The sequence below is a fragment of the Eumetopias jubatus genome, unplaced genomic scaffold, assembly GCF_037043125.1.
Source record: "Eumetopias jubatus isolate StellerSeaLion01/CBP00866 unplaced genomic scaffold, mEumJub1_p1.0 scaffold_8, whole genome shotgun sequence".
NCBI lineage: Eukaryota > Metazoa > Chordata > Mammalia > Carnivora > Otariidae > Eumetopias > Eumetopias jubatus.
The window spans coordinates 64842911-64987089 of record NW_028274814.1 but is presented as its reverse complement, the minus strand read 5'-3'; the positions used below and the strand labels follow the sequence as shown (position 1 = coordinate 64987089).

The window sequence follows — 144179 nt, the reverse complement described above, 5'->3', positions numbered from 1 at the left end:
AGTCTTATAAAACGAACTGTCTGGTCATGAGGATCAGTAGCTAGTGAGAAGGGGGAGGAGACACAGAGGAATCTAACCTGATTGAATCTGAGGTTAGTGGTGGCTTTGACTTTCCTAGGCACAGAAGAGAAGAAATAGATTTGGGGATAAATAATAAGATCCACTTGGGAATATATTGAATTTGAGGTGCTTCTGAGGCATTCATATAGCGATATATGTATATATATAGCAAAAGACATATTTATCTTAATTTTACTGCTAACTTGCTAAAACTTTTACTCAAACTGCAAAGAAAAAAAACAGCATGAAAATACCCTTTGAGCATCTGTACAAAATACAGGTTGTTTAGCACCAGCTTAAATTCCAATTTAAAACCTATCTCCTGGTTCTCTTCTGCAGGTAACATATAATGGAATGGATTTTTTTCCTTTGGAAGCAAATTGTTTTCCAGATATAAACCCACTACCAACAACATAGGATTAAGTATTCGCACCTCTTTAAAGTTAAGCTGAGATTCAAGCTTCAGGGGAAATTAATTTTGTATTCATTTGGTAGCTTGGAAAATGGTGAGTTGTTTTTTAAATAAGCAGGATCAAATTAGTCAGTTTTGCAGTACTGGGAAATCCAACTATTATGGGAGAGTTATTCCTGAAAGTAGATTAGTCTGGAGACTAACGATCAGGTGTAACTAAGTGAACAACAGCCAGCTTCCATCCAAGCAAGAGCCCATGTATTCTTAGACCCACAAAGAAGACAGGGCTGCTGGTACCTTTGTGGCTAAGGTAAAGAAGCACTTTAGATATTTATTAACTCACTTAGTCCTTATAACAATCATATGAGATATTATCATGCCATTTTGCAGGTGAGGAAGTGGGATGAAATAATGTGCCCAAGGTCACATGCTAGTAAATGGTTGAACTGGAATTTTAACCCAGGAAGTTCTAACCCCACTCTTACCCACTATAATAAACCTTTTCTTAAATATGTGAAGAGGGCTAACACTGACATGAAAAGTCTGGAAATGAAATTGCATCAGTGGAAACATTTTATCTGCTTTTATTTTCTGGGATAGTTTCAATTTAGTGAAATTCTGTATTTCAATAAATGTTAATTCACTAAATAAAACTGTGTGACTTCCTCCTTCCAAGGGCAGTTTAGTAATGTGGTCAAGATTTCTCTGCCTCTCCCAGCTTTCTGACTAGGGGTAAATCATTTAATTGCTACTTGACTCAGTTTCTGTATTTATTGATAAATAATGGTTTTCCAATAATCTTTATACATTTGTAAGGATTAAGTAAGATAAGGCAAGTAAAACTTTAAAACAGTGCTTACTGGAAAAAAAACTAGTGCTTGTTGTATAAACATTAGTTATTATGCTGTTGTAAGACTTCTTTGGTCAATAAACCACAAAATTAAAATCATAATGTTTGACTGGAAAATCTGACTACAGCTGGGCTTACTCTCGAACAGTTTCCATTTATCCCTTCTTTCCAAATTCCCCTTTATTACCTCTATACTACAAAGTGTTAGGAAAAGATGAAGTATTAATTTTCTTTCTTTCTTTTTTTACGGAAGAAATTTTACTTCTAAAAGCTTATTTTAAAATCCTTTCAATAAATGGAACTGGGAAATTATTTGTTCATATGGACAAAAATGAAATTGGACTCCCTATGTCACACCACATACACCCAAAATAAAAAATAAAAAATAATTGAGACAATTTTGCCAAAGAAGAAATTACAAGGGAAATTTTAAAATATTTAGAGACGAATGAAGCAAAACCACAACATATCAAAACTTAAAATGGGATGCAGTGAAAGCAGTGCTAAGGGAAAACTTATAGTCATAAATACATGAAAATAAAAGGAAGATCTCAAATCGGCATCCTAACTTTACAATTTAAAAAACTAGAAATTCAGATGGATTTTCCATCCAGACTATGGATTTCTGTATCAATAACAGGTTTTGCTGCAGTAACAATACCAAAATCTCAGTGCCTAATAGAAGTTTATTTCTTATTTGTCCAAAATTTACTACAGGAAAGAGAAACTCCCAAGAAGCTATTTTCCACGTGTTACCTCAGAAATCCAGGCACGCAAGTGGAATTGTCTCCTGTACCAGTATTAATTTTCTTTACAAATATTTGAGTGCATAGGAGGTATTGGCGATATAAAGGTAAGGAAGACAGACGTGCTTTCTTAGGGAGCTTACTATCTGAAAGTCAAGAGAAACTGAACAAATAATTAAAAGCATTACCTATGTCTGGAAAAGGAATGTTTAAACGTTCTTGACAGGAGAAAATAAGGAGGCAAAAACAGAAGGCACAAAACATGATGCAGATTGGAGACGTGATACGCATTAGGGTTGCAAATGACAAATCCTGCTCCCAAGTCTCTCATTAGCAATTAAGTAAAGTGTTAGGAGTTGAGATTCGTTCTGTGGTCTGTTAACTCTCAGTTGGAAGGTAATCCACTCCTTCCCGGAGAAGCTGATTGCTTCCTGGCCACGTGGTTACACCTAAACTATGTTCCAACCTTCGTTCTGTTTAGCCACACCCCTCTCATCTTAACCACACCTCTTGATTCACAAAGCATTTCGTAGGCAAAGGGAATATCGCGAGAACTCTATATTGTCTCCCATTTGACGTTTTCAGCGGTGGTTGTCGCTGTTGTTCTCGCGATATTTTCGGGTAAACGGGAGCCCGGGCGACCCGGGCTTCTGTGAAATATGGCGGTCGGCTGATACCGTAACACAAGGTAAAATAAACCCCGCTGGGTGTTGTTCTCCCGATTGTTCCAAGGCTGTTTAGGGCGTGAATGTGGTTAAGGAGGCTGAGAATCTGTCATGGGCTTGGCTCCCTGTCTTCATCATTCTGGGGAGAGGGCCGGACTGGGGAGCCGCTCCACCTCCCCCGGGGGCGTTGCTGGCAGGACCCTGGGCAGCGCTGCGCCTGGGAGCTCCCCTCTCCCCAGTCCGGTGTCTCTCTGCCTGTCTTGCAACTTGAAGGAGTTTAAGTGCTTCTCCGATAGCGGCTGACCCTGACCCATTGCTCCTCGCGGTGTCCGGTGCCCCGATGGCTCTTCTGGTCCTCACTGAGAAGGGTCCCGTGTTGTGAAGACCAGCCGGATCGTGTCCCCATCCTCCAGGGTGTCTGGCTCCCCACCCCCATTCAGGCAAATACCAAATTCTTGGCAGCAGATTGCTCTCTTTAAGAAAGACCGAGGTCTTGGCCTCGCCTCGAAAGAGTTTCGCACGCCGCTTGGGGAAATGAGAAAGGAGCACGGCTGGCGAGATGCTATAGGAGAGAGGTCTGAGTGTCACTACTTTTCTTAAACCCTCGAGGTTTTTTTAAACCCTAGAGGTTTTACCTACCTTCGGAAGGTAACTTGTCAATTCGTGGTAGAAAATAGCCTTGGGTATAGATAGTGTATATGGTTGATAGGTCATTGTTTGGGAAAACATGTTTAACTTTTATATTTAGGATTTAGTGCCCTCAAGACTTAACGCAAAGTTACATAATATCTATTAAAATGTTGCAGGACTGGCTTTCAGAAGCAATTAGAGATACATTTAAAAACAGGATTTGTTCATTTGTTTGAAGTTTTATTTAAGTAATTGCCTAGCCTGATACATTAAACTCTGGTATATAGCCGTTAAAAGAAATGAGTCAGGCTTCTACAATGAAGAATTCAGGAGTACGCTTGTTTTGTTTATAGATATCTTTAAATTGATGCAGTTATTCCAGTTCTCCTAGAGAAGAAATAAATTTCATGGTTTCGGGGAGGGGGGGGAAGGGGAAGAGAGTAGTTTTTTTTTTTTTGATAATGAACTATAGTACACAACTGAGTTGAAATGGCTTGAGGGTACAGATCATAAAAATATATCAAGCCTGAAAGTTCTCTTAAAGGAAATCAGGCCTAGTCTGGAACATAAAAAAAAAATTAAAAAAAAAATAAATTTATTTTCTTTAGCGATTAATGGTTTAATTGGAAGAAATAGTGAAACTGATTTTTAATGGAAGTTACATTTAGTCTGCCAGCTAACAAATCCTGTTTAACAGTTGTTCGGTATTTATTCTGATTCTGCCTTTTAATGTCATGATGGGCAAATTAACCTCTTTGTGTCTTAGTTTCCTTATCTGCAAAATGGCAATAACAACATTTAACTCATAAGGTTGTTGGTGAGGATTAAATGAGTTAATACGTGCCCTTAGAACAATGCCATACAGTTACCATTCATTCAATATTAGCTATTGTTCTTTAAAAATTTTTGTTTCCTAACTTCTGTAGTTACTCACAAGACGTTGCCTTGGTACTTAGTCAAAATACAGACTGAAGAAGATGCTTTTTAATGTAATTTCTTTCTGATCCCAAAAGTGATTAAATACTCTTCTATATGGTTAATATGTCTTTAAACTCCATCTTCCAGTGGCTTGCTTTCTTATGCTGTTCTCTCAATTACTAAGGTACACATTCCTTCTTTCCACTACTCCATACAATCTTATTGTAGTCTAGGTCAGTTCTTCTGCTCTTGGTGCCTTGTTGGCCCATTCTTGTATTTGGAGACATTCATTCTATTATAAGTGTATTTTATGTGTTCCTGACCTTTTCCACTTCAGTTTTGTACACTTTTATTGAGTAGTTAGTACAGTCAAGCTGTTATTTGAGGAAGACTGTATTTATCCTTGCTTCACATTGCTGCTAGGCACTTCCAAATTGTTGTGTTGCCATCACTCTACGGCCTCTTCTCTTAGCTTTTCTATCAGTTTATATCATCCTCAGTCTATTCATATTATTAACTAATCTCAGATACTATCCCACTTTCCTCAAGGACTTTAATATAAATTCCAAATATTCTACAAATCTTTGCATTTCTTTTGAGAATTAGAAAAATTTACCAAATGACTCATTTATTTATCTTTGTTAGAAACTGTGAGGTAGCCATTATGCCTCCCTCCCTCCTTTTAAAGTAAAATATAATAGCGGATTCTATGATGTTGAGGATCTTTCCAAATTTGTCACATAGCTAGTAAGTAACTAGATATTAACCCAGTTTTTTTGGGGTCACAAAAGTCATATTTATGCCATCTTACTCAGCTTCCAAGTATACCTTTTTTTTAAAATCACTTGGAAGTTTACTAGATTTATTTGAATTATGTTGGGGTAAATGATTTTAAAAACAACATGAACTCTATTGTAAAAAGTCTAAGTTTTTAAGTGAAAAGAATAAGTACTCTTGGGAGGATATCCAGTATTTGTCAAGTGAAACTAAGTTATATTTCATAATAAAATTTTAGTGTATTCTAATGCAATATAATCAAGTAATTGAAAGTTACAGGTAAGTTATTGTTTTGCTTTTTGTTTCTGAAGTTCATTGATGGCCTGGATAATATCTGTTCTGCGTCCTTTCTCATTCTTATTAATGGCTTGTGTGAGTTTCATAGGTCTGCTGTAAAAAATTACCATAAACTAGATGGCTTAAAAACATCAACATATCTTCTCTCAGAGTTCTGGAGCTTAGCTGACTGAAATCAAGGTCTTGGCAGGGCCATGTTCCCTCTGAGGGCTCTAGGAAAGAATCCTTCCTTGCCTTTTGTAGCATCTGGGTAATCCTTGGCTCTCCTTGGTTTGTAGGTGCATCCCTCTAATCTCTGCCTCTGTCTTCACATGGCATTCTCTCCTGGTTATGTGTCTTCACCTGGCCTTCTTAAAGAACACCAGTCACTGGATTTTGGGCCTCTCTAATCCAGTATGATCTCATCTTAACTAATTACATCTTCAAAGACCCAAATATTTCCAAATAAGGCCCATTCACAAACACCAGGATTAGGACTTCATTGTGTCCTTTTAGGGAACATACTTCATGGTCAACATGGTCATATATATTAACCAATTAAATGTTTCTCATATTGCCAAATATATATTAAAAATAGAAGTTAGCTCATAAAATGTGGGTAACAGGAGTAAAATTGTTTCTCCATTTTTGTTTGGAGAAGTAGTTAAACTTAAGCAGACTAAAAGGTGTTATGAATTCTATGTTTTAATTTTGGCAAAATCTCATTGTCTCATTGTATTCAAATGGATGCAATGATGAAATATGGGCTGTATGACATTACTTAGATTGATGATAATATGTGTTCCAGCATGAAAGGTGGTTTCTTATTTCTTAGGCAGTTTATCAAAACATTGTCTTAGTCTCAGCTATTATCAATGACTTCCTAGACTTTTTTTGTTTGTTTTGCTTCTTAATATACATGACAGTTTAGGGGAGAAATTGAAGAAAACAGGTATATTACTGGAGACTGGGAAAGTATGAAGAGCAGCACCAACCAGTGGGCAAAGGAATCAAATACAGTGGCTCCTAAATTTTTAGATTTTGTGGACCAGTACACAAAATAGAGGGAAAAAACCGAAACAAAACAGGGAAAGGGGCTGCATTTGAGGACTGATGTAGAATTGCAGTTTTTAATCCAAAAATCAAAACAAAAACCTCTGTTATCTACTTTTATCATTTCATAAAAGAAAGGACATTTTGACACATTAAAAAAAAGGAAGGAGATAATCTCAGATACAAGGTTTTTAAATTGAATAAATTTAGCTTTAAAAGTTTCCTATATTGTCTTTGGTTTTTTCATTAAGGTTCAGAAAAGAAAATTTTCTAACAGAATGGCAGTGAATTCTGGAAACCAGTGATCTAGGGAATTTCTTTTTTTTCTTTTTTCAAAATTTATTTGAGAGAGAAAGAGAGTGCAAGCGGGGTGGGGGGTGTTGGTGGGCAGAGGGAGAGGGAAAGAGTCTCAAGCCGACTCTTCCCTGAGCACGGAGCCTCATGCGGGGCTCAATCTCACGACCCTGAGATCATGAGCTGAGCTGAAACCAAGAGTTGGATGCTTAACCAGCTGAGTCACCCAGGTGCCCCAATCTAGGGTATTTCTAAATGCATTTTTTTAAATGGCTGACCCAGCTAGATGGAGAAGCATATAAATTGGGAATGGGAGCAGTGGAACTGGATAACTGGAGGAAGTCCAAGGGATTGGAAACACAGGGATAATGAAGAACAAATTCTGTCCTAGTTAGGAAATTAAAGAGCCAGAAGGATAATTGATTCTGCTCACAGAGGAAAATTAGTGTTTTAGATTTTAGAGATGGAGCAGTTTTAAAAGTTAAGAGGTGCCAAAACGTGGTCTTGCTTGTGTGTGGCTTTGCATAGATGGAAGTCACTGGCATAGAAAATCAGTTACACTTACCTGGTAAAAGTGTTATCATTGTGAGTGAATGCCATAGGATGAGTGTCATAGGGTCATGACTTGCAAAGGATTGTGATGGAATGAGGAAGAAGAGAAGCATATTGAATGATCCAGGTGCTAGAGTCATTAAGGAAATTTTAAATATATCCAGATGTTAGTAGAAGATGATCATATGTACTGAAGTGTCAGTGTACACTGGTTTGGGGCATGGACTCTGGAGCCAAGCTGCTTGGGATCGAATCCAGGTTCTATCACTTGGTGTGTGGCCTTGCAAAAATTACTTGACTGTTCTGTGCCTCAGTTTCTTAACTATAAATGAGAATAAAAATAGCATCTACTTCATAGAGTCGTTTAGGGGGTTACATGAATAAATATATAAAATGCTTCAAATAATACCTAACACATAGTATGAAAGCTGTAACTGTATAGTATATGTGTTTATTATTATTATTAGAAGTAGAAGGGAAGAGATGATTGAGAAACTGTAATATGATATATAAAACATATGCTGCTTTACCCTGTGAGTCTCAGAAATGAAGTAAGGATTCGAAGGGAATTACCACCAGGAGAATGTCAAGTTCCATGAAAAAAGCAGGTAAAAGGATGCTTTTAGAAAAACTAGAAGTTATTGGATAATTTGTTCATATCAGAACAGTGGCTCTGTGGAGTAGAGTGGCAAGTACTGAGGATGGAATGGGTTTCTTGGATGTAGGTTAGTCCTGATCTAACAGGAGTGGGACAGGAATGGCAGAGTGGCAAGGTGCTCCATTCTAGAAAAGTAATCGTGGAAAATAAGAATGGAAGATAATAGAGTCTGGGAAGTAGCCAAGTGGGAGGAGTGCTGAATAAGCTGTATGAATTGTTAGAAGGTTTGTAAAACCAGCTGCTGTCATATCTTTATATGTAATTTAAAAGAAATTTATAAAGCTTAGAAAAATAAAGTTTAGGAGTAAAATTCAGTTTAATTCATTTGCTCATCAATGCTCTCTATACCTATTATGTGCCAACCACTCTTCTAAGTACTAGGACTACTAGAGTGGAAAAAAAAATTCCTCTCCTTGTGGATCTTATATTTTTATATATTTACTTATATAACTGTTTTGATTGGAAAGCTGTGGTGTCATGGGTATTTCTGGGGAAATTTCCTTCCTTCCTTCCTTATTTGGGGAATGTCTCTTCCTCCCTCCCTCCCTCCCTTCTCTCCTTCCTTTTTTCCCGTTAGTATTTATTAAATACCCCTGTCCCAGGTGTTGGAGATCTACAGATCAAGTGAGACAGGTTCCGGCTCTAACACTACGGTGGAGAAAACAGAAAATTAAAAAAGCAATTAATTGAGGCTGAATTGTCTTTGGAATGACCCAATGAAAATGTCATAGAAAGAAAAATATATACATGTCTGCAGAGAGATTTGTACTGGGAATAAAGATTTGAGAGGAATCAGCATGTAGATGGAAATTGTAGGGTTGGGAGATCACTGGGGGAAAATGTGGAGGTTGGGAGGAGCACCAAGTGCAGAATCTGAAAGGAAGAGGAATCTGTACAGTAAGCCAAAGAAGGTCTTCAAGGTAGAATGAAAATCAGGAATATAGTATCACTTAAGCCAAGGTCAGATGCTGTTTCAAGAAGAAAAAGAAGTGATAAACTTTTTTGAGTCAAAATTAGATAAGGACTAAAAAATGTCCATAAGATTTCATACTAAAAAAGTTGTTAATGACCTAGCTCAGATCAAATGTAGTTAAGAGGTGAGCATGTAGTGAGGAAGTAGTCACAGTGTACAAATGGGGACAGTTCTTTTTTTTTTTTTTTTTTATAGTAAACTCTACCCCCAGCATGGGGCTTGAGCTTACCACCCTGAGATCAAGAGTCACATGCTCAATTGACTGAGCCAGCCAGGTGCCCCAACAATTCATTCTATTAAGTTTGGCTTATAGATAAGCAGCCAGAGATCTATAGCTGGAGTTGGACTGGATTTAATGTAGAGTTTTGTTCTAAAGATAAGAGGTTTGAACATATTTAATATTTAACTCCAATAGGAATGAGTAGAAATTGAAAGACTGAAGAAGAATCAATCTTGGTGTAGTTACCACTAAGCAGGTACAGAAAATAAATTTGATTACTCTGAGTTTAATAAACTTAGGGAGCGCAGCTTATGCCTACAAACACTCAGAAGCTTAATTTACAAATGAGAATACCAGTTTTATAATTGTCATGGGGATCAGAAACTCATCTGTCATGTCTACATGTCTCTTTTTTCGTTAAGAAAAACATACACATGAAAAGCAAAATTATAATCTGAAGGCCATGTTGTGCATATGGAATAGGAAAGAAGTTAGTTGGATGTTTTTAATAGCAAATGAAATCAACATATTAACGCTTCCAGGTTCACTTTAGAGCAGTAGCCTCCTTGTGGACTGATTAGTAGTGCCCCTGGTTAGAGACTGGTCTCTTGGACAGTATTCATGATCACTGGCCAGTTTTTACTTCTCTGACTCTCCTTTTTGTTCACAAATGTCCTTTCTGTGGCCCATTCTTTCTATATTAATCCTACCCATTGGATTTCAGATGAGTCTGCTTTCTTCTAGAGAAATTCTTTTTCTTTTAGCGGCTCCTGCAACCATTTGATTTATTCTATTAGGTGTTGATTTTATTAATACAACTTTGATTTCTAGTAATGCTTTATAGTATCACCTATAGTATTATTTATATAAATCAGTCTTATAAAAATTATATGAATATTTGAGAATTCAGTTATTTTTACGGCTTTGTAACATAGTTTAGAAATAGTTGGCATACTGGTCAAAAAAAGAATACCAAGCAGTCAATTTTTAAATTAATACTTTTATTGCAAAAATAGATAACTTAGTCCAAAATTTTGTTAAAAAGACAATTAAAATCCTTCCATAATTTCCTTTTAACATTTTTGCATATAGACTTTGAATCAGTTTCTTGTGTATCTTTCCTCCCGTTTCCCATAAAACTGGACTTCTACAACCTTCTAGTCTTTTCCTAATGTATTATGAGTGTTTTCCTATGTCATTAAATGTTTTCTTTTATAAGATTTTCAGTGTTTACATATATTCAGAGCTTTTAATTCACCATAGTTTGTATATTTGCTACCCAGCATTTCTTTCTTTCTTTGATATTTAAAAATAACAATATGAGAATTAGTCTCATAATGAGAATTATCCTCATAATCAAGGTTTTGGTGACAACCAGATTATTACCTCAGGATACTTTCCTAAAAAGGGAATTTACTTAGTCAAAAGGAGAGTGGTGAATATTTATATTCTTCTAGCAATAGATTAGCATATCTATTTTATTTCATTGTCATCTATTAGTAGGAATGTATTTTAATATTTGCTAATTTAATAGAAGAAAAATTATTTCTTATTTTAATTTGTATATTTAAATATTATGAATGTGAATTGCTTTTCACTTTTTTGCTGTTTAATGTGTGTGTGTAAATTGCCTTTCATTAGTATGTTTTGTCAGGGTGGGATGGAGAAAGGAGAGGTGCGTATAAGCATTAAGCTTTTTTTCTCAAGGAGGAGTGAAATGTTAAGTCATTCCAACAACATTTGTCAGTTATCCAAAATTAAAAGAAACCTTTGTATCTTTTTTAGAGTATTCATTTAGTCATTATTTATTCCTTAGCATGACTATATGAAAGAAGAAGGTTTTCCTGAAGATGAGGCGACTGAATCGGAAAAAAACCTTAAGTTTGGTGAAAGAGCTGGATGCCTTTCCAAAGGTTCCTGACAGCTATGTAGAGACTTCAGCCAGTGGGGGTACAGGTGAGTATCAGTTCCAATTAAAACTCCTTCAAGCGCAGCTTCTTAGGGAGCCAGTCAACAACATACAGAAATGTAGTCATGAAGAAGAACTCATCAATGCGTTGCACAATAACTTTGTGACTGGTCTGTCCTTATGTCACACTGTTTGCCCTAATTTTATTGTCATGTATATTTTCTTTGGCATCTAAACCCAGTGCAGTCTATGCGTTTAGCAGCATTTATTAAAACATTGCTGAACAAATTAATCCAACTTTACTGCTTTGGTGCTCTTGAGTTATGTATAATTATATATGAATAGAATTGAACTTGGAAGAAGTTATTTAACGATCTTAAACTGCTTCAGTCCTATTTTGGTTAAGAATAAATCAATTTAGACATTATAATAGAAATCTTAGTTTCATATTACTGGAGAGAGGCAGCATGAGGTAATAGTTAAGAGCTTAGACTCTGGAACCAGACGGTCTGGATTTAAATCCCACCTCTACCTTTTCCTAACTACTTGACCTTAAGGAAGTTACTTAATCCATCTATGCTTTAGTTTCTTCTTCCATGAAATGGGGATAATATCAGTTTTTACCTGGTAGGGTTACTCTAATGATTAAGTAAATTAATATTTAAAAAATGCTTAATGCAGTACCTGGTACAAAAAGAAGTGTTCATTAAATAAAACAAATATGAAATATGTAAGAAAAATATGCGACTATGATAGTATTTACTATTATTTCTTTCCCCATGAAGAGCTAATAAAATATTTCACATAAGATTGACATTTCATTTGGTAAAATGTGTAGTTAAGTTTCTTGCTATTTCTAACCTGTTATTAAGTTTTTTTTTTTAATGAAAAAGTGCAAGTTCTTGTTGCACAATCCATTTTAAGTATATTTTGTCACAGTATAAGATAGTTCTTTTCTTTTTGTCAGGTCTTTTCTTTTATAAATGAGGTGATATATTTAGGAGATTCCAAAGTAGATGAGAATTTTATTAGAGATTTGGAGATGTTATTTGCGTTTCTGGTACACAGATTGTCATGGCTTCTCAAGAGCTAAGAATTAGTCTAGTTTTTTTATAGATTGGCTATAGGCATGGATGTGTTTTTAATTATGAGGGGACTGCTTTCAAATTTGTAGTGTAAGACTTATGCTTACTTTCCTCATTTATCATGCCTATGGCAGTGCCATATACAAGAAAGGAAAAATTCTGTGTCTTGTAAAATTTGGCAAATCTATTTAGTGAGATACCCTTAATATTGATGAGATAAAATGCTTCTCAATAGTAGAAATGTTTGTGTTCATGTTTGCACTCATTAAATCTTCATTTTTGAGCTGTTTTAGAAAGAAATGTATAATGAACATTTTAAGAAAAACCTTTTATAGTATCCATTCACATGGCAATCATAAGGGCTTTCTTTGCTAATTTTAATCTCACTTAAAATAGTTTCCTGTTTACTTTTTAAAAATTGTTTTAATTCTGGTTTTTTGTTTCGTTTCTCAGTTTCTCTAATAGCATTTACCACAATGGCTTTATTAACCATAATGGAATTTTCAGTATATCAAGATACATGGATGAAGTATGAATATGAAGTAGATAAGGATTTTTCTAGGTAACTTCTTTTTACTTCTTGAAATACCTTTGGATTCAAATTGTTTTAAAGTTAGCATATCCTTTTAAAAATTTTTTCTAACCTTTTATACTTGGTTTGTTTTAGTTCTGAAGAAGTAGTCCTGAAAATTCTCCTTAACTGCATGCATTAGGGGAAACATTTTAGAGTCATTTCAATATTGGTTAAATGCTAAAAGAGAGATCTTCTTGATTTAATATGCACTTGTATAAAAAGGTTAGGAGAACATAATATATATATATATTTTTAGATGCTGAAATGGTAGAAATTGTTTAATGTTTTGAAACTTTTTAGATTTTGAAATATCTTGTGTGTGCTGGAAAATAAAGTGTCTAAAGCTACATTGTATATGCTTATAACTAGATTTTTATAAATTATATCTAAATACAGTTTTACTATAAATAGTATCACTTTTAACCCTTTTAAAATATGTACTTTAATTTCTTTGTATTTGGATTTTTTAATGATTGGAAATTGCAGGTTTATAATGTTAAGATTGCACTAGGTGGAGGGCGGGGTGTACTTCTCAATTTCAATTCCATTTCTGCCGTTTACTAGCAATGTGACTTTAGGGAAGTTACTAAATCTATGTTTGCATGTACTTCAGTCTCCTTTTTCATAAAATGGGGATAATAGTTACAGTATCTGCCTCATGGGGTTAATGAGAATTAAGGAAGTCAATATTGGTAAATTGCTGTGTAACTTCGGACAAATCACACAAGTGACTTCTTTTGGGCCTCAGTTTCTTCATCTGTAATATGAGTATTATTCTGGATACTAGTAGTTTTCAAAGAATTTGTTATTTTTAGCACCAATGAATCACTTTTTGCTTTTTTCCAAATGAAGTATTACATAGGTTACCTTGTAAGCTAATGGGGATGCCCAGAAGCTTGGCCACTTGGCCTCGTTCTCTGGTTCCTATAGCATCTCCTAAGCCTAAACCCCACAGTTATTTGGAGTACAGTTTGAACTCTAGACAATTTAAGATGATATGAAGCTCCAAAAATCTGTAGTTCCTATTGAAACCATAGAAAAATTTTTAGAGGGAAAAAGTTTTGATTGGAAGCACAAGATGGGACTGATACTTGTACTCATTCTGTTATTCCTGATGCTTAATTCTGGTATTTGAAAATTAATTTGATTTGAACTGATCCTTTGAAAATGAAGCATTGGCTGAGCCTTTTTAAAAGGCTATGCAAAACTTTAAGCATCATAGGGTTTTTTTTTTTCCTGGCAGTTTGGTGCATTTACCCTGAGCCACTCAGACTTAGTTTCCAATATGCCACTTCAGTGGTTATGGGATCTTCAACCAGGCATTTACTCTGCTCTGAACAACACTGGCTTCTCTGTAAATCTAGAAAGCTATCTACTTTATATAGGTCCATGATAAAGAATAAAAAAGATAGGGCGCCTAAGTGGCTCAGTCAGTCAGTAAGCGTCTGCCTTTGGCTTGGGTCATGATCTCAGGGTCCTGAGATAGAGCCCCTCATCTGGGCTCCCTGCTCAGTGGGGAGTCTGCTTCTCCCCCCCGCCCCCCCCACTTGTGGCTCTCTCTCTCTCTGGGTCTCAAATAAATAAAATCTTTAAAAAAAAAAGAATAAAAAAGGTAATAATTGTAGGGCATTAGGAATAAATGCCTGATATGATATTTATCTGATAAATAGAAGAGAAATACTTGTAATTCCTAACCCTTGGTTTTGAAATTTTATGTTCTTCAAAGAATATTCTGTATAGGGTTTATGTAAACAGAGGTAGACTTTTCTGAGTTGCCTGGAGTTATTGTTGAGTTACCATGATTAAATTAAAGGATACTGTGTTGAAAACTTGTGAAATCAGAAAGGCTTTTAGAATAGTTGCAAAATACAGAGTTTTTACTTTTAAAGTGCCTTTGTTTTGGCCATAAGAAACGCTATCCAAGTTCTAATCAACATATTTTATTATGTTTGAAATCCAAGTTTTCATAGATCAGTTGATTTATATTTCTCATGTTTTCTTGATTACTTGGTAGGTACTAACATTTCCTTTTTGTCTTCTAGCAAATTGAGAATCAATATAGATATTACTGTTGCTATGAAGTGTCAGTGTAAGTACACCTTTAACTTGTTGAGTCCATGTATTGTTTATGATTTAAATAATTGTTAGTAGAAAGTAAGACCACTGGTGGTGTTTTAACTTTATTTTTTCCTTTATGCTATCTTAAAATGCTATGGTAACGTTATTTAATAGTGCAAGTTGTTTTGCTCCCTAGCTTATATTCTTTAAATTTCTTTTCCATGAAGAGAAGAGATTTAACTTTCACATTAGTACAATTAAAATAAAAGAAAACTGGAGGAAATTTTCATGAGTCAGAGTTCTAATTTAGATGTATCATTTATTTCTTTCTTGTTTGGAGTTACCAGTTTTACACCCACCCATGCTCTACAACATACCCTGTTTCACTGTTTTGGTTTGACACCCTTTACTTGCAGTCTTGCATATTAAAATATGGATCCAAGTCTTTTAACTAAATAATGTGTTACCCTTTTTTATTTTCTTCTCTGGCTTCCCTTGATTATACTAGTAGAAGTGGGAAAATGTTAATGTGCTAGGTAGATAATGTTTGAATCAGTATTGCTCTCAAAGATGAGGATGTTTTTGCATGAAAGATCTTTTAAATTACTGAAAATTTCTTTTAAATTGAGACAAAATTTTTTAAAGTATAAAATAGTTTAAGCAGATAATTTCTGGGACATTTCATCTCAGAAAAATTTTAAATCTCTTTCCCTTTTCATTTATTTTTCCTTATGGTAGTGGTTTTAAGAGTAAAGAAACACTTTATATTTAAACTATGAGTTTGTTACTACTGAATATATATTTTTGCCTTATTTTAGATGTTTGAATACCCTTAAAACTTTTGCCTTTTCAAAATAAACTTTTCCTATTTGTTGATTTTTTTAAAAAGTCATCAGTAGCTTTCTCTTAAAATTTCTTTTAATTTCTAAAAATAATTTTTGTATTTAATATTTTGTTTGGCAGCCATTTAATTTAGTACTTGTGATTAGGTTCTTGACAATTTTTGCAAAGCTCTGCAGTTGAGTGAAGTTTATGCTTTTTACCGTGAGATTCTGAGTCATCTTTTTTACTGAACAAGAACCAGAAAAAGTATTACTGATTTTTTTGAATACTTTCCACCAAAACTGTATAATGCGACTGTTTTAACTTTTGGGAACAAATAATTGGTATAGGAAAGTGATTTTATGTATTGGAATTTTCTGTTAGTCATTTCAGTTTGTTAGTTTATGTAATATATAGTTTGGCTCCGAAAATAGAATGTAAACTTCTATTTTTTTTTTATGCAGATGTTGGAGCAGATGTATTGGATTTAGCAGAAACAATGGTTGCATCTGCAGATGGTCTAGTTTATGAACCAGTAAGTTTAATGGACATGTACTTTTAAATAATATACTATGAGATGTTGTTTTCTTGAAGACAGTTTTGATATTTGCTTTTCGTTTTGTAGGTTTTAATATGTGTGTGTGTGTGTGTGTGTGTGTGTGTATTTTTAATTTAAAAGTAACCCATATTCTTTGTGAAGATTTCTAATGCCAAAGCCTTGAGAATAACAATTGTTAGCATTTAGGAAAAGCCTCTAAAGTCTGTTTTATAACCTTATTATTCATTTTTTGTTAATCCTTCCTGATAGTTTCCTTTTTTCTTATAGTTACTATAATGATTAAATGTTCTTCTTTTCCTCCAATGATTCGGAAATTCTGTGTCCTATCTGTATTCTACTTTTAGCAAAGTTAAGTCTTTAAAAATGTTTCAGCTGTATTCCTCTTAACATAAGGAAGAATAAAGCAGTATCTAAGAGGAAACATTTTCTATGCATTTACTTTTTTTTTCTCTCCTTCAAACCTCTATTTCCCAAAGCTAGTGAAATTCTGACATTCTCCTATTGTTTTCATAGCACAAGTTGTGTATGATATAACCAGTTTGTCAGGAAACACCATCACATTACAGGGGCAAATATCACATTACAGGAGTAGGTGTTAACAAGTCGTGATAACTAGCTCTAAAGAAGCTTTAGAGAATAAAGAAGGGAACTCCCAGCTACTTTGAGTTGCTCTCTGCTCAGTTGGCATTGTGGTACTTAGGTTTACCCATGCATTCTTGAGTTCTTTTATCATTGACAGTTGTGAACCCTTCTTTAAGCAGATTGCAAAGTGAAGACTAAAGGTGATGGAGGAGGATTAGAGATAGCTGAATGTGTCATAGGAAAAAAATAAAAGGAAACCTTTAGGTCAGTTTTGATTATCAAATTATTTTTAGCTTATAGCAATAAAATATATTTATAAGCCTTTTGATGCATACTTTTTAAGTAGAAATTTCTGAAGAAAAGGTAACTTTGTTATTGCTGCTCTGAATCTCTTTGCTCCCTAACTCCTGTATTCCCACTCAAAAAATTGATTTCCCTGTAATTTTTTATGAGGTTTGGTACCTTACAATTTCAGGTACCATGTTATCACATTTTAAACTATTATCTAGAAATTTAGATCTAGATAATTTTTAGACATTTTAACATTTGCATTACATTTCATACTATTTTAAGAATAATTATTGAGTTTTAATTCTATGTTTTATTGCTTTTATTTTCTACCATTCTTACTTTATTTTTTATCACCTTGTGGAAGGACTTTTTAAGACTTGTCAGTAAGAATATGTGGATATGTGGATTATGTTTTAGAGACTCTAGCATGACTGCCTATGTTGTTCTGTTCTTCATGTAAGTTTGGCTCAGGATATAATTCTGCTTTATGGTGTTTTGCATTCAAAACTTTATAGACATTCCTTCATTGTCTTCTGATGCAATTATTTTTTCCTTCATAGGTAACATATTCATCTACTTGAATGCTTTTTTTCTTTTGCTTTTATAATTCAAATATTTATCCCATATATCCAGGTTTGGATCACCTTGGGGTGTAGGGTTTTTTTGTTTGTTTGTTTGTTTGTTTGTTTTTTGTATTTTGGTTTTGATCTTAATGATCTGAATTTTGAAGTGTTTTTTTTTGGCTTGTTTATTTGCTTTAAATTTGTTTAAAGCAATGTTTTTACCTCTTATTATTATTATTATTATTATTTTTTAGAGAGAGAAAATGGGGGGCAGAGGAAGAGGGAGAGAGAGAATCTTAAGCAGGCTCCCCAATTCAGGGTTCAGTCTCACTACCCTGAGATCATGACTTGAGCTGAAATCAAGAGTTGGATGCTTAACCAACTGAGCCACCTGGCATCCCTTTACCGCTGCTTTTTAAAGTTCTTACCACATGATGTTGATTTCATGGAGTGGTTCTCAGTATCCTTATTAATTCTTATTTTAGATGCATATTTCAAACTTCGCCTCTGAGTTCTGAGAGATTACCTTGATCCAGCAGGACGAATCTTCTTTTCAGTGCCTTCATTACAGTTTAAAATTCAATGATTCTATTTTATATCTTTAATATATCACAGATCATTCCATTTTTTTGTCATTATGATGTAAATTTTATTTACAAACAATTAGAAAAACTTAACATCTTTCTTATTTCTAGGAATGGTATCATAGAGGAAGTGAGATTGATCACTTTTTTCAAGTTAATATTTTTATATATTTATTTATTGTTCATTCTTAGGATGAGATATAAGTGGCCTATTAAGTGATTGAGAGTTGACATAGACTGTTGAGTTATGTCAGTTTTTATCTGACCCCCCTTCTCCAACACACACACACACTTTTTTTTTTTTTTCAGGCCTAGATGAAAGGAGAAAAGGGTGTTAGGTTTAGATATACTGTGCTTCTTTTAAGTAATATTAGAGCTTCAGGTGCTTTTTGAAAAGAAAGGGAGAAGTCAGTATTGGGTCCAGGATGGCAGAATAGTTCACCAGGGCATTCCAGGTTTCCTTTTCTGTGCTTGTTTTGACAGGCTACATTTCACTAGGCTAACTCCTCCTTTCTTTAGCCAGTGTGAGTCCTCATTAGCAGCCAGCCGTGGCAGTAGTCTTGCTTAATTTAGAACACTGTCCAGGTCACATGTAAGCTAGGAATAACACTGCTGTGGAATGTCCTCACATGTGGTCTCTGACACTTGATTTGAACTCCTGAAAGTGCTCCTAGGGTGGGGACCTCCTCTTTCTCATGTGTCTCTTTGTCTTAGCACCTGTTCCTCTCTTTCTCTGAGTTATGGACTTTCCTTGTTTCCTACATAGACCTCTCTGGGCCATGAAATGAATTATGTGTTGGTTTCTTTTCTCAGTTTAGTCTCCCTTGTATGCAGGCTTGCATAAGTTCTTGAAAATTTCCAGCATGTTGATGCTAATTTAAAACGATAATATAGGGGCGCCTGGGTGGCTCAGTCATTGGGCATCTGCCTTCGTCTCAGATCATGATCCCAGGATCCTGGGATTGAGCCCCGCATCAGGCTTCCCTCTCCCACTCCCTCTGCTTGTGTTCCCTCTCTCGCTGTGTATCCCCCTCTGTCAAAAAAATAAATACAATCTTTAAAAAAAATAAAATGATAATATAGAGTGTGTCTTCATTTTGTTTCTTTGAACACTGAAAATTTGGTTATGAGGAAACTTAATCATCTTGAACTTCGCCTCTAAAATTTACTTAGCCTTTTTCTTTAGCATTCTCGCTGTATTCTGAGTGTCTCCCATTCCTACTCTTTTTTTTCTTCACATTTGTTAAGTCCCTGGTTTTGTTTATATCTATTTTTCTGGAGAGCTTGTCTCTCTAGCTAGATTTTAAGCTCCCTCAGGAGCTTAAAAAAGCATTAACTTTTTTTTTTCTTCTGTGTTTCACAAAATGTGAAGTGTAGTGCCTTGTTAGCTATTAGGCACTAAGGAATATGTTAGTTATGTAATTGTAACAAGATTATTGATTATTCCATTGTAAATCGTTTCTGCCATCTCTTCCAGTCATTTGTGGAACAGGAACGTTTTATTTAAATTTAACTGTCATATAATTAGAAGTTATGTCTTGACCAGACAGGAATTTAAAAATATTCAATTGTATACTTTTTATTAGTAATTTCTAAAATGTTCAACAATATTTCTGGTAAGTCTCCATTCCTTTGTCCTAATTTATATTAAAATATTAAGTAAGAGTTATTAATGTAAAATTATTTGAGATATTTTTTACTTTTTATGTTTTCAAACTTGCTGTCCTAATATGCACTCTGAGTATTAAAAACTTAACCCTAATAACTTTACTAGTTTCCAAATCATGATCATACAGTATGCTGGAGAGTTACTACTTTGCTGTTTACCATTATATTTCATTCCTATTTCTTTACTTAAATAGAAGAATTTAAAAACTGTGTAAATGTGGGGAATCTGACAGTGCTGGGTTTGTATACTGACTCTTAAGGTCTGTGATGTTGGAAAAAGTTTTGAACCTATTGAGCTTCTTCCTCGTATAAAAAAGGCAAGAATGGTAACAAACTCACAGGTTGTTCTGAAGGCTAAGTGAGATAAATTAAGTCGCAAAGTATCTAGCATGAAGTCGGCTACTCAGTAGTTCCTTTACCCCCATGCCATATACTACACTATGCAGTTTGGGGAAGTCAAAGGAATAATCCTGTCCCTCACTCTCAAAAGTTTTATTTACAAGGTAACTGGGAAGCAGTTACATGCAGCCTCCTCTGTTCACCATGGTGTGTTTTATAGATGTTAGCATTTTCCTTGTGCGTTGTGGTGGAAAAAACGTTGGGACACATGCTGTAGATAAGATCAGCAGGAGGAGTAATCAGAGACAATTTCACTGTCATCAGAAAGATGGGGGCAATTTAACCTGGAGGATATGGTATATAGGATTTAGATATACATGAGGGTCACAATTACAGGAGAGGAAGTTTCCAGGTTGGTATAATTAAATTACCAAAGGCAGAGAGGTAGAACTGTTTGATGAAATGAGGGATTCTTCCACCTTTATTAAAGAACTGGGGATTTTGTAGAGAGAGAATAGTAGGTTAGGACCTGATTATGGAAGTGTAATTAATATTGCTAAATTTAAAAAGTAGAATCGATACGCTTTGTTATGAATTGCCTTTATAAGAATCAAAAGTGGTCTTTGTTATTGTACACTTAAATTGTGGATATTGTCACAAACCATGAAAAGCTTGCATATTTTCCTCTGATTCCACAAGTCTTTTCGTCTGACTGAATTGATGAAGATAGTGCTTAGATAAATTTCTTGAATTACTCCTTATTGATTAGTACATTTGGGAATTACAGTGTCATTGGTTAGCTTGTTTCAAAAATTGTTGATTTTGGGGCGCCTGGCTGGCTTAGTTGGAAGAACATGCGACTCTTGATCTTGGGGTCATGAGTGTGAGCCCCACACGGGCTGTAGAGATTACTTAAATAAATAAAGCTTAAAAAAAAAGTTGATCTCATCTGGTATTTTTCCCGGCAAGAATATGGGCTTTGGATGCTTAGATATTATAGTTGAGCTTTATGATTTTCTTTTTCTTTTTTAAAAACTTTCATGCATGTATCATTTAAATGATCTCAAGTCCTAAAATACCATTTTGTGCATAGACAGATTACCAGCTTGCAGTCATTTCTATAAATGTGGATAACTGTAACAGGAAAATATTTGTGATTAGTAAAATTTCTTTATATTGGTTTTGAGTTAGAATATTATATATTATATTTTTTAGCTTACTTACAGAAGGTTAAATGTAAATATGGATACTTGTTTCTACAAACACTATAAATTTTCTTGCTCAAAGAAAACATTTTAAAATTATGATATAAAAGCCAAGAGAAATTGACTGTGCTAGTGATTATGTTTTCCTTTATTTCAGGCAATATTTGACCTTTCACCACAGCAAAAAGAGTGGCAGAGGTAATAAGTTAACAAAGTATTGTGGTCCATAGGAATCTAGATCATGTTTTCTCTATTTTGTCTTTTGTGAATTATTCATAGATTAACATATTTTTTTGGTCAGTTTTTGGGATGAATTATTAGACTATAGTAATTAATATCATCTTTACAATTTCAAAAACTTTATCAGATCTTAAGAAAGTCATGTATAATCTTTTCTCTAATGCACTTTGAATCATAAATATATCTTAGTTTTCATTTAAAATTGTATTAACTATTTAAAAATTTATAAAGCAATATCTGATCATTTCAAGTTCAGTTTGAATAGAAAGGATATAAATTAAAAGTAAAAGCCTCTTCATCATTTACTGTTAGTGCCACTGACTAGCAGTAATAACCAGAGTTAAATTTCTTGTGTCATCTTCTAGAAATTTTTTGTTCATTTATAATTTTCTGTATATTTGCATATTTGCTTATGTTATTTTTTCCTAATACCAATAGGATCATTCTGTACATTTGTTCTAGAACTTGCTTTTTTCCACTTAGCCTGGTATTTTGGATATCTTCCCATGTCACTACATAGAGTATTCATTTTATGGATAAACTATGGTTGATTAAGTTAGATCCTTATCAGTGGGCATTTAGATTGTTGGCAGGATTCTAATATTTAAAAAAAAGGATTCTAATATTAAAAACAATGCTCAATGAAAATTCTTGAACGTAATTCCTTACGTACTGGTGTGAATGTGTGTGTGTGTGTGTATGGTTTCTAGAAATGGAACTTCTCTTTCAGAGGATATTAACATTTTGGTTAGTTCTTATCACAAAGAAAAATTTGTAACTGTGTGAGGTGATGGTTAACTTACTGTGATAATCATTCTGCATATGTCAAATCATATGTTGTACACTTTAAACTTACACAGTATATGTCTATTGTATCTCAGTAAAACTGGGAAAAGAGACGTTTTGAAAGATGATGCCAAAATATCTTCACTTGTACTCCAAAGCTATATGAGAGTACTTGTTTCTATACAACCTCACCAACAGTGGGTATAACCAGACTTTTTTTATTGTTGCCAATTCTGTGGGTGAAAAATGGTATTACACTTGTTTAATTAGCATTTCTTTATGAATCAGTTGCATATCTTTGTGGATTTTTTTCCCCCGTTTGTATTTCTTTTGAAACTGCTTATTCATGCCATATGCCCATTTTGCTTGGTTGTTGGGTTTTTTTAAAAAATAATTTTAAATAATCCTTTGTATATTAAAGAAAGTAGTCCTTTGTTTTAAGTGGTTCCCCCACCCCTGCTCCCATATACTGCTTTTTTTTCTTTTCGGTTTCCAGGCTATGTCTTGGTGCTTACAAAGACTTTACTTAAGATTATTGCAAAAAAATTTTTTTTTACCCATTATTTTTTTTTTCCTTTCTAGTCCCTAAGTACATTTCAAAGGCCTTTCTCTTTTAATTTCCAGTTTCACCATTTGGGGAGATTTTTAAATTAAGGTTGAAATCAAATGTAGTTAAACAAAAGAACTGAATATTAGGTGTCTCTGGGCTTCTAGAGCTTAGAGTAGAAAGCCATCCAGAGATGAAATACATTTCTTTAATCCAGAAATATTAAAGTGAGAAGCCTCTTTTCATCTGGAATTTTATTCAATGTCTAAGACTAGTAATAAGTGGGAGCAGAGATTATGTTTTTACTATTAAAATAATGGCTGTTTTCCATCATAGGGTTTTTTTTTATATATCTTCATATACGGAATATAAGCTTGGATATTGGTATATTTGAGGCAGAAGTTATACACACACACACACACACACACACACACACACACACACACACACACAGTTTGCTGTCATCAACCTCTTTTTCCACTACCCAGCACTAAAACTGGACTCTGGAAATACAAGACACACAACAAATAGAAACGTATAATTTCTGCTAGCATTAGATCCAAAGATTTTAAGTCTTTAGGTGTGTAAATCTGAAGATGCTGATATTCTTTTTAAAAAGTATAGGTAGAGTATCATATTTTGTTTAGAATGGTCTTGTCATAGAATAATGTTTAGATTTCTTGGAAAAGGAGACACCAGGTGATATTAAATGGCACTATGGCCTATTTTGTAATGAGGATTAAATGCTTTTGGTATGGGTTTATACCCCAGTAACCTCCCACTTAAGTCCACCAAATTGTACTTGTCTTATTCTTTGTATCTATAACACTTTATTCAATACCTGATAAAAAGTAAGAATTTTGTCAGAGCTGCATGCATGCATGAAAGATGAATTTAGATACCCAGGTGAGCAGAAGCTCCTTCTTAGTGACTCTGACTGCACATCCATTATCAGTGCAATCAGACATGCTTATGGACCTCACCTGTTAAACCTTTAGCCACCCTACCTCTTTTTCTTCTTTTAAGGAAATGACCAAAGAAAACTTGGTACTTTATTTTAGAATCAAGACCTATAATAATAAATGTATGGGTTAACTAAGTCAGCTAACCATTGTTAGTTTTAAAAAAGTGTTGGCTTTCGGGGCGCCTGGGTGGCTCAGTCATTAAGTATGTGTCTTCGGCTCAGGTCATGATCCCAGGGTCCTGGGATCAAGCCCCGCATCGGGCTCCCTGCTCCGAGGGAAGCCTGCTTCTCCCTCTTCCACTCCCACTGCTTGTGTTCCCTCTCTTGCTGTCTCTCTCTGTCAAATAAATAAATAAAATCTTAAAAAAAAAAAAAGTGTTGGCTTTCTTGTGTACCTTACTGTATTTCTAACTATTGCTTATTTATGTTGTATTTAGAATGCTGCAGCTGATTCAGAGTAGACTGCAAGAAGAACATTCACTTCAAGATGTGATATTTAAAAGTGCTTTTAAGAGTGCATCAACAGCACTTCCACCAAGGTGAGATGTAATTTTTAAATGTACATCTATTTATTATGAATTTACTATGACATAGTTTTAGTATTGGTTTATTCTCTAATCTCATATTTCTTAGAGAAAATGTAATCATTCTGTATGATGTTTCTTTTTACTCTTAAATTTGTAGCCTGTGATATTGATCAGGATTATCACAAATAATATTATTTTCATTTAATTTCCTCTTATGTGTATATGGTAAATTCCATATAAAATTATGTTAGGTTTTAAGAACAAATTAATTACATTTGTCATTATTGTATAAGGATGTATAAATTTTAGTTAGGAATTTTGTGTTTTTATTTTACTTCTTTTCTCTTTTATAGGTTAGATATATTTAGAAATCCTATAATCACAAAAATGATCATTTAAATTTAAAACTATACAGAGGTTTTACATTTGCTTAAGAAGAAACTGTCATTGTCCTTCCCTCATTCTTACTTCCATCTTCCCTTGACCCCTAAAGTGCCAGAAAGAGATGACAAAATATGTTTTTATTGGACAAATTCCTTCAAACTTTCCACTCTTATTGGCCTTAATCCTGTGGTTAGATATGAAGAACCATGGAATTTTAGACTGGTGTAAATATATTTCTAGCGATGTTTTTTTTCCTCTCTACAAAATTTTCCCACCACAGAATGGCTGTCGAGTGTGCTGTCAGTAATCCTTCCTCTCATGTTGTAACAGGGAAGATGATTCCTCACAGCCTCCAGATGCTTGCAGGATTCATGGTCATCTCTATGTCAATAAAGTAGCAGGGAATTTTCACATAACTGTGGGCAAGTATGTTCTTTTCCCTTACTGAAAATACTTTAGACAAGTTGGCAACTTGGTTTAAAAGTAAATTCTTTGCTAATCAAATAATATGTAATTGCTAAAGGGCTGCTTTAAGTGTTGTGTGTCTATATATTTGATGTTTTGAGATTTGTGTTCAGGGCTTTGATCTCAGGATGGAGAAGACTGTTAAAAACTGCTTCAAAACAAAAGGAAAACAGTTATGTTATAGTTTATAAATAAAGTAAATGAGCTGTAGGTAGATATGAATGAAAACCTACTTGCCAAGTTTTAATAGCCAGGAAGCTCTTACCTAGACATTTCATTAATTTGTTCATGTTGTGGATGGTATTAGGTTTTTTTCTGTTTTTCCTTTTGATAATCATCATCAAAATGTAAACCCTGGCTAATTTGAGACAAGTATTTTGATGTAGTTAGAAATTAGTAGTGCCAGGGTGCCTGGATGGCTCAGTTGGTTGGGCATCTGCCTTCGGCTCAGGTCATGGTCCTGGAGTCCTGCGATTGGGGTCCCGCATCAGGCTCCCTGCTCTGCAGGGAGTCTGCTTCTCCCTCCCTCCCTCCCCCCTCTCGTGGTCTTTCTCTCATTCTCTCTCTCAAATAAATTAAAAAAAAAAAATTAGTAGTGCCTGAGATAAAGTAGGTAAAAGTTAAGAAAAAATGCCAGAACACCTACCTTCATGAGCAGCACCCAGCAGAGAAACTGTCATAGGATAAAAACACTTGGTAAATTTCTGAATAAATAAATACTCTGACCTCTCCCTTTCTCCCTGCTTCCCTTATTCCCTTCCTTTCTTCCATCCATCTAGAGTTGCAGAGCTAAACAATTCTTCATTGTAAAAGACATTTTTTGAGAACTTGGCTATGGCATGTACCATGCCAGATACTAAAGATGAAACGGTGAAAAAAAGAAAAAGGGTGTTTGCCTTTATGGTGCTGACATTCTGTGAGAGAATCCAAACTTTGAACAGTGAATTACACTAATTATTTAATTATAGTTGTATAGGAGAAGTATGGCCAATAAGAAACTATATAATAGGGTACCTGACTTAGCCTGCACATCAGCAGAGGCTTTATTGAGGAAAACCTTTGAACACTAGTGAATGATTAGGAATTTTATATAGAGAGGAGAAAGGGCATCCAGGCTGAGGGAAAGGCCATAAAGGAGGAAAAAGCATTGCTGGAGATTTTTTTTGTTATATATAGAAATAAATAGCTTAAATCTTTTATGCAGAATTATTTCAGTGTTTACAGTAATCAGGTCAAACATTTGTTTTTGTTGTCCCATTCTTCTTAACATTCATGTTTTGTTTTCTTGCTATTGCCAGGATCAATTCTATAGCTTGGAATTTCTTGGTATCATGCAACTATAGATAATAGTTGGCTCAAAGAAATTTAGAAGATTTTATTGCACTTGTGGATACAAACAATATCCCACTTCCAAACTAAAAGAGGGAAACTTCAACTAATACTTCATGAGCCTCTATATTATGGCCTTTATTCCCAGTTTCACTTGTCTCTCCATGTGATAACTCATGCCATGAATGAGAGAGGCCAGATGGAAAAATATTTGGTTTGTATCTTATCCTTATCATCTCTGGGATATCTTGTAAACCCACTCCTAATTTTTGGTATTATGTTTACCATGTTCAGTATTGATCATTTTGAAGATCTCATGTTACCTCTAAGATACAATATCACCCTCAACTGTAATATAAAGAAGAAATAAAAACAAGATTTGTAACAATAATATGTATTTCAATAATCAAATGTTTGAACAGGAGTACCTTAAGGTAATGGAGTAGGCAGACACTTGCCACATACACGTAGAATTAGTAGGTATACATCAACTGCATATGCAGAATGAAACATGTATTGGCCGTTCAAATATCATGAATGGTATTTCTGTTGATTCTGAAATAGGGAACAACTCTTTGTGATACTGCAAACCAAAAAAAGTATAATATTCCCCCCATTTCCTAGGAAATTTAGTATATATTGAAACTACAACAGAGTACTTTGTGTAGCTGAATGGAGTTAAGTTCTAGACTCAGATCATTATTCATAGGTTTTTCACCTACATGAATGCCACTTAGAGTGGAAGTCATGCAAGATGTTGGACAATATTTTTGTGTGTGAGAGCGTCACTGTGTTGCGGGTTGCCTTGCTTCCCTAGCTGCTGTCTGCTAAATGCTGATTGTGACTCCTTCCCGGTGATTGTGACAACCCAAAATGCCTCCTCCCAGCCCTACAGTTTTCAAAACAATCTTTACTGAAAATCACATGGGACAATGTATCATAACACATGAAAAATACATGAAATTGATTTCAGTGTCCAAAAATAAAGTTTTACTGGAACACAGTCATGTGTATTTGTTTACATGTGGCTCCTTGTGTGCTACGATACCAGGATTTGAGCAATTGTGACAGTCACTGTGTATGACTCATCACTTTGTGCTGCTACTTGGGGCGCTACAAATTAGAATAAGTTATAACAGTTACAGCTGGACAGCATTACAAATGCCTTGTGTATTGCTGTACCACAGCATTTGATTTCTTGTATTACTCTGTCAGAAAAGAGAAAGAAATACAGGTTTCCAACGTACTCTTAAGGCACAGTGGAGTGTGGATTATTTTATCAAATTTGACTTCAGAACGTCATGTTTATTATGCAGGGACACTATAGCTGTGCTGAAAGGACATAGGAGATGTAAATATCACCAGACTAAGCACTCATCACAACATTACTAGCTCTCAGGAAAATTAAAAAATTTAAAAGGGAATATCTAAGCCCAGGCAGAATTTCTTTGTAAAAGTAAAAAATGAAACTGAGACTGTAGCCAAAGTAGGTTGACACGTGACTCACTGGTTAGCTGAGGAAGGAAAGCCACTTAGCGGCAGCTTGGTGAGATTGTGTGTGTTTGCACCAACCAAAGAAATCCATCCAGGGAAAATAAATTTTCTTTGGAGAATTAGCTTTTTGGTGAGAAAGTGCTCTGGCAGCTGAGGACAGTGAAAGCAGCGTCCAGTAGTCAGTTAAAAGCCTGGCAGGTGTTAGTTCCCTTAGCTCTTGCTGAGTGAGCAGACGTTACCAATACTGCTTATTGTTTGTTTTTTTTTTTTTTTTTTTGAGGAGTCACTGGTGAGTTTGAAGTGATCAGGTAGCCTGCGTGGAACAACTACAGACAAAAATATTTTTAAAGAAATTGAGAGAACATCAGTATGTTGCTGGTGGTAAATAGGTATGAAGCATTAAAAGGCTTATGTGGATAAATTTTCAAGGCTTGTGAAAATGTAAGGTGTTTGAAGCCTGTGGTTATCCATTAGTATCATCGGCAGTACTTCACAGAAAATATTTGAATCTGTCATGTATTATTGAGCCGATAATGTTGATAGTGAAGTTCATTTGCTCTCATGGACTTAAGCATTGTCATTTCCATGAACTTTTGTCAGAAAGAAAAGCTAAGGATTCTAACTTGCCCTACTGCATGGCAGCTTGACAGCTTAGCAGTGGTCTAGTTCATTTTTGTGACTTTTTTTTGAGGTAAGGGCTGAGATTGAAATTTTTCTGAATAGGAAAACTACTTTCATCTGTTTTTATTGACCACTGAATAGTTTTGGAAGTTTAAGTTTTACGCAGACTGGATCATGTTTCTTAATGAATTTAGCCTGAAGTTATAAGAAGAACAGCGTTAATATGAAACTTAAATTGTGGTAAGGCATTTCAGTGATAAGTAATGTCAAATGAATTTAAGTGGTTTTTCTTGCTTTCCATGCTGGGACAGCCTGACTGTCAAAAGTTAAAACAAGAAGCAAGATCTCCATTCTTATACTTGTATGTATTTTCCAACCTCAAACTATAGTTCCTGAAGTGTTTTATGACCTTGATGCAGGTGCAAAGGAAATTTCCACGTTTCAAAATGTATTTAACTATGCGCTTGAGGAAATTCTGCCTTAAATTGCAAGTGATCAATCTGTGTTATATAACGACACACCAAAAGGAAATACCAAGGGAAGAACCTCATAGAGTTCTATCCAAGTAACGAATATACTCAGTTAAAAGATATGCCCCTGGATTAATATTTTCAAAGATAAAATATGTAAAATTTCATTCTAGATCTTCATAACGGATAAATCTTTGTGACCAATTTTGAAAATAGGGAACACTGACTCTAAACCCTAGTTAAGGAAAATGTTATCTCCCAGCAAAAATACCTGAACTACAAAAAAAGCACTCACTTTTATTACTCTTATATTTTGAATGTCATTAAGTTTGTGAAAATGTTTCTCTCTTCTTAAATAACTAACTTAAATAACTTAAATAAATAAATAATAACATTAACTAAAAATTAATAGCATAATATCTTCAGTTTTGCATCTTGACCCCCAAAGCCTAAAATAACTTCACAGAAACCGTTTGGCAGCCCCCAGTTTATTGCATGGCTGAGATGAGTAGACTTACCTACTTAAATCACAGGACAAGGATGTTTTTATTTTATATTAAGACAGTTATATAACTTAGGAAAGATCCTCTTTCTGGTTTTAATTAGTTATGTTTAAGTATTAGTACTTTAATCTTTTTTTCCTCTTTTCAGGGCCATTCCACATCCCCGAGGTCATGCACATTTGGCAGCACTTGTCAACCATGACTGTAAGCAGTTTCTGAAATTTTTTCCATGAAAATGTCATTGAAAAAAGTGTTGTATGTGGGTTTTTTTGTTTTGAGTGCAGATGTAAGGTAGGGTTTTCAAAGTGGGCTGTTGTCAAAACAGATATCCAAAGGAGAAAATAAATGAATAAATATATTGACTCTAGTCCATTTTCTCTTATCTTTAAACTACCTGTGTTTCTATTTATTCATAGCTCAGAAGTTGGTAGGGTTAGGGAACAGAGCCTTGGTGTGCTTTATATCATTTTGTACACATTTATGCTAATTTTTATGGATGATGAAGAGCATATATTTGAAGTTTATTTTAATATGTAAGTGTACATCGGGACACATGCATGCATATAAAATATACCTGTTAGTTTTGTTTAATCATTGTCATAAAACTTAGTTTTTAAAGTCTCCTTCAGAGGGCGCCTGGGTGGCTCAGTCGGTTAAGCATCTGCCTTCGGCTCAGGTCATGATCCTGGGGTCCTGGGATTGAGCCCCATATTGGGCGCCCTGCTCAGCCTCAGCGGGGAGTCTGCTTCTCCCTCTTCCGCTCCGCCTGCTTGTACTCTCTTGCTCTCTTTCTCAAATAAGTAAAATCTTAAAAAAATATATATAAAGTCTTCTTTAGAGAACAAAAACAAGTAGTAAATTCCGTAAAAAAAATCAGTTTGTCAGGTTTAGCAATGGTTTGCATTAAAAATATATCTGATCGGTTTCATTATTTGGCTACATGGACATCATTCCAGTTCCTTTTTTTTTTTTAAGATTTTTTTTTTTTTTATTTGACAGAGAGAGGGAACACAAGCAGGGGGAGTGGGAGAGGGAGAAGCAGGCTCCCCGCCAAGTAGGGAGCCCGATGCGGGGCTCCATCCCAGGACCCTGGGATCATGATCTGAGCCAAAGGCAGACGCTTAACGACTGAGCCACCCAGGCGCCCCGACATCATTCCAGTTCTAACAGTCCTGTTACTTTATAAAATGATTTGGACAAGGAAAGACTTACTATTATATTTTTGGTTATCAGGATTAGATGTACTATTTTGTAGAAGTTAATTTGTATGTAATTATACAATTTGAGATAGAGCATTTTGTTAGAATGTACTTACTGTTACACATTTATTTCCACATATTATATGCATTTTTCTCAAAATAATTAATTTTAAATACTATAGTACACTTACAGATTTGAGATATTTTCATTTGAGATTAGATAAGAATGTGAACCAATAAGTAACGTGTAGTTTTGAATAATTTAATTACTCTACTTAATTTGTTTTATTTTATTCCTCTTAGCTTACAACTTTTCTCACAGAATAGATCATTTGTCTTTTGGAGAGCTTGTTCCAGGACTTATTAATCCTTTGGATGGAACTGAAAAAATTGCTGTAGATCGTAAGTATTTAATAATTACCGTGGGAATTTGCATGCAGACAATTACCTTTATAACTTTAATACTAACACATTTTTAATAATCCTCTTATGACAAATAGGTAAACCTTTAAGTAGATTGGTTGATAATTTTATGTGGAGATGTATGTAGAGAGAATTTCCTGCTTGTGGATGAAATTTATATGTTAAAAAATGAGCCATAAGAACAAAAGAAATTAGAGTAAAAAGTAAGCAGGGAAAAAAAAAGACATAAAAAAAATAAGTAAGCAGAAAACAATAGAATTTAAAAGCTCTCTAAATAAATGAAAACTAAATATGTTAATAGGGCTTACCTGCTTTTCCATATGCACTAAAGAAAGAATAAGAACTAAAGAAAGTTTCAACATTATAAGAAGAATTGTTTGTATAGGTTTAAAGTTCTAAAATGCATATGTACCGTTTTAGCAACCTCTTTGGGGAATTTTACAAACATCAGAAACCTAGAGTTATTCTAGAATAGCTTAGTTATTAACACAGTCAGAAGTAGTACATTATAGCTAGCATAGATACCTTCTATTACTTTTTAACCTTCCATTCCATTTAAAATTTAGGTTTATCCAAATATGGATGGGTTATTTTCTTAATTTTATAACAAGGACTCTATCTCGTGTTTCTTGAAGGTTTTTGGTTGCCTTTCCTCTACTGAAATAGTCCTACTGTGTGACATGCCCCACCTATATGACCTTTTAAGGACATGTAAAGCTTCCTGTGCTACTAGGAATTCTAGTCTTTGCAAAACTGTAATTAAGGATTTCATTTTTTATTAACTAAAATAGATATATTAATATTCTTTTCAGTATTTTACTCTTTTATCATAGGGTTGTAATCAGATACATCAAAGATTTTTTAAATAATTTTTATTGTTATGTTAATCACCATACATTACATCATTAGTTCTTGATGTAGTGTTCCATGATTCATTGTTTGTTCATAACACCCAGTGCTCCACCCAGAATGTGTCCTCTTTAATACCCATCACCAGGCTAACCCATCCCCCCACCCTCCTCCCCTCTAGAACCCTCAATTTGTTTTTCAGAGTCCATCCTCTCTCATGGTTCGTCTCCCCCTCCGACTTACTCCCCTTCATTCTTACCCTCCTGCTATCTTCTTCTTTTTTTTTTCTTCTTAACATATATTGCATTATTTGTTTCAGAAGTATGGATCCATGATTCATCAGTCTTGTACAATTCACAGTGCTCACCATAGCACATACCCTCCCCAATGTCTATCACCCAGCCACCCAATCCCACCCACCCCCCACCACTCCAGCAACACTCAAGTTTGTTTCCTGAGATTAAGAATTCCTCATATCAGTGAGGTCATATGATACATGTCTTTCTCTGACTGACTTATTTCACTCAGCATAACACCCTCCGTTCCATCCACGTCGTTGCAAATGGCAAGATCTCATTCCTTTTGATGGCCGCATAATATTCCATTGTGTATATATACCACATCTTCTTTATCCATTCATCTGTCGATGGACATCTTGGCTCTTTCCACAGTTTGGCTATTGTAGACATTGCTGCTATAAACATTGGGGTGCACGTACCCCTTCGGATCCCTACATTTGTATCCTTGTGGTAAATACCCAGTAGTGCAATTGCTGGATCATATGGTAGCTCTATTTTCAACTGTTTGAGGAACCTCCATACTGTTTTCCAGAGTGGTTGCACCAGCTTGCATTCCCACCAACAGTGTAGGAGGGTTCCCCTTTTTCCACATCCCCACCAACATCTGTCGTTTCCTGACTTGTTAATTTTAGCCATTCTGACTGGTGTGAGGTGGTATCTCATTGAGGTTTGATTTGGATTTCCCTGATGCCGAGCGATGTTGAGCACTTTTTCATGTGTCTGTTGGCCATTTGGATGTCTTCTTTGGAAAAATGTCTGTTCACGTCTTCTGCCCATTTCTTGATTGGATTATTTGTTCTTTGGGTGTTGAGTTTGATAAGTTCTTTATAGATTTTGGATACTAGCCCTTTATCTGATATGTCATTTGGAAATATCTTCTCCCATTCTGAATCTGTCGGTTGTCTTTTGGTTTTGTGGACTGTTTCTTTTGCTGTGCAAAAGCTTTTTATCTTGATGAAATCCCAATAGTTCATTTTTGCCCTGGCTTCCCTTGCCTTTGGTGATGTTTCTAGGAAGAAGTTGCTGTGGCTGAGGTGGAAGAGGTTGCTGCCTGTGTTCTCCTTTAGGATTTTGATGGACTCCTGTCTCACGTTTAGGTCTTTCAACCATTTGGAGTCTATTTTTGTGTGTGGTGTGAGGAAACGGTCCAGTTTCATTCTTCTGCATGTGGCTGTCCAATTTTCCCAACACCATTTGTTGAAGAGACTGTCTTTTTCCATTGGACATTCTTTCCTGCTTTGTCAAAGATGAGTTGACCGTAGAGTTGAGGGTCCATTTCTGGGCTCTCTATTCTGTTCCATTGATCTATGTGTCTGTTTTTATGCCAGTACCATACTGTCTTGATGATGACATCTTTGTAATAGAGCTGGAAGTCCAGAATTGTGATGCCACCAGCTTTGCTTTTCTTTTTCAACATTCCTCTGGCTATTCGGGGTCTCTTCTGGTTCCATACAAATTTTAGGATTATTTGTTCCATTTCTTTGAAAAAGGTGGATGGTATTTTGATGGGGATTGCATTGAATGTGTAGATTGCTCTAGGTAGCACTGACATCTTCACAATGTTTGTTCTTCTAATCCATGAGCATGGAACGTTTTTCCATTTCTTTGTGACTTCTTCAATTTCTTTCATGAGTATTTCATAGTTTTCTGAGTACAGATCCTTTGCCTCTTTGGTTAGATTTATTCCTAGGTATCTTATGGTTTTGGGCGCAATTGTGAATGGGATCGACTCCTTGATTTGTCTCTCTTCTGTCTTGTTGGTGTATAGGAATGCCACTGATTTCTGTGCATTGATTTTATGTCCTGCTACTTTACTGAATTCCTGTATGTTCTAGCAGTTTTGGGGTGGAGTCTTTTGGGTTTTCCAACTACAGTATCATATCATCTGGAAAGAGTGAGAGTTTGACTTCCTCTTTGCTGATTTGGATGCCTTTGATTTCTTTTTGTTGTCTGATTGCTGTGGCTAGGACTTCTAATACTAAGTTGAATAGCAGTGGTGAGAGTGGACATCCCTGCTGTGTTCCTCACCTTAGGGGAAAAGCTCTCAGCTTTTCCCCATTGAGAATGATATTCGCTATAGGTTTTTCATAGATGGCTTTTATGATATTGAGGTATGTACCCTTTATCCCTATACTCTGAAGAGCTTTGATCAAGAAAGGATGCTGTACTTTGTCAGATGCTTTTTCTGCATCTATTGAGAGGATCATATGATTCTTGTTCTTTCTTTTGTTAATATATTGTATCAAGTTGATTGATTTGCGGATGTTGAACCAGCCTTGCAGCCCAGGGATAAATCCCACTTGGTCATGGTGAATAAGCCTTTTAATGTACTGTTGGATCCTATTGGCTAGTATTTTGGTGAGACTTTTTGCATCCATGTTCATCAAGGATATTGGTCTGTACTTCTCCTTTTTGATGGGGTCTTTGTCTGGTTTTGGGATCAAGGTAATGGTGGCCTCATAAAATGAGTTTGGAAGTTTTCCTTCCATTTCTATTGTTTGGAACAGTTTCAGGAGAATAGGTATTAATTCTTCTTTAAATGTCTGATAGAATTCCCCTGGGAAGCCATCTGGCCCTGGGCTTTTGTTTGTTGGGAGATTTTTGATGACTGCTTCAATTTCCTTAGTGGTTATAGGTCTGTTCAGGTTTTCTATTTCTTCCTGGTTCAATTTTGGTAGTTGACACATCTCTAGGAATGCACCCATTTCTTCCAGGTTATCTAATTTGCTGGCATAGAGTTGCTCATAATAGGTTCTTATAATTGTTTGTATTTCTTTGGTGTTGGTTGTGATCTCTCCTCTTTCATTCATGATTTTGTTGATTTGGGTCATTTTTCTTTTTGATAAGTCTGGCCAGGGGTTTATCAATCTTGTTAATTCTTTCCAAGAACCAGCTCCTAGTTTCGTTGATCTGTTCTGTTCTTTTGGTTTCTATTTCATTGATTTCTGCTCTGATCTTTATTATTTCTCTTCTTCTGCTGGGTTTAGGCTTTATTTGCTGTTCTTTCTCTAGCTCCTTTAGGTGTAGGGTTAGGTTGTGTATTTGAGACCTTTTCTTGTTTCTTGAGAAAGGCTTGTATTGCTATATACTTTCCTCTCAGGACTGCCTTTGCTGTATCTCAAAGATTTTGAACAGTTGTGTTTTCATTTTCATTGGTTTCCATGAATTTTTTTAATTCTTCTTTAATTTCCTGGTTGACCCATCCATTCTTCAGTAGGATGCTCTTTAGCCTCCATGTATTTGAGTTCTTTCCGACTTTCCTCTTGTGATTGAGTTCTAGTTTCAAAGCATTGTGGTCTGAAAATATGCAGGGAATCATCCCAATCTTTTGGTACCGGTTGAGACCTGAGTTGTGTCCTAGGATGTGATCAATTCTGGAGAATGTTCCATGGGCACTAGAGAAGAATGTGCATTCTGTTGCTTTGGGATGGAATGTTCTGAATATGTCTGTAAAGTCCATTTGGTCCAGTGTTTCATTTAAAGTCTTTATTTCCTTGTTGATCTTTTGCTTAGATGATCTGTCCATTTCAGTTAGGGGGGTGTTAAAGTCCCCCACTATTATTGTAGTGTTGTCAATGTGTTTCTTTGCTTTTGTTATTAATTGCCTTATATAATTGGCTGCTCCCACGTTAGGGGTATAGATATTTACAATTGTTAGATCTTCTTGTTGGATAGACCCTTTAAGTAGGATATAGTGTCCTTCTTCATCTCTTATTACAGTCTTTGTTTTAAAATCTAATTTGTCTGATATAAGGATTGCCACCCCAGCTTTCTTTTGACGTCCATTAGCATGGTAAATGGTTTTCCACCCCCTCACTTTCAATCTGGGTGTGTCTTTGGGTCTAAAATGGGTCTCTTGCAGACAGCATATGGATAGGTCTTGTTTTTTAATCCAATCTGATAGCCTGTGTCTTTTGATTGGGGCATTGAGCCCATTTACATTCAGGGTAATTATTGAAAGATATGAATTTAATGCCATTGTATTGCCTGTAAGGTGACTGTTACTGTATATTGTCTGTGTTCCTTTCTGATCTATGCTGCTTTTAGGCTCTCTCTTTGCTTAGAGGACCTCTTTCACTATTTCTTGTAGGGCTGGTTTTGTGTTTGCAAATTCCTTTAGTTTTTGTTTGTCCTGGAAGCTTTTTATCTCTCCTCCTATTTTCAATGATAGCCTAGCTGGATATAGTATTCTTGGCTGCATATTTTTCTCGTTTAGGGCTCTGAAGATATCATGCCAGTCCTTTCTGGCCTGCCAGGTTGTGGATAGGTGTGTTGCCAATTTAATGTTTCTACCATTGTAGGTTACATATCTCTTCTCCCGAGCTGCTTTCAGGATTTTCTCTTTGTCTCTGAGACTCATAAGTTTTACTATTAGATGTCGGGGTGTTGACCTATTTTTATTGATTTGGAGAGGGGTTCTCTGTGCCTCCTGGATTTTGATGCCTGTTTCCTTCCCCACATTAGGGAAGTTCTCTGCTATTATTTGCTCCAATATACCTTCTGCCCCTCTCTCTCTTTCTTCTTCTTCTGGGATCCCAATTATTCTAATGTTGTTTCATCTTATCGTATCGCTTATCTCTCGAATTCTGCCCTCGTGATCCTGTAGTTGTTTATCTCTCTTATTCCCATCGTCTTTATTTTCCATCATTTAGTCTTCTATATCGCTGATTCTTTTTTCTGCGTCATTTATCGTAGCAGTTAGTGCCCCCATTTTTGATTGCACCTCATTAATAGCCTTTTTGATTTCGACTTGGTTAGATTTTAGTTCTTTTATTTCTCCAGAAAGGGTTTCTCTAATAACTTCCACGCTTTTTTCAAGCCTGGCTAGTATCTTTAAAGTCATGATTCTGAACTCTAGGTCTGACATCGTAGTAATGTCAGTATTGAGTTAGGTCCCTGGCAGAGGGTACTACCTCTTGTTCTTTTTGCTGAGGTGATTTTTTTCGTCCTGTCATTTTGTCCAGAGGAGAACAGATGAATGAGAGAACAGAATGCTAACAGGTTAACAACGTCTTCAAAAAATATACTCTATACAAATCAGAAAAGACCTAAAACCAGGGGACAAGAAAGGGAAAGAAAGAAAAGGAAAAAAAAGGAAAAAGAAAAAGATAAAAACAAAAACAGAACAAAAGAAAAAAAAATAGAATATGATCAAATATGATCAGGCTAGTGCATAGATCAGTGCCACACACTAGCTTTTGGGCATATTTTTGTCTGTTAGAAGAAAGTGCCTGCTAAAATTTTAAAGGAAGAAAGACTTATATATGTACAAAATAAGGGTTGATACAATGAAGGGATGGCAGATGACTGTAAAGATGAAAATTATAAAAGATTTTATAAAAGGAATTGATAAGATAAGTTGTTTTTAAAAAGAAAGAAGATTTAAAAAGAAAAAAAAGAAGAGAAGGGAGAGAATGTGATCAGGCAGGAGACTAGAACAAAGCCATACACTAGTGATTTAGGGTATATTTTGATCTGTTAGAAGAAATTGTATCTCAAAATTTTAAAGAGGGAACAACTTATATATATATATGCCAAAAATAAGGGTAACTACTATGAAGGGATAAAAATATGACTAAAAATGAAAAATAAAAAATGTTTTTTTTTTTAAAAAGGGATTGATAAGATGTTGGTTGAAAAAGGGAAAAAGAAAAATTCAAAAAAAAAGTTAAAAAAATTAACTTTGAAAAACTAATGAATTATGGTAAAAAAGCCATGAATTCTATGTGCAGTATTCCCCTAGTGCTGGAGTTCTCCCATTCTCCTTGATGGGTAAACTTGGTCTTGGCTTGCTGGCTGTTCTTGCTGATCTTCTGGGGGAGGGGCCTGTTGCCGAGGTTCCCAAATGTCTTTGCCGGAGGCGGAATTGCCCCGCCCTTGTGAGTCCGGGCTAAGCAAGCTGCTCCGGTTTGCTCTCAGGAGCTTTTGTTTCCTGCAAGCTCTCGGTACAGCTTTGGAGGACCAAGGTGAAAATGGTGGCCTCCCAATCTCCGCCCGGAGGAGCTGAGAACTCGGGGCCCCGCTCCTCAGTGCGCCCCCAGAGAAAAGCAGTCACTCCCATCTCCCCGGTCTCCGGCCGCACTCCGTGCTCACCCGGCCTGTGACCGAGCGTTTCTATCTCTGGCACCTGACCCCGTGTGGAGTCTCCAAACCCAGCAGATCCCTGCGGTGCGCTCCCACGCCGCTCCTCCCCGGGGAGGAAGGAGAGTCTCCCCGGATCTGCCGCTTGTTGGGTCCCTGCTGGAGGAGCAGTAGCCCGACTGGGCCGCGGATCACAGTTTATGGCAACTCCGAGCTGAGAGCCTGCGCCTCGGCTCCGTCTCTGCAGCCGGCTTCCCCGCTCCAATACCTGGGAGCTCTGCCGCACTCAGGCACCCCCGGTCTTTCTGTGACCCCGATGGTCCTGAGACCACACTGTCCCACGAGGGTTCCACCCCCCGCTTAGCCACTGGAGCGACGTCCGTCAGCGGAGCCGACTTCTCAAAGTTCCGATTTTGTGCTCCGCGGCTCTATCACTTGCCAGAAGCAGCCGACGGAGGCCCCCTCGCCCGCCGTCTGTCCTCCCGAATATCGCCTCGGATTCACTTCTCCGCAAGTCCTACCTTCCAGAAAGTGGTCGCTTTTCTGTTCAGAGTGTTATTACTCTTCTTATCTTCGATCTCCTGTTGAGTTCGTAGGTGTTCAGGATGGGTTGATCCCTATTCAGCTGAATTCCTGAGACCAGACGAAATCCAGGTCTCCTACTCCTCCGCCATCTTGCTCCGCCCCCCATCAAAGATGTTTTACTTGGAATACTGAGTTACATTCCTAAGTATTTTATGTTTGTATGGGTCACTTAAGGAAACTTGAGTGTACTAAATTTGGAAATTCTGAGAATCATAAACTTTATTCAGTATATAATCTCATTTTTATGTGTAGTTCATTGTATACAGATATACAGTAGATGTTACTTAGGAGATGATCATTTGAAAACATGTTGGTTAATACTTTTTTTTAAGATGCTAAAATGATTTTAAATTTTTGTACAGAAACAGTTCTAAATATAAACAGATTAATTTTCAAAAGTCTGTTTTTGAGTTTACTTGTTCCTAAGTTCACAAAGACTAAGTTACGTTATAAAATGCCACCAGTGTCAGTAGGTTATTCATAGCTTTAAAGCCGGTGTACTCTTCTCCTTACTACTATATGTTTTATTGGGCTTCTTTTTCCAAAAAGAAAAAAGAAAATCCGCCTTACTAGTCTGTTGTGTCAGGTAACTACTCCCTTCTTGATGCTCCCCAGAAGTTTTGAGGGGTTTACTTAGTACTTAGATCTTGAATGCTGTACCAATTTGGACAGACCCACACCTTTGGAACAATTTGTGGCTTGCAACAAAATTCCATTCAACAGCATCTGCTTCCCCTCCCTACCCCACCCCCCCAGCTTTCCCCAACCTGGCCATTAAATTATCTCACAAATTTATGGCCTTTCCTTGAATTAACATTGACCAAAGGGGCTTCAGTAGTTCTCTGGCCACAGCTTAAATGTTTTCCAGTTTTTCCTTTCATGTGTCTTTGACCCTTTTGGCTATTACTCATTGCACTTCACTCCTCACATGTGGTGAGATTCCCTTTGTCCATCATGATTCCGCCCGAGTGATTATCTCACCTGTGTGTACAGCATAGGTTATTGCGTTGCCACTCTCACTTTCATCTGTTGTTCATTAATATTTAAGACTTAAACACCTTTTTCTCCTAGCACCTTCCAGCTCACTCCTTCTGTTTATGACACAATAGTTAATTTGTAAAATACCTCAAAACTAAGCATAGATAGAACAATTCACCTTACATCAAAGAATGTGACTCAAAAGGATGAAACTGAAGACCATCTACATTTAAAAGCCATCTATTGGTGGTGGACAAAGTTGACACTTTTCTGCCCTAATATTATCTGTGGTAATATTTAGGCTATTCAGTTGAAACTAATAATAGAAGAACTAGTCAAATACTGTTCATGTTTTTGAAAGTTATATTGGTACAGTGGTAGGTGAAATAAGTGGTAAAGTTGAAACAGGTTTTGTTTTATTTTGTTAGAAACTTGTTTAATGTTAGTGTTTGAAGACACCATTACACTTACCCTCTCCCTCCTATCTTGTTTACCCTTCCCTCCCCTATTCTGAATTACACTAAGATAAGAGAGCGAAACTGGATTGATGGAAATAAAAATTCACTAAAGTTGAGCAAAAGAAGATAGACATACAAAAGTACATTCTATGTACTTCCATTTATATAAAATTCTAGAATAGGCAAAACTAATCTGTGATGATAGAAGGTAGATTAGTGGTTAGCCTAGGGTTGGAGATAGAGGGGATTGACTGCAAAGGGGTATGGAGGAACTTTTTGAGGTGGTGAAAATGTTTTATGTTTTGATTGTGGTGGTGATCATGTGGGCGAATACAATTGTCAAAATTTATCAGACCATATATTTAAGGTTGGTGTATTTTATTCCTGTACACAGTTTCCATAGATAGTTATGTGGTGTGAGGTACATCTGTTTTCATGTCAAATGTAATGAGGCCCTATTACTTAGCTAATTCTAACTACAGATATATCTAATTCTAAATTTTCTAGAATATAAACCTAGAAAATTAACATGTTTTGTATTATGTGAACTGTTACCTGTTTAAGGTTAATTAATAATTGGTAATATACTGATATTTATGACTCGTATGAAACCTAAAAATGCCTGAAGACTATAAATAGGATCCTTTGGATTATGTGGTAACCTCAGACCATCAGTGAGTAGGTTTGTTATCTTCCTCCTGTCATATCAATTCTTTGTATATATCCGAAGGCTGGCTAATTCAATTTTGGTTTATTTGTATATCTTAAGATATTAGTAGAAAATGAAAATGTCCTGTGGTGATTATACTATTAAAACTTTATTCTTACTAATTTCTGTACTATAAAGAAATGCTACTTTTATTTTTCACATTTGATAAAAGGATAATAATGTTATAAAGGACATCTAATGACTGGTTCATTTTTTTAACATCTTCTAATAGATGTATATATGTGACATTTTATGCTTATTGAGAGCTTGTTTACCAAGTATGAGTATATTGCTTTCATTGATTCTTTTAAATTTGTTGTTGTTGTGAAACACTAAGTCATAAGTAGCATTTAATTTCAAGTTAAGTGTATTTAATAGAAGGAAGGTGTATTTGGCAGTAGTATTGTTGCTATTGGGTTGATGAAAAAAAACACCACATTTTATTTTTGTTCTAGACAACCAGATGTTCCAATATTTTATTACAGTTGTGCCAACAAAACTACATACATATAAAATTTCAGCAGATACCCATCAGTTTTCTGTGACAGAAAGGGTAAGTTGAATCCAAGTGATAAAATTGTATATATATATATTTTTGGCATTTTATAGTCCTGCTACAGAATAAGGTTAGAGTTGGTACCCTACCCCATTTAAAATGGGTGGAAGTTTTGAAATGCATTAATATTTTAAGCAAATAAAAATGGATGTTAGTATGCTTTAGAGCAAGAAAAGATTTTAAAAATCTAGAATGCCTTCTATGCAGTTTAAACAAAATATTAAACTATGATAGTATTAAAGACTTTATTCTTAATAATTTTGCAATGTTTTCTCTTGTATAATTAGTTCTTATCTGCCAGTGGACTCTCTGATTTCTGTGTTATTTTTTAATTAGTGTACCTACCCTGGGGCATGCATGGTTCTTGTGGCTCAGATAGCAGACTTAGAGGGCGTGCCTTCCTACTAAGTTGGTGCTTTTTACTCATCTAAGAGGACAAACGTTTTGCAGTCTCAGGGTGGAGGGGTCTTATAAGTAAATATTATGAGGAGCAGAGTTTTGGAATTGGACAGTTTAACAAGACTTCTCATATGTTCTGGGGTCATGTTTTCTTATTATTGTTTAAGAATGGTGAATATTCAAATATTAATATCCAGAAGAGTTCCAAGGTTTGCAGACTTGATTTTTGAAGTGTAAACAGGATGGAATGAAATAGAGCATTTTCTTGCTCAATGAACACACTATGGTAGGTTTATGATTTTAGTTGCATTCCTTTCAAGAGAAAACTTCTTTTAAAAACTAAACCAGTAGCTTAAATTTTGATATCTTTCAATTGAGGACATTCTCTTTTCTTCTTGTATTTCATACAGTTTAAATAAAATGAACAACAGAAAGTGAAATTGTTTCTAAATCTGATAATTTAAATGACAAGAAATATAATTATTTTGTAAATTCTTAGTAAAGAATTGTTACAAAAAGTATGTCAAACTACGAACCTGGCTTTTATGGATTTGGTCAGTGAAGATGCCATATAGCATATATATAGCTCTTGAACTCAGTAGAACACTTGTATGTAAAGTGACCTTTTTGAGAAAATAGGAAAGAATGACTCTGCTTTTGATTTCCTTAGAAGCTAATCACACAAAGAATACAGAATAACTTGATGGTCTCTGAAGAGCTTAGTCTAGTAGGACAATTCATAAAGAGATTTGGATATCCTTCTTGTACAGTTGGGCTGTAGGGCTTCATATGGACTGTGCAAGTAACCAGATGATGTGACTCCCATTTTTCTCCTTCTGTCTCTCCCCTTTCTTTTAGGAACGTGTCATTAACCATGCTGCAGGCAGCCATGGAGTCTCTGGGATATTTATGAAATATGATCTCAGTTCTCTTATGGTAACAGTTACTGAGGAGCATATGCCTTTCTGGCAGTTTTTTGTAAGACTCTGTGGTATTGTTGGAGGAATCTTTTCAACAACAGGTTAAGATTCATTCCTTTTTTGTCTAATTTCTAGAAGTGTTATACTGAAATTAAGGTGCTTTTACTTAGAAGAAGCAAGAAATATATACATTCCCATGTTTTGATATTTAAAAAATTTTTTTCTGTAAGATTTAATTCCAAACCTCCAAAATTATATTGATTAAGCATTAAACATAGTTAAGTTTACTGCATTCAGTGATTTCAGGGGGATTCCTTAGTGAGCTAGAAAGATCCTTGAATGAATCCAAGTTCTGCCATTTACATGGTGGTAGCCTTGTAATATAGGACATGTACCTTTTCTGAAATTGTTTTCTCATCTATAAAAATGGGAATAATAATAATATCTAACTTACAAGTGTATTGTAGGATTAGATGAGAAAATGCCTAGAAATAGTAGACACTTGAATGTCAATTTTCTTTTTCATTTAAGGTATTTTTAACGGTACAGTATGTAAAATCACGTCTTTGGGTACTTTGAACCATGTAATATGTGCAACCAGAATTTTCAGTCAATGCTGTTTTTATGATTTGGGGTTTTTGTCCTGAGCTTATGAGATTATCTCAAAGATAATATACGGAATCGTAATCATGAAAATCTGAGCATTAAGTACAATAGATAAAGAAAGGAAACTGTTCCTTCTTTATCCCCAACCCCTATTCAATATTACATTGAGCTGTATAGTTTGTATGCTTTGAATTACATATTTTAAATGAATGAATAGGTTTTCCTATGAAAGACCTTGTCACTATTTAAATTTGTTTAAATTTGGGGTGCTATTATTTATTTTTCAAAATGGTATGAGTGTGAGATGTATAAAGTACCCTTGAAAAGATTGCTTTGTCAAGGTCATGAATTATGTGGCCTTGTGATTTTGAAAAGAAATCCATTTGTTTTAAAATTCAACTGTCTGGTTTTTTTTAACCATGGAAATGAATCAAGCAAACTTTTTTGTTTCCTTTCTTGATCTATTCCATTATAATTAGTGGAGTTTTTATTCTTATGTAACAATTTAGGAAATAATTTCACTAAAAGCATCATTTAATTAAAAACAACTTATTTTTTATTGCAGGCATGTTACATGGAATTGGGAAATTTATAGTTGAAATAATTTACTGTCGTTTCAGACTTGGATCCTACAAACCTGTCAGTTCTGTAAGTGCTACAGTATAAATGGTGTTGACCTCTAACTCATAGTACGTACCATTGTTAAATCTAAACAGAGCTTTTGGTGCTCAGAAAGAAATTGCCCAAAATAAAGCATTGTGTTTAGAGGGAATATATAAGGAATGTTTTCCTTACTAACTAATGCTTTGGTCTTCTCTTCTCCCTAGGTCTCCTTTGAGGATGGCCACACAGACAACCACTTACCTCTTTTAGAGAATAATACACATTAGCACCTCCTGAGTGAAGGAGAAAAACTTTTTGCCTGAGACATAAAATCTTTTTTAATAATAAAATATTGTGCAATATATTCAAAGAAAAGAAAATATGAATGAGAAGTGGGAATCATACCTAGGAAAAAAAAAAAAAAGAAAAACCCAAACCGAAATCCTATATATGTTGTGTCTGTTACACATGTCCTAGAAGAAGTTATGCAGCTAACCAGTGAATAAACCCAACTGGAGTATTGCTTTGAAGATGAACCCTTCTGATATTTTCATAGCAAATGGGCAGTATCAAAATCAGAGCTTGCTTCTTGGTGACAAAGAGCCTGAAGGAAAGAAGTCAAACCACATCTAAAGAAAAAGGGATTGATAAATGCAAATGTTTGCGTCCTTCTGTTTTTAAAAGATATGTCAGAATAAAATATGTAAAACATATGGAAAACTAGTCTAGACTTTAAAAAGTTGTGGTCAGGTCACACTGTTAATAAAGGAAAACAGGAATGGGTCCCTATGTTATAGCCATATCAGTGTTAAGCCATAATGACAAGGCCATTTATCCAATAATTTGGTCTGAGGAAGGTAACTGCTTTTCTTTAAACTCTGGCTATTGGCTTTTTCTGACTATTCAAGGCAGGGTCGTGGAAGACTAAGGTGAATTCTTACAGGGGCAGGTACGTAGGTGCTATAATATGTAACAGATATCATTCACAAATTGTATAGTGGGCACTTATATAGGGAGAAGCAAGCACATTTTTTAAAAAGATGCTAAATTTTCTAATCTGATCCTTATGTTATTGGTATACTTTGGGAGCGGGAGGTGAGTAATAAAAAGGTCCACTACTGGTGATGAAAATTATCAGCTTGTAAAGTATTAAAAGTAGAATATTTTATATGTGTTTGGGTGAGGGGCAACAGGGTAACTTTGAATAAAGTAGAAACATGAGGCAAATACTTAAATAAGGCAAGATCATGTCAGATCTGAGAGATGATCATTAAACAATGTCTGGTAAGCTGTAAAACTGGATTATGAGTGTCTGCATTCAGTGTCCTGAATGTGACATTTTTTGTTATTAGATTGTGTTGTTCTAGCTTTCTTATTATTTAAGGATTGCTTTTAAATTTCCAGACTATGAAAGACTAAAAATAGAGGGAGATTTTGCTCAGGTGCCATTAGTATTTGGAATATGTGTGCCAACATCAGTTTTCCTTTTGTAATACTTAATGATAGAAGAATCAACTACCAGTCCACAACAGTTTAAGTCCTTCAGAGAAATGGGGAAATAAAATTCCAGGTAAGTAGCAAGGACAAAACTAAAAGACTAGATTTAAAATGGTGGTTTTTGGCATAGGATGTCACAGATTATAGTTTTATAAATGGATTTTTTTAAAGATAAATGTTTTCTTGAAAATAGTTGGTACAGATAATGTCTAGGGAGAGAAGGAGAAATGCCGATGGAACTGCTTTGAAGTAAAGGTTATGTTGAATGGCACTCTGCAGGAAATAAAAGCATTATTGTTTAAAATAGACACTTTACCATTAAGAGCCATTAAGTTGACTGATTAACACAGGTGACATAACATGCACTGATTTTTTATTCCAGAAAATTCCAAATAATGGATGAGCCTTCTCTGATTTCTGATTTCTTTTTTTCAGATACTATTTCCAATGAAGTTAGACTAGGAACTAATAGAATGTCTCTCAGAAGGAGTTTTACTTAGAATTTTAGCTATTTTAGACTGAATCTTAGTTCTGTGAATCTGCTTGCCAGGAAGTTCATTCAAGCTTCAGGGTTGGTTGGTTGGTTTTTTTTTAAAGGGAGGTAAACAATATTGATTTAAAATTATTTTCTTTCAGTTAGGATTTTAGCAGTTAAGTGTCTTTAAAAAGGATTTTAAAATTATTTTGGTGCTTACATACGATTTTTAATTGTTCCCATGTTTTCCAAATACCTTATTAAAATTTTAATGTAATTAATCTGTCCCATTAAAGCTGACTATAAAAGGAATTTCTTTAAAGCAAAATCTTGCTTTGCCATTGATTTACACTTTAATAGTTGAGAAAGGTTCTACCTGACACTCCTCAGACAGTCAAAGTCAGATCAAAGTAGTAAGATTCTTACCAGGTTTTTGGATGGTGAATGATGAAGTATGCCTGCATACCGGGATTTGTTAGGAGTTTCTGATCTCACCAAGTGTTTCTTTTCCATTGCCGAGAACACTGTTCGGACCTACTTATTATGAAGCTTTGGCTTGTGCCTAAGGGACCACCCTCAGTAAGGGACCCAACTTTATTACTCAATCCTCCTTTTTCATTTTATTATTCATAATATTTATATATTCCAGCCTAAATATTTTAAAAGTTGAGATTTCCATTTATATGAAATAGTTTTTTTAAAAACTGTGTTTTGTATACTTTGGCCTCTAAAAAGAGATGTGAAATATTTAGGTGAATAATTCTCTGCTGCGGTATTTGTACAGTACAAACTACCTCTTGGGAAAAGCTTAACCCAGTATTAGAATTACAAAATTACTTCTAATTCTCAATTTAGATGATTAATACCACATTTTTCTCACGTTTTATGATAGCACTGAATTTTCATAGAAAAATTAACTAATGCAAGCAAAGTTTGCAATCTTTAATACAAGCTTAACTTTGGAATTCATAAAGGAATGACTTAAGGTATAATTTTTTGATGGTATCAGTAGGGATATTTTATGCATCCTGTCTTTTTATGTCTTGGGTTAGTAATTCAAGTACCAGAAAGTAAATTTTGCATATAAATATGCAACTTGTATGCTTCAAAATTTAAAACTTTGAATCTTGAGTTCAAGATGCATATTTTTGATTGTTGAAAATTATTTAAACCTGAGCCAGAGGACTTTTAAAATTTCATCATGCCCTTTAACCTAGTAATTAAGTCCCTCCCCTTCTGTTTGGAGCGCTATTGCAAGCCTTCTGCAAGCCAAAGTGTGTCACCCTTTGTCAGCACTATCCTAACTAGATCACCATGTGTTCACTACATTATGGTATGGTGCCAGTATCCAAGTATTTCCTTATTGTAGTTTTCTCCTACTTTTGAAATATTTTTTAGTGATAAAATCACCTTGCATTGTCTTAACAGTAGGAAACAAACTGCTTTGGATTTTTTGGTTTTCTTGTGTTTTTTTGTTTTAAGAGAAAAGAGCATACACAAGACTCATTTAGAGTCCCAATCCTGAACATTTGGACTCTAAATAAATGACAAATATAAATTTTTGTCCTTTTACAATCATGTACCCCCAAATAAGCCTCAGTTCCTCATATTTAAGCTTCTTTTTCCTCATAGGAAAACTATGGCAGTCTTTAAATATCACTCTGTTACATTTGCTTTTGCTCCAGATGGAGCTAAATTACTGTATGAGATTGGATTTCTTTTGTATTTTCATATTAAAAAGTGAAAGAGTGATGCAAATTGAGCAGTTGACTCAAGTCTATAAAACTGTCAACAGAGTTGAATATAAGATTATAATCAGTGAAACATTTAAATAGTTTTATCTGTCTTAGCAACTCCTAACTGTATTGGATGTTTATCAGAAGGAATTAGATTAACAACTCTTCCAAATATCATATAACTCATTTATGCTACTTTGTGTAATAATTTTAAGGTAAAAATGAGCAGATATGGGGGAAAGTATACATTGATGAAAGCTGCATACTAAAGCAGAATTTCAGCAACAACTGATACTACTATAAAATACTTTAGAATCTTTCCTCTTTTCAAGCAGTTATGCAAATCAACTTGGTGATTTCTTGTATTAGACTTACCTTTAATTTCTTTAAAGTAGGATTGATACAAGTTGCCCAACCTCACATCTCCCCCCCCCATTTATAGTTCCAGGTTGGAATCAGTATATCAAATAAAGTAGGGGCACACCAACGTTTTTTTATTCGTGTACCATTAACTATCTCCACTTCGGGTCACTGCTGTCTCTCAAGCCAATTACATCTTAAAACCAACTAGTTTTATTTTGTTAAATTAAAAAATATGTATTTACAAAGTAATCTAAGCAGTGAGCATTTTTCCATATCTCTGTGTGGGCACATGGGACAACCATTACATTTTACTAAAGACAGTTGTTCATATTCCCAGAATATAATTATTAGATTTGCAGTTCTAGAAAAATAACCCTGTGGAAATTCATATGTGATGCCTGTGAACTTTGAAAATTACTGATGTTTGGAAACTTCAGGCTGACCTACTTTGTTATGTCCATTGTAAGATAACACACTATTTGGGTATTAGTCCCTTCTCAGATCAGTTTATCTACCCTGAGATTCTAAATCAGCTGTTTGTTTGAATGAGATGTTAACTGGAGGTGATGGTGTTGGGTTAGTAGAAAATTAGTAGTAAGTTATCTAAGAAATGTTTTTTCTGAGTTGTATGCACATCTGCCTCAACTTTTTCTAGTATTAATTGCTTTAGGTGGTGACTGTTTTTAACTGAAATATTCATTACGGTATCAGGTATGTTGTGGGTAAAGAATATAGGGATTACTAAAACTTCTTTTGAAACATAGATACCTTTTCTTTGTACTTACCATCCATCCTCTTTTCCCCCAAAACAGAAGGTTCTTCTCATTACATTGTAATTGTATGTATTAGGCATTCAATTAAGTGGTCTTAATATAAAATAATTAGGGATTTTCTTTCATACCGATACCTATTTTTATTGCTTAATCATCACAGAACTTTGTGTCATTTCTTTAATGCCACAGATAAAACATGCTTAGGGTGTAAATGTAACCCCATTAATGGTATCAGAAAACATTTAAGCATTATGTATCTATGTGTTAAAATTTATACTCATCTGGTAGTTTCTTTGGAAAATTCTTTTTTTCTCTGGGGAGAGAGGAGATGTGTAGTAGTTAGCAGTTAAAGATACAACACTAGAAGAGGAAAACTTTTTTTTTAATTCAAACTTTCATTTAATCAAAAGTCAAAATGAATACTTGATCAGTGGAATTTATGGAATTGGTGAATAATCAAAATATAGTAAATTCTTAGAATAATTATGTTTTATCCAATCTCATTGAATTATAACTTGATTTCATTTTTATCATATCTATAGTTTGTATCTTAATCCACGTAACTCAGAAGTGTCATATAGACATCTCACACTAAAGATCACCAAGTGCTTTGCTTCAGAGCTGGTTTTTCTGCCCTGGAAAGAAGTTCCCAGACTTTAGATGAGATTGGGAAAGATATTGCCCAGAAGAGTTCCCCCCAGATGCCCTTTACGGTGTTCAGAAAAATCTCCAGTAATACCGGACTAGAAGCTGCCCCCAAGCCTTGTGCACTGCAACTATGTGTGCAGCTTTCTGAGGATTACTAATGAGTCCAGAAAGGGAGCACACGCATCACTGCCTTCCTTACCAGTTTATGCTTGTGAATTCTCTAGTAGGTGTGATTATTTTTACTTAGGTCCCAAATACTTTATTTGAATAATTTCATGTTTTTAACATGAAATGCTGCAATCCAATGTACACTGATCTCTCAAATGCGAGGAAAGTCAGGATAATGGTTATATTAATACAGGGATTTGAGAATAAATAGTTTTTACCCATTAATTCATTGGTATTATACATAAAATATTTTTAAATAACACCTATTCTCTAAACTGACAGTCACTTAGTGAAGTCTATCCTTTTCAGCTGTACATTGTACAGTTAACATTGTGCAAGTGGAATGATCAAGATACTAGCAAGTCCTGGTTATCACAGAAGGGTAATCTTCACCACTTCGCGGAAAAAGACTAAATATTTACATTTAAAATTTTGCTTTCCTCACTGGCAAAGATCAGGGGACTTTTTTTTTTTTTTTTTTTAAGATTCTAGCCTAGTACCTTCCTCCCATCAGTCACTCTCACCCTGAGGCCTGAGCAAAATAAGCTTAAATATAAGGGGTTTGGTGACTTCAGTGAACAAAAAGGAAACTCTTGGGAGAAGGTTATCAGGAAAATGGGTGATTCAAAAGATTTAGAAATAACAGTTGTCAGTTTCAAATTATGAGAACTGATTTTACTTACAAGCATCATCAGTCCCAGTGCAACTATGTACGCTTGAGCCCTCATTCTGTACATTTTTTTTTTTTTTTAGATTTCAGAAGTGGGTGTAGTTGAGGGAAGTGCTAAATGTGAACCCACTTTTCCAATTCCCCCAGCCTTCAATCAAGTCTTCATGGTATAACACAAAAAGGAAGTTCAGATTTCAGTAGAGAATTATTTCTTTTACAGTATTTCTGAAGATGAGGATCATTCTTCCTCAACTTAATCTTGATTTTAAACCTTTATACTGGGTACCTCAGAATGATTCCAAGGTTAGAACTGCCTTTTAGCATATTTCAGCTTCTATCTATCATGTGTTCTTCCATGTTCATGGAGTCAAAATTAGTCCTCTCAAAGGAAAAAACCTAAATATGGACAGATAAATGTACTTTGGTGTTTTATATTCAAGGGCACAGAATGGAGTGTTAGGAAGCAATCTGGAAATAATTTTTCCTATGATATGTATGATTATAGGCTAGGATATGACTTTCCTTCTCTCACTGAAATGAAAACAATATATAGGTAAGAAACAGAGATGAAGACATGACAACACATTTGACAGGTAATGAGCTTGGGCATATTCTTCGTTACTTCCTAATCTTGAGAACCACAGTTTGCTGTTTTAGAGGTATCCAAAAGGTTCCAGATAAAAGCTTGCCCAGTGTTCTTAGACCTTAAGCGTGCTGGATGCCCTAAAGTAGGAGAGGAATTTATAACAGAAGCTCACAATGAAGAACCAGACATTCCGAGCCATCTGAGATCTTGCAATGAGAAGGCGCCAGGCGATGAGGAAGAGGGCAGTATTAAAGAGGTAGTGAATATTTCGGAGCCTGGGGAACAGACATATAGAATCAAAGTTAAAACAGCACCAAAGACCCAACTGTGTTATCTGAAGCCTAAGTGTGTGACCAGCAAATTGTTAGGTGCTCAGAGGTACGTGGCGTGACCTTATGACCTTTTGATTTTTACAGTTATTTCCACAACATGCCTTCTGAATAATCAGGTTTCCATAGTATTCCCATAACTCTCCCTGCTTTAACCTGTCTTACAAACAGGACTAACAATCTTTCTTAAACTTACTTTGATCATATTACCGTACCACAAATCTTCACTGGTTCTTGCTCAGTAGAAGGTAAGTTCTAAAGTTCTCAGTCTGCTATTCAAGGTTCCTCTCTGCAGTTTACTTTTCCAAGCTTATAATCTGTGCATTAAAAACCCTTTGCTTCTAACAGAATTATATCAGACTGTTCCGGTTCTTTGTCCCATATGGAATCATGACTGAAAGAAATTTAAGGCAGTTTAAAGACTTGAAGAATGGTTGATTTGCCCATGTTAAAGAGCACAGGTCTCCTGCTTGTTGGGTATTCTTTATATCACATTATGACAAGATGTGGTAGAAGAAACTTGGGTTCAAACATGGTGCCGCTACTTCCCATGTCTTACCATGGACAAGTTACTTACCTTCTTTGAGTCTAAATAGTTTTTGGATTAAAAAAAAAGAAAAAATGGGATAACAGAATAATCCCTCCCTCCTAGGGGTGTGGTGAAATCTAGGTGAAACAGTGTATTACAAGAAGAGAGTATACAAGGAAGGACCTGTAAATTAGTAAATGCTCGAAAAATGTTAATTCCTCCCTTCACCCGCTCAAATTTCATGTCTGGTATAAAATCAGATACATGTGGTAAGTGCTTAATAAATATTAACTGACTGATTATTCTTACCTTTTCAAATGTTGTTTTGCTTCTGGGATCCCAGCCATATCCTCTTTCAATAAGTACTTCTTAATTCCTAAAACATAATTTTCAATGTATTCCAACCAGTTCAGTTGGCGCACATCAAAGTTGAATACCTGAAAGGCAAGAAGAGATTATGGATTGCCAGATTTTCATTGCTGGAGACAGTCACCTTGTCCTTTTGATGAAGTTTCTTTTACATAAATGAGTGACATTTGGTTTGAGAGACTTGGTTTGGACCCCTCCAAAGGAGATTATTTGAGCTGTTATTTCAAAGGCATTGACAATATGGGTTGCCATTTACACAGAAATATTTAAACATAGATCAAGCACAAATATTTGACTTTTGGGAAGTCTTGTGAGGGAAAATTAAAGGAACTGGCATTAGTCTGGTAAAAGCTACTTTCTTTTTTTTTTTTTTTAAGATTTTATTCATTTGAGAGAGAGAGAATGAGAGATAGAGAGCACGAGAGGGAAGAGGGTCAGAGGGAGAAGCAGACTCCCTGCCGAGCAGGGAGCCTGATGTGGGACTCGATCCCGGGACTCCATGATCATGACCCGAGCCGAAGGCAGTCGCTTAACCAACTGAGCCACCCAGGCGCCCTAAAAGCTACTTTCATTTCAAGCAAATGGGGATTATTTTTAAAAGTGATGGAATAACTGGTTAGGGACCAAAACAAATTGTGCTTCTTTTCTTTTCTATTCTTAAATTTTGGTGGTGTTTCCTTGGCCTACCATCCTTTCCTACTTCATTGTGCAGATTAAGGTAAACTGGATAAGCAAAGTCTTAAGGAAAAGTTTAACAGAATTTATATTCTGTATTTGCTTTAGAGATGTTATCCACTATGTTGCTGTTAAATGAAGCCCTTCAAAAACATTTAGAGTTAAGTGGTAAGAGTTAGTGCTTCCCTTGGAACACTAGTGCATTTCCTCCTCTTGGACATAGAATGCCATGAAACTATATTTTCCCTTTCACTTTGCCACCAGAAAGCTCAAAAACAAATTTCCTGCTTAACTGCAGTGACTAGATAGGATCTCGTAGACTACACATGGATGGACATTCTATTTTTTTTGACTTCACATTTTAACATTTTCCCTAGTTTGACATTTTATTTCTCTTGTTCTTTTATTACATGTGTTTATTGCAAGTTAAATCTTTGTGAAATTATATGGAGTGTTAACAAAGCAGATGAGACTGAGTTCCAGAGAGCTTCATAGACTTGTCCAACAGCTGAAATGCTTTCCGAAAGTAATTATCACTTTGGATGTTTGTTTTCTATAGTAGCACTAAATATTACTTATTCATCTATATAAGAGGCTTTTATTTTTCACATTTCTAAGTTAGATTTCAATGAGGCCCTAGTTTGGAATCCTTATTACATAGGGCGAATCAAACAATTCTAAGCCAGAGTTTGGCAATTATATCAAATTATTCAGGACTATTACCTTTGCTAAGGTATTTTGAAAGCGTATGTTAAATCCATAGCAGATTTAATTTTTTTTCCACAAAATTTTTGGTTATTTTAGGTTAAAATAGTAAAATGTCAAAAAACAAAACTCTAAGCTATTACCTCTTGAATTATTTAGATGGATAAATTCCTTGGAGAGAATGCAATAAAAATAAGCGGACATGAGATTTGAAGCTAATTTTAAAAATAATTTACAATAGCTAGAGCTTTTTTTTAATAAGCTAGTTTGACCATTATACATTTCAAACAAGTGCTTAGAATAATTTTGGCTATACAAAGTATGTAAACATTTCTGAAAATAGCTCTATTTCATGTCAGGTTTAAAGATGCTCAGCAATTATTTCTAAATCTCTAAATCTCACTTGGTGGGCGCCTGGGTGGCTCAGATGGTTAAGCGTCTGCCTTCGGCTCAGGTCATGATCCCAGGGTCCTGGGATCGAGTCCCACATCGGGCTCCTTGTTAAGCAGGGAGTCTGCTTCTCCCTCTCCCTCTGCCTTTCCCCCTGCTTCTTCTCTCTCTGTCTCTCCCGCAAATGAATAAATAAAAATCTTTAAAAAATAAATCTCACTTGGTTTATTTAATATATTTAATGTAACACTTAATGGTGTTTGGCTTTGCAAGTAACCCTTAGGTCCCATGACCCAAAGTAATTCTAGGGCTTTATAGTTTTTGGATTTGAATCATGCTCTGTGAGGCTGGAATGTAGGAGCCTTAACTGGCAAGTGAGGCGAACTATGGCCTTCTAACGTTTCCTTCTCAGTTTGACTTGGTCTCTTCTACATGCTGCCAAGTACTAGATAAATCAAGAAATGCTTTATTCTTTAAAATAAAAAAAGGGAGATAATGTCAATCAAGAGAGTGAAAACTAAGGATATGCTTGGGGAACACCTGACTCTTCAAGAAGAAAAAAAGCTAGGAACATATACAAAGTATGAAAGATTTCTTTTTTTTTTTTTTTTTTTTTTGATTTTAGTTATTTGACAGAGTGAAACAGCACAAGCAGGGGGAGCAGCAGAGGGAGAGGAAGAAGCTGGCCCCCTTCCTAGCAAGGAGCCTGCAGCGGGACTCGATCCTGGGACCCTGGGATCATGACCTGAGCCGAAGGCAGATGCTTAACCATCTGATCCACCCAGGCGCCCAGTATGAAAGATTTCTATATCTGTGAATTTCAGAATATGCAAATATTTCAGGACCTAATGTCTGCAATTGCCCAGAAAGTAATGTAAAGAAATAAATGGCACTGATGCTCAGCAATTAAAAGTGAAGGCCTGTCTTGAGAAAAGTCTGAATTGTTGAAGACAGGTCATTAGAGGGAGAGGGAGGCTGTCTGTGCTATCAGTGTGCTAGAGGGAGGGAGGGAAGTCTTGGGATGCACATGTGAGGAGGGGTTAGCTTTAAAAAGAAGGAAAGAACTGTAGCTTTGGAGATGCAGAATGATTTTGATTTAACAAGAAGAGTGGATGTGTTTATGAGCGGTAAAATTATGATTATTTCATTGAAGTCCTATGTTATGGGATTAGGGAAAATACAGAGGTTTGTTGAAAACAGCCACCAAGGGCAAATAGGGATTGAAGCAAAGTATGTGAAATGTGACTGCAGGATAGCAGTGAGGATCTAATGAAAGTCAAGAACTCAGGTCTCTTACATCAACTTATGTTCTGCAATTGTATCAATAGCACAGACAGATTTTCTTTAGGGCCTCCCCCCCAAAAAAGATTCTGTGTCTATAACTAAAACTTCCTTTATTCATCAGCTTTCCAGGTCAAATAATTCTAAATTCTAAATTCCAAATGAGCAAGATTTTCCTGTTGGTTGTCAGCACTCTACTTACTCTCTGATCTTCAGGACTCAGCTCAGACATCAGCATTTCCGTATTGTACGTGCTCCATTCCCAACTCCGGTTGACAAAATACTCTATCATGGAAACAGTTTTTAAAAGCCGATTCATGATCTTTGTCATCCTGGGGTAAAGATCAGGTAGGAACAAATATCAGCACACCACTGATGGCTGATTTCCCTGTTACTCTATAGGATGTGTGACAAATTACTTTCGAGAAAATATAAACAATTTCACTCTTTCCCCCATTTTCTCATTAAAACACGGATTTTTTCTCTTTCCACATTAACTCTCTGTTGAATGAAGGAAGGGGATGAATCTAAAAGAGTTTGTTCTATTACTCATTTTAAAACCACCAAACTCCTCCTCTTCCTCTTTACTACCTTCTCTTAAGAGTAGCAAACATTTAAAAAACCCAGCCTGATACCAGAAAAGAACTTACTGGGTGATAGCCCAGTGTCTGGCACTGTGCTGATACTTTAAAAAATTATCTCAGCTAGTTCTCATAGTATCTGTTAGGTAGGTATGTATCTACATTTTATGAACAGGCAAAGTGAGCTTAAGATAGATTAAGTGGCCATGATAATATTAGCATCAAAAGGAAAACTCCAACCCAGTTTTGATCAACCTGGAAAAGCCTCTGCTTTTGTAATCTCACCACTCTGTGTCCCATTACTTCCCACGGCTGGCATCTTCCCATCCTGGGATCAGGACGTGGACCAGCTCCACTGTGTGAACTTTCCAACTTTAAAGGAGTTTATGGAAAACTTTCATAGTTGCTCTTATTTGATCCTCACAGGTAGATCTATGTTATCTTCATCTTACAGAAGGATTGACAGGTTCAAGGTCACACAGCGAATGCATCAACCTAGATCTGGCTACAAATCACTTTGCCCTATAGAATATTTGGCCTTTAGAACATTTATCTTAGGCCAGTTTTAGCAGTAGTGATTCCTGTAGTTGACCCAGTAATGACTTGTGATGCTATTTTGGGAATTTGGTCTTATTTCTGGTCAAATCCTAACGCCCATATACCTAATAACTTACGAGGGACTGTCCTCATCGTATCATGGGAGATTCTTAGGCAAAAGGTAGACTCGTTATTCCCTGATACAAGCATCATAAAAGGGTTCCATTTGGCTATTATCATCTTACATTTTTGCTATCGACTGAATATTTATATCCCTCTCCTCTCCAAATTCATAGATTTAAACCTATTCTCACCAGTGTGATAGTATTTGGAGAAGACTTTGGGAGGTGATTAGTGCCCTTTAGAAAGGAGACCCCAGAAATCTCTCCTGGCCTTTCCAGCATGTGAGGACACAGAGAGATGGCTATCTAGGAGCCAGGAAGCCGGCCCTCAGCAGATGCTGAATCTACCAGCACCGTGGTCTTAGACTGCCCAGTCTCAGAAATCAGCTTCTGTTGTTTATAACCAACCCAGTCTGAGATTGTTATAGCAGCCCAAATGGACAACAAACTTTATCCCTCCTACAACTCTGATGTCATTGATGTGACTTCAAGAATTTATTTTAATTAAAAAAAAATAATCGTAGAATGAAATCCTGCATAGAGGAATATATCAGCATAATAGTATTTTTTCTTAGAAAAAATACATTTTTAACTTTCAGATACAGAAGTTCTTAACACATAAAATGTAAAACCCATAAAGGAAAAGTGATTCATTTTTTTCACATAAAAATCTAAAACTTCTTCAGTAATGACTGATTACTATAGTCTATGCTCTCTTACATAAAACCTTATAAAATAGGTATGATTACTGTCCCTTTTTACAGGTGAGGCAGTTAGGTATTAGAGACAGTAATTTAGGGCTCATATAGCCCTTGACTTGGTAAAGCCAGGATTTAAATATGTAAGTCAGACTCTAAACTCCATGCTCTTAAGAAAACCTACATTGTAGGTAGTCCCCTTGTATTAAAAAAAGTTTCATAATCAAAGCTATGAGATAAGAAATTGACTTGGAGAAAATACAATATATATTTATGCACATAAATATGAGTTTCTGTAAGTTAATAAGGTCAACCCAATAGAAAAATAGGTGAGAAGCAGAGGCAGACAACTCACAGAGGAGAAACCTTGAATGTCCAATGAACAAATGAAAGCCCAGCCCCTCCAGCAATCAGGGGAATGCAAATCAAAGTAACAAAGAGATGCCCTTCATTGCCATTAGTTTGACAAGTCAAAAGATTTGATTTTTTTTTGCCAAATATTGACGAGGGTAATTAAAAACGCATTTTTACCCCCCCATGCTGATGTGGTAGTGCAAAATGATAGAGCCTTCCTTTAGGGCAACCTAGTGGTAGTTGCAAAATCCAGATAGCCTCCAATCCAGCAGTCACACTCCTCAGCATCCTCACCAGACCCAGTGGTACATTCCCAAAAAAATGCACGTGCACTGATATTCATTACCCAATTGTAATAGGAGAAAACAACACTAGGCAGAATGACTTAGATTTTCAAGGAAAATTAGTGAAAAAATTTGGAAAATATATAAGCTTGATTTACACACACGCATGCACATACCTCAAAGCAAAATTATATTTATATATGTCTATATATGGTTGTAAATGCATAGAAGATTACACACAAACATACCTGGGAAGGGAGTCTAAAAGAATTCTAGCATTTTCTGCCATAAAGACGATTCTTAAAATTCCTCTAGAAACCTACCCATTTCCCACAAATATTACAATTTAATTTCTCAAAATTCATAAAGATTTTTATTGGCTCCCTTCCTACTTACAGAACTTTGCTCTTTATCCAGGTCTTCTTCCAACCCTCATAAATTTTAAAGTCTTCAGCATTTCTGCCTATAATGTTTGTTTTTCCTTTTTTTCCCATCTTTATTTAATGAGCCCCATACATATATTTTCCCCATAGCCACAGCATCTCCTTTTCACCTTGCTCAAGAAGAACCCGATGATTACTGAGTTATGAGCTCTAAATACGTTCTCCGCAAATTTGGATAAATGCAACATTACCTAAGTTTTAGCCATTTGCACTGCTAATCAATGCCGAGAGAGACTTCTTCCTATAAAGAGACTAGCATAGAAGGCAATGCTATTCATGCTTCCAATGCTTGTTTGCAGGGATTGCCTTTGGTAATTATAATAATGATGACTCTTCAGACGCAATAGAAAATTCTTCAAGTGAGAGAGAGAAAGGGATAGGTCCTATATCACACAGCTAGATGGCGACAGAGCTGCCTCAGCATCAGCACATTCTACCTTGTCCCCTTTAATTTCTTTACTCACCTCTAGGTGGCAGTAACTCTAGTTCAGGTTTCTCCAGATCTTTCCTCTTTTCCACTTCTAGACTACTCTATATTCTTCTCTTAGCTTCTATTTCCTATTTGTAAAATTGGTGTAATGAGTACATCCTCTCTGGATTGTTGTGAGAATGAAAACGAGATCATCCCACGTCATCCCGTGTGTGTGTGTGTGTGTGTGTGTGTGTGTGTGTGTGTGTTACCGTTATTGCACACTTTTAAGATTACCTAACAGTTTAGAAAGCCCCAGACTTAGAGTCTCAGTTGCTTTGCTTTTTGGGTGGATGATTACTTGCTGAATTCACCAAACAAGTTTCTCAACATTTAACTTCCTTTATTATGACAGAGGATTTTTAAGGTAGGGGTCCCTTTGGGGATTCTCATTACTACTGCTTCAGTTGGCCCCAAATTTATGTAAGATTCAGTTGTCACCTTCAAGCCCCAGATGAAAGAAGGGCTAAGGACTTCGGGGCCCTAGTCTTCCATGCAACAACACTCTTAAAGCAACTGACCCGGCTTCTCACCTGGGCTTCCTTCCTGTGAGCCGCAGATAGAAGTCGTAGATGATGGCAGGGGCCCGGTGGCTGACTGCATTCCAGTACTGGCTTGTGATGGTGTTGGCTGTGAAGTCTGCATTTGGCCTCCTAAAAGCTCTCTCAAATGGGACTTTTTCAAAGGTTGCCAAGACTTGGAATCCTGGGGAAAAAAATAGAGTACAAGTCTAGGAGCATTTATAGTGGAGGGCATTTGCAATGGGTCAAAATGATAAAGACCAGTGATTGGCTGTGTAGAGTCAAGAATCAATCTCTGAGAACAATATTAAGATATTTATGCCAGGCAAGAGGTCACCTATAAAATCAAATAACGAGAATGGGTTCTGAATTGGGTCCTTTTCCTGAAACCTTTTATCTAAAACAACTTCTTGGGGAAATAGTTTCAATCAATACAGTGAAGTATTGTTCAGAAAAACTTGAAATCCATCATTTGGTTCCCAGGTTATTTAGTCTATTCTGAAAGGCTCAGGACAGAGCCTGAGGGCCTTATTTCCAAGGTTGGATCATTAGTTGTAGAACCATCAGTAAAGTTTCTTCATATTTACTTAAACCTTTATAAAGGGCTACTTAAAGCTTCATAAAGGTTTAAGTGAAAAAGAATATTAAGGCAGGATTGCCTTGTGTTGGTTCACTTTAGATACCAGTCTTTTACTTCTTTGGTATTTCTGCTTCTCTGGGAATATCCCAGACTCCATTGTCCATCCATTCTTGTCTCCAGATTTTTTTCACAATATTTTTTATATTATTATGTAGATAAATTATGTAGATGTATTATTATGTAGATAAATTATGTAGATAAAACCTGGATAAAAGTTTAAAAACTTTTAATGTACATTTGTAAAATAATTCTTTTCAAATGATATTAATTCCAATTCAATGTTGATTTTATCTATGTAAAAATTTCAAAGAACATACCTAAGTTCATTATTCAATTATGATGAAGATATCAGTTATTACGGTAATATGATTATTGTCCTCCTTAAAGTATATTACTTGGAAATCTATATAAAATATATATACCTTATACAGAAGAGATTCTCAAGAAACATCTGACCTAGGAATCTGACTCTTTTTCCTCCGAGAGGGATTCATACTCACTTTTAAGAATCACTACTGGAATGGGTACTGCACAGAGGCCAGAGACCTGTCTTCTACTTCTGTTTGAGGTACGAGCCCTCCATATGAATTTGAATAGATCTTTTACTCTCTTGGGGCCTCATATATAAAATAAAGCAAGGCCACTAGATTATTTTTAAGATTACTTTCAACTATGACATTGTATAATTTGATAAGCAGATAATAAGAGGTTTTGGCATGGAAGAAGACTTTTGAATTTCAGAAATGGAATTTACATGTAGCATCTTTTTATTTAAGAGCTTAACATATCTTCTTTGCTTCTATTAATGCTTGTTTTTTAATCCTGTTACTGAGGTAGAGGAGATTTATTTTTATTTCCAAATGTTTTCAGAATTATTTAGATATATGATCTAAATAACTGGATATATGATCTAAAGAATTTTGATGGCAGTAATTTCATTTTTACTGAAGTAACAACTTTACAAATAGAATAGCATAGCAGAGTGCTCTGAAATGGAAATCAGATTCTAACAAATTAAGTACATGTGATTTTTTTCTATATCTAGTACCTAAATAAAACTAGATGATCTCAAAGTTTCAGATATTTGCAGAAAACCAACTCCTAAATTGACAAAGGAGTACAAGATTGGTTAGCTAATTTTCAATTACATGCAGGATTAATTACTGCCATTCAACAAGATACTTTCGAGGTTACACTTACGGCTCACTGTATAAATCGATGAAGAGTATCACTGACTCAATACAAAAGGTAGCATTATTGAACTCTTTTAAATCTACTTGGTTATTGATGATCTCACAGTTGCAGTGATGTAGCCAGGGGACAAAGGACGTGTGTGTGCGTGAGCAGCCCCTGCCTCAGCACGAGGGGCATTTCCTCACTGACGTTACTTATAACTGCTGACTTTTACTTGGTTTTATCTATTTTTAAAATCTTTATAGCCAGTGGACCCCTTATTGCTTACAATCATGCACATTATTCCCACTAACCCCCTTTCTTTGAATCTCCACAGCACATTCTAGTTAACTCTTACACATTTATAATTACTATTTTATCTTTTACTTATTTTTTGTTTTTTTTCCTCCCATTAGACTCTAAGCTCCAAGACACATTTTGTCACATTTTTCCCCTGTGGTAGACACTAAAACTGTACGGGCAGATGCTAATAGTTATGTAGTTACGTCTCTACAGGCACTTACCCATTTTGCCCCAATTACAAGGATTGAGGTTACCAGATGTACAGTGGTAGATTAATGTTGACTTAGGTCTGGAAAATGAAATAAAAATTAAATAAATACAACAAAATGGAGGACGAATGAAAGATAAGGAAAAACAACATGTAGGCAAGGATGTTTCAATAATTCCTATAACTAGGTCAATGCTCCATCTTCTGTTCCTTCTTTGGGTAAAAATGCAAAATGGAAGAAGACGAGGAAAGTGTGCATGTGCATATGAAAGAGGGCTCAAATAAGTTGATGTATTTAGGAGCAAATGGAGGTACCATGACAATGAGAAAGTAGATCATATTGTTAACTTCTAGACATGTTTATTGGGCAAAATATAGGCTATGTTTTCTTCTAGGTCCAGTTCAGCCCTGCTGGATTGGAAAACAACTAAATGGCTGACTTCAAATAAGAAAAATTTAATTCTGTTTGCCATTTACAAACAGAGTCAAATATACAAACAACTTTTTTTTTTGTACTAGGAAATAGACCCCCACCCCCCATGGTGATATGAACTTTTGGCATATATTAGGAAATGAGCAGCTGTATAAAATAAAAAAGATGCCCTTATTTCACCTACTTTTATCTCCTTTGCCTTAAAAAAGGAAGCTGTATTTTAGATTACTGAAAAGAAAGAAAAGCTTTTTTGGGTTAGAATTTTAAGGTTAAATGATTTAGAGTTTGTTACTTTATACAAAATACGAAGCAGTATTTATAAAATACTTCAATGCATACGTGATGGCATATTTGGAACTATGTAAAATATTGAGACCGATTCTCTCTGACATTTGGGGTCTTCTACAGTCAAATGCATATATTTTGAAACTAAACCTAACATATTCACCCTCCTCCTCATCAAATCTTTGAAAGCTGGCTTCTGCATGCGCACCTGTGAACGGCTGTGTACCATCCCACAGCCAAGGTGAGATTGACGACTGTATCAACGGGAATTAAATCTGCCACAGCCATTGGAGCACCTCTTATGGACCGAAGAAACCCTTTCCCAGCCTGCACAGGAAAAAGAACATTAAATACTGAACCAAGTTTTAAGTAACAGCTGGGGCTAATACTAATGCTGCTCGTAATAATAGTTAACACTGACTTGCTGCTTACTAGGTTATCGGGCTAAGGCTGACTTCTCTCAGCCTATCGAACCCCCCAGCCAAGTCCATCTCAAATGACAGCATTTCCATAGAGGTCCTCAGGGTCTGTTAGGGAGTGGAGTTCCTCAAATTTGTGAGAGGTTAATATGTTTAGTTAATTAACAAACACCAAGGATAGTTTTTCACATTTAAAAATTAATTCATAAGATATCTTAAAAACTAAGGTTTCCCAAATTTCCCATTAATATTAGTTTACCATTTATTTATTTATTTGAGATAGAGAGAGAGAGAGAAGAAGAAAGAACGAGCAGGGAGGAGAGGGAGAGGGAGAAGCAGGCTCCCCACTGAGCAGGGAGCCCAGACACGGAACTGGATCTCAGGACCCTGGGATCATGACCTGAGCCAAAGGCTGACACTTACTGACTGAGCCACCCAGGTGTCCCTTAGTTTACCATTTCTTAAGTGAAGTCATTTTCTGCTAGTTCTCACTAATTTACAAACAATAGTAGACCCTAAAAGTTTAAGAAACATTTTTAAAATGAATAAAATTCTACCATTCCACAAACACTCTTTATTACTTGGGAAAAGGCCACCACTTTTTGTTAAGTATCTTTGTTCACTTCAAAGATGTTATATAAATGGAAGAATTGGGAATTATTCACATTAATAAATAAGTCATGCCAACAAATAAGTAGGTTAATAGTCATGTTTATTGACTTTATGAAGTTATTGATACCCTTCATATTTCCAGCATTGATTTGCAGTGGTTAGCACTTTCCTGTGTTCCTAATTTCTATTTTCTTGTGACTGATTCCCCTTCCTTTGTTTGTAAGAAATCAGTGAAAAGGTTTAGAAAAGCTGCATCCATGTGCAGCTTTGTAAATAATATAATAAAACTCACTCTAGGATCATCTTAAAATAATTATGTTCTAAGTTACCAAATGTTCACCCCAACTACACTTTGAAGATGAAAGAGTTGAAGGCAGGTAGAGAACAAAAAGAGAGGGGCTGCTAGAAAGAAATCAGAAAGAAGTTCATTGCCACTGTCTTTGACAAGTAGTCATAATTCACTCATGTTTGTATGTTAGTTCATGTGGGCCCTAGCTCTGAGAGGAACAGAAGCAGTCTGAAGCATGACATTTCTAAGAAGATTTACACTCAGGGAGAGACTGAATTCCTATTCATTGTCCTAAAGAGCAGAGAGGCAGTTCTGGTCCTATAATGCTTCCATGTGAACTATGAGCTGGGTCATGCCTCACCTCAGCTAGACCGGCCTTCACTGCAATAAGAGGCCCACAGAGGGCTGCTGACCTAGAAGCCCTGCTGCCATTTCTTCTTGTCTGGGAGAGGAGTATTGGTGAAAAATGTTTTCTGTATTCATTAATTTTTACATGCAAAAAATATGTTCTAATTGGTGATTCTCTTTCTTGTATCTGTTGAGAACTAGTTATTGATGTATTTTTATTATACATAAGATTTCTATCCACACACATCAACTCTTGAATGTGTATTATAATCAAGATTTGAATAATCTTTGAGAATGTTATTTTTGTTGCATCTCCAGTTTGCTATACTAATTCAAGCGATTAATAAATAGCGAAAAGGAGGCAACACTCCCATCTTGTGGTAATCAAAGGGAAATGCAGACATGGTCCTTGATGCTCAGACTTCCCAAATACAAAACTCCTAAATAGTAACTGAGGATATCACAGTACCTCTGTTTTCCTGATAATAAAATCTACAAATAATAAAAGTAATTTCATCATGCCTCTATTTCCCAATCAGCAAAATTGAGATTAAGTGGCTTCAATAGTAGTTACTAAAGTAACACTTATGGTTTGGGATCAATGAAGCTAAATCAACACTAGGCATTTTGTTACCATTCCTCCGCTACCTTTCAAGGAGTTATTTCTACATTATTATACATACATACCGCAATAATGAGCCCACTAGGTCCATTTAAGTTATCAACCCAACCCTATAAGGAAAAAAGATCTCAGTTACACATGTCAGAAAATTATAATACATCTGCAACGTCTACAATCTGATCTTCGTAAGTTTCAAACAAGAGCACTGAGACCCCAGCTGACAGAACAGTCTAATGCAATATATCTAAGATCACAAAGATGAGTGGAAAAGCACTGGATATTTCTGCACTTGTGCAAGAATGAAAATTCTGCCAGCATCTTTTTTTCCTGGGAGGAGTCATCGGGAGTTTCAGGTTGTTTTATGACATCTTAGAGGTTAAACTGAACCTTGTCTTAATATCATAACTTGCTAACCAATTCATTAACCATCACTTTTCTTCACCTCGGGCCTGATTTTCACTCTCCAGGGGAACACTACATATCAAATATGATTTGTAGGAAGGATCCATTTCTTGAAAATTTGAAAAGACATAGCTTCCATATTCTATTTGTATTGGCTTGCTCAGAGATATTCTCAGGAAGAATATGTTCTGGAGCAGTTGGAGGAAAACGTCTTCTTGAATTTGTCTACTAAGCCCTAAGCAAGTCAGTTGACCTTATTATGTCTGTTTCTTTATCTGTAAAAGTCAAAATGTGTGTGTAAATAGAAGAGGAGGGAGAAAAGAGAAGATGGAGGGCTTAATATTTGTTCTACCAGGGACCAGGCACTACACTAAACACTCCTCGTACACAGTCTCATTTGATCAGCTCTCCAAAGTGGGTCCAGTATTGGGCTAAAATAGCATTAGCCCAGTTTTACAGACGAGACTGCTCAAGAGGCTGCATTTTCAGTAAGCCCTAGAGCTCAAATTTTTTTGGTCCTAAAGCTTCACAGAATTGCTTCAAAAAAGATGGTATAAACTCAGTGTACTTTCAAAAGGATAGAGCAGTATACAGATGCAAAAATTATTCCTAAACTGAGAACCTTCTGTTAACTTTGTGATTCTTATTTACCCTGATGGTTGTAATACTACCAATTTGGCCATCAAGAGCATTCTGGTATATTTAAACTAAAAGTGGGGAAGCCAAGAACTAAAACTATCCCATGGGAATTTTCAGACGAGGGTTAATGATAAGCTAATTTAAGACCTCCACCCAACTCTAGGATAGGCAGTGTAACCCCCAGAGGAGCCTCATGCTGGATAAATCCTGAACCAAATGTGGAATTTTGTATTAATATAATGGGTTCGTATTTGATATGCTGCACTCAGCTATACATTCTGAGAAGAGAGAGAGAGAGAGTGTAAAGGACCTCTTCGGAAAGTAATTGGGCAAGAAAGATGCTGGTTTGGAAGCAAAGCAAGGAAACCAGGCGAGTGGGCTTACCGGGAAAGGCTCCTGCCAGGTTGCTCCCACAATGGAGGGCCTTATGATGGCAATGTTTAGGTTCCTGCTCTCCTGCTGCACCACCATCTCTCCCAAGGCCTTGGTGTACGTGTAAGTATTGGGCCGATCCCCGATCAGCTTGGGTGTGATCTCATCAATAATAGCATCGTCTAACCACCTAAGGGTAGTCAGAGTCAAAAAGAATTCTAGTAACATATGTTAGACAATAGACCAAAAAAAAAAAAAAAAAAAGAAAAGAAAAACCCCAAAACACAACACAATCAAACAAGACTTTCTCTTTCTCACTTGAGTTCTGGAATCCAGAACAGTCACAGGATACCAAGGCTGATTGGGCATCCATCCAAATCCTGCGCACTGAATGAGCTCTTGGCTCAGCACAGCTAGACCCAGTCTTACCACTTGAGTCCAGCTTACTCCCACCTAGATTGATAAATTCAATAGCCATGCCATCTACTACTTTATTACACACGATCTCTAATTATCCTCAATATTTTCTCTCCAACTGGCTCACTAGTACACCCATGGGGACATCGGTGGGTGCTGGCCGTGCCCCTAGCATGCCACGTGCTTTGTTCGTGGAGCTTAGAGGCTCTCACCCCGTGTGCTTTGGGGGCGGCCCCACTCACCAGTGCTGTCCAATTCACACCTACTATACCAATCTTGCAACCATTAGCTTTTCACTTTTAAAATTCCATTCAGTGCCTCAACAAATAAAAGCAACAACATTTGGCAGACTTAAAATCTGTTTTAGCAAATCTATGAAATGCATTTTGAAGCTATATTTACAGTCTATGGTAATAGTTTGGTAATTATTTCCAGAGATTTCCCAGGAATTCTGAAGTTCTCTAGTAGCTATTAATAGTCTGTCAAGTGTAGTGATTATAGTACTCTGAAGCAGCTTTAATAGTGATGGTTGAACACCTCTACTTACAAAAAGACATGTATCATGAGTGAGTTACCATGACATCCACCTAATCTCTTTTTTAAAGATGTCAGCACCCTTTTGATAATCCCAAAGTCTATCTGCACTTCTTGAAGAAAGCAAAATCATTGTCAAATACTTAATGTTTCTCTTAACTGGCAGATCCATTTGGTTAACCATTTTTTATAATATAGTTTTTTAAAAATTAGGCTACCTTAATTTGTTAGTGTGATTTTTCTAATCGATGTGCTTGGTACATTTATTCCTACTTCAAAGGACTGAGCTCAGTCATACTATTTTGATTGTAGAAAAATCTTAGCTATTACCGCTTTGCTCTCATGACAAATTATTGAACATTTACAATATGCTTATATCAATACTTATTCAGAAACACAACTCTTGGGGTGCCTGGGTGGCTCAGTCGTTAAGCGCCTGCCTTTGGCTCAGGTCATGATCCCAGGGTCCTGGGATCGAGCCCTGCATCGGGCTCCCTGCTCGGCAGGAAGTCTGCTTCTCCCTCTCCCACTCCCCCTGCTTGTGTTCCCTCTTTCGCTGTGTCTCCCTCTGTCAAATAAATAAATAAAAATCTTAAAAAAAAAAAACACAACTCTCAATTTTAATAATGCTGATTTGATGTTGGAGTGGGACATGAGCCCTGTCTATAATGTTTTGGTTTTCCTTGCTTTGCTGCTATTAGTGCTGAGTGTTTTCTAGATACTTTTCTAGATGCCTTTTGCTTTACATAGAATAGGGAAAAGTTGAGAAGTTCCTAGAACGAAAGCAACTCCAAATACTTAGGAAAATGGAAGATTTTCTAATTACATGGCCACCTGACATTTGGGATAAAGTGTGTGGGATAATGAAGACACCTCTCCATTTTATGGTGATGTTACCTTTCCCTCATCTTATTTGATGGTCGACAGTGATGGTCGACATCTTATTTGATGGTCGAACTGACCTAAGACCATTTTCTTTCACCTGCAAACACACACAGATTGCAAAAACTGGGTCAGGAGAAATAAAGCCTGATTTCAATAAGGCTGTAAAGAAACAAATTCTAAGAACACATCAGAACATAGGCATGCACTAAGATGATACGTCGCTGGGACCAGCTATTGTCATTGATGTTGGCGTGCGTGGAAAGGGTAACACTTAGAGGCTTTACCAAGCTTGGTGAGTTAGCTTATCTTAGAAAATGTTGGTTTTAGGGCACCTGGGTGGCTCAGTCAGTTGAGCATCTGACTCGGTTTCGGCACAATCTCAGGGCCAGTCTCCACGGTCAGCAGGGAGTCTGCTTGAGGTTCTTTCTCTCCCTCTTCCTTTGTGCTCCCTCCCCCAGATCAGGCTCACACACTCTCTCAAAAATCAATCAATCAATTTTTTTTAAGAAAACGCTGGTTTCATAGATTTCTAAGAACATAACTGCAAAAGAAGTTGCAGTGCTCTGTAAATGGCTTGCCTCTACTATTCGTGGCTCTGCCTGTTTTCCACTGAATTATCTTCTCGATTCCTCAGTTTTTACTGGTGAAAAATGGCGATCATTATAGCTGTTCTAATTTTCATGTTATCATGAGAACAAACAGGAATATTCACAACTGCACTTAAAGCTATTTGACAAAGCAAAATGAGCCAATAAACCGAAGGCATTTTTATGTTTGGTAAAACAACGAACAGGCATGTAGCTACAAAAGTAATAGTTGGTTATCATTTCTGCTGCAGGCAAACAGCTCTGGACCCATCTCATCCAGCCACTTCCTGGGTTCAAAGAGGACATTGGTGTAAGAAGGACACACATGCATTGGTTAAGTGATACTCTTTTGGGGACCTATAATCAGTTCATGCTTTTCTTTACCAAAGTGTGATTTGCTGCTGTTTGTTCTGCTTGTTTTTAAAACAGTAAATAAGTTGGCATGGAAAAAAGACACTCTATAAATAAAAGTACATTTCTAAAATTAACCAAATGCTCTTCAGGTTACCTGAGATGTTTTGAACCCATAGGTCCCAGGTTCTAAACTTCTACTTACGTTGCTTCAAAAGAAGCAAAAAGTTAGTGAAGATTTCAGAAAACAATGTACACACAATTTCCTGTAAATATTACTATCTTTTTTTTGGGGGGGGAGCTGAAACTTACAGAATCAACCTCCTAATATCACTAAAAATATCATAATTTTGGTATTTACTAAATGAAATAGCAAGAGGAGTGTGTATTTTTCATCCTAGTTTTCTTAGGCAAAAAGCAGGGCAAGACTAGTGGCATATCAGGTGAAGCGTTTTGCAGAGTAAGTACTGGACATGCTGCTTCACGGTCATGTTTGCTCTCTCCTTCTCTCATCTGATTTAGGTTCTTCCCTTGATTCTTGTAGGTACTTGCTCATGTGTCAGTTTCCCCATTTTATAATAAGTCCCAGAGAGTAAGGATTATGTTTCTTCTCTCCATGTCCAATCACTTTCTGCACCTAGGCACCTGCTCCCTTATTCAGTCCGTGAGGGCTCTCCCACACCACAGTCTTGATTGGCCAGTTTGTGTTTTGAGTAATGTTTTGGGAAATTGAGATGGTCACTGGCAGAACAGCCCAGGTGAACTCAGGAGGAGGTGGGGTTGGACGGAGACTGTGGGGAAGGAAGAAAGGGAGGGAGGGAGGGAGGGAGGGAGGGAGGGAGGGAGGGAGGGAGGGAGGGAAGGGTTGTGTTTGTAGAGAATGAAGCAAAATTGGAAGTTAAAATATCCAGTTGGCAGTGATGACAAGTGTTGAAAAGCTGAAAGGCTAACTGTTGACTAATTTCAACATGGCAGAGTTGGCTTCAGAGTAAATTTAAACTTTTTACTGGGGAGAAGGGTATACCTGTGCCTAGTGCTCGTAATGAACTGGCCTCTGCATTTCCCTCTAGACTTCTACTGAGCACCTATTCTGGCCTCCAATGGCCTGATAATATGAAAATTATTCAGTCTGTCTAGGAAACAGTCTAACTCGGCTCTGACTTGTATTTAAAGCCCGATAACATTAAAAGTACACAGAATTTTGTCAGCAGCTTAGATGCTATCTTAAGCCTATACAATCCTGACAGTAAATCCACAAATATCAAAATGAGTGTTTTCCTTTCCCCTGGAATAGATACACTTTCTTAGTATTAACAATGTGTTCATCAGCACCTCGGCGAGACTACTTTCCAAAATCTGACTTCCTTTCCTATTTCTGCCGCAGCTGACTGCTGTCAGTGTTTGATCAAAAACACCTTTTCTTGGTGGAGAAGAGAAATATGGCAGAGGACTAGGGGACCCTATTCCAACCAGTTCCCGGAATTGAGCTGGATATCTACCAGACCACTCTGAACACCCACGGAATCAGCCTGAGATGTAGGAAGATAAGTCTGGATCTCTACAGACAGAATATGGCAGGCGGTTGGTTTCGAGGTATGAAGCAGGGAGCCTTGATTCTGTGGGCAGATATCGGAAGATAAATGGAAGGGTGAGGGAGCTGTGGCGATCCTACACCAATGGTGAGTGATAACCTCCCACGCTGGGGATGGGGCACAGACTCACAGACCGGTAGCAGCGGGGAAAGGACTTTGGGGCAGCCCCCCAGAATGAAACCCGGACTGGGGGTGGCTGGCGGCTTTAGAAGCACAAAGGGCGGAGATGTGCCCCCGTGCCTCAACCTGGAAGTGAGGACTGGGAGTGCTGCTGAGGGGCGCACAACCCAGGATGCTGCAGTTTATAGCAGCAGACAGAAATGCAGATAGTGTGGTCTGGAGAGCTCACTGAAGAGCAGACTGCGATCCCTCTGCTCTAAGGCAGAGGATTGGAAGTGATCTCTTCTGCTCTGACTCTTGGAAGAGACTCAGAAAGCTGCCAGGGGAAGCCGCAAGAGAGCAAAAGCCCCCCAAAAACCAGTTTTCACTGAGCCCATCCCTCCCCCATAGGGTGCAGAGCAACTCTGCCCAAACAGGGTTGCCTGAGTAAAAGCCCAGCAGGCCCCTCCCCCAGAAGACAGGCTGGGAGAACAAGAGGCCGACAACCCTAAGGTCCCTAAAAAACAGGTACATCTTGCTTGGGTTGTGGTCGATAATTTGGACTCTGTACATTCCCTCAATTATCTGTCAACAGAATGACTAGGAGGTGGAACCCCCAAAATGGGAAAGACTCAGAGACTGTGACATCTGCCACAGATTTACAAATGGATACAGATATAACCAAAATGTCGGAAATGGACTTCAGGGTAGGAGTTGTGAAGACAATAGCTAGAATGGAGAAATTGATTAATGGCAACATAGAGTCTCTAAGGGCAGAAATGAAAGCTGAACTGGCAGAATTTAAAAATGCTATCAATGAGATCCAATCTAATCTAGATAATCTAACAGCTAGGGTAAGCGAGGCAGAAGAACGAATTAGTGATCTAGAAGACCAATTAATAGACAAGAAAGAAAAGAGGAGGCCAGGGAGAAACAACTCAAAATCCATGAAAACAGAATCAGAGAAATAAGTGATACCATGAAATGTTCCAATGTCAGAATTATTGGGATCCCGGAGGAGGTGGAGAGAGAGAGAGGACTAGAAAATATATTTGAGCAAATCGTAGCTGAGAACTTCCCTAATCTGGGGAATGATACAAACATTTGTGTCCTAGAGGCAGAGAGGACCCCTCCCAAGATCAAGGAAAACAGGCGAACGCCCCAGCATGAAACAGTAAAACTAGCAAATCTTTGAACCAAGGAAACCATCTAAAGGGCAGTTAGGGGGAAGAGATTCCTTATGTACAGAGGGAGGAACATCAGAATAACGTCAGACCTATCCACAGAGACCTGGCAAGCCAGGAAGGGCTGGCAAGACATATTCAGGGTACTAAATGAGAAGAACATGCAGCCAAGAATACTTTATCTGGCAAGGCTGTCATTTAGAATGGATGGAGAGATGCAGAGCTTCCAAGACTGGCAGAAACTGAAAGAATGTGACCACTAAGCTGACCCTGCAAGAAATATTAAGGGGGGTTCTATAAAAGGAAGAAAGACCCCACGAATGATATAGAACAGAAATTTACAATCTATAGAAAGAAGGACTTCACACGGCAACATGATGACAATAAATTCATATCTTTCAATAATCACTCTCAATGTGAATGGCCTAAATGCTCCCATAAAACGGCACAGGGTTGCAGACTGGATAAAAAGACAGGACCCATCCATATGCTGTCTACAAGAGACTCATTTTGAACCTAAAGAAACATCCAGACTGAAAGTGAAGGGATGGAGATCCATCTTCCATGCCAACGGACCTCAAAAGAAAGCTGGGGTAGCGGGTGCCTGTGTGGCTCAGTTGTTAAGCATCTGCCTTTGGCTCAGGTCATGATCCCAGGGCCCTGGGATCGAGCCCCGCATCAGGCTCCCTGCTCCGTGGGAAGCCTGCCTCTCCCTCTCCCACTCCCGCTGCTTGTGTTCCCTCTCTCACTGTGTCTCTCTCTGGCAAATAAATAAATAAAATCTTAAAAAAAAAGAAAGCTGGGGTAGCAATTCTTATATCAAATTAGATTTTAAGCTAAAGACTGTAGTTAGAGACACAGAAGGACACTATATCATTCTTAAAGGGTCTACCCAACAAGAAGATCTAACAATTGTAAATATCTATGCCCCCAACATGGGAACAGCCATCTACATAAGCCAACTGTTAACCAAAATAAAGAGTCATATAGATAACGATATGTTAATTGTAGGAGACCTCAATACTCCATTCTCAGCAATAGATAGATCATCTAAGCAGAAAATCAACAAAGAAACAAGAGCTTTGAATGACACACTAGACCAGATGGCCCTCATAGATATATACAGAACATTCCACCCTAAAATAACAGAATACTCATTCTTCTTGAGTGTACATGGAACTTTCTCCAGAAAAGACCACATACTGCGTCACAAATCAGGTCTCAACTGATACCAAAAGACTGAGATTATTCCTTGTATAGTCTCAGACCATAATGCTTTAAAACTGGAACTCAATCACAAGAAAAAATTTGGAAGAAATTCAAACACTTGGAAGCTAAAGATCACTCTGCTCAAGAATGTTTGAGTCAACCAGGAAATCAAAGAACTTAAACAATTCATGGAAACCAATGAGAATGAAAACACATCAGTCCAAAACCTATGGGATACTGCAAAGGTGGTCCTAAGGGGGAAATAAATAGCCATCCAAGCTTCACTGAAAAAAATAGAAAAATTCCGAATTCACCAACTAACTTTACACCTTAAGAAACTAGAGAAAAAGCAACAAACAATGCCTAAGCCAAGCATTAGAAGAGAAATAATTAAGATTAGAGCAGAGATCAATGAATTAGAAACCAGAAACACAGTAGATCAGATCAATAAAACTAGAAGCTGGTTCTTTGAAAGAATTAATAAGATCAATAAACCACTGGCCAGACTTATCCAAAAAAAAGAGAAAGGACCCAAATTAATAAAATTATAAATGAAAGGGGAGAGATAATGACTAACACCAAGGAAATATGGCATAACAACTATATGCCAATATATTAAGCAACCTGGAAGAAATGGATGCCTTCCTAGAACCCTATAAACTGCCAAGACTGAAACAAGAAGAAATTGACAACCTGAAGAGGCCAATAACCAGTAACGAGACTGAAGCAGTGATCAAAAATCTCCCAAAAAACAAGAGTCCAGGGCCTGATGGATTCCCTGAGGAATTCTACCAAACATTCAAGGAAGAAATAATACTTATTCTCCTGAAGCTGTTTCAAAAAATAGAAACAGAAGGAAATCTTCCAGACTCATTCTATGAGGCCAGCATTACCTTAATCCCCAAACCAGGCAAAGACCCCATCAAAAAGGTGAATTTCCAACTGATATTCCTGATTGAATATGGATTCCAAAATTCTCAACAAAATCCTAGCTAATAGGATCCAATGTATCCTCCAATACATTAAAAGGATCATCCACCATGACCAAGTGGGATTTATCCCCGGGATGCAAGGGTGGTTGAACATTCGCAAATCAATCAGTGTGATAGAACACATTAATAAGAGGAGAGAGAAGAACCATATGGTCCTCTCGATGCAGAAAAAGCATTTGACAAAATACATCATCCCTTCCTGATTAAAACTCTTCAGAGTATAGGGATAAAGGGAACATTCCTCAAGTTCATAAAATCCACCTATGAAAAACCCACAGCAAATATCATCCTCAATGGGGAACAGATGAGAGCCATTCCCTTAAGATCAGGAAGAGTCAAGGATGCCCACTCTCGCCACTATTGTTCAACATGGTACTAGAAGTCCCAGCAACAGCAGTCAGACAACAAAAAGAAATAAAAGGTATTCAGATTGGCAAAGAAGAAGTCAAACTCTCTTCGCAGATGACATGATACTTTATGTGGAAAATCCAAAAGACTCCACCCCCAAATTACTAGACCTCATACAGCAATTCAGTAATGTGTCAGGATACAAAATCAATGCAAAATCAATGCACAGAAATCAATTGCTTTCTTATACACTAACAATGCAACTGTAGAAAGAGAAATTAGAGAAACAATTCCATTTACAATAGTACCAAAAACCATAAGATACCTCAGAATAAACCTAACCAAAGAGGTAAAGGATCTATACTCTAGGAACTACAGAACACTCATGAAATAAATTGAAGAAGACACAAAAAGATGGAAAAACATTCCATGCTCATGGATTGGAAGAATAAACATTGTTAAAATGCCTGTGTTACCCAGAGCAATCTATACCTTCAATGCCATCCCGATCAAAATTCCAATGACATTTTTCAAAGTGCTGGAACAAACAATCCTAAAATTTGTATGGAACCAGGAAAGACCCCAAATTGCCAAGGAAATGTTGAAAAAGAAAAACAAAGCTGGGGGCATCACATTGCCTGATTTCAAGCTATATTACAAAGCTGTGATCACCAAGACAGCATGGTACTGGCACAAAAACAGACATATAGACCAATGGAACCCAATAGAGAGCCCAGATGTGGACCCTCAACTCTATGGTCAAATAAGTAGGAAAAAATATGCAAGGGAAAAAGACAGTCTCTTCAATAAATGGTGCTGGGAAAATTGGACAGCTATATACAGAAGAATGAAACGCAACGATTCTCTAACACCATACACAAAGATAAACTCAAAATGGAAGAAAGGCCTCAATGTGAGACAGGAATCCATCAAAATACTAGAGGAGAACGTAGGCAGTAACCTCTTCGACTCTGGCCACAGCAACTTCTTTCAAGATACATCTCCAAAGGCTAGTGAAACAAAGCAAAAATGAACTTTTGGAACTTCATCAAGATAAAAAGCTTCTGCACAGCAAAGGAAACAGTCAACAAAACAAAGAGGCAACCCACAGAATGGGAGAAGATATTTGCAAATGACATTACAGACGAAGGTCTGATTTCCAAGATCTATAAAGAACTTCTCAAACTCAACACCCCAAACACAATTAAGTCAAAAAACAGGCAGAAGACATGAACAGACACTTCTCAAAAGAAGACATACAAATGGCTAGCAAATGAATAAATGTTCATCATCATTAGCCATCAGGGAAATTCAAATCAAACCACATTGAGATACCACCTTACAGCAGTTTGAATGGCAAAAATTGACAAGGCAAGAAACAACAAATGTTGGAGAGGTTGTGGAGAAACGGAACCCTCTTACACTGTTGGGAGGAATGCAAGTTGGTACAGCCACTTTGGAAAACAGTGTGGAGGTGCCTCAAAAAATTAAAAACAGAGCTACCCTATGACCCAGCAATTGCACTCCTGGGTATTTACTCCAAAGACGCAGATGTAGTGAAAAGAAGGGCCATATGCACCCCAATGTTCATAGCAGCAACATCCGCAATAGCCAAACTGTGGAAAGAGCTGAGATGCCCTTCAACAGATGAATGGATAAAGAAGATGTGGTCCATATATACAATGGAATATTACTCAGCCATCAGAAAGGATGAATACCCAACTTTTACATCAACATGGATGGGACTGGAGGTGATTATGCTAAGTGAAGTAAGTCCAGCAGAGAAAGTCAATTATCATATGGTTTCACTTCTTTGTGGAACATAAGGAAGAGCATGGAGGACATTAGGAGAAGGAAGGGAAAAATGAAGGGGGGGAATCGGAGGGAGAGATGAACCATGAAAGACTATGGACTCTGAGTAACTGAGGGTTTTAGAGGGGAGGGGGTTGGGGGGATGGGTTAGCCTGGTGATGGGTATTAAGGAGGGCACGTACTGCATGGAGCACTGGGTGTTATACAAAAACAATGAATCATGGATCACTACATCAAAAACTAATGATGTATTGTATGGTGACTAACATAGCATAATAAAATAAAATAAACAAAAAAAATCTTTTCTTTTTCACATGGCAGATTGTGCTTCTAGACACCAGGTAGCTTCAAGAGCATGATTTTTAGTAGGTACAAATCTATCGGGAAGTTTTCATTGATGAAAGCCTCTAGGAATGACGGGGCCAAGTGAGGAGAGTGGGGAGGCCAGGGCACATCAGTGACTGGAATATGAATGAACCCCATGTCAAAGGAGAGCCGTTAAATGAAAAAGCTCTTGGAGGCACTTTTCCCCAAACTTGCCTGCTCGTCAGTAAGACTTATGTGGGACCTATGACAAAAGTCCAGTTCCCTGGGTACCATCTTAGAACCTTCAAATCAATATTCAGGGGTGACAGCTTCATCATCTTGATTTCTAACCAGTGGAGTGGTGACTGTTCTGGTCAGGCAAATAGGGGAATCGCCAATTTGAAAGGACGCCACTCCACAAACATAAGCCTTGCACAAATAGGGATTAGCTCTCAGAAAGGCATCGCTTTTTGGAGTAAAATTGTCAGTTGACTTGAGCTTTAAAGGAGTTAAATCCCTGGCACTAGAGATGGAATCTGACAGTCAATTAGGGGACAGGTGTGTGCAAGGCCAGGTGCAAAGCAGTTACCATGTCCCATTGGTTTTTCTGTCCCCAAACACAGAGGTGTTTTTTTGTACCTGTTGCCACTCCCCAGTTCTAGGTCTTCACCCCACAACATGGCAGGTCACGGCTGTCCACCTCTGGCGACTGCCCGTGCCAATCTAACCCCCTTCCCCCATGACCATACTAACGTTCCTATTTTTTTTTTAAGATTTTATTAATTTTTTGACAGAGAGAGAGACAGCAAGAGAGGGACCACAAGCAGGGGGAGTGGGAGAGGGAGAAGCAGGCTTCCTGCGGAGCAGGGAGCCCAATGCGGGGCTTGATCCCAGGACCCTGGGATCATGACCTGAGCTGAAGGCAGACGCTTAACAACTGAGCCACCCAGGCACCCCCATACTAACGTTCCTAAAGCCCACTTTCGTCCAAATCTTTTTTTGATGAAAACAAAATGGAATCATCAACCAACCAAAACCAACCCCCTACACACACACACACACACACACACACACACACACACACACACACACACACACACACACACACACACACACCCTCCTGCTGTGGATCCCCATTGCCTATAGAATTAAATATGGTCCTCCACATGGCATTCAAAATCTCAGTATGGGCCCAGCCTATCCTCCCGGCTGGACCTCTGACAGCTTCCCTACACCTAGCATCTGTGCTGCCCAAGTGGACGGACGGCCATATCCCAAACATGCCCCCGGTCTTCCTGCTCCTGTGGCTGTGCCTAATATGAGCCCCCATCTCACATCTCCCCACTGCACCTCCTCTCCGAAGTCTAGGTCCTGTGCCTGTCTCCATCTCCATCTAACTCACTAGGTCCCACTTCCTCTACCACACTCCATATATAATGCTACCCTGTTCTATTTTGTGTTTCATTGCGAGCTCCTGGAGAACACGGTCTATATTTTAAGAAAGCACCTTTGACTCTCTCATGCTGCCAAGTATGTGGGAGTACCAAAAAGAGCCATGTGACCAGAATCATGTGGCCATGGAGAAAAATGGTGTCCCTGTAACTTACTAGCTGAGAGGCTTCCGAAGAGTTACTTAGCCTTTCGGGCTTCTGTTCCTTAATTAGCACAGTAGCGATGATACATAGCACCACCCCTCCAATATTATGGCAAGGGACTGAACGTCTGTCAAAGTGTCTTTACTCACAGTAATTGCTCAGTGATGACACACAGCTGTCCCTCCCTTCTTAATGCATATGTATGAGATTGATTTAAGGAGGCTAACTAAATAAAGCAGTAAATACTACTAGTTATTTCAAGTTTTTCTATAGGTGCAAAACTCCTTTTCTTCCTCCCTCTTGTAAGAGCAGTTAACTTAGCTTGAAAAAGATGGAAAGCAGTAATCTTTCCTGGTTAGTTATGTGCATTTTTTAAAAAATAAACATTCTAGGGGTGCCTGGGTGGCTCAGATGGTTGAGTTTCTGCCTTTGGCTTGGGTCATGGTCCCAGGGACCTGGGATCGAGCTCTGCATCAGGCTCCCTGCTCCACGGGGAGCCTGCTCTTCCCTCTTCTTCAGCTGCTCCCCTGCTTGTGGTCTCTCACTCTCTCTGTCAAATGGATAAATAAAATCTTTAAAAAAAATACAAATAAATAAATAAACATTCTACTTAAGCTGTTGTTCTGGAAAACTGGAATTGCACAGGTAATCCCTCATCCATGTACGCACAGGACTTTCTAAAGGTAAAAATCCTGGAACCGCAGAAGCTAGAAGTATGAAGACAGGGAGACGGCTAAGAATGGCGGCACAATTGCATGATAAAATGCCTGTGGGAGTTGGGATGACGACATCGGACACGGGCAGGCGTGAGGGCTACAGAAGCCTGTTTAATGCTCATTCATGGTCACGCTTGTGATACCAATAAGAAGCATTGACTCCTAATTGGGGTTATTATTACAATTTGGTTATGCTAACATCCTAAAAGTTTATACTAACGCAATCAAATTTCACCTTTCAGCCATGGTTCAGGACCAAGGGGATTCTGGAAGTTTTCAGATATGGACTGAAGGAAGGGAGCTGAGGCCTGGCGGTCTTGGGCTGTGGGAGGACAGAAGTGGGGTGGGCTGAAGGGGAAGGGGCAGGGCTGGTAGGTGTCAGGTTTGGGTTCACTGGCCCAATCCCCTTACGAAAAACAGTGAGCGCTATCACTTGGGCCTACGCAATTGAAAAAGGTCCTGGCAAAAAGGGCAAATCCTCTTTTAACAATTAAAAAAAATAAAAAATCCTCTTTTATTGAACAGGAATTCTCATTAAACTGGTTTTCAGGGAAAAGAAAGGTTTATTTTACTTTGTCATAAGTGATTTTCTTTTTTTTTTTTTTTTAATTCTTTTTTCCCCCAGCTTTACTGAGGTATAATTGACAAAATGGTAAGATATTTAAAGTGTACATTATCATGATTTGATATACAATGTAGAAGGATTCCACCTGCCCCCGCCCCCCATCTAGTTAATTAGCACATCCACATGGGTGATTTTCTTGAGATCACAAAGCCCAGAGCACAGCCTCAAGATCATCTTGCAGTCTAACACCTGGTTCCTTTCTAAAAACATGAGGACCCCTGGAATACCAAGAACAATGACAGCTCCTAGATGCCATGAGGCCACCGTTAATAAAAACTTCCAAGGGAAATGGAAACCTAAAAATCTTGGAAAATAATTTTATTGTAACCACAGGTTGATTACAAAATAGAAATCAGACAAAACATATTTTCTTAAAGTAACTAAATTTAGGTGAATTGATATTTATTCAGAATAACTTTAATGCTGTTTGTTATTCTAAAACTTCCAAAAATTCCATCTGATATAGGGGTCGTTGAAACTGTCACAAACAACAGTGTAGCTAATGAAGGGTTGCTAAGCTTTATTCAAAGCATGACTCCAGTCTTAAACAGAGGTTCTATTAGAAGTCTAAGAGGGGGCGCCTGGGTGGCTCAGTTGGTTAGGCGACTGCCTTCGGCTCAGGTCATGATCCTGGAGTCCCGCGATCGAGTTCCCGCATCGGGCTCCCTGCTCAGCAGGGAGTCTGCTTCTCCCTCTGACCCTCTTCCCTCTCGTGCTCTCTCTCTATCATTCTCTCTCTCAAATAAATAAATAAAATCTTTAAAAAAAAAAGTCTAAGAGGAAAAAATGGGCCATCAGAAATAGGGATAAGACATGGACATATAGGCATTTTACACATAGGACTTCTCATCCCCAACTAGAACAAGCTTGCTCTGGAATTCTGCCATCTATTTTCACGTTTGTCTAAACCAATCAACCAACAAACCTCAGCCGGAATAGTGTGAACAATGGTCATCTCGTTCCATCAACAACATTTCATTCATTAAGCACATATTGGAGTCCCTACCATGTGCTGGCACTGAAAGCAAGAAGGAGCAAGAGACATTCCCTTCCTTTGCCAAACTCATTGCCAAAAGAAAACATAGACAAACAACCAGATATTTTGAATAACCTGGGGAAGAGCAATGATAAAGATGGGCATGGGCTCCCATGGGAGCCCCAGGGAAAGCTGCCTCAGCCCAGCGGCTTCCAGGGGAGAGCTCTGATGTCGGAGTTGGAATTACCCAGGTAAGCAGAGGTGGAGGTAGTTTCTAGAAACAGAACCATCATAAGCCAAGGCAGAGAGGCATGAGGGAGAGGAGTAATGACTTCAGTGTGACTGCAGCACACATGTAAAGGGAGGGCTGATGGAGATGAGGCTGGACAGGTGGTCCTGAATATAGAATTCTAAGTTAATAAATTGTGGTTATGACTTTTCCCTGTTTGAGAAAAACAACAACAAAAACGTTGGTTCCTTAATTGCATGCAAAGTGTATTCTTTTGAGACAAAATTTATTTCATTTTTAGTTCTGTTTGGCTGCATATTTTTCAAAATAATTATACTCCTTTGGGAGCAGTAAATGACAGACATGGGTTTTATACAAATGTCAATTATGGTTTGATCATAAATCATGAAGCAATCACCTGCTTTTACCAGGGGACACGGAGTGTGGGGAAGGATGGCAAGTGCTGAGCACCTGAAGAGAAATCAACTCCTCTTCTGGGAGGTGAGTTTATTCTTCTTGGAGATCTAGGGGTCCTGGATCTGGAGTAGAGTCCGGACACAGTTTGGAAGGGAGGAAGTGCTACAGAGGACCTGGAGAAGCCCCTCACCGTGGGTGAACTGAATCTCCATTTCCTATCTCTTTTCTCTGGCAAATTCTGCAAGACTTCTGTAATGTCTCACATCATGCCGTGATCTGTCAGGTGCTAGACAGGTCAGCAGTAGAGGAAGGCTCTGGAATCTCAGCAGCAGCACAGTCTGGAATCAAAGCCTGTCTGCCCCTTTTCCTGGGCATAGCAAATACGTAAGCACTACACTGACCAAGAAGACAGCACTATGAGAGGGCAGCTAACTGAAACAAATTGATTCTATCTGAAAACACACTGAGGCTTTCCACATCCACTCTCCTGTACTGACTTAGGGCATCAGAGCATCTTTTCTTCAACTCTCCTGACAAGCTCTGCACTTGGAAGGTTCCTTTGCATCACTTAAGCAAATCATTGCTTATTAGCGACTTGAGGTAACCTCCAGGTTCTTTAGATGACTTTCATTCTTCTTTGTCCTGGATATTTTAAAATAACAGGTAAAAATATCTATTCTCAGAGCTGTAGGAGATAAAAATGTTTGCCCTGATGGGAATGAACTCTTGATTTAGCTAAGCTTCATTTTAAAGAGTCTATCTTAAATGTCTATGCTACCCAGAGCAATCTATACCTTCAATGCCATCCCGATCAAAATTCCAATGACATTTTTCAAAGTGCTGGAACAAACAATCCTAAAATTTGTATGGAATCAGAAAAGACCCTGAATTGCCAAGGAAATGTTGAAAAAGAAAAACAAAGCTGGGGGCATCACATTGCCTGATTTCAAGCTATATTACAAAGCTGTGATCACCAAGACAGCATGGTACTGGCACAAAAACAGACATATAGACCAATGGAACAGAATAGAGAACCCAGATATGGACCCTCAACTCTATGGTCAAATAATCTTTGACAAAGCAGGAAAAAACATGCAATGGAAAAAAGACAGTCTCTTCAATAAATGGTGCTGGGAAAATTGGACAGCCACATGCAGAAGAATGAAACTCAACCATTGTCTAACACCATTCACAAAGATAAACTCAAAGTGGATGAAAGACCTCAATGTGAGACAGGAATCCATCAAAATCCTAGAGGAGAACATAGGCAGTAACCTCTTTGACATCGCCCACGGCAACTTCTTTCAAGATACATCTCCAAAAGCTAGTGAAACAAAAGCAAAAATGAACTTTTGGGGCTTCATCAAGATAAAAAGCTTCTGCACAGCAAAGGAAACAGTCAACAAAACAAAGAGGCAACCCACAGAATGGGAGAAGATATTTGCAAATGCCACTATAGATAAAGGGCTGGTATCCAAGATCTATAAAGAACTTCTCAAACTCAACACCCAAAAAAAACATCATCAAGTCAAAAAGTGGGCAGAAGATATGAAAAGACACTTCTCTGAAGACGACATACAAAGGGCTGACAGACACATGAAAAAATGTTCATCATCATTAGCCATCAAGGAAATTCAAATCAAAACCACATTGAGATACCACTTTACACCAGTTAGAATGGCAAAAATGGACAGGGAAAGAAACAACAAATGTTGGAGAGGTTGTGGAGAAAGGGGAACCCTCTTACACTGTTGGGAGGAATGCAAGTTGGTACAGTCACTTTGGAAAACAGTGTGGAGGTGCCTCAAAAATTTAAAAATAGAGCTCCCCTATGACCCAGCAATTGCACTCCTGGGTATTTACTCCAAAGACGCAGATGCAGTGAAAAGAAGGGCCATATGCACCCCAATGTTCATAGCAGCAATGTCCGCAATAGCCAAACTGTGGAAAGAGCCGAGATGCCCTTCAACAGATGAATGGATAAAGAAGATGTGCTCCATATATACAATGGAATATTACTCATCCATCAGAAAGGATGAATACCCAACTTTTACATCAACATGGATGGGACTGGAGGTGATTATGCTAAGTGAAGTAAGTCAAGCAGAGAAAGTCAATTATCATGTGGTTTCACTTATTTGTGGAACATAAGGAAGAGCATGGAGGACATTAGGAGAAGGAAGGGAAAAATGAAGGGGGGGAATCGGAGGGAGAGACGAACCATGAGAGACTATGGACTCTGAGAAACAAACAGGGTTCTAGAGGGGAGGGGGGTGGGGGGATGTGTTAGCCTGGTGATGGGTATTAAGGAGGGCCCGTACCGCATGGAGCACTGGGTGTTATACGAAAACAATGGATCGTGGATCACCACATCAAAAACTAATGATGTATGGTATGGTGACTAACATAATAAAATTAAAAAAAATAAAGAGTCTATCTTAAAGAGAGATACAGTATTACATGAAATTAACATCTGACAAATTTCACGGGAAGTAGTCTATTTTCTCTGTTGTAATACTTTCTTTTGCAGTTTTTTTTTTTAAACAAGGTAAACTTGATAAACTGAGCAGAAGAATGAAGATGGAGAAAACAAAAACATACTTATTCTGAGACCAGGGCCATGTTCTAAGAACAAAGTGGTTCCCGTTAGTAGGCAAGAAGAGAAAGATGCTAGACCGTTATTTTTCCTCCACAACAGGGCAATAAGGAAAGCGTATCTCGGCCTCCTAGACCAAGAGACTCGCATTTCCTACCAGACCTGGGAGGATTTCCGCTTACCTATGAGTTCTTCCTTATTAACCTTTTGATTAACTGTTATTAAACACTCCTGAACACAGTGACTGCCTTATATAACTCAATTGATCATCCCTACAAGATGAGCACTATTATCAGCCCCATTTCACAAATGAAGGAACTGAGGCACAGAGAGGCCAAGGAACTCACTCGAGGTCACACAGATAGGAAGGTCTGACGCTGAAAACTTTCTTCTTCACTTTTACACTGTACACTCTACTTCCTTTAGTGACCATGCAGAGTTCAGTAAGAAATGAAAAACCACCTCTATGGAAAGCATTCCTGTGCACCTAGTACGATCCCAAACTATTCCACAAAACTCTTCCGTGGCATTTATCCATGCCTGTCCTCCCCATCACCAAGCACTATACTCCCTCCGCAGGCTAGCATGAAGGGAACAGCAGGGATCAGGTTGTGAAAGCTAGCACCTTTGCGAAGCATGCTGTTTCAAGTGTCTCGCTTTGTTACCTCATTAATGAATGACTACAGAGAATCACAGAGAACAACCATCTGCCCACTGCCCGACCCCCTCATGTGACCCAACTTACTCCATGGAGTCGATAATTTTTTTTGGCTCCACAGGGCATGGGTAGATGACCTCATCGATGTGCGTCAGGTTACAATTTGAAAAGGCAGTGGAGATATGTATGAAGGCTTCAAGCTTGGGCATCTGACTGGCCATAATCAAGAGCTGCTGGGTAGCAGTGACGTTAAGTTGCACGGCATGTCTGCAGGAGGTAAAGCAGAAGGAAGTACAATGAGGCAACCTGGCATCCTGCCTTGCTAGAACTTCACCTACTCAAATAACTGGCACGTCCATCTGATTTCTGTGGCTGCACCAAAGGACCAAAAAGAAAAGCATGGGTCGTGGCTACACAGTGACCTGATGCCTGCAAGTTGTTATATGGTGATGATGCATTCTGCACACATAAATCCTATTCATTGAAGCATTGTTCATATTGCATATAGAGATGGCTCTATATGGTTGGTTCTAAATCAGCTGGAAGAAAAAAAATCATAATCCTCTGAATGTATAAAGGGTCTTCTTAAGCAGCCATTAAAAATATAAAAATAGGGGCGCCTGGGTGGCTCAGCTGTTAAGCGGCTGCCTTCGGCTCAGGTTATGATCCCAGGGTCCTGGGATCAAGCCCCACATCGGGCTCCCTGCTCTGTGGGAAGCCTGCTTCTCCCTCTCCTGCTCCCCATGCTTTGTTCCCTCTTTCATTGTCTCTCTGTGTCAAATAAATAAAATCTTTACAAAATATATAAAAATACATAAATTGAGCATCTAACTCAAGAAGCTGCAAAATTCAAATGAACTGTAGGAGAGCAACAGTAGATGGAGAATGAGAAATAGAAATTTCTATTGCAAAGGTCCAGGTCAGACCTAAAAATCGGTGCAAAATCCTAAATTTTAGCTAATAGAACACCAAGTTATATAAGCACAATATGTGATGACAATGAAACGGTTCATCTAGAAATACAAGGTTTATACAATGTCAGGAACCCTATTAATTGAACTAAAAAAGAGCATAAAAAAGAGAAAAACTAAATGATCCTCTATATGCATTTTGAAAAGTTTTAAAATGACATTCAGTATCCATCTCTAATTTAATTTTAAAAAATTCATTAAAAGAAGAATAAAGTATTAAAATATATCCCTTTCCCTTTGTTAGCCTGGATCATGTTCAATGGTGAAAATTTAGGAGCACTGCTTTTAAAGTCAGGGCGAAGAAGAATGCCTGCAATCACTACTACTACTTAGTACTGCTCTGAACTTCCACTCGGTAATGAGAGAGGAAAACAAAATGAATTAACAAATATAAGAGTTGCAAAGGCAGTCACGAAAATCTCTATCAGATTACATAATTTTATATCTGGGAAACAAAAGAGCTAAAAAAAAAAACACCCTGGGACATGCAATGATTCATTCAGTAAAGTGTCCGTTTATAAAAGTTGTGTTAAAGGAAAACACAGGAGAATACGGTGGAAGAAAGGCACATACTCAAAACTGAACATTTAAAAAATATATCAAGTTAAGAATAAATGAACAGACTATATACAAAAAAATGATAAAACTTCATTAAGGGCTATAGAAAAATTGAATAAACAATATATTGTTCTTAGATAGGAAGAGCCAATGTTTTAAATATGTTAAGCTTTTCTAAGTTAGGTGACATATTCAAGGTAGTCCTAATCAAATTCCTAACTTTTTAAGAAGTCGGAAAAATTATCTTTAGTCAAGATGGATAAGCAGATGCGAATAGTCAGGAAAATTCTATAAAAAGAGAATGATATGTGTATACTTGCCTAATAAAATAAGAATTACTGTAATAAAATACTGTGGTGTTGGAAGAGAAAGCCTAAGTAATGGAACAAAATAAAGAGTCCAACAATGGAAATTCAGTATAAGAGCTTCATTTAAATAAAGAGTAAAGCAAATCATTTAATAAATGTTGCTTAAGAAGTAGCCATCTGTTAGAAATTTTTCAAAAGCTACTCTACATTCACACCCACATCACTTTTCCTTTTTATAGAATTTTCCTATTTCTCTTTATAGGCAAATAAACTCTAAATGGGTCAAAGATTTAAGGTGAAAATGAAGCAATAGAAATTGTAGAAAAAATTATGAATAACTGCATAAATAATAAAAATAGTTGAGGACAAATGATAAATTTAAAATCTTTTGAGCCTTATAAAAGACAAAAAAATCAATATGCTAACTATTCCAACAAGTCTTAAAATTGACAAGAAAAAATGTTTTGGTAGAAAAATATGTAAAGAACACAAATAGGCATTTCACAAAAGAATAAAATGCCAATCAGCATTTCCACATCTTCAACTTTTCTAATTATCAATAAAACCAAAATCAAAATACGCAATGTAATTTCCATTGCATTGGCAACATTAAAAATAAAGAATTATAATACAGTATGGCTGTGGGTGTCAGAAATGAGCATTCATGTGCACTGGGAGAACGTAAATTAATACCACCTTTGTGGAAAACAATGTATCATTTACCGTTTATAACCTGGGCACAGCTGCTACCTCTCTAACAATTTTACTTCTGGACATTTGCCCAAAGTAAAGCGTACAGTGGTATAAAAAAAATGCAAGCACACAGATGTTCGCTGAAGCATTGTTTATAATAGTGAAAAATTAGAACAATCCAAAAATATCCACCAATACAGAACTGGTTGAGTATACTATATACATGTATAATGGAATGTCATGCAGTCATTAGAAATTATAAAGACTATCTATTGACAATGAAAGATATCCAAGGATATAACTGAGCAAGTTGCTAAAAAATTATCGATATGATGCCATTTTTTGGTGAAGTTGAACATAGTCTATTTTATTATGGTTGTGAAAAGAAAAGTTGGAATGGATGTTCTCCATAATATTAAATGGTCATCTCTGGGTGGTGAGATTTTTGGAGAATTTTTACTCCTTTGAATTTTTTTCATTAAGAACATATCTTTTAAAAAATTTTTTTATTTAAATTCAATTTAGTTGATATATAGTGTGTTACTAGTTTCAGGGGTAGAATTTAGTGATTCATCATTTACATTTTTTTTTAACAGAAATGACAAAGAAACTGACACACACATATACACGCACACATGCATGTGCGTGCTCTCTCTCTCTCTCTCTCACACACACACACAACACACACACACATACCCACGCACCATGAGAGGGAAATGGGCACGTACCTCAGATGATCATCAAAGCGCACAGTAGCTGCACAGTGGAAGACAATGTTTGTACAGGAGAGAAGCTCTTGCATGTCTTCCTTGCTGATGGCAAAGTCATTCTGATTGAGATCTGCATAGATAGCTCTGATCTTCTCATGCACGTTTGGACAAATTTCTTTGACTTTTTCAAACAGCTAAAACATAAATATAAATCAATATGCAGACAGCATCATCACCATCACATTGCTCTTGTTTTTGCTGGTTTGTCTCATCACAATTCTCAAAAACCAGTTTTATTTGTAGTATCACTCAAAGAAGGTATTTACTCAAGAGCCATTTGTTTTACTCCATGCAATTCAGTCAGCTTAGTATAATTTCTGCTCCTCTTAATTTGGTAAGCATTCGAAAAAAATCAGTTCTAATAACCAGTTAAGGAATATTATTTTGAGCTTCTCCTGCATGTGTGAAGGGGTGACGGCGAGTCATCCATATCCTGCCCCATACCCCACTCTTCCCACCCCCCACCAACAAGGCAGCTTCGTGTTTATATGTAGTGATTGTTTCCATTTTTGGCTGGGAAATATGGCTTTCAGTGAAAAATTATCAGCCTTTACAAATTACCAGCAAAATCACCAGCCTTTACAAGGGAGGTCTCACCGGCACAAGTTTGAAACAACTTAGTTAACTGGCCCAAAGGAACAATAGCTCTTAGTAGCACAAACATAATTAGAAAATAACAAACTCGGCAAATTTGTAATGGGTAAAACAAATACAACTTTTATATAATCTCACTCCAATATCGATGGCAGTTATTGTCTAGTAAGAGAATTACATGAGCTCATGTACTTTTTATGGGATTTTAATTGATTTCTTAATATTCTAATTTCTTTATAAAGGGAAAGGAAAGAACACTGGCCATTTTAGCTTTTATTACCATTGTTCAGATGGACCAGTCTCTACTTTCCCCTCTACACACAAGCTCTTAGATTCAACTGGTATTTTCCATTTTCTCAAAGAATATAATTTTAACAAAATGATCTTGGTTTCCACCTGTTTTGACGAAAGGAAATTCTACTGTATTATTGGCATGGGCTGTTCGCAGTGAGGAAAAGTAAGGCTAAATGTTTAGGAAGGTTAGGAGCAGAGAAAATTAGTCTGTTTTAATCATAGTACAGTAGCAGAGCTCGTCCCCTTCACCCCTTCTGCCCCCGAAGAATGTTTGCATTTATTCCTTGATCCTGAGTAGTAGGCTTCTTCCCTCCATTGGAGATCTACCCTACGATCTTTTATTGGGTAATAAGAAATTGATCTAAGGTAGTCAGAGAAATCATGTCTCATATTCTTGAATCAGGCAAGACCATGTTCAGAGGCCTTCTGGGAATCCAGTGAAGGTGATCAAGGAAGGAGGTAAAGTCCATGTATTGGCCTGGCGAGTTAATATATTTCTGCCTTTGAGCTACCATTTTTTCTGCATCGCAGGATCAGCCTTGCAGTAGCGTGGGACTTCAGTCCTGAAGAGTTTGGAGGTGAGATCAATCCTCAGAGCTTTTCTGACATTTGGGACTGATGACGTGGATACAGTGTCTGAGAGACATTCTCAACAAAGGTCATTTTGGCTCTTCCAGAAAGATATTTAAGAGCTTTTGTAATCTGGATGAATCAGAAGCATGCTAAATATTGGTTTTCATGGTCAAATGTTTTCCTTCTCATAGTCCATGTTAATCATGCAACAAATTGGATCTTTTTGGATAAATTTATCTAAAATGTGCACAATTTCCCCCCCTTTTTAATAATTGGATTTGTAGAAGGTTCTGTTTTGAGTCTGCATGACAGATTTTATTCACAAGAAATTTAGTGAGGGTTCTGTGGAGTCTTTGACTTTGGCCTGTGATGACTTCTGGATACGTTAGAGTAGTAAGTGGAAAATGACTTCAGTGTCCATCCTTACAGCAATGGAGTTCCTCATACATGATGTAAGCTACCATAAAGATTTTCTTTTGCTTTTGGTTTTTATGACTTTAAAAGGCGAAGAATCCTGCTACAACCTTTTGTACTTTCATCCCACCTGGGCAAATGTAATAAATGTAGATAATCACCATTTCAGGAAAGAGCATTCCAATCTATATTCTATGTATTGATTATATTTTCCTTTTTATTTTAAAGATTTCATTTATTTATTTGACAGAGAGAGAGACACAGCGAGAAAGGGAACACAAGCAGGGGGAGTGGGAGAGGGAGAAGCAGGCTTCCCGTGGAGCAGGGAGCCCAATGCGGGGCTTGATCCCAGGACCCTGGGATCATGACCTGAGCCTAAGGCAGACACTTAACGACTGAGCCACCCAGGCACCCCTTGATTACATTTTCCAATGAGAGGGCATGTCTGAGTGAACATGGTATAATTTTTTTTTAAAGTCTAAGTTTTCTAATCCAGATGGAATTTATTATGGTCAATTGAAATAAATCAGTGAATTGGCTGCAGCAATTCAAACCACAGGGCTAAGTGAGGGTCACATTTTACTAAGCGATCCATACCCATTAATACGAATTGCCTTGCCTGGCATCTCACCATTTTGCTCCAGCCCCTAACAAAATAATACTTCTTAAATGTTTCCACATCCTCAATAAACTGCTGAGATTACAGCTAACCACCATCCAACAGGTCAGTGGTTTTCCACGTGTTATCCACCAAGCGAACTGTATTGGATTCACTAGGATGCACATTAAAAGTGTGTATTTCCAGCCCCCGGCCCCATCCACTGAATAAGAAATGACTGGGGCACACCCAGGAGTCTGTATTTCATATCAAGTTCCCTGGTGGATTTTAACTGATCCCAAGATGAGAACTTCTTCAGCTGGAGTGTTAACATGGATTAATTGTTCATGAACAATGGTGTTTGACTCATTTCCCTTTATAACTGTCCAGGGCAGTTACAGGACATCAGTGGTTTTCAAACTGTGTAGGCGTAAGAAAAATCCAGGAACCAATTAAAAATGACTTCCTTACTCTACCCTCCGAGATCCTGACTCAATAGGTTTGGCAGGTTAACCCAGGCAGCTGTATTCCTTAACCAGCTCCACAGATAAGTCTGCTGGCCTGGGTACCATACTTGTGAAACATTAATTTGGAACATTAATTTGGAAAATTCACATCCATTTTTAAAGTCAGGGCTTAAGTTTCCCCCTCTGGTTGGTAAGCTCCTTGGTTCTTGCTTATCATTTTATGCTGGACAGCACCCAGTTCATTGAAAAGCCTCAAATGTTGTTTGTTACACTGACAATAATTACTGTAAGAACAGTAATGGAACCAGGAGTGGGAGCTTGATTCCTGAAATCGTTTGTTTACCAGCTCTTTTGTGCTGGTGGGAGGAAAGACAGCAGATAACTACCACAAGTAGAAGCAATAAAGTGTTCCCTTGGGTCCTCTGCACTGATGGCAAACGGGAGCCGGAAAGGCTCAGAGCAGAACCTTTGCTTTTGTTAATAAGGATATAACTGAAGGACAGAAGAAATGCTTCAAATGGGTCCTTAGTGGACACCAGCTCTTCTGAAAGATTCTTTGGCTGATGTGAGCCATTCATTAAAGGTAAGAAAAAAATAGATGAAACAAACATGGGTGCAGAAAAAATATGTAATTTCAAAAATTTCACTGAAGGTCCACCAATAAAGAACTTAATGTAGTTATTTTAGATTCTAAGAGTTCATCATATTCCTTCTCATGTGGTCTTTAGGTAATGGCATAGGACTGAGAAGGTAAAGAGTGGAGTAGCTACCTGCCGTTGATGAAGACTCAAGGAGGGACTGCTGTGTTTTCCTTTCCTGATACCCTGTTCTTGACAGAGGCAGGATGTTTTTCTGTGGTCATTGAAAGATCACAGTGAAGAGGCTCTCTAAACTTTCCAAACTTGGGGCTCCTGGGTGGCTCAGTAGGTTAAGCGACCGACTCTTGATTTCAGCTCAGATTATGATCTCAGGGTGGTGAGATCGAGCCCCACTTAAGCCCTGCTTAAGATTCTCTCTCTCCCTCTCCCTCTGCCCCTCCTCCCCCTCAGTCTCTAAATAAATAAATCTTTAAAAAAAAGAAACATTTCAAACTGTAACAAAGCTATACGTTTCTCTTGGAAAGTCTAGGAGTGTTCTATTGATTTGACATTATACAGCAAGGATTTCTCTCTCTTAATTTGTTTTAATCACAAGAGATGATTCCATATACGGCAATACTTACTGATAGCCCAGACGCAGGAGAGAAACTTTACATATCCTAAGTGAGAAAATTCAGCAGAAAGAAGATCAGAAAGAAATCCTCTCGATTCGATAAACTCCTTGTGTATGACTTTTGGACCCAGACACTATGACTGCGTTTTTATTAGAAGCAGGAATTGGGCAAGGGGTTGGGGGGTGTGACATTTATATTATGCTTTTGAAACAACGTAGAGGTCCTGAACTTGGATTTCTACAATTAACTTGTTATCCACATGACCTCACTTTGTGTTTTTTTTTTTAAAGATTTTATTTTTATTTCTTTGAGAGAGTGCATGTGCACGTGAGTGAGCACAAGCAGGGGGAGGGGCAGAGAGAGAGGGAGAAGCAGACTCCCTGATGAGCAGGGAGCCTGGCACAGGACCCCCAGGATCATGACCTGAGCTGAAGGAATACACTTAACGAAGTGAGCCACCCACATGACCTCACTTTGGAGGTACCCACAGAGTGTTCAGTTGCTACTTTCCAGGGACCAGTGAAAGTCATCTTTTTTTTTTTTTTAATTTTATTTATTTACTTGAGAGAGAGAGAGAGAGAGAGAGCGAGCCCAGGATCCTGGGATCATGACCTGAGCCAAAGGCAGACGCTTAACTGACTGAGACACCCAAGCACCCCCCAAATCATCATATCTTTAATAATCTTTAGAGTCTTTGATCTTTATTCAATATATTGAGTCCCTCTCTTCAAAAATAACTATGTTCTCTAGTTCAAGTAGCCCACCAAAATTTGCCTAATATTTTTAACTGGGAAACAAAAGGTAAGGTCTCTTAAACTAAAGGGCAATCTCTGTGGAGTACCAGCTGTCCTAAAGCAAAAGAGAACCCATAACATTTATCGGAGAAATTTTGGAGCGCCGAGTAAAAGCAAATCAACAGATTCTGCAAGTTAGCTCTCGAGCAAGGACTTATCAAGAAAGTGTATAATCTGAGAACCATTAAATAACCAATCAGTGCAAGTAAATTAAGGCAGAAACTATCCTACCCAATATAAAGATTCACAAAAACTTACAAAATGTTATGATTTTGCTCGTTCACTAATAACTCTCATAAGATAGAAAGGATTAACCTAGAAGTTTTTATTGCTTTAGTGAGGACCATTTCTATAGGACCATAAAGCAGTATGGGGTAGCTGTGTGATTATTGAATTTTGGCACATAGCAGGGTTAACTAGAAAGTTGTTTAAAAAAAACAAAAAACAAAACCTCAGATGTCCTGACCCTGGAGATTCTACCTCAGTTTAAGTTGAAGCTTGGGCATCTGTACTTTGAACAAGCTCTCCAGTGAGTCTGATATCCACTGTAGGTGAGAGTCACGGAGAAAGATCTCAGGCTTTGTGGAGTCAGGAAGGCCTGGGTTTGAATCCCAGCTCTGCTGTTTATTAGATGTGTGATGGGGGCAAGTTACTCACCTCTTGGGGCTTCAGTGTTTTCATTTGCATATTTATCTAAAATGCTAATCGCTAAACTATCTCATTCTGTGTTCTCAGAGAACTAATGATTCAGCATATAATCTGCTATTCTTAAAAACAATTTTGCGTTAAAAAGTCTTAGTTCATTTTGCATAAAAATCTGTAATAAACAGTTTACCGTCTTGTTATGTTTTGTGCCCCCAAGGTCATTTTCACAGAGTTCTTTCAGACTAAGCACTCAGGGCAAAAAAGGAGCTTGGGTGGCTAGGAAGATGGAAACCAATCTGAAGATTGCTCCCAACTCTCTAGCAGAATTGGTGGCATCTCTGCATTATCCACTGGAAAGGATGGGAAAAGCGATGATCCTAATCCAGAAGTGGACATTGCCTTCCCTTCCTAAGGAAGTGGTCGTCACTGGCAAATGTACCACTTGGCGAGCAGGGCAAGACAATCAGAGCTTACAGGATGCAGTTTCTCAGAGGAGGCCATGCAAGGTGGTGGGGACGGCGTGAGCTTTAAAGGTAAGAGAACCACCAGTAAATTCTTTGTCACTTCCTTGGTATTTCCTTGGATAGGCGACAACTTTCCTGGATGAGTTTCTCCTCTGTGAGGTAGCAAGAACGCATACCACAGAGGTTTGTGAGGGTAAAATGGGCTAATGAAAGTCAGATGTCTAGCAGAGTGCCTGCTACTTTGTAGGTTCTGGAGCACAGGAAAACTCCTTCTCCGCATATACAGCAGTGCTCAGTTTTTAAAAGGGGCTCATCAGACAGCTGTGTGTGTGCACACGCGTGTGTGCATGTGTGTGTGCGTGCACGCGCATTTGTGACATCATTGCAAGATTTCTGATTATACCATGTGATGCAGCCACCTCTGCAAATTGAATGTGTTTCAGAGTCAAGCTGAATCCTGTGGCTTGGTGACTTTTTGAGTAAAATGAGTATAAACAATTTGAAGCTTTTAAGAAAAAGACCTGATGTGACTAGAAGAAATTGAAAAGGAAGGAAAGAAGTTGGATGTGTGAAATCATGCCAGTGATTGAATTACCTAGTAAATTGTATTGTAAAAGAGAATAAGAGATTGAGAAAATAAATTGCTCCTGTTTCTGGGATTGTTATTATATCTCCAGGACTAAATCAATTTCTTTCTTTTTTTTTTCTTAAGAGAAAGAAAATGGCCAACAGCGGGCAGGCTTAACATGCTTCAACTAATCTGAGTTGAATAACTGTCAAACTGAAGGCCAGTTACACTCTTATTAAAAGTGTGTGTTTGTTAATCATGGGGAAATGTAAATTCCTGGCAAGATGATATCGTTCTAGTTGTTCCAAGTTCATAGAAGTCTCTTGCTTTTTGTGGCATAGTTTCTTAGGAAAAATAAAAAATAGTAATGGTACAAAACTGGCTTTGGGAATTTAAAATACAAACTTCTGTTTCCAATTGCCTTTGCCTTATGTAAAGATTTAACAGAATCATTAATGTCAATCAGTTCATTTTTGGAAGTTGATTGGCAACAAGCAGCTCTTTTACTGGGTAGCCTTGAACCAAACATGGAAACCTTCTTTTCTTATAAAAAAGACTTTGAAAATTAACCAGGAACTTGTACGTAAAATGAACATTTCTGGTGGATGCTTCTTAGTACTTGACAACATCAGATTGCTGACCTTTCCTTTGCAGGTGTTACTTGGTTCAAAAGTTGATTCGTCTAAGTGCCTTATTTCTCCTCTCAGGGATTAATTTATCTAATATCTTCTAGAAACTACTAAACAGGGACAGTTTTGTGAAAGGAGTCAACAAAGTATTTCATAAAATGTTACTATCTTCTGTTGTCTTAAACCTGATTAGTTCTGTGAACTGAGAGCCCAGTGTGTGACCCTGCACAATTCATTAACTACTGCTCTCCATGGTATTTCAAAGTTGATTTATCTCATAGACAAATGAGAGCTTATTGAGTAATTCACATTTTTCCAGAGAAGTTGGCTTGAAGTATCCAGCACAACCTGCCAAGCTCTTTGTTTATAAATCCATTTCCTGGTGACATCATACAAGATATTCCCACCTGGAAATCTTGAATTTTGTCTGGTCTTCTTAGATGATTAATTCTAAACCCAGCATAATCTCATTGCAACCCTCCCCTTATTTGATTACTACAGTTCAATAGAAGAAGCCCAACGTTTTTTAGGATTCTCTCAATAAAACATTTTTTATAGATACTGACCTCTCAATTACTCTTAATTAACAACCTCACTCTTCATACAATTTCAACTACCTGGGGTTTTATTTTTCAAATATGGATATGGTCTCCTTGATGTTCTCTTAAACAGTTATTAAGAGTAGATTACAACCAATTTAAGATCCTAAATGGGGTATAAATGGGACATGGTTGTTGGAAAAAGAAACACAGCTTTAAGGCACTAAAGAACCTTTCAACATTTCTTTGAACTTGACAACTGAATGATTTACTGGCAACTCGTGATCTGTTATTGTGAGGAAGAGTCATGTCTTGTTAAGCAAAGCTATATGCAAGAGAGCAAAGTAGATGAAATATCAATCTCTCTCTCAGATTGGTTTTTGCTACAGTGAAAAGCTGGTTGATTCATAATGAACACATTTTTCATAAGTAAGAGACTAAGCAGCCAGCGTGGGGACCCCGGGACACACAAGTTGAATAGCCTGGATCTGTGATGAGCCTATTCACATTTTAGCACATGAAATCTTATTTTCCTTAGAAGTTTCTCATATTTTAGGAAAGAAACTAGAAGATTAAAAAAATAATAATGAATACTTGGTATCATATTTCTAATAAAAATAGAGTCAAATTATTTAATTTGATAATCAGTTTCAAAACTCAAAATTAACTGAACTTATATCTGATGACATGCTCTAAGTAAAAAAAAAAAGTAACATAATCTGGAAAGTTTTCTGTTTGTTTTGTTTACCATTCAAAAGTCATCCGTTCACATAGTTTAAAAACATAATCTTAAGGTTTGTCATTATTTGAATTTTTAGTTTCACAATGATTATGAGCAATAATACCTTGTGTCACACAGATCGAAACTAATGACTGGGGGCTATCCCTTATTTCCACACAGCTTTATTGGCAGCAATCAGCAATAGTGTCCTCATATTCTGAGGCTAAAATCCATGATTTGTGTAGTGGAAGCTTTTCAGTTTTGGAATGCCCCGAAATAAAGCACATCATTTTTTAAATTCCATATAGTGCCAAGAAAGTGGGTATTTGCTTAACCAAAGGCTTGTTTTCAACAGGTGATAGAATCTGCTCTTTTTAGCAATAAATTCTTCTGTTATGAATGACAAGATAGTATGGAGGTAGATGTTGCCTTAACAAATAATCAACACAGTGTGCAAGCTTCTCAAAATTCTTTAGATGTCCAAGGCACTCAAGGAATAAAAGTACTAAAAAAAGAAAAAAGAAAAAAAAAAAAAAGAACCCATAAAAGGGTCATGCAGACATGGCGTTTAACCACAGATATTAAGTTCTTCAGCCATATAATGCACAATAGATTTCTTTCCTCCCATAATTCTTTTAAGGAAAATTTATGGAGAAAAGAAATCTATACAATAAGCTCTAATTAGCTTAACAGTAAAATGTGAGGCCATAGGGGATAGTGGTTAAAGCCCTACCATACCTAATAATATCAGACTTGGATCTGAATCCAGAAAGACTTGAGTGGGTGGAGAGAGAGAAAGGTGAATAGACAGACAGACAGACAGACACTCCTAGGTAAGCAAGGTAGTATTACCCTGTTTTACAAATAAGGAAACTAAGGCTCAATAAAGTATGTGTCTTGCCCCCTGTCCCACAGCTAATAATTGGCAGGGCTGAGATTCAAACCCAGGTCAGTCTGCTTTGAAGCCCCCCGCTCTGTAAGCACCATCTGATAAAAACAGACAGTTCCCGGAGGATACCGATTCTGCTGGTCTGAAGACCACAGTTTGAGAACCGCTATTTACAAAGGTCAACAGCCAACAATAAATAGCCCAAGAGTGGAGACAGGTGTAGAGATTTCACAAGCCAGCCTTACAGAGAAGTTATATATAGTACAGTTAAGATTTCTAGAACAAAAGCGATGTTGCTGTGTCATCAAAAAGAATGGTAGGTAAAGGTTGCACTGACCACAAGACTCCCTGACACAATATTTACCTAGAAATCTATAAGCTGGCTACAAAGCTAAAAGGGCATGTCTGCTCTGTGATAAAAACAAAGTCTGTTAGGGATATGTAACGGAGTGAAGCTGTCCGAAGCAGGATCTGAGAGTTTATTCTAGATTTCAGCTTTATGCCACTTAGCCTTTTGGTCTTACTGAGAACGACTAGTTACCATGCAGGCGGTGCTGGGTAGAAGAAAGCATATTGGTTCCGGAGCCAACCTAAAGTCTGACTCTCTCATTTACTAGCTGGGTGACCTCTGGTAAGTTAACACTTCAGGTCTCAGTTTTCCCATCTACAAAATGAAAACTGAGGATATGAATCATTCTTCACAAAAATCAAAGAGGTAAGGCACGAAAAAGCCTTTGAATAGTGTCTTGCATGTCCTAGGTACCCAGTAACAGTCAACTACTATTATTTTCCCACTGCTGAGTCAGGCCATGAGATACAGGAGAAGCTTTCCTGATTCTCTTGCTGATCATTTGTACCCAAATCTCCTCCTGGTGCCTGCAGATAGATGTGGTCAGTGGGGTTACTGGGCATCTACAGTGTGCTGGGCTAGCAGATACCACCTCCATTAGATGTGAGCCTTCCTGCACATGGGAAAGGAGACTTTGTTAAAAAAAAAAAGAAATCTCTTATTTAAATTTTCCTTTTGCTAACCCTAAATGACCCTGTATATTCCAAAGAGGATTATAAACCAGACATGTGCCTTTTTTCATTTAGCTCCTGTGGCAATCCTGGGAAGTCTCTGTAGTTGTTCCTATTTCGAACGCTGCAAACTGGAGCTTACAAGGTAAAGTGACAACGAATTGAAAAGCCAGAATTTGAGCTCAGGTATGCTTGAGACCAAAGCCAATACTACCTTCAAATTTGTAAAACATGGGAGGATATGCATAATCCTTTTTTTGAAGGAGAGGGTTTGATACCCATTTGCTCGTTTATGCATATCATATTTCATTTTGCATGTCTTCCCCTTAGAGGAACCTATGGGATAATAGAAATACCACACTACCCAGATCAAGTGTAGAACACCTAAACCTTGCAGAGTTTGGGCAACTGGAAGTATTATCAAATGGCTACTTACTAATCGTATCTGTTCAGAACAGAATAGAATAGAATATCCAAAAATGGGGGGTGGGGCAGGAACTACCTAGAATTTAGAAGAAAGGTCAGGGGCACCTGGGTGGCTCAGTTGGTTAGGTGTCTGCCTTCAGCTCAGGTCATGATCCCAGGGTCCTGGGATCAAGCCCCACATCGGGCTCCTTGCTCAGCGGGGAGTCTGCTTCTCCCTCTCCCTCTGCCCCCCTGCTTGTGCTCTCTCTCTCTCTCAAATCAATCAATTAATCAATCAATCCTAAAAAAAAAAAAAAGAAGAAGAAAGGTCAGAAAGGGTTCCGTTGAACGGTAACAGATTTCGAGCCTGGAGAGTCCACTCTGGGGGGTGTTAGCATTTTGATTCTTACTCAGTAATTTCCAGAACATAGAATATCTGCTCACCTGCCCTGGACAGGGCCTAGGCACCCTTTCTTCTCTTACAGGAAAACATCACAGATTTCTATGAGCTGTTAGTTGCCATCTTGTTCTGTCTCCTCTCCTCTACCTGCCCAGGCATCCTGGTCCCCACTTGCAGGTCTGGGGCAGTCAGGGAACATTGTAGTGAGTCATCTTGCCCCAAGGCTCTTCCCCTATGGCATACCTTACTATTTAGGATCTGGAAAACCCTCTGCTGTGTCGTCTGGCCAGCCTTTGGCCTCACAAGAATGTAAATGACTTTCAGGTCAGGGCTGGTGCGAAACAGCTTCTCCATCAACACTTTGCCCATGAAGCCTGTGGCCCCAGTAATGAGAATGGACTTGCCACTATAGAAGGCTGCAATCATGGACATGATTCTTCTCTTTGTCTTTTAGAACTCCGGAAAGAGGTTCCTGAAAAAGAAGAGAAATAAGAAAACATGACATTCTCAGAAGTTCTGAAATGCAGTCAATTTAAAATGTTGCTGGTCCTTCCAGGAGTTTTGAATGCAGAAAAAGGTCAGAGTAAGAGCATCATACTTTATTGACAACATGATTCATTTCAATCAATATTTATTGAGCCTACTTTGCCTGCCAGACCTTATGCCAGGAATTGTGAGCAGAAAAAAAAAATGAGTAAGACACGGTTTGCTCTCAAGCGATTGCTCATAGTCTAACGGAGGAGACAGACATCTAAATAGACAGACATCTGAATATAATATGTAAGTGCTAAAGCAAAGGGATTACAGAGGCGGGGTATATAGTAGGATCTAGAAATTTCATGCTTTCCATGGACTGTTTTGAACCTGGGCTTAGAGGCAGACACTTCACGTGGCATGTCAAATAGCAAATAGTGCCTTTTCTGGGAGGCCCAGGACCTAAGGGCCACATCTGGCTTGCCACTGCCGGATCTGCTCTTTCTCTCTGCTCCTGGCAATGGCCTTAAATGGACGGAGCCCCTACAATCACCTGGTGCTATTTCAGAGCTTAACAAAGCCTCCACTCCTGGCCTCGCTTGTTCAACCTTCTCTGCCCTTTGCAGTGTTTCAGCATGGAAAGCAGCAGTGGAGAGCTTTGAATGAATGACACGTGCTGCGGCCTGGGGGCGGACTTCCTGTCTGTCCCATCAGGTCCCCCCCCCCCCCCCCCCGAGGTCTGCTGGATGGCAGTGGGTGGATCATGCAGAACACAACTCCAGGGACTGGCCCTGACATCAGAGCTCATGAAGAAGAGGAAAAGAACAAGTAGAAAAGTCAGCACCCTGCCTTGTCACCTCCAGTCAAAGTTACCCTGCCAGTAAGTCCGTAAGGAACTCCTTAACTCCTCATAGTCATAATTTACAGATTGTAATGATAGTCATAATTTATACTGTAAGGATCTTGAGGCTGTTCTTGGGCAGAACTCTTTGCCTTTGGAGGATTCATTCACTCGTGAGTTTACTCAACAAATAATTTTGAATACCTGCCCTGCCAGACTCTGCCCTAAGTTCTGAAGATAAGCAGATGAATGAGGCAAACGGATCCTCGCGCTCCCTCCGGCAGAAGAGTCCAGCAATACAAAGATTGGTAAATATGTAAACATGATAATGATAGACTGTTAACAGATGCAAATAAAATAAGGATCAATGACAGAAATCACATCCAATCATTGACCCTATTCACCTTAGGAAATCTGGATTTCAAATCATGTTAGTTATATCCACTGAGTTACTATTTAATCCCTTTTATTGGGGCACCTGGGTGGCTTAGTCGGTTTGCATCTGGCTCTTGGTTTCAGCTCGGGTCATGATCTCAAGGTTGTGAAGTGGAGCCCCATGTCAGGCTCGGCGCTCAGCAGAGAGTCTGCTTGAAGATTCTCTCTCTCTAAAATAAATAAATCTTTTAAAAAAATAAGCCCCTTTTATTGAGGGTTGATGTGAAAAATATTATTTTGAAGAACACATTTGGATCTTGTACAAAACAGCAATTAATCATAGTTGTTTTTTTTTTACCATGTTGCAAAATGTCACTCATATTGAAATCTATCCAATCATTTTCTCAAGATTTTATCACTTGAGAAAAGTACTAATGAGTCTTGCCTTGCCTGCCTGGAAGCTCAGAAAAGTGTGGAAGGCAGTACGACATCCTAGTTGAGCTCACAGATTCTGAGCAAGACTATCTGAAATCAAATTCCAGTTCTGCCACTTACTAGCACTGTGACCTCAGGCATATTATTACTCTCTCTGCACTGTAGCTTGCTCATTAGTAAATGGGGATAACAAAAGTATCCATGTAATAATGCTGTGGTAAGAATAATATGAGTCAACATATTACTAAAACTCATAGTAATCAAAACAATATTCTACTGGCACAAAAAATAGACACACAGGTCAAGAGAGTAGAACAGAGAGCCCAGAAATAAACCATGCTTATATGGCCAGTTAATCTACAATAAAGGAGGCAAGAATATGTAATGAGGAAAAGGTAGTCTATTGATTAAGTGGTGCTGGGAAAACTGGACAGCTACATGTAGAAGAAGAAAACTGGACCACTTTCTTACACCACACACAAAAATAAACTCAAAATGGATTAAAGACCTAAATGTGAGACCTGAAACCATTAACGCCTAGAAGAAAACACAGGTGATAATTTCTTTGCCATCAGCCACCAAAACATTTTTCTAGATGTATCTCCTCAGGCAAGGGAGACAAAAGCAAAAAATAAACTACTGGGATCACACCAAAATAAAAATCTTTTGCACAGCAAAGGAAACCATCAAAAGAAAACAAGGCAGCCTACTGAATGGGAGAAGATATTTGCAAATGATATATCCAATAAGAGATTAATATCCAAAATACAAAGAGACTCATACACGTGAACGCCAAAAAAACCCAAATAATATGAATAAAAATGGGCCAAGGACCTGAGTAGACACTTTCCCAAAGAAGACATACAAATGTCTAACAGACAGATGAAAAGATGAGCAACATCACTCATCATCAGGGAAATGCAAATCAAAACAACAACGAGTTATCACCTTAACACTTGTCAGATGGTAGAATCAAAAAGACAAGAAATAACAAATGTTGGTGAGGATGTGGAGAAAATGGAACTCTTGTACACCGTTGGTGGGAATGCAATTTGGTGCTGCTCCTGTGGAAAACAGTATAAAGATTTCTCAAAAAATTAAAAATAGAATTACCATATGAGCCAGTAATTCCACTACTATTTACCCAAAGAAAACAAAAACACTACTTTGAAAAGATATATGCACCCCTATGTTTATTGAAACGTTATTTATAATAGCCAAGATATGGAAGTAACCTAAGTGTCTATCAATAGGTGGATGGATAAAGAAGATATGGCATATGGAATATTACTCAGCTATAAAAAAGAATGAAATCTTGCCATTTGCAACAATATGGATGGACCAAAAGGTATAATGCTAAGTGAAATAATTCAGACAGAGAAAGACAAATACCACATGATTTCACTCATACATGGAATTTAAGAAACAAAGCAAACAAAGAGAAAAGAGACAAAAAGCCAGACTCTCAAATACAGAGAACTGATGGTTACCAGAGGGCAGGTGGGTGGGGGAATGGGTGAAATAGATGCTGAGCAGTGAGCAATGTAAGAACTGCATCTGAAACTAATATAACACTGTATGTTAATTACATATCGATAAAAAAAGAAAACTCTTAGAAATATTAGTTACCTATAATATATACTCAATAAGTATTAGCTATCAATATAGTCACTGGTTATACATTTTTCCTCTTAATAGTTCATGGTTTTCCCTTTTGACATTTATTTTAAGTGCTCAGTCTTGTGCATTTTATACAGCCTCTTTTGGAAATATAAGGTGACTTATAATTCAATCAGTCATCAAGCCAGGTAAACTGCTTGCCCGAAATGCAACTCTCCTTGATGATAAACCTTGCCAGTTCCTGTTTTAGCACCATACTCCTTTAGTATATTAGGTATAAATAAGCATGGGTGGCAGGAAAATACAGAAGAGAAACTGAGTTTGGATAGGGTTATTTCCCAACCTCACTTGTTCTGAAGATGTCAGATGCTGGTTTTACACTCTTACAGGCTTTAGTGGAGTCATATTTTATAGAAATGTGAACATACTGTTAAGATATTTTGATCCCAGAGTTTTGTAACCTCTGATAAAAAATTTTAAGAAGCAGGTAATGTATTTCTTTTTTTTTTTTTTTAAAGATTTTATTTATTTGACAGAGAGAGAGACACACAGAGAGAGGGAACACAAGCAGGGGGAGGGGGAGAGGGAGAAGCAGGCTTCCCGCGGAGCGGGGAGCCCGAGGCAGGGCTCAATCCCAGGACCTGGGATCATGACCTGAGCCGAAAGCAGACGCTTAATGACTGAGCCACCCAGGCACCCCACAGCTAATGTATTTCTAATGAGCCCATTTCTCACGGGACAAAGGAAGACTTGATGTGTCCGCAAAGAATTGAATTTGCCTGCTCTGTCTGGAGTCCAAATACTTCTCAAGCACAACCAAAACCACGGCAGAGTACACTGAGTTCTCTGACACGAAACAAAATAAACCAGTATTTTGTGGCACTCATTACCTGATTGTTGGGAACAGGCAGCAGAGGAGTGTGGCCAAGACTCTAAACAAGGCAAGTGGTTCTGAAAACTGTCAGAGAATTCCTCATCCTCAGATCAAAGTTGTATCAGAGATGTTTCTTCTACTTGTTGCCTCCACTCTAAATATATGGCTTAGTTCCTGGCCCAGAAACTCCTATATAAAACTTGGCTCCCGGGGCACCTGGGTGGCTCAGTCAGTTGAGTGTCTGCCTTTGGCTCAGGTCATGGTCCCGGGGTCCTGGGATCGAGCCCCGCATTGGGCTCCTTGCTCAGTGGGGGTCTGCTTCTCCCTCTCCCTCTGCTGCTCTATCACATAAAAAAATAAAATCTTAAAAAAAAATTTGGCTCCCTGAATTCTGTTCCATATATTAAACTTGCAAAGTCCAGGAATTATTAACCCTGAATATAATTCATTAAAATAATTAAGTTAATTATTTTAAAAATTAAAATAAACTTACATTCAGTAATAGATGATAACACAACTCTAGAAGGAGGAATATGTTTAGGACCAGCTGACTGGTCATCTTCTGATTGCCAGTGCAGAGAGCAAAGGACAATTTGCTGTTCCTCATGCTTATGATATGCCTTGTGAGAAGCCTAAGCCTCTTTGACAAATACCAGAATCATCCTGTATAATGTAGGATATATTATGCTTGCATGAAAAAGGAGGGGGCCTCTGAAAGTCAGCCAGTGCATTTTTATTGAATGTCTACTATGTGCCAGATACTGTCTAATCACTGGGAATAGTAGTGAATAGGCTGTAGGCAGCTTAGGTTCTTCCTTTCTTTTCTGGAGCTTCTTTTTCTCAAGATCGTTTCTCACGGTCATGAGTAGAAATAGCTAGTTTTTACTCTTCTTTTGGTAGTCAAATGAGGCTGTTCTTGTTTCTAGAGAACAGATGTTAAAAATACTGAATCATGATTGTTGTGCCAAGTTATACATTTTTTGCAGGTTTCAGCATATGGAAATTATTCTTTGAGTGGTTCTTCTGGAGAATAAAAAATTAAGATTCAACTACTTAAGGGAGACAAGTTTATGGATATTTCTTGATGGTCCTTTAGAGAAAAACATTTCTAAAAAAGAAACAAGGTGCTTTGCCCCTCAGGAATTTACTTAACCAAGGTACCAGGTGCTGTCCGGGACAATGTACAGTGTTTAGCTGCACCCCTGGTCTCTAATTCACTAGATGGTAATAATGTCCCTCTTCCCCAGCCAGGCGTGACAATCCAAAATGTGTCTAGACTTTGCTAAATGTGCTCTCGGGAAAAATGGCCTCTTCTTCAGAGAATCACTGTTCTTGGACCTTCTCCAATGCTCATTTTATAATATTTAGAGCACTACATTAAAAAGTCAAGATTCAAGGCTTAAATTTCTGCTTGTGAGATGAAGTACAAATATGACCCACTGCACCCCGTTTTTCCTATAACTAAATCCTGCATAGCTACGTACACTTCCCAAGCAGATGACATGCATGGCAAATCCTGACTGTATTCAATGTGGAGATGAAGGAAGACTTCTTCAGAGAAAGATGTCTCACTTTTTATTTAACGAAATTTCTTTTGGTCTCTGTGCTTTAAGTCAGACTATGAACCCCACCTTCCACACAGATTGAGCCTCTCACTTTCATCCATTGAAACCGATTACTGGCAAATTTAGGAAAGAATGGCAATCGGACCAGCATGAGACCAGCTGAGGAAAACCATTAGTATTGGTTGCTGTATATTAATAATTCTATAGATAATTGAGCCAATACCATCTATATGTAATTCTGTGCCCTTTTTTCGAAGATTCAAAGATGCTGTGTGTTAAGAGATAAGTCATGTTGGCAAATGGAAGGTTGGTTGGCAATGGACACAGTAATATGGGCTGATCTACTGAAGAAAATTGATGCTATTTTGGAAAATTCAGCAAATGAAAGTTGTTCTGCTTCATCAAAATTGAACAGTTGAAATTCTTTCAATAAGTGTGCTGAATTAATTTCGTAAATGCATTTACAAAATATTATTCAATGAATAAAAGGAAACCACAAACTTGTGAAAACATAATGTCCATTACAAATCCCTATGGGAAAGACTGGGGGAGGGGTATGAAATAAATGACAGTAGCTGTATAACTGTGTGATAGGATTCAAGGGAAAGAGACTCATTTCATATCTATAATTTCTTTCCATGATTTAAAAGGTAATTTAATAATACATACTTTAAAAAAGAAGTTCTCAGAAAGTAATGGCAGCCGGTATTTTTATAGTCTCTTCTTTTGCTGTGGGCACTGAAACTACAAAGACATTTGCAAAACAAACCTCCTTAGTTTAAAATGTATTTAAATTATTTTAAAAAGAGCTGCTCAACTGACATTACACACTGATATGGACTGAATTATGTCCCCTCCAGATGCATATGTTGAAGCCCTACCCCCTCAGGTGATGGTATTTGGATATAAGGCCTTAGGGTTACATGAGGTCATCAGGGTAGGGCCCTAATCTGGCAGGACTGGTGTCCTAATAAGGAGACACCAGAGAACAGTCTCTCTTCAAACAGGCACCAAGGAAAGGCCATGTGAGTACACAGAGAGAAGGCAGTTATCTACTATGCCAAGAAGAGAGCTCCCACCAGAAACTGAATTTGCTGGCACCTTAACCATGGACTTGGAGCCTCCAAAACTATAAGAAATAAATGTCCTTTAAAGCCACCTGATCTGTAGTATTTTATTATAGCAGCTTGAGTAGACTAAAGTACACACAAACAACATGACCAGAGACATGAACATTTCTGTTTGAGTAAAATAACTTGACAATAATTCCTCGCAACCTTAATTCGGGAGTAAACCTGTGTCATTTTCCCATCTTTGCAGATGGACATAGGACATTGATTCTTGCTATTCATATGTTTGTGAAAATATGGACAGGCCTTTGACAATAAACTACAGAGACCTCATTAATCCAAGTTTTAAAAAAAATCTGTATATAAGTCACATATCTGTTTGTCAAGCACTTAGTGAAAAAAAAGTTTTCATCAGAGAGTTCTTTCTTTTTTATTTAGCTTTAGTTTCCCAATTATACAATTCAGCAATAAACTTAGATACCTTTCTGTGTGGGTTTGTTACATAAAGTCTTTCTGTGAGAACTTTTAAGTTCTTGATGGGGGAATATTGACCCTCAGGGGTACTGTAGGCAACTGTTGGGGGCACAGGCTGCACTAATCGGATTAGTGATGGCCACAGTCAACAAGAACCAATTTGGAAAGAGTTCTGGGCAGGGGGAAGGACAGCCAGGCTGGCTTTAGGAACACAAAACTTACTAATCACCTTAACACTCCTAGTAACACTCCTCCTAGTTTCCTTCTGCTTAGCTCATTAGTAAATTTTCAAAAAACCCTCCAAATTTAACAAAAATTAAAAAGGAGGGGAGCCTGGGTGGCTCAGTCACTTAAGTGTCCAACTCTTGCTTTCGGCTCAGGTCATGATCTTAGGGTGGTGAGATCCAGCCCCGTGTCGGCTCTGTGCTCAGCGGGGAGTCTACTTGAGATTCTCTCTCCCTCTGCCCCTGCCCCTGCTTGCACACACTCTCACTCTCATATACATAAACAAATCTTAAAAAAAATGAAAAAGGAAAAGATACGACCTAAACTCATCATTTCATCATAACTGATTAAATAGGTGTGCAGCCTGCCTACTATTATGCGACACTCTGTGTTAGACGTGACTAATTAATTTGTAAACATTCTCGCTAAATAGTAAGGCATTATGAAAATACATGGTATCATTATTATTGATTACAGGTTAAGTCACACAACAGGCAGCATGTGAAGATTCTAAAATGGTATCAAGACAGTCACAATCACATGAAAATCTTGATGCTTCCTATTTTGTCTTGATGAATTATAAATTGGGTCAGGTTATAAATAAAAGAATGGTTGATCTAGTAACACAATGACCAAAGAACCCAACTGAATGGATAGGAAGCTAACCTACTTTTTCATGCTTTGCCTAGAACTAAAGATGATTTTTTTAAAGATGACAGGAAATAGAATATCTATCTATCTATCTATCTATCTATCTATCTATCTATCCATCTATCTATAGACAGGGGGAGAGAGAGACAGAGACAGAGAGGGAGGAGAGAAAAAGAGGGGGAAAGAGGGAAAGAAAGAGGGGAAGGAGGAGAGAGGGAGAGAAGGAGCGGGAGAGAAAGGAAGATGGGGAAAGAAATGGGGGGGCAGATTTAAGAAATTGGCTTATGAGATTATAGAGGTTTGGTAAATCCAAAATCTGCAGGCTGGAGACTCAAGGAAGAGTTGCAGTTTAAGATCAAAGGCAGAACTTTTTCTTGGGGAAGGTCAGTCTTAGTTTCATTAAGGTCTTCAACTAATTGGATGAGACCCACTTACATTACAGAGGATAACCTGCTTTACCCAAAGTCCACTGATTTACATGCTAATCTCATTCAAATAACACTTTCACAGAAACATCCAGAATAATGTTTGACTGATATCTAGGCACTGTAGCCTAGCCAAGTTGACATATAAAAATAAACATCGTTAAGTCCACTCTTGTTGACTTGGCACCCACACACCTCTCTTTAAACCATAATTTCCAAATAAAAACAACAAACTCATACTTCTGCCCAACACTTTACAACTATCCTGCATACAAGTAAAACATACTAACCCTTGCCCCAGAAGAGGATGCTAAGGCTTTGGGTAACATTTACTCCTCTTCTTGATATCCCATAACTTAAATACTATGACATAAAGTTGAAAGTACTTAGTACTATGATATAAAATCAATACATCTTATGTAACATGATAAAAGGATCAGGTAGTGAGGAAAACATATTTGTTTTACACACACACACATAAATGTATTCATAATAAATAAGGAAAAAAAGCCATGACAATTCCAGTCCTCATTTCTATAATTAGTTACATGGCTGTAACTGGTGTTTGTAACTACCTTCTTCCACTATTTATTCTGTATTCTCTTTGCCCTCAGCAAGCACGTCAGCTGGCCATGACTCTTTACCTGGTGGGGTGAAGTGTCTGGGTCATCAGGAGTCCTCCCTGAACTGGGTAATACTAAGAGATGCCCTGAGGGATCTCCTGTATTTCAGACATACCCTTCCCTACCTCCATTGTGAAGTAGCAGTCCAATTTCTCCCTTGGCAGTCAGGATCAGTCATCCCGGCCAGTAGTGGCTTTGCCTGTTGATTCAGTGGCATGAGGAGTCTGAAGTGGCCAGACAGCCGTCTTAACTTCCAGTTCGATGGAATCATTGTTGTGTTTCCTGGTGGAACCATTCTCTTTGGAACTAAGATCTCTAGGCCAGCAGAACAGAGGATCATGGGGGAGAGGGAGAACATTTTTGCTACGGGGCCACTGGGGTAACAGTGAGTGGTGACACTCTCATTTCCACCCCTGAACCTGTGAATCTTTGGTATGGGAGAAAAGAGCATCATCTACTGGATGCTGATTCAGAGCGTCCACAGCCTTCTGGAGAACCTTGCCTCAGTCCTTCGAGGTAGTGCCACCTGGCTGGCACTATAAACCAGTCTTCTACAGGCCATTCCACCATTCTATCAAACCAGCTGCTTTGGGAAGGTGGAGAACATGGTCAGACCAGTGAATTCCATGAGCATGAGCCCATTGCCACAATTCATTTGCTTTGAAGTGAGTTCCTTGATCAGAAGCAATGCTGTGCGGAATACCACGATGGTGAATAGGCTTTCTATAAGTCCACTCATGATAGTTTTGGTAAAAGCACTACATGCAGGGAAGGCAAATCCAAATCTTCTCTTTCAGTAAGAACAAAACACTGACCCATGATGGAAATACAATCTGCCTCTGGGTAGCTGGCTTACACCTTGAGGACTCCGTGTTGGTCTCTGCTGCTGGCAAACTGGGCACTCACCAGTGTGTTTGCAGACAAGTTGGCCTTGGTGAGCCAAAGTCCATGTTGCTGAGCCCAACCTTCATCCCTGCCACTATGACCACTTGGTTTATGAGCTATCAGGGCATACAGGGGTAGTCGGGTATTCAGAGAATAGGTCATCCTATCCATTTGATTATTAAAATCTTCCTTTGCTGAGGCCACTCTTTGGAAAACATTTATGTGGTACACTTCATGTTTTTGCCCATTCCATGTACCTCAAGGGAGTCATCAATTTTCAAATCATGTTCTTTCAAAGTCCCTGACCACCCAGCCAAACGATTGGCCACAGGCCATAAATCAGTATACAGTTGCACGTCAGGCCATTTCTCCTTGCAAGCAAAGTGAATAACCAGGTGCACTGCTTGACATTCTGTTCACTGAGAGGATTTGCCTTCATCACTGTCCTTCAGGGGATGTCCTGCAGAGAAGCAGTTGTTCACTTCGGATGGTAACCACATATCATCTCTTCTTCTGTCAACTGATGAGAGGGACTTCCTCATGAGGCCATAGGTGCGGGCTGAGGGAGAAAAGGTAGTGTAGCACCAGTGGCGACCAGGGGCATTTGGGCCACTTCTTCATGTAAATTACCGGTGTCTTTAGGGCTCTCTAGGGCCTGATCAGATATATACAATACGTAAGGCCAGCAATGTAAGGATCAAAATGATTTCTTATGGAAGGGCAAGGTGATCAAGATTCCTGCAAATTAAATTCTGGCAGAGAGCTGCAGAGCTGATATACCCCTGAGGGAGGACAGTGAAGGTGTCTTGCTGACCTTGCCAGCTGAAAGCAAACTGCTTTGGGTAGTCTTTATCAGTAGGGATGGAGGAAAAAGCATTTGCCAGATCAACAGCCACATACCAGGCACCAGTAAATGTGTTAATTTTCTCAAGCGATGAAACCACATCTGGTACAGCAGCTGCAACCAGAGTCAACAGTGCGTTAAGCTTATGACAATCCACTGTCGTTCTACAAAATCCACCTGTCTTCCGCATGGGCCTAAAAGGTTAAGTCAAATGAGAATACGGTGAGAATTACCACTCTGCATCTTTCAAGTCTTTGACGGTGGCACTTGTCTCTGCAATCCCTCCAGGAATGAGGTATTTCTTTTGGTCTCATATTTTTTCTGGTTAGAGGCAGTTCTAGTGGCCTCCATTTGGCCTTTCTCACTCCACAGGTCAGGGAACCAATGTGGGGATTCTGCCAGCTGCTGGGTATATCTATTTCAATTATGCCTTTTTTTGTTGTTTTTAAGAGAGAGAGAGAGAGAGAGAGAGAGAGCATGTGAGCAGGGTGGAGGGGAGGGGAAGAGCGAGACAGAGAGAGAGAATCTTAAGCAGGCTCCATGTCCAACACAGAGCCCAATGTAGAGCTCCATCTCACCACCCTGAGACCATGACCTGAGCTAAAATCAGGAGTCGGACACTTAACTGACTGAGCCACCCAGGCACCCCTCAATTACGCCTTTTTGAACTGAGGAAATAACCACAGAATAGGTTCAGACATCTATTGAGCCCACTGTGAGATGGTTCTAACCTAAAACTCCATTGATCACCTGACCTCCATAAGCTCCTATTCTGACCAACGGACCACAGTGACATTTTGGGTTTCCTAGAATTAGTGTCAGTTCAGAGCCAGTGTCCAGTCATCCCTGAAAGCTCTCATTATTTTCTTTTTCCCCAATGTACAGTTACCTTGGTTAAAGACTGCAGGTCCCTTTGGGGATGGCTGGGAAAAAGATTAACGGAGTAAATTTTTAGCAATATTCAGGAGTGAATGAAGGGGACTTGGCTTCCCCTTCATTCTGGGTCTATTAACCGGCTCATATCTGGGGATTGATGAAGGGGTCATAACTCTGTTTTTATGATTCAAGTAAATTTTGTTCAGTTGACCTCGAACTTTTCTGCTCATACAGATCAAGCAAGAATTTAGTAGGCTTCCCATATATTTCACTTCTAGGAGCACCATGATCAAACAGTCAATGCCCTAGCTCTCTACAAGTCAGACTGTTTTGATTTCTGCTTTATCCTGCTGTCCATTATGGAACCATGACCACCTTGACTTTGGCATTTGAGGGTCATCATTTGGCTCCTGCCATGCCAGGATCCCCACTGCGTTTAGGTTTCCCAATTTAATGACAGCAGTTCCGACTATAAGTTCTGGCCTACAGAGAAGAACGATCACTGAGATCTTCAAGGATGCTGGGGCTCCCCTCACAAATTTATTTCTGTGGCTCAGCCAAATTGACACATAAAATGAACCATCACAATCATTATATTTTCTCCTAACACATTTACCATATGCGGGACTTCTCTCGCAGATTTTAATGAACAAAATCCTTTGCTTGATAGCTTGGTAGCTGAACATAAAATACTTATTGACAGGAAGGAAGTTTTAGTTATTTGGAATTATTTCTCTTGTCTGTTTTTCGACCAAAGTATTCATTACTGGTAAATTCTTTTATCTCTAAACAGACTCAGCTTAAGTAACAACAATGAAAAATGATGCGAGGTATAATACAGGCACAGTGAGAAGAACACTGGTGTAGGAATTAGCAGAATAGATTTTATTTCTAGATTTTCTAATTGGTCACGTAACTTGGAATCTTGAATCCTGGAAGTTCTAGGACTCAATTTTCTCTTCTGTTAAATAATATCCTATCTACTTCACAGAGCTGTTTTAATAATCAAATAAAGTAATAAACAAGAGAGATTATTACTCCAAGTGTCTTCTGACCAGAACAGAATATTTCTCTTGTCCTGTATGTCACATGCTATACTCTTGAAGCTACTTTGACCCCAAGTCCAAATACCTTGTGCTTCTTTATTAATAGATATTGAGGATACATCTTGTCACCCTAATTAGATAGTAAAAACACTTGGCTCAGATGTATTGTATGCTATATTATTCTTTACATGCTAACTAGCACAGTACTATGCCATGAAAAGTGTCTTGATAAATATTGCTAAATCAATGAATGAATGACTCAGAACCGAAGGCCTAAAATTGACAAGGCAAGAAACAACAAATGTTGGAGAGGTTGTGGAGAAAGGGGAACCCTCTTACATTGTTGGTGGGAATACAAGTTGCTACAGCCACTCTGGAAAACAGTGTGGAGGTGCCTCAAAAATTTAAAAATAGAGCTATCCTATGACCCAGCAATTGCACTACTGGTATTTATCCCGAAGACACAGACGTAGTGAAAAGAAGGGCTATACACACCCCAATGTTCATAGCAGCAATGTCCACAATAGCCAAACTGTGGAAAGAGCCGAGATGCCCTTCAACAGATGAATGGATAAAGAAGATGTGGTCCATATATACAATGGAATATTACTCAGCCATCAGAATGGATGAATACCCAACTTTTACATCAACATGGAAGGGACTGGAGGAGATTATGCTAAGTGAAATAAGTCAAGCAGAGAAAGTCAATTATCATATAGTTTCACTTCTTTGTGGAACATAAGGAAGAGCATGGAGGACATGAGGAGAAGGAAGGGAAAAGTGAAGGGGGGGGAATTCGGAAGGAGAGATGAACTGTGAGACTATGGACTCTGAGAAACAAGCTGAGGGTTTTAGGCGGTGGGGAGGAGTGACGGGTGAGCCCGGTGATGGGTATTAAGGAGGGCACGTACTGCATGGAGCACTGGGTGTTATATGAAAACAATGGATCGTGGAACACTACATCAAAAACTTATGATGTATTGTATGGTGACTAACATAACATAATAAAATTAAATTAAAAATAAATAAATAAAATCTTAAAAAAAAAAAGTCAGGGGGTGGTTCACAAAGCCTTGTGGGTATTTGAATCATCTCGATAGCTTGCTAAAATGGCCCTTTTACCAAACCTCATTTTCTGAGATCCTGATTGAGGAAGTCAGGGCAGGGCCCAAGTAGAAGCATTTTAATGACTAGTCCACAGTTTCAGATATCAGTGGGAAGGGAGATGCGGGTACAGGGAACTGAACTGAGTGTGTTCTGATTCCGGATCATATTTTGTACCTTAGCCTGTATCTTTAGTGTAAGCCTATGTTGTCCCTCTGATTCAGTTTTTCCCCTTAAAACAATATATAAAATAACCTGCTGACTTGAGAATTCTCATTTCTAATAATAGTAGGATGTGGGGAACACAGTTAGGATGCTGCAGAGCGTGGCTGCCGTCCAGTCAGAGCCTTCATCTGAACTTAGTCTGAACTTAGCCTGACCTCCCGCTTGCACTAATTTTGATCCAGAGACTTTCTACACATTTACTACCAGCATCTGAGTTCACAGGTGTAACCCATAATGACACATTGACTGAAAGAGGTGGAATGGGGACACATCTTTTCAAATAAATAACTAAAGTTTTAAAACATTATTTTCTCCTGTGTTCCTGCTTCAACTAAAAGTTGAAACAAATAGCTACATAAAGGATTTTTAAAAATATAGTTCAAATATATGCACAGAGAGTAGAAGAGCATACCGATGATAAATAAACATACCCCATTACCCCAGCGTGAGAAAGGGTATAATATCAAGGTGTCCTAATTTCCTAATAAGATACAGTCTGCCACTCATATGGGTTGAAAGACTTATTCAGACTCATTCAAGTAGAGTTTAGAAATAAGGTTGGAAATTTCTATTTCCCAGTCCATACAACCATATCTCAACCTGTTATTCACCCAGGGAAACCACATGGAAAAAAAATGGTTGGAATGTGTAAAAGTCTTTGACAGCAAGGGCCGATTAAAAGGAGATTAATTTGGGCACCTGGGTGGCTCAGTCAGTTAAGCAACTGCCTTCGGCTTGGGTCGTGATGGTGGAGTCCTGGGGCTGAGTCCCGCATCGTGCTCCCTGCTCGGCAGGGAGCCTGCTTCTCCCTCTCCCCTGCCCCCACCTTCTGTCTCTCATGAATAAATAAATAAAATCTTGAAAAAACTCAATCCACCAAAAAGACAACTGATTCATAGAATAACACCAAGAAATTGCTGCAAAACCATGGCACAGGGGCGCCTGGGTGGCTCAGTTGGTTAAGCGACTGCCTTCGGCTCAGGTCATGATCTCAGGGTCCTGGGATTGAGCCCCACATCGGGCTCCCTGCTCAGCGGGGAGTCTGCTTCTCCCTTTCCCACTCCCCCTGCTTGTGTTCCCTCTCTCACTCTCTCTCTCTCTCTCTGTCAAATAAATAAAATCTTTAAAAAAAAAACCATAGCACAAGTTATTGTTTGCACCAAAATATCATAATGGTATATCTGGTTCTTTTATAGAGATGTGGGTTAGCAGGATTTGCTACTGTCAATGATTAGATGCAGTATTTACTCACTGTATCCATCCAAAGAAAAGACATAGTGCTAGTCACTTCATGTAGCGAGATTCTAGGAGCTTAGTCATTGCCACATACCAACTAATTATTCTTAAACCACATGGGAAATTATATTTTTCAAAAAGGTTAATATGAAGGTTAGTTAATTATATATAGATCAATATGGTGAATTGGAACTTCTTATTTTCTAATGGAATTTACTGATCATAATCTATGCCAATTAATTGACAGTCTCTCAGGAAATATCTGAATATAAATATACTATTTGGAAATATGCAGTTGGACATTTGTGAAAGATTAATTCTGAATTAAGGCTAATGCTTTCCCTTTCCAGTTCTCTCCATAGGCTCTTATTCCATGTCAGAAGTGCAGCAAGGCACAAACAGCACTCACTCTTCTCTGATAATGTGCAATGACTACTACTAAACCTCAACAAAAATTTTAGGCATTTGTCTTTAAAAGAAAGGTCATTAGAGATCTGAAAAAATTATTTCATGTCCATATGAAACTGGGTAATAGGTAGCTACAAGAGATCAGAAGAAAAAGAACAGATTTGGTACAGCAAAGTGCAAGCTATCAGAAAGACGCAGTCCATTGGAGCTGTGTGGGGGACAACTTCCTGGGCCTAATCGTTCAATATCACTTTCACAGGGAAGAGAAGCACTCTGTTCTCTCCTCCAGTCACTATGTTATTTAAATGGATATGGCCGACTCCATCGTACACTCTCTTTGACAATGTTAATGACTGTGTGCTAGCCAATCAAATCACCTACGTTTTACATGCTTTTCACAGTCTTACTGGAATATTAAATCCACTCTCTGTTCATTTTACTGTGGGCAGGGATAGAATATCTTTCATGTTATTAAGGCTGCTGTTTTGCAGTCTGATCTCTGCTATCTGGTTCTAAATTTGAACCCTTATTTCACAATGTATAGGCCAATGCAATTTATGACTAACCTGTTTCGTATCTAAGGCAAACACCTATGTGTCTTGAGCAATCACAAATGCATTTCGATTCCCTGGTTTCCATTTCTAAGTGCCCCACCCCAAGCTATACGAAAGATGTGCGGCTAAGGAGAGGGGAGGTCTGAGAATCCTCCAGGCTGAATTCTTGCCTGCCTTCTAAGGGTCTGCCTCCACATACGACGTTCTATCTTGAATATCTGTATACACGAGTTTTCTGCTGTACAAGAGCTGAAGTTTTTCAAGGGCCGAGACCTTAGCCATTGTTTTGTTTGCACACATTATCACTGAATGAATAAGTTCTGCTGGATCTTGTCTCCAGCTGGACCTTGTTCATCACTGAGCTCACCTCAAAACCCTGAGCTCTTCCAGGGCAGGAACCGTAGATTCGCTTTTTATCCCTACTGCCTGAGAAACTCTGCGTGGCCAATCAGTGTTATGTAAGTGACTGAATGAATGAACAAATGAATGGATAAATGGATGTGTAAGGATGAAGTGCACACTAGATGCTAAGCCATGTCTCTTGCCTCTGAAATCCTTGTCCCCGGGGCTCTGCCATACAAAAGGCAAGAAGCTCTGTCACGTTGATCTGTATGGTCTCCAAAAGGCTGTGTGCACCAACTGGCTTAGAATATATTTTTGTGAAATCATTTGCATAACTAACATTTTTAAAGTTCAAGTTTGGTACCACTTCACATAGATGCTAATAGGAAGTTACTTTGAGTCATCTTTCCTGTTCATTGAGCAGTGCTTTAAAATTCCATTTAATGTGTTCATTTACAGTTCCTTTCCAGAATTCAGCATTTGGGGGGGGGAGGTGGCTAAAACAGTCACTCTTGACTCTGCCTATCATTATAAATTCCATGATCAATCATTTGATTATTTTTAATTCAATCAGATTTTAGGAGTTCTGGTGAAAAAAAGAACATACAGGAATATATGAATTACACAGCTAGTAGTGGACAAGGCGATACCTCTTATTTTCATAATAGCTACTTGATCTAAGTTGGGAAATTCATCCATTTATTCAACTGCTGGTTAAGTGCATACTAGGTTGCAGGCATCATGCTAGATGCTGGAGATACGAGGAACAAGCCGCTCACCTGTTCAGGATAAGGTGCCTTGTCTCTCATCACGTGGGAATTCTTGTTAGAGAACACCTGCAATGGCTTTAAGTTCATTTGTATCCTCAGACTACATCCTAAACTCTTGATGAATTTAGAGACCTATTAGGACCCTGGAGTTTCTTTTGGGCTTGGACAGTTCCCAGAAGTGAAATGAATGGGATGGACAGTTCAGATTCTCCCAATGAATTCACAGGGGATTCGCCTACAAATGATATGCCATTCCAACCCTGACATAATTCTACAGGGAAGCATCCAGTTATACCAGCACAAGCTGGCTTCCCCCACATCCACCCAGTTCTGATCCAAACTCCAGCACTGACATCATGAAAAATGCCCCAGGGAGCAGTGGTTCCAAACACCTGTGGAAACCATACTTCTATTTATTGAGCATGTGCTGCATGATCACACCGTGACGATGCTTCTCATGGGTGCAACTGAGAGACTGACTACACAAACGGGCAAGAGCCAGAGCATGTATAAAAATAGAACTTTGACCTACAATCTGCCGTACCTGTCCGGGAACCCAAACCCTCCTCTACAATAAACACCCCAAAAAGCCAACGTGCTATACATCGGACTTGTAGCAAGTCAAATTGCTGTCTCTAGTAACAATCTAGGAAGCGAAACTATAGCTTCTGTAATGGCTGGTCCAAAACAGCCAGGACTTGATTAACAACTGGCAGCTTCTCTAATTTTTGTCCCCGTTTCCAACTTAGCACCACCAGCGAAAGCCAAATATGTGCCACTAGCCAATTACACAGGATGCCCTGCTTCCAGCTGGCCCACCTACAGCTTCTCCATGCCAACAGCTCCCAATCACGCCTCCCAGGACACACCTAACCACCCCCCCACCCCCACCCCCCCCACCCCCCCACCCCCACCCCCCCCACCCCCCCACCCCCCCCCACCCCCCCCCCCCCGGGCAGGAAACTTTCCCGTTCCTCTCTCTGCCTGTTTCTGAGTCTGTGCCAAAATGCTGGTGACAGTGATCGACTTCTTTGCTCCAGCAAGCTCACAATAAATAGCCTCTGCGTGTTCTCATTTGGTTAGTTTTCATTTATTCCCACACAACCATTATACTCATTTTACAGATAAGGGAGGTTATAGAGATTCACTTTGGAATGGGGCCATCTAAGCGGCAGAGCAAGGAATTGAACCTGCTCTAATTCCAAAATTATTCTACTAACCGTTACTCAAACGTAGAAAAGATAAAAGAAACTTTTTTTCCACTGTCCTCTGCTAAACTTAATTTGTACTTTTGGAGTACCTGTATTTTCTTCTTCAAAGAAAGTGATCCAAGTATAATGAGTATTAGTCTACCGGCCCGTTAGTTAAACAGAAAAGTTCAATTCAGATGCACTAGTAAGAGTTTAAGGAGATATCTAGGGTTGTAGTGGTGACCCTAAGTCCGAATTTCTTTACCATGATTTGAATATATGAACAGGTCTAGAGCCCAGTAGGTGGAGAGACATGAGGTGCTTGTGGGGAAAAAGTCCTCTGACTGTGTTGTCACTGATCCATGGGACCACAGAGTGGCCGGCTTCTGTGCATCTGACTGAATGAGGGCAGTTACTGAATGTGAACCTCTGTATAACTTTAAAAGCATTTAAAAATAACAAGCCAGCTCTAGAATGCATAATTTTAGCACGTGTACAATCATTAGAGTACTGGGTAAACATACTAGTATAATGGTGTTCAGAGGGCAAGAGAGACAGTTATTAATGATAATGCAGTTTTTAAAGAAAAGAAGTTTTTCGTTTAGTCACTATATTTTGTCATTTTAAGCCACCTAGTTCTAATGGAGTAAGGGTGCCAAGGTTAAGGTCTCCAGCTCACACAGACTTTTCTCTACAGTGCACACAGAAATCCTCAAGTTTTGTGTCCGAATCTGTGCGAATCCCTTTGTGCAACATGAAATCTTCTGCACTGCAACGGAGACGCAAAGATATTCGGAGGCAAGTCCATGCTGAGCGTTCAGCCCAGCAGGCCAAGAACAGAAACAGATGCCGCCCCGCACATTTGCCATGTTTCGCTGTTACTGAGTACATGGACTCAAGTGATTTCTCTGTAGGCTCAAGAGGAAGCAGAGCTTCCTCACCGCTCCAGACACACGGACACACGCCCTAGGGCTCTCTGCCACACCCAGCAACTGTGCTCTAGGAAATCAACCCACTCCCTGGGGCAGCTAAGGTTAACTCCTCAGGGATGAAAGGCAGGAAGGACAGACAGCAGCCACACAGGTCCTGCTGCTGGAATTTGCAAGAAGAAAAAGGAGACGATTTGCTTTCCATTTCAAATGTTGACCCAGGAAGGACAGAAATGATTTTACAATTCATACCTTTTTTTTCTTCGAAAAGGAACTCAGAATATATTAGAGGAAACATCGGGAATATTATCAGGTTGCAATGAAGTCTGCAGAAACATGAAATGTGAAAATCAAAAAGTAAAGGGATTGAGCTGGAGAGACAAGAGGAGGGAGGGGGGAAGAACAATCTTTTTTTCCCCTGAAAAGAAGGAATGAAACTGAGTAGTATATACACACAAATAAGAACCACAATTTTGCAGATTATCTAGGTAAAACAAATCTAAAATTTGCAGAAATTTCTCCTTCGTGTTCTTGAGAACGTATTTTTTTATTTCTGTCAAATATACAGTAAAAAATCACAGTAATACTAGGGGTAGAAAAAAAGAGAAATGGGGAGACACATTTTAGCATATGTTACATACATATATAAACATCACACGTTGTATCTGTACACACATGGACATATGCTCTATAAATGTAATACATACATAGCTTGATCTTTCTTTAGTACAAATTCAAAATGGCATTTTCAAAACTAGCCTTTAAAAATTCAATGAAATTCCTAGCACTTCAGAGAAAAGTACATACTTCTCTGTGAATAATGACACAGTTCAGTTACCCTTTTCAACTATATAGGATCTTCCTCCTGTCATCAGAAAACCGTATCTGGAATTGGTGTTGGCCTAGATGTTGTCAGAAGCATTTTTAAAAAAGATTTTATTTCTTTATTTCAGAGAGAGAGAGGGAGAGCAAGGGCACGAGCAGGGGGAGGGGCAGAGGCAGAGGGAGAAGCAGACTCCCCGCTGAGCAGGGAGCCCGATGTGGGGCTGGATCCCAGGACCCTGGGATCATGACCCAAGCCGAAGGCAGACGCTTAACCGACTGAGCCACCCAGGCGCCCCTTCAGAAGCATTTTTAGCAGATATAGTCTCTTCTTAATGAAAGCTTACAAAGAGAAAAAAAAATAATGCTAATAAATTTCACATAGAGAATTCTAACTCAGAGGAAAGAGAAAGGCAGGAACCTTCCTAGGGAGATCAATTTTTTTTTCCAGGAAAGTGTGGGCAAGTTTAGTCATGAGAGCCATCACCTTTCACCCACTCTATGAAAGAGGGAGAGAGAGAGAAGGAGGAGGGAAGGGGGGAATGGGGGGTGGGGAGGAGGGAGCGAGAGGAGGAGGAATTCCAGAGGGAAGAGAAGGGGCCTGAGTTATGATGGTGGGAGAAGGACAAGAACCAAAAAATCTGTCCTGTGCATGATGAGGCACAAACAGTCTCCCTGTTACCCTATAACTTTAGGAAGGGTCTGCTATGCATTTAGTGGAACCCTATGCGGGAAGGGTTTGGAAAGAGTAGCCAGCACTGGTGGTGAGGAACTAGCAGAGAGGTGAAGAATCCTGTGGGAGCAGGAGTTCAGAATGAGAAGCGAGCCGGAGAATGTAAGCCTGCCAGGAATCCTTGGAAATCTGGGTGCAAATTCTGATTTCACAGACCACGGAAAGGCGAGCTAACGTATGTTATTTGCGTACTAAAGGAAAGGTTGACTCCAACCAGACACCTGGAATAAATATGCCTGAAAAGGTACTTCGTATAAGCAGAAGTAAATCTAGTGATTCCCTGTTGGAGGATGGAGGCAGAAGAAAATGAACATTTGTCGTCTTGATCGTGGGAGGACAATTTTGGAAGTTCTTGGAATGATGGAAGAGATGAGGCTAGAAAACTGGGGCAGGAGACACCATCTCAAATATAGGATAGTAAAACTGGAATTAAGACCAAGATGACTGAATAATCATTGAGAAGAACTAACATAGTGAACAAATAATTCCTAAATTATCTTTGTTTAAAGACACAAAAAGCTAACTGTCCTTCTCTCATAGAAATAATAAATGAAATATTCAAAATGTAACAGCAAAACTTTGTGTCATCAAAAAACAAGTCAAGGGAGATATATAATAATTATCTATTTGAAAGAATTTTCAAAACCTCAGCTCACAAGTATAAAAGATTGGCCAAATTTTACATTATAAGTATATATTGTTGAAGGATAATTTTCTCTGACTTTGCTTTTTGAAAAGTTATGATATCTTTGGTGATGATGGCTTTGGTAGACATTTGTGTTTCGGCCTGCCAGCAGCTCTTTCTGCTTCTACCAGTCAAAACGTCCTTTTGGGGTAGCACCTCTCTCCCCACTGTGAGTAGTCTTTATGAGGCTGTTGTTCAAGACGTTCTGTCCCACTTAACCAAAGGGTAGATTTTTAACTTTGCATAAAGGAACACAACATTAAAAAATACATATGTATTGATATATAAAAATTGATACATAGAATATAAAATATATAAACATAAAAATATAAATATATATGGAATTGGTTCATCTAGTGGTGGCATGTTGACTAGCTAATCTAGTCAATTAGTACTTGTCTTCTTGATACCAAAGGCAAGTCTCTGATAGCTCTTAGGAAATGGAAAAGGGCTTCTCACCCTTTCTAAGGCTGGTTTTTCAGCCATTCCTCTGATTGTGTAGTTACTTCATTTACTTCCAATAACTTTCGTATTTGTTTATATTGCTATGGTAGGCAGAATTCTAAAATGACATCACTCCCCCTTCCCCCATGACCACGCCCTGTATACTGTATAATCCCCTCCCCTTGGGAATGGGCAGGACTTATAATTTGTTTCTAATGAACAGAATACGGCAGAGGTGATGGGCTTTCACTCCCATGATTATGTTACCTAATAAGGCAAAGGTAAAGGGATTTTAGAGATGTAATTAAGGTCCTTAATAAACTGATCTAATCATATGAGTGACTGTCTTCATGAGAGAGAGATCCTTCTCTTGGCTTTGAAGAAACAAGCTTCCCTGAATTCTAAAACTGCATGGAAACTGTAAGATAATAATTATGTGCTGTTTTAAGCTGGTAAATTGTGGGTAATTTGTTACACAATGGAAGACTGATCCAGTTGTCCTTGCTGGTTTCCATTGCTTTTTTGTTTTCTAAAGATTTTATCTATTTATTTGAGAGAGAGCAAGAATGAGCGGGGTGAGGGGAAGAGGGAGAAGCAGACTCCCCACTGAGCAGGGAGCCTGACGAGGGGCTCGATCTCAGGACTCTGGGATCATGACCCGAGCTGGAGGCAGAAACCCAACCGACTTGTTGCTTTCAACCCAAGAATTCTGACTGATAAAATGCTGGATCTCTTTAAAAAGGCCTTGGCTGAAATCTGTGAAGCATATTTTCATCAAAAAAACAACAAAACTGCTCCTATTTCTCTTGGGATTATATGTCACAAAACATGCTGTCTTCTATGTACTTGCACTTTAGTGTGAGTAAAACAGTCCTTCTCTCACTATGATCAGCTAAAACAGCTTTATCAGACTTTTTTTGTCTCAGGTTCTCCTTATCCTCCTAAACATTACTGAGTATCCCAAAGAGCTTGTATGTGGTTATATCCACCAATATTCAGTGTATTTGAAAATAAAACCAAGACATTTAAAAAACATTCACTTATCATTTAAAACCATGATAACAACCTGTTAAATGCTAACAGAAATAACATATTTTTTCAAAAGTGACTATATCTTCTGTAATGAAAAAAATCTACACAGAGAGGATTGGCACTGTTTTACATTTTTGCAAATCTCTTTTAATATATGCCTTAGCAACTAGATTTTCATATCTGTTTCTGTATCCAATCTGTTCCTATTGTTTTTGTTGGATATATGAAGAAAATCTGGCCTCACACAGATATATAGTTGGAAAAGGAAAGAGTACTTTAAAATCCTTTCCAAATAATTGTGGATTTTTTTTATATTATACTAAAAACTTGGTGAACTGTAGTTTCTTAAAGCTTAGTCCAATGTGGAATCTAAAACCCTATCAACGTTTCATATTGTTACTTTAAGATCCGTTGGCCTACCTCACTATTTAGATGGGTCTTTTACGTAACATGCATAATTTTACAACATCATGCATTGGTCATTTGGAAAATAATGATTCACTGAGTTATGCAGATGTTCCAAGTGTTGCCACATTTCATTATATAATATCAAAAAATCATCTTGGTTAATATCACCAATCGCAACAGAAAAGTCTTTAAGTATTGGTTAGTCGTCAAGCTCACTGTGACTGACACAAGTCTTCCAAAACTCTAATCTATTTGAAAGCTCAAAGTTTGTCATTGTCAAAAATACTGCCAGTGACCGGCTCACTTAGTTTATTTTGAGGAAATATCTGCCAAATACCCAAATCTGAATAATCTTAGTCTGTCCATGAGTCATTCTTGCAGATAAAATGATACTTTGTGAAAAAATCAGCTGGTTCAGTTCTCAGCCCCATCACACAGGTGCTTTTCTTTGAGACAACCAGCCTTTGGGACGTAGCAGCAGTTCTTTGTATGTACTTCTCATGCCGTCACATGAAATATCCAAGATGTGTAAGCAAGGGTTGAAATACAATTATTTTAACTGCTTCTTCAAGGACATTCTTAAATGAAATTGGTGGGTTAATTTTTAAGCTGTGAGGGCCTGATGATCAAGAATACAAGACGATTAGTACAGATTGGGGTCACTCCCTTAATTCGTGCTGTTTTACCACGCATCACTTTTGTATCATTAGTGCAAATGTCAACACAGTAAAAAAGGGCAGATAACATCTTAATATTTTTATGAAAGTAGCTTTGATCCGGTGGATTCCTGAAAGTATCTTGGAGACTGCAGAAATCTGCAGACATTTTTATTTATTTATTTTTTTTTAAGTAGGCTCCACAAGCAGCCTGAAGCCCAATACAGGGCTTGAACTCATGACCCTGAGATCAGGACCTGAGCTGAGATCAAAAGTCAGATGCTTAACCGACTGAGCCACCCAGGTGCCCCACTGTAGACTACGCACTGAGAACCACTGATCTAAACTATTATGTGAGGCCCTATTCCAACCATTTTTGTACTTAGCTCAAGGTGGATTTAATAATACTTTTCAGTTTGGGTTTAGAACTCTTTAGGTATTTTCAAGTGGAAAGGAATTGCTGGTAATGTTCATGAGCACAGAAGCCCTTATCTTTAACTTACTACACAAATGTATTAAAACAAGGCGGGAAAAAGAGTTTCTTTATATTTTAGACTGGGCTAATAATAAGCAAGCATTAGAAATATATATATATATATATATATTTTAAGATTTTTATTTATTTGACAGAGATTGAGAGAGAGAGAGAGAGCACAAGCAGGGGGAGCAGCAGAGGGAGAGGGAGAAGCAGGCTCCCCGCAGAGCAGGGAGCCCAATGCGGGGCTCGATCCCAGGACCCCAGGATCATGACCTGAAGGCAGATGCTTAACCTACTGAGCCACCCAGATGCCCCCAGAAATATATTCTTATCATGATCAATCTAACTAGTTTTAACTAACTTAGTTAAAGCTAAAGATGACAACATATCAGCAGTTTAACAGGGTTGATTCTCTGTTGCTCTGGTTCTCTTGTTTCAAAAGCATGGGCATTTTGGATTTGTTGTTCCCCAAACCAGAAACAAGGCACAAAGTTACCAAAGGATCCAGTATTCCTTTTTTTCTTAGCCGTGTCCTGGTTCCCTCTCTTTGGTCCAAGGTGTAATTCGGTACTTCAAAAGGTTACAGGAAATTCTTTCTGAACATTAAAGCTTTAATAAAAAAGCACCTCTGCTCTACCAGCTATATCTGTCAATCATCTGATCGAGTCCACAAAAGAAGATTTCCTGTTTGGTAACTCAACCTAGAATTCACCGGAATTATCAGGAAAGCAACACGGTATTGACTAGCAGCACTTTATTTCTTGACAAAAATATAACTCTTGTCTCATTTGCTCCCAACACCTACCACGTTTTCCCCCCCGAGTGGGATATAGCACCTTGTATCAGGGCTGCTTGTGCGTTGTAGATGCCCAGGAATGACTGGTACGTGGGCCAGGGTGCATTTGGAAAAGGTAATGTGTGTTGACATGTTGTGGTATGGCTTCCAGGTTTACTCTAAGAGAAGAAAAGCCCAACCACTAGTAAATGTATACTGACTACAGATTTACCAGACCCGGACTCCACAGCTGCGTATCTCTTATTTGACCACACACTTCAAGACTTCTTACAAGAAGTGGCTCAGTAATAGTCAATTTTCCAACGAATGACTTGTGGAAAAGTACCTACAGATGCACAAAGGTACATTTCCACAGTACACAAAGCTGCTAAACTTTCATTCCCAGCATGTACTACAGTGAAAACACGATGAACTTTTTGAACTCCCACTTAAAAAATTCCAACCCCTGCTTATTCTGTCATCCTGACTCAGGATCTTTGTTTTCATCCCGGTCTATTAATCTTACCCAGCTTCTTTATGAACATCTTTCCTACCGCCTAAATACTATAAAACACTGACAGAGAGAGGTCCCAAAGAGAGAAGAGAGAAATGCGAATGCAATCCAAACCGAGTTCACAAATTAACTTTTGACAGGAGGAGAGATATACATTAATTTGGTACAAATATTGATAAATTCATGCAGGTACATGGCTGGCAAGGGGGAAAAGAAGGAAGATGATGAATTGTGCAGTTTATCCATGGGAGGATAAGCTGACAGAGTTCCTATCTTGAGGCTTCTATTTTCTTTGCAAAGGGGAAAGGAAGTCAGGTGCTGAAAACGGCATGGGAAATTACGGGGTAGAGAGGACTTGAGGGGGACAGTGAAGGAGTGAAGGAGCTATTATGAGTGCTGTAAGAGGAAGATGACCAGGGCAGGCAGAAGGATTGCTGAGCAAGATTGAGGGTCTAGCCAAAATTGGAGACAGTTAGTGACATTAGTCCGCACATGTGCAATTTTTCACAGCTATGCTTGGTGGTGCATGAATTGGTGCAGTGAAGCTGGACATGGGAGTCTTTCTAGGATTTGGATTCTGGAGGTGAAGCATGGAAGGTAGCTAGAAAACTGGGTGTGTGGGAGGACGGATGACCAGGGAGGTTGCAAATTGGATCCTGGCCAGGGCGGAAGGGATGAGACCAGCCTGAAACTGGTTCGGGGTCAGTGCAGAAGTTTGGAGCGCTGGAAGCTTGAGGACATGCACAGACTGAGTACTGTGCTCTAGTTTTCGAGGAGAAAGTTAGGGAGAGGCTGTCTTAAAAGAAATCTTAGCCTAGAACTGCAAACGATTAGCTCAGTCCCGGGGTTCTCGCTTTGTACTGGAAACAGTATTTGTCTCTTCCCAGGGATAAATCACAAAATCCGAACTCTTGGATTCAGATTCCCAACCCCCTTGAGAGATTCTCTTTTTCAGCAACATAGGCCATAATATGGCACCCATCTCTTCTCTGAACTTTTGGAAGTCTACCTTCACGAAGTTTCAGGGGACGCGTGCCCAGCGTTCCTGTGGCTCTCACGTTCTGTTGCTACACTTGTACCATCTCTCCTGTTGGACTGAGAGGTCCTTCATGGAGAGGGTTGTCTCTTTTTTATTTTTTTTTAAAGCTTTTATTTATTTATTTGACAGAGAGAGACACAGTGAGAGAGGGAACACAAGCAGGGGGAGTGGGAGAGGGAGAAGCAGGCTTCCCGCCGAGTAGGGAGCCTGATGTGGGGCTCGATCCCAGGACCCTGGGATCATGACCTGAGCCGAAGGCAGACGCTTAATGACTGAGCCACCCAGGCATCCCAAGGGTTGTTTCTTTTAAATCTCCATATCTGCAGCAGGTTGATCTGTTGCACAGTGCATGATAGGCACACAGTGTGTATTTGTTGAATGACTGAAGCATACAAATACATCTTCTCCCCGAATCCATACCCATCCTTTTCAACCCCTTGTACCAGGGCTCATCCCTCTACTTGGGTTTGGATTCCATTTCCTCCCATCTTTGACAGCTATATGATTGATGATCCCTTCCGTCTCCTGCATATCAATCTGCCCCACTCAAAGCTATGCTTCTTTTAAGCTTCGGAATTACCTCTCATAAATTATTCTCTCCTGCCTAGGCCTTACCCCTGAGTTTCAGACCATGGTGTGTGATTGCTTACTTGACATTTCCACTTGTATATTATAAAGGCACCTTAATCTTATGGTCTTTTCCCTAGACTCATTCTCATCCCAATTTTTCCCGTATTCTAGAATGAAATCACTGCCCTTTTTTTTGAACAAGCCTGAGAGCCTACAGTCACCTTTGGCACTTCCTTCTCTCTCACCTCCACATCTGCCCATCACCTCCTGACAGTCACCTCCTGAATTCATCTAATTGCCTGCCTTTCCACACCTACCACAACCACCTGGCTTAAGCCACCACATCTTGCCTAGACTGTTGTGTTTCAATCCCCATCTCCAACTTCTTTGCAACACTGATGCCAGTTCTCACTTGGAAATGAAAACCTGATAGCTTGAAATATCCCTTAACCCCTCATGTCTTCCCTTTGCTCCTAGGATAAAGGCTGAAATCTCCAAGGTGATTTCTAAGGTCTGACGTGGTTTGGCCCCAGCCTGTCTCTCCAGCACATTGGACAACATGTTCTCCCGCGCTTGCTTTGCTCAGACACAGTGTTAACCAAACATGTCAAGCCTCTCTCTAGGCTTGGCATATGTCTAAGAGGCATCTCTAATGTAAAATGCCTCAAAACAAGCTCCCGAAACACCTCCCCCAACCCACTCCACTTGCAACCTTCTTCATCTTAGTAAAAACAAAACCTTGATTCTTTGTGTTGTTCTGTGCAGAGATGCTGAGGCCACCCAACGTTCTTTTCCTCATGCTCTATTTCCCCCTTTCAGCAAAACCCATCAGCTCTACCTGCAAGGTATAACCAGGATCTGACTGCTTCTCACCATCGTTGCTTGTGTCAAACTGGTCTAAACCATCAGTGGAACAACCTCTAAATGGTTTTTGCTGTCTCACCTTTGCTCCACTAACAGTCTGTTCTCTATGTATTAGCTCAAGAGATCCTTCTCACGGGCAAGTCAGGTCTATCAGTTCTATGCTAAAATTTCCCAATGCTGTCCTCCCATAAAAGGGACTGAATCATTTGACCCTATTAACCTCCCTGGCAGCATCTACTACCACTGCCTCCACTCTCCATTCAGACACAGTCTTGTGTTCCTAGCCCATGCCCAGGGATGCTCTACTTCAGGCTTCAGCTCTCATTCTGCTCAGGTACGCCTCCGCCACCCAGAGCTGCCCGACCTGCTGTCTCCCCTCCAGGTCTCAGCTCAAAGGTGGCTTGTTAGGGAGACCTTCCCCTAGCTGTCCCCTGTAAAATATCCACCTCACCTGCACACCCTGTACTCCCTGTTCACAGCACTTAAAACCACTTGACAACATTTATATCTATTTGGTCATTTTTTTATAAGTCTCTTTCCTTCCCCAACTAAAACGTAAGCCCCACGTGGGCAGGGAATTTGTTTTGTTCACTGCTGTATCCTCAACACCAAGAACAGTGTTGGACACATAGAATGACTGCATGATGAATGTTGTTCCTTGACTGGCATGTTCTCCAGCCCATCTTTGTTTATCAGCTCCCAGTCACCCATTACCAGTTTACCCACCCAGATACCAGTTTAACCATCACTTCTGCTGAGAAGCCTTCCCTGACCTTCCACATTCGGTCTGATCTGTAATGTAAGCTCTTTTCATGTACTTTTCTCTGTTAGCTCTTATCACAGCTGTAACTTTATACTCATATCTACGATGTATTGATTAAAATTCCTCCCCTGCTAGGCTTTAAACTCCATGAGGGCAGGAACACTATCCGCTTTTGTTCAATACTATATCCTCTGGATTTAGGGCAGAACCCAGCACTTAGTAGGTACTCAATAGATTTCTTGAATAAATTAAAAAAAAAAGGGATATGGTCTTTTAAAAAACATGGGGTGCCTGGGTGGCTCAGTCGTTAGGCGTCTGCCTTCAGCTCGGGTCATGATCCCAGGGTCCTGGGATCGAGCCCCGCATCGGGCTCCCTGCTCTGCGGGAAGCCTGCTTCTCCCTCTCCCACTCCCCCTGCTTGTGTTCCCTCTCTCCCTGTGTCTCTGTCAAATAAATAAATACAATCTTTAAAAAAAAAAACAAAAAAATAAACAAAAAAACTTTCTGACACCTTTACTTCACCAACCAATTCCTTTTTGCTGCTCAAAACTACTTCATGTTTCACTATATTTTCTCTAAATCGGGAGATGGCAACAGTCAGCAGGTACAGCCTGACTTTAACGTGGGATTGCTAGAATAATGATGCCCATGTGGACCACCCATGGAGCTTGTTTAAAAATCAGATTCTTGAAGGTGCCCGGGTGGCTCAGTAGGTTACGCCCCTGGCTCTTGGTTTTGGCTCAGGTCATGATCTTGCAGTCCTGTGATTGAGCCCCACCTTCGGGCTCTGTGCTCAGTGAGGAGCCTGCTTCAGATTGTTTCTTCCTCCTCTGACCCTGTCCACTCACACTGTCTCTCAAATATACAAAATCTTAAAAAAAAAAAAATCAGATTCCCAAGCCTCACACCTGAGTTTCTCATATGGCTCTATTAAAAAATAGCAGATACCTTGCGGGAACCTCACATTTTACCTTATTTTGTTTCTCCATCATTAGAAGAATTAAAAATGGACTACAACTCCAAAATATATCAAATGTCATACAACAGGTAAACTACTATGGAAGCTCAGCCTGCCATACTCAGGGGAAGATAGGCTTTAGAAATATACTCGACCATGGGTGGGTATGTTTTAAAAACAACGAGTGCAAAGAATGGCAAAACTGAGTAACTACAGAAAGAACATTGCTGAGTTTCGGCAAATAAAGCAAAAAAAAAATCCTTAATAGTCTCTGTTTTTCTTCTGCCCCAAACAAAGACACTCTTTTAGGAGTTTCACCCTAAGTGGCTGCAGATGCCAGTCAAGACATCCACACTTCAGGGAAGATTCAGATTTTTTGTGAGAATATGATGGAAAAAAATTGGAATGAATCACTCCAAAAATAATCAGTTTTATAGCAAGTTTCTCAAATGGAGTTTTTTGGTAGTACATGACTTAAAAATAATAACTTGTTTAACATTTAAACCTTTAAAATAAATGTAGCCCTACAAGAGGAGGTACCATTTTTCAGAAGAGAAAACAGAGACATCGCTCTAATATTTTACAGGAAAAGTCCTGGTGATTTTTTGTTTCATTTGGAAATTCAAGAATCTATATCAAAGGTAGGACTATTAGAATCTTTTGCTGAGGAAAAGGTAGATTAGGTTAGTGACAGTAATAAGGCTTAAAAACCCACTCTTTAAGAGAAAACAAAATGGAAGTCAATTATATTGACCTTAGCAAAGGACCAGTGCAATATACACAGTTTGTGGCTATTATTCTGTTCTGGTGTTAAGTCTAGAACAGGGAAGGTGTTAATTGCCCTGGAAAACAAAATACAACATAAAAATTCTTAGGAAAAACATGTTTTTTTTCCTGCAGTCAAGAGAGTGTTGCTTTTTTAGATGTTTCCCTGGCTGACACTATAGTTTCTTATTTCATAGTATTCTTGAAAAATTGATTGCTTAATAAAGTAATCTGCCCAGGCGAAATTGTTTAGAGACAATCAGTTGTAATATCCCATATGAAAGGCAAAGCGGCAAAAAGGATGATGTGGAAAGTCTTGGGTCAAATTCTGCAAATGCACAGAGTATCTGCTCAATAGAGAAGCAAAATGTGCGAAAAGGAACCTACTTCTTATGCATAATTTAAAATTGCCCATTCATTGTTCATTAACCCTAAGAAAGATGAAAGGGGGAAATTCATGTTAATTGTCAGGAGTTAAATTAGATAATGTAAAACCACTTCATCAGGGATAATGGATAAGCCATATCTGATTGTATTGACATTGTTTTATTTCCGATAGCTTCACTGTGATGTTTCTATTTTCTTTAATTTAAATTCCCTTCTCAAAATTTCCTAATAAGTTCTTTTAAATACTGCCCATCAAAATGCCTTGAACAAAATGTCTCCCTGGCTCTTAGCCACCAAAGAGCCAAATCTGTTGACAAACACCAGAAGTCAGAAATATAACAATTACAGCACAGAGGGTGCCCTGCAGAAATCAGGGCACCTCTATACTCTAAGGGATCTCTCATTCTTCACCAGGATAGAAAAAAATTACCTCCTTTTAAAGAAGGAAAGTGACATTGGCTTTGAATTTTATTTTCGAATCATATGTTTTAAAGATCTAAGTAAGATAAAAATATTGATTGTGTTCTATGTTCTTTCAAATATACTGCCTCATCATGCTTTTGGATGGTGCTCCCCCAGGGTATCTCTACCACTGTCCCAAGTGGTACCATTTAGCTCTAAAAGAATTTAGTAGTCTCCTACGTCATTACTCAAAATATCTGTTTAGTGGGATTCAGAGGCTCCACACAGTATCTCCAGGCCAGGATGAGACTAGAACTAAAATAATTTCAAGGTGGAATGAAAAACAGTGTGAAAGTTACATATATATACAAACTCTTGGAGAAGATGGGCAAAAGATATATGCCTACTCTACAATACTACATCAAAGTGATTTGGGGTGCATTAGAATTTCAATTTAAAAGAAACTCACCATCACAAATAGGTTTGTGTTTCCAAAATAGTTTGGAAAACTGACTTACAGTTTAAGCTTTTCCAGAGCAGAATTTGCATATGAACTTTTGCTAATTAACTCCTTACAGTTACTTTAGTGACAAAGACCTTGTCCCAGTGTTTTGTGAACCTTCACTATTAGAAGTGAAAAGAGCAACAGTTTAAATCTTAAGGCAATTTTCAGATCCTATGCTATTAAATTAATAGAGGAAGCAAGTATAGAGGCTTGACTATGCGTTTGGGGGATGAGACCTCTAATTTTCCTTTCTCTCAATTTCTTTACTCTGAGTCAACTTAATTCATGGAGGAAACCAGGTAGTAAAACCAGAATGATATCTAACTTGTTAAAAATACTTCAACAAGGAGGCCATTAGACTGAGGTAGCTTTAATGCCTTCCTATCATACACAAGCCCACCAAACCTAAGCCCATAATGCCTCAAAGATAAGAAACTGAAACCTAAGGATAACCAATCACTAATAACCAACTAGGCTTTCCCAAATAATGCAACCATATAAGCTAGAGCTAATCAAATAGTTTCCTGGCTTTGCTTCTGGCTTAGCACTGCCCAATTCTAACAGATTTTTGCTCAGATAAACTCTTAACATATTTAATATGCATCAGTTTATCTTTTAACACCTCACAGTATAAATAGCATACAACAAAATAAAAATTATCACTAATATTTATGTAGCACTTACTGTGTTGTAGACAAATATCCCATATGTCATATAAAGTATTCCTCGTGTAACCCTTGCAATAAGTCCAGGAGGTAACCAAATGACAACTCTCAGCCAAGAAGCTTAAGGAACTTGTGCCCGTCTGACAGTTGAAGGAGGAAGAGTGGGAATCTGAGCCCAGGAACTCTGTCTCAAGAGCCTGTTTCCTTCTCCAGGAAGCCAATAAGATAACCTTGGCTCAGTATTCTCTAGGGTAGAGAACATGCACCTTCCCCTCCATGTGTTACTTAGTTTGGAAATCAGGCAAGCTGTAATCATTTTTGGCGTCGGAATAAGGTGAGGCGTTGAGGTGCTCAAAGGTGTACTAACTGACAAATGTTGAACAAAGCTCTGGCAGCTCCACTCTGTGGAGAATACCATTGTCCTCATTTGCTGCTTATTTGCAAATTTCCACATCAACATTTATCCTGTGGTCTTACTGGGCAGCCAGAAAGGCCCGAGGCCTATATGAGTTCTGATCCTTCCTTGAAATACCAGCCCCCATGAAATTATTATTCTAGAGAATTCCAAGAGCCCCTTCATCCGATTTTCCCACTGGGGAAAATATACGCTAATTGTTTAGAGCATAATGTATCTAGAGCTATCCTATAACCGTAAACTTCAATCCGCAATAATAACAACATCAGTAGCTAAGATGGGTCGTATCAAGCCTTCTACAAAGGGCCTCATATGTAGTATCCCATTGGACCCCATGATAATCCCCTGAGGCAGGCATGATTATTACAGCTGAGAGATCTGAGGCTCAAAAAAGTAGCTTGCCTGAAAGATTTTATTTACAAAGTTAACTAATTACTTGTTAATTCACATTATTTTTATAGCCTTTTGCTCAAAAAAGAAACCAAAGCAATTAAGTACTCCCTTGGTGGCCCTTCTGTTAATGTATATAACCACACATCTTTCATACAATGGCATTAATTCCACTTTGCAATTTCAATCTACTCTTAATAACTTTTAAAAACACTGCTTCAGTCTAATACATCACGACTTTGGTACGCATACGGTTTGAACATGTTCCATGGAGAAGCCAGTTGAAGCAAAAAAGGAGGGGAAGTGTTTATGGAATGAAGACCCCATTCCAATTCCCCCATACTCAACCAGAATGGAATAGGCAGCATTTTTGCACTTTGGGGTTATTTAACCACACACACACGCACACACACACACACACACAACGCTACATCTATTGTTCGGCATGAGCTGGAATGAATAACCTCTGCTCTGAGTATGAAAATTAAATTCTGTTTTTTAACTGATTTTTCCAGGCAAATTTAATAAAATGATCAAATACAATTGAAATACCAAATTCTTCCCTGGAGCTCTCAAGTTCCTTTCTACTATAATCTATGTTTGAATCCCACATGAAAACCCTTAGCCTTTAAATCTGTACCAGATGTGCCAAATTGACCCTTGCTAATGCATGTACTCAGGGCAGAACAGAGTTTCAGAGACTGGGGACAACCATCCCCACCCCTTCCCCACCCCCACAACCCCTTCCCTGCGACCACAGAAAGGTCAGCCTTTCATGTCATGGGGTCACGGTAACAACAACAACAAAAAATACTTTTTCTTCATTCAAACATCTAAGTAACTTGCAACAATCATTTGGGTTGTACTTCACAGCCCAAAGGAAAACAAGCAATCATTTTTAACCAATGTAGAACATTGCACACTCATTGATTCTACTTCACAGGAAATTAGTCATCGATTTCTTAGGATAAATGAGTTCTGGTGAGCTATGGGGGAAACCAAGCCAAAGTGAAAATGAGGTCTCTCACCCCAAGACTCATTTAGCTTGTCACTCCTATTATTAGCTTTAAAAACATCTGGGACTTCATTCACTGCTTGTTTTTCTCTTACTTTCTTGTGCTATTTCTCCCACTTCTGGTTTCCCTAGGACCAGAAGAAGATATAAATAAGAACCGAGCAGGAAATGTGGCAGAAAAACTTAAACCGGGTCTGAAGAGCAATGGAAGGGGCTCCCACAGCATCTCACGACCAGAAGCCTTATTATATTCAAGGGAGCTTTAGTTGCTCAGGAAGAAAGGCTCATGGCACTGTTATCGGTGTGCCTGTGTAAGCTAGTATTGGGAGGTTCTGTGGGCTGGCCTTCCAGGCACACTTGCAACCCCATGGCTGTGTGTTGTAAAATGCAGATGGTGCCCTTCGCTCCTAAAATGTCGTCACTGCAGGCCTTGCAAGCCAGAGTTTGAGGAATCTGACCTGGCCATCTCCTTGACAGTCAGAAACTGAACATCATCTTGTAATTCACTTAATCATTTATTTATCATTAATGACTTACGTATTAAGCACTGTAGTAGGTGGTGGAAGCAAAGAGTACTGTATATGAAGAAGGCACCAAAAGCTATGGACTTCTATAAATATACGTCCATCCACTTCCCCTTTACCTGTCTTCCAGTTTTACGCGTTTGCTTGGGGATATGGAGAGAAAGGGGTTTTATAGAAGCGGGAAAGCCCAGGGGTGAAGAGCAGCATCTCAAGGTCATGTTGCCTAAGTTCCAATCGCAACCCTCACATATTTCAATTAAGTAAATTTGGACCAGTTTTGTAACTGCTAGGTGCTTCAGTTTCCCTGTCTGCAATCCTGGGATGATAGTACCTCCCTCAGAAGGTTATAGCAAGGATTAAAAGAATTAATTTACCGAAATGACTCAGGAGAGAGACTGGCAAATAGCACTATGTAAATATTACAAATATTTTCATCAGCCTCTGAGGTTGATCAGATTTCCTAGATTTCATTTGGAACAAATTGTCAGTGTGTGCAGTTCTTTTTTTTTTTTTTTAAGATTTTATTTATTTGAGAGCGAGCGAGTAAGCAAGAGCCAGGGAAGGGGCAGAGGGAGAAGGAGAAGCAGACTCCTGCTGAGCAAGGGAGCCCGATGTGGGGCTCAAAGTGGGGCTCGATCCCAGGACCCTGAGACCATGACCTGAGCTGAAGGCAGATGCTTAATGACTGAGCCACCCAGGTGCCCCAGTGTGTGTACAGTTCTACTAAAAGATTTTGTTCTGATGAGGACGGTTGGTATCACTCACTTATACTAGCATTATGAATAATGATGGAGTTTATTTTCTAGAGCTATTACGGTACCTCTAGTATTCTAAATTAGGCCTTATTAGTGGGTAAATCTAAACTCAGAGTGTTATGGTGACAAAGAATCCCTACTTCATCAAACTTTATCAGACTCCCCCGAGCCTTCTTCTCAACCAGGTCTTGATCTTGACCTGTTGAACCCAGTTTTAGCAGAAAATCCTGCCAGGCCAGTTTATTGAGAATCCTCCCCACTCTCAATCCAATCAAGCTCTTCTTCCTCCATCTTTGATTTCTAACCAAGTTTGATTTCTAACCCACCCCCACCTCAATATCTAAGCAAGTTCCTTATTAAGTTGCCATCCTCTCCCCCATGCTGTCTACCAGCTAGAAATCCCCACTCGCCCTTACTTGTATTTGGAGTTGACTTCAATCTCCCTCCCCAATTGCAATAATCTTGGCTCTTACCACAATAGTCTTGAATAAAGTCTTCCTTACCAGTTTCAGCAGGTGTCAGGCTATGGTGAGTGCTGTGAATTGTGTAAGACTGTTGAATCACAGACCTGTACCTCTGAAACAAATGATACATTATATGTTAAAAAAGACGAAGATACTAGGAAGGGAGAAATGAAGGGGGCAGAAATCGGAGGGGGAGACGAACCATGAAAGACTATGGACTCTGAGAAACAAACTGGGGGTTCTAGAGGGGAGAGGGGTAGGGGGATGGGTTAGCCTGGTGATGGGCATTAAAGAGGGCACCTACTGCATGGAGCATTGGGTGTTATAAGCAAACAATGAATCATGGAACACTACATCAAAAACTAACGATGTAATGTATGGTGATTAACATAACATAATAAAATAAAAAAAAACAGCACTGCAATTTTAGAAAGTGAAAAAAAAGTGTCAGGATAATTTCTCTTTAGCAGTGGAAATAAGGGAATATCACTACCATTGAAATATGATTAGTCTCTACATATACCCAATGGGAAAAATTTCAAATAGACTGGAAGAGTTTGTGATGTTTGGAGACAGACTCTCTTATGACAGTAGCATGATGAAGGTGAAGAGGGCAGATCATAAAAGCAAGCATAGATGACTTAAATTACTTCCCAGGAATAATCTGTAGATTTTTTCCCCATTTAAAATAAAAGATAATTACTCACGTTAACCCCCAAACAAACTCATTTTCTAATACCGGGGTAATAAGGTTATAACATTTTTAGGCACATAGCATCGTGCCTGATGGCAGGATTAAATAGGGGGAGAAAATTGGCTGCGAGCTAGACCATTTATCGAGAAATATAGTGTCAAAAATAATTTGATACTTTGGAAAGACAAAAAATAAATTTAATAAATGGGGTATTTAAAATGATTAAATTTGAGCTCAACTTGAATATATTTTGAAGAGCGGAATCAAAAAGTAGTTATGATATTTGTATTTTTCTATGTGGAAATAGTTTTAAAAATATATTAGTCTTCAGAAATCTTAATTAGAAGATGAGAAAGAGGGGAGAGGAAATATTGATGAGCAGAGAAAAAAATGCATACTTAACAGTAGTCATCATAAATGATTTTTTACTTTTTTAGTAGGCAAATCACTATTCTCCTGAAGAAAGTACTTATAAATAGTAAAAAATCTGATTTTAAGTGGGGCGCCTGGGTGGCTCAGTTGTTAAGCGTCTGCCTTGGGCTCAGGTCGTGATCCCAGGGTCCTGGGGTCGAGCCTGGCATCCAGCTCCCTGCTCAGCAGGAGACCTGCTTCTCCCTCTCCCCCTGCTTGTGTTCCCTCTATCACTGTGTCTCTCTCTGTCAAATAAATAAATAAAATCTTTCATAAAAAAATCTGATTTTAAGTTCGTATTTTAGATTTATTCATACTTTTATCAAAGCCATCTATTGCATGAATAAAGAAATACAGCAACTCACTTATGAGACTAAATTCTACCTCCCTTTAGAATTATTGCAAATTAAAACTCTTTCCCTAATACTCAAAAAAATATACCTATAGGATTCCTATTGCTTTCATTTCATGGGAAGAAACCAGTCTAAACCTTCCACTGTATTCCCAGAAAAGGTTTGATACTATGCTTGATCTAACTCTGTATCTGACATCCACTAGCAAGAAAAAGCTAATAGAGAAAGGGTCTGCATGGAGAAAGTGAGTGAGGCCTTTAAGGAAAAACTGCCAAGGCCAGAGTCCATTAAGAATTCACCTGGATGTGGTCCATATATGCAATGGAATATTACTCAGACATCAGAAAGATGAATACCCACCATTTGCATTGACATGGAGGGGATTATGCTAAGTGAAATAAGTCAAGCAGAGAAAGACAATTATATGGTTTCACTCATATGTGGAACATAAGGAATAGCTCTGAGGACCACAGGGGAAGGGAAGGAAAGCTGAATGGGGAGAAATCAGAGAGGGAGACGAACCACAAGGGACTATGGGCTCCGGGAAACAAATTGAGGGTTTCAGAGGGGAGGGGGCCACCAGGTGATGGGTATTGAGGAGGGCACGTGTTGTGATGAGCACTGGGTGTTATACCCAACTAACGAATCATTGAACACTACATAAAAAACTAATGATGTACTATACAGTGGCTAACTGAATATAATCATCATCATCATCATCATCAAAGAATTCATTTTGAATGTCAATGAAAAGCCCAGGTTCTAGCCCTGCTCTGTTTCTAATTAGCACTATAACCTCACTGAGCTCAGTTTGCTCATGTGTAATGTGTACAGATGGTGATTTCTAAGTACCCTGCTAGCTCTAAAACTCTTGATTTGAAATGAGTAAGCACCATAATAAGAGATTCGGTCCTAACATTTCAGACTTCTAGGTTTCTAAATCTGGCTTGAATGCTTTTTTTTTTTTTTTCATTCAATTTTTCAATCCCCCTAAAGAAAAAAAAATTTTCCTGCATCTAAATTATAAAAAACACTAAGGCTTTTAGAGAAAGGGAACCAGATGATGCTATTAACTTCCTGCCCAAAGTCTTTTGAAAATGAGAGAGATGATATGTGCACTATAGATATAAGCATTTGCAGAATTGCTTACACCATGCAAATCATTTTTAAGGACTTAAATTGATCTAAACTTTAATTGTCCATCCTTTTTTCTTTCTAGTCAATTATAACATAATATTATAAATTATTATCAAGAAAAGATTTTCTCATATCCATGGTGAGATAATTTATTGAATATATAGGTACAGTTCTAGGTGCTGAAGTATGCAGTTAACCACACAAAGACCCTGTTCTCATGAAATGTACCTTCCATCAGAATTGTCCTGTTTAATAGTATTAGTAGTTCATGATTGGAGAAAAGTATGAAGAAAATAAATACCACCTACGTTAGAATGTTTGATGTCCCATTCTTTTCAAGCATTTTTTCCCCAAGAAAGAGATTGCAGCAATTTGCAATCCCAATTATCATGTAGTTTTTATTTTATGTCACAAACACTTGTTTCGAGTTTATTTTGGTCCAGATACTCTTCCAAGTGATTTATTTTTTTTATTTTTTTTCAGTGTCTTCCAAGTGATTTATAATATTAACCCATGTAATTCTCATACAAGCCCTATGGGGTAGGTAATAATAGTACCTATCTTGGATACAGAATTTTAAGTTGGTAGATTTTTATTTTCAACATTTTAAAGATATCATTCCATTATCTTCTGACTTCCATTGTTGCAGAAAAGTCAGTCCTTGTTCTTACTGTGGCTTTCCTGAATGTAACTTTTCCCCCCTTCCGGCTACTTCTAAGATTTTTCTCTTTATCTTTGTTTTACAGCATTTTCTAGGTGTCGAATTTTTTTTAAATTAAGTTCCTTCTTGGTGATCTGGAAACAGGTAAGGGCTGGACACAAATCTGGGGGATATGTGCATATGGAATAGAGTATAAATAGATAACTATCAAGTGATAGCAAAAGATGACACAAGAGAAGATAGCATCCTGAGTAACCCTAAGTATAAAGATGAAAAATGGTTCATAGAAAGAGCAGCAAGAGAAGTAAAACAGAAAAGAAGGGCAGAGGTCACAATCATGAAGAGGACCTATCAAGGATAGTAGTGAGCAGTGGTAAATGGAATAGGCAATTCAGCAAGAATAAAGACTGGAAATGGGTCACCAGATTTAGCAATTTTTTTTTTCTCAAGAGAACATATTTGTTTTGTTTTTTAGGGCAGAGGGAGAAGTAGAAGCCAGAGTTTTAAGTATTTGCCTTATATTGTTTCAGGTTCAGATTCATATATTTTTATTGTATCTTGAATATATATTCAAGAAATAGAATAAAATTTTTCTAAACATACTTTGGGAATTTCTAGCTACTATTTTTAAAAAAGTGGTTAGCCAAATATTACTATTACAAACATCGACCACAGATATGTATATATTTTCTACTCAGGTCAAGTGAAGTCTTGTTGATTGGTCCTCAGAGTTCGGCTACAGCCAGGGTCACCTTCCCGACAAATAGAAGGATGATTTGGGAGGGACTGTATTGGCCAGTAAATTATATCCTTGACATTTTCCCTCCCTTCCTGGTGCCCACTTTGTTTTCATTATCATAGCCCCAAGGCTTCCCAGCAATAACACTCAGGCTTTTTATGCTATTCTATTTCCCAAGGCCTGGCAAGGCTGGTCCCATGCTCTATAATTTTCCATTTTCTTTAATAGAATTTTGTCCTTGTTCATCATTGCATTGCTTCTAATAGGAGAAAAAACTGAAAACAAATATCTGACAATAGGAAAATCAAGGAGTTAGCCATATGATGAAATACTATGAGGTTATTTTTAGGCATAATTAATAATATGGAAAAAATGTCAAACTATTAAGTGAAAAATATGTCTGATCTGCATTCTGGTTCATAAAATAAGGATATACTTGCAGAAATAATAGGATATTTGCAACTGGATTTACCTGAAAATAACATATGGCCATGAGCAAAATGTTAAATAGTTTGGGCTAGGGAGTCCCACATTATTCCAAAATAGACAACCATTTAAGCAATATGCTGTAGTACTGGGCTACCGAAGAGCTATATATGAGTCGCTCTTCATTTCTATGTCCTTTGAGTGATTTATAGAGAATGTCATATCCCAACGTAAAGTTTGACTTATCCATTAGATTAAAGAAAAAAAAAATCATGCTGGCATCTTTCCCCAGTAAAGTTTACAAGCTCATCCAACAAAGACAAAATGGAAACCCTTTGAGCTGGTGTTCATTATCATTTATGGGCTGTACTCTTAGTTGATTAATGTGGTTTCATTTTATGCCACTAAAAGAAACCTCAGGAACATCCGTTTTTATGTTTTGTTTTAGAATTTCTGATTGGCATTTAGATGGAAAACTAAATATCTATTCATGTTTCATTTAGAAAAGAAAAAGCTAACACCAAACATTTCCTTATTAAGAGGACTATAATTAAATTAATTTGATAACAAGGCTACTACGACAAAGTATGTCAAGTAGACAACTCAAGCTATTCACAATATTTCTTGTGAAAAACTACTTATTTAAAAAAGAATCTGAAACATGGATTTTTCCTGTAGATAGAGGATTCGTGTTTCTATCAAGATGCTGTCAGAGTTAGTTTTCCTCTAATTCGTATAGTGCTTTATGAATATATCCCATCAGCCCTTTAATATCCCAGAGGGTCAAGGAGAAGAATTCTCTTCATTTAATATATAGAAAATCTAGCACAAGAGATCGACTCAATTATTTTAGAAGATTGAATAATTCATTGGGAAAATGGAAATAGAATGCAGCTCACACTCTTTCCTCCTTTACATAAAGTTAGAGTTTTGGCTTGTTATATACATATGGGCACAAAACTGATCTTATAAGTCACCACATTATAAATATAACTACTAACAAAGGACTCAACACAGTCTTTTTTATTAGTGTCAAAATCCTGACATGTCGTCATCTATAAATATGCATATGCATACGCATAATCTACTAAATTCATACACATACACTCCATATTATATTAGCACCCATTTTATAGACGGAGACAGCAGAGGGTTTAAATACTTTTCTGGAATATAAAGCAAGTCTTAGCTGAAGAACAAATATAAGCCAAGTATTCAAATGGCTATTTTTTCTCAATGCTATTGCATGTGTGCAGTGTGCTGAAGAAACAATTTGTAAACAGAAGGAAGATTTTTGCTGTTTGGATGATATGTGATGAATGGTAGGATTCTTGACTGGCTAGAAGGTATTTATTCTCTGCCTGAATTTAACAAAACAAAGTACAATCAGTAAGTTTCTCTCCTTCGAATTAAAAAAAAAAAAACAACAAAAACCTGGGCAAGCTCAGGGGAATGCATGGTTTAGTATTAGTATATCCATCTATCTATTTATCTATCATTCATTCATTCATTCATTCGATAACATGTCAATTCCTATTTTCTGCCAGGCCACTTATGGTACTTGATGATCAAGCCAGAGCTTATCATTATGCAGCTTATGTAGTGGGAAAAGAGATTAAGGAATTTTAGTTAATCAGTGCAATGTTACTGAACACTGTGATGATCCAACCCCAATTAATGTAATCTTAGGTTGCATTTATTTAAGAACAGCATGTGGGGGGCACCTCGGTGGCTCAGTCAGTTAAGCACTGGAGTCCTGGTTTTGGCTCAGGTCACGATCTCAAGATTGTGAGATCAAGCACCGCGTCAGGCTCTGGGCTAGGCATGGAGCCTGCCTCAGATTCTCCCTCTCTCTCTCTCCCCCTCTGCCCCACCTCCCTCTCTAAAACAAAACAAAACATCATCTAGAATAATAGTGTATTTAATTCTAATCTGCACTATTTTGATTATAACCAGGGTTTAGCTGTTCCACTCTAAAAACAATATGATAAACTGGAACACATTTCATGAAGCTGAACATAAAGGTTAAAACACTAAAAACTATGTCATACGTGCAGTAGTTGAAAGAACTTAAGGGCAAGTTTAGGGAACAAATGACTTGGGGAGGACACGAGAGTTTTCAAACATGGAAAGGACTGACACATAAAAAGAATTAAATCTGTGCTTTCTTGTTTTAAGAAACTAAACGATAATAAATGGTTGAAAGCTGTGGATAGGTATAGTTCAGTTTAATATAAGAAATCGTATTTTAATCATCAGTGCTGCTAAAGGTAGAGTGGTTTGCCTCAGGAGCTAGCAGACGTATCCAAGCAGAGGCTGGAAAACCACTCTGCTGGTACACCGCTGAAGATCCGTAATTATCCAATGGATGGCTGAGCTAGGTGACCTTATTATTCCTTCCAAACCTGAAAGTCTGTTAATCCATGATGCAAATTAGGGTGTATCGGTACAACAATTTCTTTAGTGTTTCAAAGCATTTGATTCTATCCAAAGATTTACTTTCTGAACAATCTCAGTCAATGCTGATGTTCAGGAAAGAGCTTAAGTTCACTCTATTCCATGCTCTGGTTTATACTGTCTTGTTGCACTCTTTGTTCCGTTACTCACCGTATTAGTTTCCTAGGGCCGCTGTTAACAAAGTACTGCAGACTGGGTGGCTTAGCACAACAGAAATTTATTGTCTCACAGTTCTAGAGGCCACAAGTCCAAAATCAAGGTGTTGGCAAGGCCATGCTCCCCCTCAAGATGCTGGGGGAGGGTCCATTCCAGGCCTCTCTCCTAGCTTTTGGTAGAACTTTGGCTGGTGACAGCATAGCTCTGATCTTCACATGGTTTTCTCCTTGTATGTTTGTCTCTGTGTCCAAATTCCACCCCCCCCTTTTTTAAAGATTTTATTATTTGAGAGAGAGAGAGAGAGAGAGAGAGACAGAGCATGTGGGGGGAGGGGGGGAGAGAGAAGGTGAGGGAGAGAGAGAATCTCAAGCAGACTCTGCACTGAGTGTGAGCCCAGCACAGGGCTCAATCCCACGACCCTGAGACCATGACCTGAGCTGAAACCAAGAGTCAGATGCTTAACCAACTGAGCCACCGAGGCGCCCCCAAATTTCCCTCTATTTTTAAGGATACCAGTCATATTGGATTGTGGGCCCACCCTTCTTCAGTAAGACCTCCTCTTAACTAATTTCATTTGTAATAACCCTATTTCCAAATATAGTCAGATTCTGAGGCACTGGGTTTGGACTTCAACATACGAATTTTGGAGGGACAAAATTCAGCATATAATGCTCACACAGCACCATCTTTTTCAACATAACTTCCTAAAGCTATGATTAGGGAAGCTACAAAGGAGTTGATCCTCAGGTGAGTCGCCATTACAGCTAGGGGTCCCTTGTTTGTGATGGCATGGCCCATACAACAGCCGTGGAACCAGGGCCAGGCTCATATTAGACATGTCACTTACCTCCTCTGTATACAGTTTTCTCAACTTGGAGAAATCTTTAACCATGCTATTACACACTTACATGACATAGTTGTCAGTCAAACACAATGGTGTGCATGAACTTTGTAAATGTAAAACACTTTGTAAAAGTCTTAGAAAAAGGCTAGGAGGAACTTATCTAACTTTTGCCTGGGTATTTAAAAATATCAATAAGAAGAATGTGACTCAACTGAATCCAAATGAAAGATTAGCCCCATGAAGAGTAGTCTGGTACATGAAAACTTACATATGGCTATATATATAAACAAC

The 144179-nt window shown here is 38.1% G+C and overlaps 2 protein-coding genes and 2 pseudogenes across 2 annotated transcripts; 1 reads left to right on the top strand and 3 right to left on the bottom strand.

Moving 5' to 3' along the window:
- The first annotated feature begins 2685 nt into the window (after positions 1 to 2685).
- ERGIC2 (ERGIC and golgi 2) lies at positions 2686 to 44748 on the top strand. Its single transcript, XM_028113307.2, has 14 exons — positions 2686 to 2756; positions 10901 to 11040; positions 12532 to 12640; positions 14695 to 14741; positions 15997 to 16067; positions 21481 to 21521; positions 24298 to 24399; positions 25102 to 25197; positions 29802 to 29857; positions 31156 to 31254; positions 41690 to 41787; positions 43048 to 43210; positions 44281 to 44363; positions 44543 to 44748. Exons 2-14 carry the CDS (start codon positions 10935 to 10937, stop codon positions 44603 to 44605), a joined length of 1134 nt encoding a protein of 377 aa, XP_027969108.1. The 5' UTR covers positions 2686 to 2756; positions 10901 to 10934; the 3' UTR covers positions 44606 to 44748.
- A 5701-nt stretch (positions 44749 to 50449) lies between these two features.
- Positions 50450 to 99375, bottom strand: FAR2 (fatty acyl-CoA reductase 2). Its single transcript, XM_028113227.2, has 11 exons — positions 99165 to 99375; positions 87653 to 87828; positions 84482 to 84661; positions 66279 to 66456; positions 64919 to 64963; positions 62772 to 62890; positions 61859 to 61926; positions 59534 to 59705; positions 55715 to 55844; positions 52402 to 52529; positions 50450 to 51509 (listed from the first exon to the last, which is right to left on the bottom strand). Exons 1-11 carry the CDS (start codon positions 99351 to 99353, stop codon positions 51347 to 51349), a joined length of 1548 nt encoding a protein of 515 aa, XP_027969028.1. The 5' UTR covers positions 99354 to 99375; the 3' UTR covers positions 50450 to 51346.
- A 9115-nt stretch (positions 99376 to 108490) lies between these two features.
- On the bottom strand, positions 108491 to 110122 carry LOC148163727 (uncharacterized; annotated as a pseudogene).
- Positions 110123 to 110168: 46 nt separating this feature from the next.
- LOC114216596 (uncharacterized) lies at positions 110169 to 111257 on the bottom strand (annotated as a pseudogene).
- Positions 111258 to 144179: the final 32922 nt, after the last annotated feature.

Coding starts and splice junctions, on each gene's coding strand:
- ERGIC2 (XM_028113307.2), top strand. CDS start 10,935: ATGAGGCGACTGAATCGGAAAAAAACCTTAAGTTTGGTGAAAGAGCTG. Junction 11,041..12,531: donor TTCAGCCAGTGGGGGTACAG/GTGAGTATCAGT, acceptor TTCGTTTCTCAG/TTTCTCTAATAGCATTTACC. Junction 14,742..15,996: donor TGTTGCTATGAAGTGTCAGT/GTAAGTACACCT, acceptor TTTTTTATGCAG/ATGTTGGAGCAGATGTATTG.
- FAR2 (XM_028113227.2), bottom strand. CDS start 99,353: ATGTCCATGATTGCAGCCTTCTATAGTGGCAAGTCCATTCTCATTACT. Junction 55,845..59,533: donor CTCACAGGAAGGAAGCCCAG/GTGAGAAGCCGG, acceptor TCTTTACCCCAG/GATGACAAAGATCATGAATC. Junction 52,530..55,714: donor TGAGTCCTGAAGATCAGAGA/GTAAGTAGAGTG, acceptor CTTGCCTTTCAG/GTATTCAACTTTGATGTGCG.